The following is a 118297-nucleotide window of genomic DNA, read 5'->3' on the forward strand; positions in this document are numbered from 1 at the left end:
GCAAGGAGCTACTCAAGATGCTGCACCCAGGCTCAAGTGGACTCCACCCTCCAGGGACGTGACCCCTTCACACTGGGTGACTGGGGAAGCTCCGAAGGATGCAATACCCATGCTCCAGGAGGCTTCCCCACTGCAGGATGAGGCCCCTATACCTTGGGTGCTAGGGCAAGCTCTGCATGCTGCTGCAGGCATGCTTGAAGAGATTCCCCCCTCCAGGGACAAGACCCCTCCACCCTAGGTCCAGGGGAGCTGCATCCAGCTGCATCCAGTTTTGAGGAGACTCCCCCATCCAGGTGCAAGACCCCTCCACCCTAGGTGCAGGGGGGCGGGAGCTCTTCACAAAGTCTCAGCCAGACTTGACGGGATTCCCATCTCCAGGGACGGGACCCCTTCACCCCGGGTGCAGGAGCCAGGGGAACTCCGCAAGCCTTCACAGACAGGGTCGATGGGACTTCCCCCTCCATGGGCAAGATCCCTCCACCCTGGGTTCTGTGAGTAACTCCGCACAACCATGAAGCCAGGGTCGAGGGGACTCCGGCCTCCAGGGGTGATACCTCTCCACCCTGGATGCCAGGAGGAGCTCCTTATTCTGCCCTAGCTAGGGTCGAGGGCACTCCCCTCTCCAGAGGCAAGACTCCTCCACCCTGGGTACCAGGGGGAGCTCCATATGCTGCCCCAGCCAGGACTGAGGGCACTACCCCTCTAGGGAAAAGACCCTTCACCCTGGGAGCCTGCAGGAGCTCTTTATGCTGCTGCAGCCAGGGTCAAGGGCACTTCCCACTTTAGGGGCCAAACACCTCCACCCTGGGAGCCAGGGGGAGCTCAACACACTGCTGCAGCCAGGGTCAAGGGCACGCCCTGCTTCAGGGGGGAGACCTTTCCACCCTAGGTGCCTGGGGTAGCTTAGCATGCCACTGCAGCCAAGGTAGAGGGTACTTACCTCTCCAAGGGGGAGACCCCTCTGCTGTAGTAGCCAGGGGAGCTCTGCATGCTGCAGCCAGGGTCAACAGCACTCCATCTCCAGCCAGGGGCAGAATCCCTACACCCTAGGGGCAGGGGGGAGCTCAGCATGCTGCTGCAGCCAGTCTCCAGAAGATTCCCTTTTCCAGGGGCAGGACCCTTCCACCCTGGGTGCCAGAAGGAGCTGCACACTCTACTGCAGTCAAGGGTGAGCGCACTTTGCCCTTCAGGGAAGAGACCCCTCTAACTTGGGTGCCTGGGGGAGCTCCTAAACCTCTGCACCCAGTGTCTAGGGCACTCCCCACTCCAGGGGCGAGACCCCTTCACCCTGAGTGCCAGGTGGAGCTCTGAACTCTGCTGCAACCAGAGTCTAGGGTACTCTTCCATCCAAGGGTGGGACCCCTCCACCCTAGGTGCAGGAGGGAGCAATATATGCTGCTTTAGCCAGACTCCACAAGACTTCCTTCTCCAAGGGCAAGACCCCTTCACCCTGGGTGCCAGGGGGAGCTCTGCACTCCAGCTCGATGGGACTCCCACCTCCATGGGCCAAACTTCTCCATCCTGGGTGCTGGGGGGAGCTCTGCATGCTGCTGCAGCCAGACTCCAGGGTATACTCTTCTTCAGGGGAGGGACTCCTCCACCTGGGTGCCAGGGGGAGCTCAGCATGCTGCTGAAGCCAGGGTCAAGGGCACTCCCTTCTCCAGGGGCGAGACTCCTCCAACCTGGGTCCCAGGGGGAGATACACAAGCCACAAAAGCCAGGTTCCAGGGTACTCCTCTCTCCAGGGGTGACCCCCCCCCAGCCTGGGTGCAGCAAGGAGCTCCACTGGCTGCAGCATCCGGGGTCAAGGGACTCCCCACTTCAGGTGAGATACCCCTCCAACCTGGGTATCTGGGAGAGCTCTGCATGCCACTGCCCCCAGGCTCAAGGGGACTCCCTCTTCCAGGGGCTAGACCCCTCCACCCTGTGTGCCTGAGGGAGCTTCTTAAACCGCCCCGCCAGGGTGGAGTGCACTCTCTGCTCCAGGGGCAAGACCCCTTCACCTTGGGAGCTCTGCATGTTGCAACCAGGGTCGATGGCACTTCCTCCCACAAGGGGCAAGACCTCTCCACCCTGAATACCAGGTGAGGACTGCAGGCTGCTACACTTAGGGTCCTGAGCACTCCCCACCTCCAGGGGCGAGACCCCTCGACCCTGGGTGCCAGGGGTAGCTCAGCACTCTGCTGCAGCCAGGGCCAAAGGGACTTCCCCCTCAAGGGGCGGGATCCCTTCATCCTACGTGCCAGGGGGAGCTCTGCATGCTGCTGCAGCCAGACTCCAGGAGATTCCCTTCTACAGGGGCGGGACTTCTCCACCCTGGGTGTCAGGGGGAGCTCCTCAGGCTGTGGCACACAGGCTCTAGGAGATACCTCCCTCAACGGGTGAGATCCCTTCACCCTGGGTGTCAGGGGAAGCTCCAAACTCCTGTGCATCCAGGGTTGAGTGGACTCCTGCCTCCAGAGGCGAGATCCCTCCAACCTGGGTGCCAGGGGAATCTTCACATGCCACTGCAGCCACGGGTGAGGGGACTTCACCCTCCAAGCATTGTACCCCTTCAACCTAAGTGTCCAGGGAATCTGTGCATGATGCCCTAGCCAGACTGGAGGAGACTCCCTTCTCCAGGGGCAGAACCCTTCCACCCTGGGTAAGTGGGGGAGCTTCCTAGGACACTGCACCCAGCCTCCAGGAGACTTCCCTACTCCAGGGGCGAGGCCCCTATACCCTGGATGCCAGGGTGAGCTCTGCATGCTGCTGCAGACAGGCTCGAGGGGACTTTTTCCTCCAGGGGCAGACCTCTACATGCTGCTGCAGTCCTGGTCTAGGGAACGTCTCCATCAAGGGGTGGGACCCCTCCACCCTAGGTGCAGGGAGGAGCTCTGTATGCTGCTGCAGCAGCCAGACTCCAGGGGACTCCCTTCTCAAGGGACGGGACCCTGCCACTCTGCCAGAAGGAGCTCTGCAACACGCTGCTGCAGCCAGGATCTAGGGCAATCCCCCATCCAGGGGGAGACCCCTAAAGCCTAGGTGACAGGGGGAGCTCCACACGCCACTGCAAGCCTGGTTGAATGCACTTTCCCCTCCAGGGGGAGACACCCCCACCTTGGGTGTAGGGGGTGCTCTGCACTCAGCTCAGCCATGATCCAGAGGACTCCCCCCTTCAGGGGCAAGACCCCTCCACCCTAGGTGGTGGGGAAGCCCTGCACACCACAGCAGCCAGTCTTGAGGGCACTTCCCATTCCAGGAGCCAGAACCCTTCACCCTGGGTGCCAGGGGGATCTCTGCAAGCCGCTGCACCCAGGTTCGACTGGACTCCCCCCTCCATGGGTGAAACCTCTTGATCTTGGGTGCTGGGGGAAGCTCTACATGCTGCTATAGCCAGACTCCAGGGGACACCCTTCTCCAGGGGCGGGGCTCCTCTACCTGGGTGACAGGGAGAGCTCAGGACTCTGCTGAAGCCAGGGTCAAGTCGAGGGCACTCCCTTCTCCAGGGGCGAGACCCCCTCAACCTGGGTCCCAGGAGGAGGTCCACAAGCCACAGAAGCCAGGGTCCAGGGTACTCCTCTCTCCACGGGGGGTCCCCTCCACCCTAGGTGCAGGAAGGAGCTCCACATGCTGCAGTAGTCAGGGTCAAGGGGACTCCCCCCTCCAGGTGAGATAACCCTTTAACCTGGGTGCCAGAGAGAGCTCCACATGCTGCTGCATCCAGGCACAAGGGGATTCCCTCATCCAGGGGCGAGAACCCTCCACCCTGGGTGCCTGAGGGAGGTTATTATGCCGCCCCAGCCAGGGTGGAGTGCACTTCCCTCTTCAGGGGCTAAACTCCTCCACCCTGAATGCCAGGTGAGGTCTGCAGGCTGATGCACCCAGTGTCCAGGTCACTCCCCCCTCCAGGGGCGAGGCCTCTCCACCATGGGTGCCAGGGGGAGCTCAGCATGCTGCCTCAGCCAGGGTGGAAGGGACTTCCCATCCAGGGGCAGACCCCTTCACCCTAGGTACCCTGGGGAAATCTGCATGCTGCAGCAGCCAGACTCCAGGAGACTACCTTCTACATGGGTGGGACCCCTCCACCCTGGGTGGCAGGGGGAGTTCCTCAGGCTGTGGCACACAGGCTAGAGGAGACTCCTCCCTCAAGGGGTGAGATCCCTGCACCCTGTGTGTCAGGGGAAGCTCCAAATGCCACTGCAGCCAGGGTTGAGGAGACTCCTGCCTCTAAGAGTGAGACCCCTCCAACCTGGGTGCCAGAGGGAGCTCCGCACACTGCTGCAGCCATGTCAAGGGGACATCCTCCTCCAGGTGTGGGTCCCCTCCGACATAAGTGCCTAGGGAATCTCTCCATGCTGCCCTAACCAGACTGGAGGAGACTCTGTCCTCCAGGGATGGGACCCCTTCACCCTGGGTGCCAGGGGAGAGTTCTGCATGATTCTGCACCCTGGCTCAGTGGACTCCCCCCTCCACGGATGACAGCCCTCACCCTGGGTGACTGAGGGAGCTCCACGGGCCACTGCGCCCAGCCTCCAGGAGACTTCCCCACTCCAGGCACGAGGCCCCTATACCCTGGGTGCCAGGGCTAGCTTCTCAAGTTGCTGCAGCCAGACTCCATGGGACGCCTTTCTCCAGGGGCAGGACTCCTCCACCCTGAGTGTCAGGGGGAGCTCAGCATGCTGCTGAAGCCAGGGTGGAGGGCATTCCCTTCTCCAGGGGCAAGACCCCTCCAACCTGGGTCCCAGGGGGAGTTCCACAGGCCACAGAATCCAGGGTCGAGGGTACTCCTCCCTCCTGGGTCGGGTCCTCTCCACTCTGGGTGCATCAGGGTCAATGGTACTTCCTCCTCCAGTGGTGAGACCCCTTCACCCTGAATGCCAGGTAAGGTCTGCATGCTGCTGCACCCAGGATAGAGGGCAATCCACCCTCCATGGGTGAGACCCGTTCATGCCCAGAGAATCTGTGCATGCTGGGGTAGCCAGACTGGAGGAGACTCCCTTCTCCAGGGGTGAGACCCCTTTATCCTGGGTGATTGGGGGAGCTCCACAGGCCACTGCACCCAGCCTTAGGAGACTTCCCCACTCCAGGAGGGAGGCCCCTAAACCCTGGGTGCCAGGGCAAGCTCTGCTTGCTGCTATAGACAAGCTCCAGGGGACTTTCCCCTCCAGGGGCGAGGGGTTGCCAGGTTGTCCCCATGCTGCTGCAGCCTGTTTCAAGGGGACTACCCTCTCCAGGTGGGAGGCCTCTCCACCCTGGGTTTCAGGGATAGCTCCCTCCAGGGTGGGACCCCTCTACCCTAGGTGCGGGGGTGAGGGAGCTCCACTTGCTGCTGCAGCCAAGGTCTAGGGGACTCCCCCTTCAATGGCAGGACCCCCTACAACCTGGGTGCCAGGGGAAGCTCAGCACGTTGCTGCAGCCAGACTCCAGGGGACTGCCTTCTCCAGAGGTAGGACCCCTTCATGCTGGGTGCCAGGGGTAACACACCACGCTGCCACAGCCAGGCTCGAGGGCACTCCCTTCTCAGGGGTGAGACTCCCCCTATCTGGGTGACCAGGGGTGCTCCACATGCAGCTAAAGCCAGGGCCAAGTATACTCCACCCTCTAGGAGAGTGACACCTCAACCTGGGTTCCAGAGGTAGCTCCCCAAGCCACTGCAGCCAGGCTCAGTGTTCTACTCCCTCCAAAATGGAGACCCCTCCAACCTGGGTGCCAGGGTGTGCTCGGCACACCACCTCCACCGCACTCAGGCTCGAGGGGACTCCCCCCTCCAGGGGGAGACCCCTCCACCCAGGGTCCCTGTGGGAGCTCTGCAAACCACTGCAGCCAATGTCGAGGTGATTCCTTCCTCCAGGGACGAGACCCCTCCACCCTGGGTGTAAGGGGGAGCTCCTCATGCTGCTGCAGCCAGAGTTGAGTGGACTCCCCATACAGGGGTGGGACTCCTTTACCGTTGTGTACCTCGGGAGCTCTGCACGCCACACCGCAGGCAGAGTTGAGGGGTCTCCTCCCTCCAGGAGCCAGACCCCTCCACCCTGGGTACCTGGGGAGCTCCGCACACCACTGCAGCCAGGGTCAAGGGGACTCCCTCCTCCAGGGGCGACCCCTCCATCCTGGGTGCTCACCCTGCTGCAGCCAGGGTCGAGAGGACTCCCTCCTCCAGGGCAGAAAGCCTCCATCCTGGTTGCCAGGGAGAGGTCCATATGCTGCCCCAGGCAGGGTCAAGGATACTCCGTCTCCAGGTGAGAGATTCCCTCCAACCTGTGTGTCTGAGGGAGCTCTACACACCTCCTCACAAGGATGGAGGGGACTCCTCCCTACAGGCGCAAGCCCCCCACCCCCACCCCCGGCACCTTGGGTGCCAGTGGGAACTCCGCACACCAGAACACTGCTGCAACCACGTTCCAGGGGCGAGACCCCTCCAACCTGGGTGCCAGAGGGAGCTCAACACACCTCTTCAGCCACGGTTGATCTGAACTCCCTTCTCCAGGGGCAATACCCCTCTAACCTGGGTGCCTGAGGCAGCTCTGCAAGCGGCCTCAGCCAGGGTCCAGGGCACTCCCCACTCCACGGGCGAGATCCCTTTAACCTGGGTGCCAGGGGGGAGCTCTGCACACCACTGCAGCCAGGATCCAGGACACTCCCCCTTCCAATGGGGAGACTCCTCTAATCTGGGTGCCAGGGGAGCTCCACACATGGCTTCACTCAGGCTCCAGGAAACTCCTTCCTCCAGGGAGGAGACCCATCAACACTGGGTGCCAGGGGGAACTCCACAAGCCACCGCAACCAGGGTGAAGGGCACTCTCCCATCCAGGGGTGACCCCTGCAACCTGGGTGCAGGTGGGAGCGCTGCACACCAAGTTGTATCATAGTGTGAATTTCAAGTCAGACAAGATATAACTATCATCTGCCTTTTACTTCCTTTCTGGGTTTTGCATAATTTTCATAATTTTTACTTTTTAGGACCCCTGAATTGGGGAATGTGATATCTAACTGGAATGCCAGTATTCTAATTTGTATCTGCCTCTGTTTATAGATTCTAATGCTGTTCTTATCACAATCATGTGGGCTGTTCTTTGGGAAAGAACCTACTCACTGCAGCACAGTTTAGGTTCTTATCTGGTGTTTAAAATCTTGATTACTTGAACTATCAACTTACTATTGGTTTTCCCTCTACAGAAAAACAGAACTCTGCAGATATCTGCCAATAAGGACTCACTTTCAATAGACTTACTCCCAATAAACTCTGATGGCTTCCTTGGGACCACCTCCAGTGACCAGAAAGGACTTGTATTATGTTTCTACAACATCTGTAATCATGTAAAAGAGAAGAGAGGCTTCCTATTTAAACAGAAAATAACTGAGAAAAGGATACTATCAGATATCAAGTATGTGCATGACCTTTTTTAAAAATTAAATTATTTATTTATTCTAATTTGTTATACATGATGGCAAAATGTGATTCATTTCACATTGTACATATAGAGCACAATTTTTCAAGTCACTGATTGTACACAAACTATTTTCACATCATTCGTGTCTTCATATATGTACTTAGGGTAATGATGTCTAACTCATTTCACCATCTTTCCTATCCCCTTCCCCCCTCCCTTACCCTTACTCCCCTTTACCCTATTTAAAGTTCCTCCATTCCTCCCATGCTCTCAGCCATTGCCATTGTGAGTCAGCATCCTCATATCAAAGAAAACATTTGGCCTTTGGATTTTAGGAATTGGCTTGCCTCATTTAGCAATATATTCTCGAACTCCATCCACTTACCTGCAAATGCCATGATTTTATTCTCTTTTAATGCTGAGTAATATTACATTGTGTATATATACCAAAGTTTTCCTATCCACTCATCTACTGAAGGGCATTTGGGTTGGTTCCACAATGTAGCTATTGTGAATTGTGCTGCTATAAACATTGGTATGGCTGTGTCCCTGTAAGATGCTTTTTTTAAGTCCTTTGGGTATAAACTGAGGAGTGGGATAGCTGGGTCAAATATTGGTTTCATTCCAAGTTTTCCAAGAAATCTCCATACTGCTTTCCAGAGTGGTTGCACCAATTTGCAGTCCCACCAGCAATGTATGAGTGCGCCTTTTCCCACACATCCTAGTCAACACTTATTGTTGTTTGTATTCTTGATAGCTGCCATTCTGACTAGAGTGAGATGAAATCTTAAGACTAGTTTTGATTTGCATTTCTCTAATTGCTAGAGATGTTGGATATTTTTTCATATGTGTGTTGATTGGTTGTATATCCTCTTCTGAGAAGAGGGTCCTTGGCCCATTTATTGATTGGGTTATTTGTTTTTTTGATGTTAAGAGTTTGAGTGCTTTATATATCCTAGAGATTAGTGCTCTATCCCATGTGCTTGTGGTAAAGATTTGCTCCCAAGATGTAGGCTCTCTATGCACCTCACTGATTGTTTCTTTTGCAGAGAAGAACCTTTTAAGTTTGAATACATCCCATTTATTGATTTTTTATTTTGTTTCTTGCACTATATGAGCCTTACTAAGGACATTGGGGCCTAATCGGACATGATGGAGATTTGGGCCTACTTTTTCTTCCATTAGGTGCAGGGACTCTGGTTTAATTACTAGGCCCTTGGTCCACTTTGAGTTAGATGAGTTTTGAGCATGGTAAGAGATAGAAGTTTAATTTCATTTTGTTACATGTGGATTTCCAGTTTTCCCAGCAGTATTTTTTGAAGAGGCGATGTTTTCTCTAGTGTATTTTTTTGGCACCTTTGTCTAATATAAGATAACTGTAGTTATGTGGGTTAGACTCTGTGTCCTCTATTCTGTAACATTGGCCTACAGATCTATTTTTGTGCCAATACCATGCTGTTTTTGTTTCTATTCCTCTGTAGTATAGTTTGAGGTCTGGAACAGAAATACCTCCAGCCTCACTTGTCTTGTGCATGACCTTTTAAAGACTACTTTATTGACCTACAATGAACTTCTAGCTTTTATGTATTACCAATAAACTCTATGAATATTTCTGTTCAAATCTTTAGATATTTAACAAATGCTTTCATTTCTTTTGTCTAAAGTAGGAGTGAGATGATCTCTTAAGTGTATATATTTAACTTTGAAAGGAACTGAACTAACAATCCATTTGTAAAAGTGATTGTACCATGTGTATCAATCTTTGAGAAACTGACAAATTAATGTGCCTTTTAGTTTTTCATAAGTCAACCACATGTTTTAATTGAAATAGGCCAATATTTCTATTTCACTACTCAAATGAGCTTTCTAAACATATTGGTTTTAGGTACTTGTGCACTTTATGTCCTTTATTTTCTACAACAAGGAGGTTGAAATGAGAATATATTGTGAAAGTACTTTTCTTTTTAAATAGACCTGTTTTAAATGAATGGTCTATTATTTTTCACATTCTATAACAGTTTATTTATTACAATAATGAAGACAGATGAAACATATACAAATATAAGATCCCTAGAATCTCACTGATGTTATGTAGTTTATAGAGTACCTAATAATTTTAATTTTATTTTTATTCTTTTTATCCAGAAACATAATCAGAATTCAAAGTGTGGTGTTGAAGTGAGATCTAGAGCTGAAAGGAGATGAGTGTTATCATAGAACCTATTACTATGAGGTACCTCTATGAGGTACCTCTATGATGCTGGCCTCAGGAGTGTCAGCGTTTTTGTAATATTTGTGAGGCTCTACTTCCCTTCTATGGAGTCATGATGTAATTTGGCTTTGCTCAGATACCATTGCCTATGAATTTTGTTTCTGTAATAAGGGAAATAATCATCCCTGGTCAAAGTAAGCACCCTCAACTGGCTTTTCAAGGCTGAAGAGTGGCTACAAAATATTTTTTGACTCAGTGTGGCTGCAGATCTATATGGAAGTAGATGTTTGTTCCATTTTCTTGATATTTTTATATGATTTTACACTTTCAGTTAATGCCAGCCAACTCCCTTTAGAAATCAAAGAATTGACAAAATAGCATAGAAATTTTTAAGTCATCGAAGGTAAAGAAATAGCAAGATTTTAAGGGCTGACTGGGCTGAGGCAAGGGCTGCTGTGCAGGACTGGAACTCTGTCCATGCAGGAATACCTGCTCTCTTGCCTACTTTTAATTTTTCTCTTGTGTTGGTTAAGTAATCCTGACTAGAATAGGGAGAGGAATAGTGGATGTAAGGCTTTGATCTTTTGCTATATGATTAGATAGATTGACTACTGAAAAGCTGACAAGCATTTTGTGAAACACAGTAATTATGAAATTATTTTCCCTAAAAATTTTTTGATGAACGAGGTAGAAGGTACCATGCTTTGAATATGTGCAAGTTAAACAACTATAAAGCACACACTGTATGAGTGTTCATTTACCTCACTTATCCCTTCTAACTAGTTAATTATGCACTCAATAAACTAAGATGGATATTCTCTTATTCAACCAAATAGGGATCCTAGTAGGTGTCTGGTGTTGTTAAAGATGCTAGTTACAGAAATGCCCTTTATTCATAGAAACCTGATGGAAGAATTATGAAACTAGAGCAGTTTTCCTGCATTTTTTTTTGCTGTGATTGATTGAAGTACTCAAAGACAATACAGAACCTCCTCATCCTCCATTGGAGGGCACATGGAGATACAGAAAGTGAAAACTCTTTGTGTGTGTGTGTGTGTGTGTGTGTGTGTGTATGTATGTAGAGAGAGAGAGAAAGAGACAGAGTGAGAGAGAGACAGGGAGGTTGACCATGTCCCAGAATGGCATTTAACTTCTTTGACTATAAACAAAACAAGACCAAAGGGTGCACCATAATCTCATAATGTGTAGTAGATCCAACAGGAATCCTTCAGGTCTTTTCATGTTGTAGAGTCAGTATTTGGGATTCAGTGTTCCATGTCTAATGAGGGAAGGTGTCAAGAGCAGTAAATGAATTATGGTCTTTGAACTGTACGGATTCAGAAAAGATGCCCCTCCTAGAAACTCTAGGGGCCTAAGTTGCCAATTGGAGACCACAGAACTTCTTTAGTGATAATCTGTTCAAAGGGAAATTCCATACTAGCCATGGATTTATCAGTTCATCACCTAGGTTCAAATACCAGCTGCCTGGGGGAAGAGAATTAGGGGTGTAAGCTGATAGTTCTAATTGGGCTGTTTATATTCAAATTTTCAGTTTTGCTTTTCATTTTTAAAAATATTTATTCTTAAGTTTTAGATCCACACAGTATCTTTATTTTACATTTATGTGGTGCTGAGGCTCAAACCCAGTGCCTTGTGCATGCTAGGTGAGCACTCTACCACTGAGCCACAACCCCAGCCCCAGTTTTGCTTTTCTTGAAGAAACTTTCTCACAATTGTTCCTTTTGCTGTTTAAACCTGTATAATGAATTTGCTGAGCCTGCTCATGGTCACTATTAATCTATCAATGTACAGTGATCTACCAGGCCCCAGTTTTTTCTCTATTTGTGTGTCTGTTTGTCTTTTATCCATACCCTCACCGCCCAGTATAGAAACTTGAATTAATAGTAGTGCAGGGTGCAGCAGAAGGGCAGGAGGGAGACGAGGTTACAGAAAGACACAGTCTTCTTGGCAAAGTTTTACAGTTTTAAGAGGGATTCATATGCTGTAAAGCAGAAATAAGAGGGGAATGGCTTGTGAGGGGTGAGAGAAAGGTGGAGGTGAAGATGGGGAGAACAGAAAAGGTGAAGGACTTAACTGAATTTTTGACATGAGTGTAGTTCCAGACTCTATTGAAACAAATTAGCATGGCTCTGTCTACTCATGGTGTTTGGGAAATAGAAAATAGTTGACCACCTGTAGGTGCTCATTCCCTTGACTAGAGTGTGAACTTCAGGGGGCTAGGACTTTGTTTTTCCATTTGTTTATCTACTGGATTTGCTCTCACCTCTATCCCATGTCCTAAAATAGTATCTTGTACGTACATAGTAGACACGGCATAATTGTGTTGCCTGAATGGATGTGGAATTAGTCAGTGTCCTACATAGTAACTGTGGCATTTGGGTTTCTACCTTCTGATGTTTTCTGTAACATTGTCAAAAAAACCAACAAAGGGACTTTTGAAATGCTTTGCCTTACTATATTCACATTTGTTTTTCTGGTTGAATTGTTCAGGATGGCTTGCTCTCTTTTTTTTTTTTTTTTTTGACTACATATGTTGAAAACATGGGAAATTTTCTAGGCAATAAAAACTTAGGAAATAAAAAGGATTTTACTGATCATTTCTGAAGCAGTTTCTAGGTAGATATTAATAAGGGAGATGCATTAAGAACTGTAGACAAATGCACTTTGAGAGTTTGCCCAAGCAATGTGAACTTGGGTTATTGCTAATGATTGAACCCAAGACTTCATGCATGCTAGATACCCTCACTTGCACTGACCTACACCCCCAGATATACCCAGTCATTTGTGTGTCTTTACATTGGGGGAGGAAGGATAACAAATGAATTAAGAATTTTCTGAATCCCAGTTTACCACACTCTCAATAGTCTAGTGATTCAGAGTTTCCACAGTTAATAAACAAAGTGAATGGTACATATCACCTCAGCCTCTGGCAGCCCTGGTTTCGTTTGTTAAAGATCAGGTGCTACAGGCTAAGAAAGATGAGATCATTCTAGATATGAGTGCTGTGGGGCAGTTGCGCTGGTACTTTCATATTTCATGACACCTATACAATCATAGGATCAACCGCCCTGGGTATCAGTATGTGAGGGCACATAGCTGTTGGCTTTGATCCTGTGCTTGGAATAGATACTGATTCCACTGTAGAACACATCTTGATGTGTCTAGCAATTCAAAAGAGAGACTGGCATACACACCAGACTTCTGAATGCCTGAAGCCAGACTGCTTTGTGCACTCCTGTGCCCCTGCAGTAGCCCTGCCTTTAGTTCTCTTCCTCCACTAAATTCTTCCTAGTAGTTTCACCTCTTATGTTTAGGATAATAATCAGCCTAAAATTGACTTCTTGGGTCTTAGCACAGTCAACACTTCCATAATCATCCTCTTCTACTCTGATTGTTTACTACCCTCAGGAATACACTTAATTTGATTGAAGCATACTTATATCCATTTTCTGACTGTGCATCTCACAAGGATGTCCATACTACAGGGATGTCACCCAATACTAAACAGAACGTTTTCAGTCAATTAATCAGATACTTAACAAAGCAGTGAGTCATCTACCCTGGTTTTTTTTTAATTGGTAAGATCTTTTTGTTAATGTGAAGAACACGCAATTTTTTCATACTCTGGAGTACTTCGCTCCACTATTTGATTTCTACTGAAGATAGCTAATTTTTGTTCTGACTAGAGTTTAAAAGTGAGAACATTACTGCTGATCAATCTCCAAATCAGTGTTCATTACTGGTGTCTAACTTGACTGGGAAGCAGGTGAGGGGATTTGAAGAGGCTGATCATTAACCATGATTTAGAAACTGTTTTAAAAGGAGTAAGAGTAATGCAGATTATTCATAAAAAAATCGCTACTTACTTTGTGGTCTGAACATGAAATATGTCATTTCCCCCAAAGAGATTAGGGATTTCAAGATATTTGAGGGATCTCAGACATTTTTAATAGGTCCTGACTAGACTTCTAGTAATCAATGATATTTTACATTAATATTTGGTGCTTTTTATCTATCTGTAATTTCATCAAACTTTCCTAAATGCATTCAGTGTAGACCCTAAACCTATGGAACTCTTTATAAAGTAAAATACTAAATCAGTATATTTTTGTGTTTACACTGGGATCATGAACCCTGACCTTAATGCCTTTGTGGGACCCTCAGTTTCAGGCAATACTTTGTGAGTACAAAAGAAGGTGTAAGTAAGCCTTTTTGGCTGCATTTTAGTATGCTTTTTAGAAAATCACATGTGTTGGTTGTGCATGGTGGTGCACTCCTGTAATCCCAGCAGCTTGGAAGGATGAGGCAGGAGGATCATGTGTTCAAACCATCCTCAGCAAAAGTGAGGTGCTAACCAACTCAGTGAGTTGCTGTCTCTAAATTAAATATAAAAGCTGACTGCATATGTGACCCAGTGGTCAAGTACTACTGAATTCAATCCCTGGTATCTGGCCTCCACCCCACAAAAAAAATCACGTGAATTTGCTGTGCATTTCCTGTCTGATGCTAGGTACTATGGATAAAATCAATTTAGACTAGCATATGATTTTAATCCAAGGACCAGGAAGTCTTATTAAATTCAGCTTTAACAATATGGCATGATGAAGTTATTACAATATAGCAGTCCATCATATTATGAACTAATGTGGAAAGAAGATAAGGGAATAATGTTAAAAGTGAACAGAAGTAACTGAAGTTCTCAGGGAGATCATGCATCAGACATAAAGGAGACTGTTGCCTGGGTTGGGAACATGAAGGTGAGGGTCACTGGGAGTCTATACTGGATAAGCCAATAATATTTTGCTTTAATGATTTTGGAATGTCTTGTAGCACATGAAGAAAAGAACGCTAAGAATTTCTGTGTGTGCGTGCACATACACAAACACACACATAGGTTAAACCATAGAATTTTTGACTAGTTCAGTTTTTAACTTGAACAGAATCTGGATTCTGAGTAGGTAAGAGATGTGGCCTTTGTAGGAAGGAAAAATCTCTGAACATGTGTGTCTTTTTATAGGTTGTTAGATATATTGGCTGCAAGGAAGGATCCAAGTGGTATATCTGGAGATGTTGGGGTATTTGAAGTACCTGAGGATTCCAATATACCACATACTACAGGGTATGTGGTACAGGTAAGTATTGGTGATTTTGCCTTTTAAGTTTCCCCTGTTTCTGTATGTGCAAGAGACTGGGCTTATAGTTTTGCATGCGTCCAACTGAAGATGCTCAGTACCAACTTTATTTATACCACCTTTACATAATCTCCTTTAAGATTGAGGTAGGAGTCAAAAGGAGAGGCAGAAAGAACCTGGAATTTAGACTTTTAGGCAGTAGTATCAATTCTAGATTTTATATCATTTCCAAAACCATCTACTGTTGTCTTTTTGGCTCTTCATTCACCTCTCTTCTTCTCCTAAAGGATGACTTTAGCAACTCCTCATAGAAAGCATTTTGTAAATGTCTAGAAGTTATCATAATTATGTGTGCTCCATCTGAGTATGCAAATAGCTTCCCTCGGGCTCTAAAACTGTCTGTGTAGAATTTCTGAAATCCTTAGAGTTGAAACTTTACAATAACTAGAACTTTCCTTTGGGTTTATTTTACTTATTTATTTTTTTATTTGTTGATGAATCTTTATTTTATTTATTTATACGTGGTACTAAGAGTTGAACCCCATGTCTCACACATGCTATGCGAGCACTTTACACTGAGCCACAACCACAGCCCTGGTTTTATTATTTTCATATTTTAAGTTATACACACAGAAGTGATGGTCTTAGAAAAACTCAGTGTTTCTCAATGAAATCACATTTGCCTTCAGGATGATGTTGTGATGCACACACTGTCGGTGAGAGAAAACTTATGGTTCTCAGCAGCTCTTCGGCTTCCAACAACTATGACAAAACAGGAAAAGAAGGAGAGGATCAACAACATCATTAAAGAGTTAGGTCTGGAGGAAGTGGCAGATTCCAAGGTAATGTGTAAAATCTAAAAGAGTCATAACCAGGAAAGAGGAGCTCAGAAGTTTCCTAATGTGTATGGTGTCAAAACTGGCTGCTTTCTGTAGTGATGAGAAAGGTAACTAGTTACATAGTATGAAGAGGGAAATATGTGGGGAACAATATTAACTGTGGTCTAGTCCTGAAGAAGGAGTAGGTCTATGTGGAGAGAGCCCCTCACATGGCCGTTTCCATGGTCCTCCCACCCCCATTGTTCAAGACACAGGTTGTTTGATGTCTTTGCACTGATTTTTCTTGTTCTTCTTTTTCCTCTTTTAGCTGCTCTTCTCCAACTCTTCCTCCAGGAAATATTGTTACATGTTTTTTGAGGTATACTTCTGGATTTTATAAATGAAAAGAATCCAAGTATTCTTTTTTTAATTGTTTTTTTAGTTATATGTAACACTGGATTAATTTTGACATAATTAGAAAAGCAGAGAATATAATTTGTTTTGGTTCATTCCCAGGTACTTCCCTTTTCTTCCCCTCACTCCTTCCTCTGTTCCTATTCCTCTACTCTGCTGATCTGTCTATTTACTTACAGTATTTTTAACATTATTTCTTGTGTGTGTGTGTGTGTGTGTGTGTGTGTGTGTGTGTGTGTGTATACATAAAAAATGTTTGGTCAGATTCATTCCATTGCCTTTCCTTATCTAATTTTCCCACCCTTCACTTCATTCCACTTTGTTGATTCCACTGAATTTTTCTATATTTTTATCCCCTCACCCTTTATTCTGAATTAGCTTCCACATATTAGAGAAAATAATCAACCCTTGTCTTTTGGGGGGTTGGCTTGTTTCATTTAGTACAATATTGATATTCTCCAGCTCCATCCATTTACTGGCAAATGCCACAAAGTTGTTCTCTTTATAGCTGAGAAATACTCCATTATATATATATATATATATATATATATATATATATATATATATATATATATATATATACTATTTTTTCTTTACCCATTAATTGTTAAAGGGTATTAGTGATTTCCAGGTATTAGCAATTTTGCCTTTTAGGTTTCCCCTGTTTCTGTCTGGGCAAGAGCCTGGGCTTATAGTTTCATTCCATAACTTGGCTATTGTTATCATACTGCTATAAACATTGCTGTGCATCACAGTAATATGCAGATTTTAATTTTTTATATATAACAAAGAGTGAGATAGCTGGTATATGGTGGTTTTATTCTTAGTTTGTTTGAGAAATCTCCATACTCCAGAGTGGTTGAACTAATTTGGAGTTCCACCAACAATGTATGAGCACACCTTTTTCCCCATATCATTGCCAACATTTATTGTTATGTTTATTCTTGATAATCATCTTTCTGACTAGAATGAGATGAAATCTCCGTGTAGTTTTAATATGCATTTCTCTAATTGCTACAGATATTGAACATTTTTTCATGTATTATTTCTTTTGAGAAGTGTCTATTTAATTCTTTTGCCCATTTAATGGTTGGTTCATTTGTTTATTTGGTGTTTTTGGGGGGTTATTTGTATTTTCTGGAAATTAATGCCCTATCTGAGAAGTAGGTAAGAAATGTTTTCTCCCTTTCTGAGGCTCTCTTTTCAAATTCTTAGTTCTTGGCAGTGCAGAAACGTTTAAATCTGATGCCATCCCACTTATTGATGTTGAGTTTATTTCTTGTGCTCTAGGAGTCTTAATAAGAAAGAGGTTTTCTGTGCCATATATTGGAGTGTTGGGCCAACATTTTGTTCTAGCAAGTGAAGGGTTTCTAATCTAACATCTAGGTCTTTGATCCACTTTGAATTGAGATCTGTGCAGGGCAAGAGGTAGGATCTAAATTTAATTCTACTCCTTATGGACTTCCAGTCTTCTTGGTTCCACTTGTTGAAGAGATTTTATTTTTTCCAATATATGTTTATGGCATCTTTTTCTAGTATGGGATAACTGTATTTCTGTGGCTTTGTCTGTATCTCTCCTATTCCGTTGGTCTTTATATCTGATTTTGTTGGAAGCCATGTATAAATTATGATAAATTTTTGTGTTTGTTTGAGCCAGCATAAGGCAGGGAAGCTGCTTTTCTGGGAACTCCTGGGTGAAATTCCTTAGTTCGAGAAAGCCCAGATCATGCTGGTGCCCTTCTTTAGCTCACAGCCATAGGATCAAACACAGCCCTCAGGAGGTGGGCTTAACCACCTAAGCACTAAACAACCTGTTTTCCCCCACACTTATCCTGTTTTTCCTGATGAAATTATTTACTATGCCCTTTGGTCTTTACCGCTATACATAAAGTAAGCACAGGTTTTTCTCTTTATTAGGATAAGACCCCATCAGGTATGTTCCACCCATCACCCATCTTACCTCTTGTTTTTATTTCTTTAATATTATTTTCCTAGCTTTTATTTCCAGCTGGTCCACACCTCTCATAGTTACCCGCTCCCTCCCCATGCAGTTTGTGAGTGAGATGTTTTGGTGCATGTAACATGCTGTTTTTGTTACTATAGCTCTGAAGTATTATTTAATGTCCAATATGGTGATACCTCGTGCTTTGCTTTTCTCTCTCAGGATTTCATGGGCTATTCTGTGCCTCTTATTTTTCCAAATGAATTTCATAACTGTCTTTTATAATTCTTTGAAGAGTGTCAGTAAAATTTTGATGAGAATTGCAGTGAATCTGAACAGTGCTTTTGGTAGAATGGCCATTTTTGACAATATTAGTTTTGATTATCCAAGAACATGGAAGGTCTTTCCATTTTCTTTTTTTTTTTTTGACATATCATACCTTTGAATCAAATGGGGTATAACTTCTCATTTTTCTGAGATCTTCTTCAATTTCTTTCTTTAGTGTTCTGTAGTTTTCATTGTAGAGGTTCTTTTGTCTCTTTTTTTCAGATTGATTTTTGAAGCTATTGTGAATGGGTTGTTTTTCTAATTGCATTTTTAGCCAATTTATCATTGGATTATAGGAATATGGTTAATTCCTGGATGCTGATTTGTATCCTGCTATTTTGCTGAATTCACATATGAACTCTTGAAGTCTTCTGCTAGAGTTATTTGGGTCTTCTAAATATAGGATTATGACATCATTAAACAGAGATAATTTGAGCTCTTCTTTCATATTTGCATGTCTTCAATTTCCTTTTCTTGCCTGATTGCTCTGGTTTGACTTTCAAGGTCTATGTTGAATAGGAGTGGGAAAAGAGGGCATGTTTTGTTCCTGTTTATAGAGGAAATGCTTTTAGATTCTCTTCATTTAATATAATGTTGGCCTTACGTTGCTCACATATAAATACAGATAGAAAAATTTATCTCAACATTATAAAAGGTATATGTCAATATCTTTAAGATTTTATAGAAAATTTTTGAATTTGCAATTTTATTGGTTTCTGCTCTCACTTTAATTATGTCCTATCGTCTAATGATTTGGGCATTGGTTTGTTGGTTTTTGTTTTCCTCGGGGCTTGAGATGTAATTTTAGATATTTATTTGTTACCTTTCTATTCTGTTAATGTATTAGCTCAATGCTATGAACATTTCCTTTTAGAGCTGTCTTCATACTGTCACAGAGAACTTGATATATTTTATCACTCTTCTCATTTACTTCTCAAATTTTAAATTTTTCCCAAGGTATTCTTCTATCCATTCATCTTCAAAAGTGTATTATTTTATCTGCTGGTGTTAGAGTGGTTTCTGCTTTTTACCTTATTGCTGATTTCCAATTCATTCTGTTGTGTTATTGTAGAATTCAAAATATTATCTCCATTTTATTGTATTTGCAAAGATTTGGTTTGTGACTGAAAAGGTGGTCTGTTTCAGAAAATTTTCCATGTGCTTTAGTGAGGAAAGTGAATTCAGTCATTGATGAATTAAAATATTCTGTTGATGTCTTGTAGGTTCATGTATTAATGGTATTTTTTAGTTCTCTATAGAACTAGAATCTTTACTTATCTTATGTTTGGTTGATCTATCCAGTGTTGAAAGAGAAAATTTAAAGTCACTCAGTGTCATTGTATTGTGGTCAATTTGATTCTTAATATTGCTAAGGATTTGTTTCAGGTATTTAGATGCTCTGTTGTTTGAGGCATTGATCTTTTCAATCATTATCTTGTTGATATATGATTCCCTTTAGTAGTATGAAGTAACTTTTTTTGTCTTTTCTGATTAATTTTGTCTTAACATCTACTTTATCTGATATTGGAATAATTATGGTTGATTGTTCATGGTTATACTTTAATGATATATTTTTTCCCATTCTTTTACCTTATGTCTATGGATATATTTACCTCTGAGGTGAGTCTCTTGCAGACAACTATTGTTGGGTCTTGTTCTTTAATGTAGTCTGCCAATCTGTCATTTGATTGAAGATTTTAGACTATTTACATTCAATGTTGTTATTGAGAGATGGTTTATAATTCTAAACATTTGATCTATTTCTAATGTTTAAAGCAGACTTGTTTTCCTTTAATTGACTTTGATTTCAGGGACTTCATTCCTATGTTTCTTTTCATTTTCACTCTTCATTTGTTCTTTATGGAAAATTTCATTGAATATGTCTTACAATGCAGGCTTACTAGTTATGAATTCTTTTGTTTCTGTTTTTCATGAAATATTTTTATTTCATCTTTAATTCTGAATCTTAATTATGCTGAGTATAGAAATTCTTTGTTGATACCATTTTCTTTCAGAACCTTGTTTATAGTACTCCAAAATCTTCTGGATTTTCGATTCCGACTTGAGAAATCAGTTGGAATCTGTTTTGATTTAGTTCTAAATGTGACCAGCCCTTTTTTATTGTAGCTTTTACAATTCTATCCTTACTCTATATGCTAGGCATTTTCATTATAATGTTTCTTAGTGTGAATCTATTGTGATTTTGTATACATGGATTCCTATATGTTTCTTTGATTTGAATTTCTCTCTCATTCCTAAGGGTTGGAAAATTTTCTAATATCACTTTATTTAAAAAATTGTGCATGCCTTTAGCTTATATTTCAGAGCCTTATTCTAGCCCAATAGATACTAAATTTGGTGTTTTAGTGATATCTTATATTTTTTGAGTTTTCTATTCATTCTTAACATCTTTTCTTTATGCAATCTTTATTCTAGATTATATGTTTTGTTTTCAAGACCTAAAGATTTATCTTCAAAGTGATATAATCAATTCATGTTGCTTTCCATTGAGCTTTTAGTTTGGTTTCTGAGTCTTTAACTTCCAAGATACCTATTTGGTTCCCTTTTAGACTTCCTTTATTTTTATTGAAGTAATCTTTCACTTTCTGTATTTTTTCTCTGATTTCAATTTTATAACTTTTTAGGTTATATAATATTTTATCTTTTAACTTTCCATTATTTTTTCTGACATTTTCTCTATGGTAGTGTCTATGGAGTCAGTCATTGAAATATTAGGGAGGGACTTTGGGATGATTTTTTTTCTTGATTTTTTTTCATAGCAATTCTATGCCTGCACATCTCTTGGTATAGTTCTCACTTCTTTTTTAAGAGAATTACTACTTATGAGTTTTTTTTTTTCTTAAGAGCCCTGGGATGATTTCCTATTCAGATGCTAAATTTTTGTCAATGTGTGACCTCTGCTGATCCTAATATCAGCACCAGTTTCAAGGATGCCACTGAATCCTATTTACTATAACTACTCCAGAGCCAAGGCTTGTATTATTCAACCTTATAAGAAAGAAAAACTTGTTGCTATTTTTCTCCACAGTTTCCCAAATACATATGTAAACCTTTAAAAGTGTTCTGGAATAGCTCCAATAATAGTTTTTAAATTTAGTACAATTACTGTAATCATAAATGAGGGATTGGTGGGGAATTGGGGAATGTAGGCCCTAAATGATTGGAAAAGAGAAAAATTAAGAGATAGAGAAAAGATAATTTGCACTAAGGTACAAAGGTAAAATTGATGGATAGTGGATATGTGAGGTAGTAGCAGATAATGCAAGAGAATGAATCAGGGGTAAGAGGAACAAGTATAAACTAGAGATATGAAAACAAATATAAGAAGATTTATTCTTATAATACTTTAAACCATTAGATAAAATACATTCAAATGGATTGAAGGGACAATGTTGGCTATTGGGGTTAAAACACTCATTCATGCTAAAGAGTTATGTAAATGATCATAGTTGATGTTAGAGTTATTCATAGTAAACCATGCCAAGATGAAGGAAAATCTTGTTAAATTTTGGTTGGGATATCAATGGGGCTTGGACAGGTAGCAGATAAACATCATTTTTTTTCCTGTGGATCTCTCCTGAGTTACAATGGCACAGGAGACACTTTTTACCCCCTTTGGTTGTTGTTGTTGTTGAGAGATTGGGGCTGCTTTTCAAAATGATTTTATCTTTCCAGGGAGACAGTTTCTTTTACTTAGTTCCAAGCAGGCACTTTAGTGTGTTGCTTTCTTGGATTTCCAGGGGAAATGTATAAAGGTAATTGTTGGCTTCTTAGAATCATATAATCTCATTGATTTAAGTAATTTTTTCAGCTCTTTATGATATTTTAACATAAAAAAAATGTAGACAAATAGTCTGGTTACCTAAATGATATGATGGATAACCTAACACTGAATTACTGTCTCTATAGAGTACTACTATTCCCTTCAATGGTCATTTGTATCCCTTTTCTCCCACAATAACCTAAGGAAATGAGCACATATCTTACCTTACTGATACCATTATAAAACAAATGGAACAAGGTCTCTATATTATGAGCTGTTACATGTTTATATTTATTAATATGTCCCTAATTGTTCCCAAAAGCCTTTTTCTCTGCTTATAATAATTGTATAAAATAATATATTTCATTGTGCCATACTCATATATTTATATAATACTTTGATCAGGTACCCAAATGTCTTTTAAAGATCAGTTCTTTATAGAAACCATTCAAGGATTGTGTGTTTTCTACTTCCTACCTCCCCTAAATCTTCTTTATCCCCTCCCCACACATTTACTGGCTGCAAATATTGTGCCATTCACCTTGTGAAATATCCCCTGTTCTGGATTTTTCTGAAAAGATGAGTGAGCAATTCTGAGGTAAGTTACATATAGAAAAAATCATTTGGGGGAAAATATGAAATTTAAAGGATGCTAATATAGTATGTTGGAAATTATATGCTCCTGGCTCCAAGATGACTATCTTCTTTTCAGTCCAGTTGGGATATTTTGTAGATGTGGTGTGTCTGTATGGGATGTTCAGAACACACTAAAAGATCATTGTAAGTAGTTTTTATTTCTTTTCCTTTTTTTTTTGGTGTTTTATTGTTTTGTTTGTTGTTGTTGTTGTTTTTGTTGTTGTTTTTTTTTTTTTTTGGTACCAAGCATGCTTAAACACTGAGGCACATTTCAGCCCCTTTTTATATTTTATTTAGAGATTGGTTCTCGCTAAGTAGCTTAGGGCCTCATTAAGTTGCTAAGGCTGGCTTTGTCCTTGAGAACATCATTCCTGAGCCTCCCTAGCCACTAGGATTACAGGCATACTACACTGTGCCAGGCTCTCCTTTATTAAATATATTTCCCTACATCATAGTTTTCTTTTTGGTTTGGTTTGATTTTTTAGTGTTTTAACTTACTCTCTTAAAATATTTGACTGTCAAGGCATGCTCAGGACTATTAAAAGAATGAGATTCAAATCAGGTGACTGCTCTGCATTGAGGCTTAGCTTACACATGGGGTTAGAGAAAAACTTTTTTCCCCCAGATGTCATTTATTTCCTGTCCAGAATGATGAGGAATATGAAGTAAAATGACTCTAACAGGAATGGTACTGATTAATTCACCAAATAGCAGTGACCATGGAAATTCTTGAACAAGATAATAATTCGTGTTTTAGGTGGAATCTAAAGGAGAATGAAAAAAGACTAGTATAGGAATGAAGCTGATCCTTGATCCTCTCATCTTGTTCCTGGATGAACCCACAACTGGCTTAGATGGGAGAACAGCTAATGATGTCTTTACACTTCTAAAAAGGTAAAAACTATGGCAACATTTTATTTCATTCATTTACTCTTTGATCACTTCTATTTTACTGGTATTTCTGGTGCAGGAGATTTAGAAGTTTTTTTTTTAAATGTTTCTTCTTAATTATCAGGATACAGTCAATAAACAAGAAGCGGTTCAAGAAAGATGAAGCAAGAATATAGGAAAGGAAGGCTAAGGTGAAGGCAGGGAGCTTTCTAATTAGAAGGATCAGAAAAGGCCTCAATCATGTGACACATACGCTGGGAGAGAATGAGTGAGATGTGCTATAATTCAGAAGAGAGTTCGGGTTAGAAAAGGCAGCCAAGTGCCTCTGAAGCACAGCATGTCTGATGTGTGGGGAAAACTAGCAAGTCCAGAGGGACAGACCCAGAGACTATGAGGAGTGACGTTTGGTGAACTGTCACAATACCACAAACTGGAGGCTTAAACACAAAAATTAATTTTCTCATGACTCTGAAGGCAGAAATTTGAAAAATTGTATGTTGTGGGTTGTTTCTTCATTGGCCTCTCATTGGCTGCAGATGGTCACCTTCTCCCTTTGTATGTCTGTGTCTTAATCAACTCCTAACTGGACATAGTCAGATGAGAACCATCAATACCTCATTTAAATTTTAAAAGACCTCTTTGAAAGCACTGTGTTCAATGTGGCCACATTCAGAGGCCCCGGGGGATAGGGCTTCAATATCTGAGTTTGAGGAGGACCCAGTTTAGCCCTTCACAGGTGGATTAGGATGTTAAGTGGAGTTGGGCTGGTGGCAGAGGTCATGTAAGAAGTATGGCTTTTCCTGTCACTAGAGGAAATGGGGAGGTTTTTGAGAGTTTTGGAGCATAGCAATGGCTGTGGAAAGACTGCAGTTAGGCAAGGATGAGGGAAGATCCAGTGAAGGAGCTGATGAAAGATGATGAAGCTTCGACAAAGATGGTCCTGGTGAGCAGAGGGTGGATTCTAGATCTGTTTTCAAGGGAACCAACAGGATCAGCTCAGGATTTCCACCTGTCATGGGAGGATTGAGACAATGACTGCTGACATTTGAGGCTTCAAAAAGTGGAAGAATGAAATTAGACAAATGCATTTCTTTTTATAAAGAAAGAAAAATGTGAATGGATGTTTATAGAAAATTTTTCAATAGTTGAGATTTAGACATCATCTTTAAAAATATAGTAACATATTTCAAACTGAAAGAAAATATCCAAGAATAATACAAATGAAATTCTACTTTTCTCGCCTGTATTTCCCTCTGTTACATTTTACTGTATCTGTAGCCCCTCCTTTCCTCTCTGCTACTTCCCATGTAGTTTCTTCTGCCATCATGCCCTTTCATCCCAAATACTTCCTACCAAAACTCCAATCCAGGAGAACACACCATCATCTTAAATTCCCAGTCAATAAGCCTTTCTTTGCCAGGATCCAATCATGGCTACTCAAATCTGTTGCTAGGATACAATCAGAGATACTGTGACTGTTTCCTGTCTGTCAATATCTCTCCAGAAATACACTTTTCCTGTCTTCTTACAATCTAGAGCAATTCATGGTGTGACCCCCTGCAGGGTCCATCCCAGTGAGTGTTGCATGATGCTCAAGAATGAAAGGATGCTGAGTACTCAGTGCAACACACCTGAGAATGCAACCTGCACAGGTAATGTCAGCCTTTATCATCTAATTGTGGTACACATATATGTATACATAGATATTTACTAAAAAAATATGTGCACGAACAGAGATCTATAACTATTGCTGTTTTGTTATTGTATATACATTGAAAATCCCATGAATTCATAATAATATTTCTGACTCCAAACTAACACCTCTGTCTTACTTTTAGTCTTTGCTATTTTCATGTTTCTGACTTCAGACAGGGAGAGTTTAGGCTCCCATTATCTCATACTATTTGCTTACTTGCTTACTGATGTAATTTATTTGTTTATTGGAACCAGTCTCCAAGAAGTTCCAGTCTCTTCCTTTACCATCTCTAGAAACTCCTCTGCCTCATTGTTTTAAGGTGTCAATCACACTATCTTCAAGGCTTCCCCTCTCTGTCACAACCTTGCTTCCTCTGATCTCATAACCCTATGAGCAAGTCTCTATGCTAGAAGAGAGGAAACAGCAAGAAAGAAAGATATTTATGAGTTAGACATCACAAATTTAAAATGCCATTTGCACATATAAGTGATGATGCCCAGTCATGGCTCTGGAGTTCAGGCCCCAATACAGAACCCATGTATGATATTTAGATTCATAGAAATTTTCTTTGTGGTTTGCTCTGCTTAGCACACAGGCATCTTTCCTAATGCAGAGAGCTCTGATCAGTCCTTCCCAAACACTGCTGTGCAAGTTAATCACCAGGGGTCTGGTTGAAATGCAGATCCTGTTTCTATAGGTCTCAGGAAGGGTTAAAAATTTTTCACAGGAGATTTGAAGAATTACTGACACTAATGCTTGTAGTCCTCAGAGCACACTTTGAGTGTCAGAGCTCTCAGGAACCACGTGTCCATCTTCCAGTCCTTTCCCAGCTCCTATTGCCTGTTGACTGAATTCCCATCTTTTTCTGAAGTGCTCCCCATAGGCCTGTTTTGCCATCTCTCTTACTTATCTTCTTCACCCAAAACAACACCAACACAAGCAAACACATAAACACTGCCTGTCGTGTTACATGGAACTGCTTCTTACAATTTTGAGAGTAGACTTGTTCACTTTGTTCACCTTGTTCTTTTACTGTATCTCTTTTCTTAGCTCACCATCACTGGGATTTTGGATATTCTACCTATATCACCTTCAGACAGGTTATCACTCTCCTTTTTTTTTTTACAAGGAGCCAGATTAAAATTATAGATCTTACTTCCTGTTTCTCCATGAGGCAGAACCTCCTTGCATACAATAGATTTATGAGGTGCTTATCAAATTATTAAATTGAAGTGGTTCTTTTCTTGAAATACTTTTTAAAAATTGGGAAAGTGATGATGTTGGCCTTTGTTTCTTCTAACCTTAAGTAATAACTCCTATAAAGGGCAGTTTAGAACTGTTTCTACCATAAAATCTGACCAGAGCTCAGATCCCAACAGGGCCCCTGAGTAACTGTGAGGGCTTAGCCAGTTACTTAACATTTAGACCTTATCTGTAAAAAGAAGGAAATACTAGTATCATAACAGCCTTACTATAAAAATAAAGATTTATCTCTGAAACATTTAATTAAGTGCTATATGGCATTCTAAGTGCTAAATAATATTAATGTATTATCAAGGTAGGATGAAAACCAATTACTAAAGATTCAGCATAATTAAATGATCAATGAAAATTGGTTATATGACCATCTTTTTAATACTTAATCATTAACTAGTTCTTTTTTTCATGTATTCACTAAAATTTGTATTAAAAGGATTAAATTACCAAGACATTGACCAACATGAGACAGGACAATGACTTATAAGAATTAAAATTTGAACAATCTACACATAACGAAGATGGAATATAACAATATACATTTTTTTCTCTTTATTTGTAGAGTTTTCCATACTGTACTATTTGTAGTCTCACAGGTCATTAACTAGTTTTTGAAAGTGGGTGTACTCAAGAGATTATGTGAGATACTTGGCAATAACATGGATTCCCTATTTCAACAATCAGAGATTGTGTACCAACTTCACTGAATTCACTGTCTCGTTAGACTCTAGGAAAATGCACTTTCTCTCAATCTCTATAGACAATTCTAGACTGCTGATGCACCAAACTTTAAGAATATTTTGTCTTTTAATAAAAGCATTGAATTTTATTTTTGTCAACTACCAAGTATGTAATGAGTTGAGATTACAAGTTTGTAAAAGAAAATCAAGTTGAACTGAGAGAAAAAGCTCTACTGGCAGAAGTAAGTATTTTACCAAGAAGTGCAAGGTCCAGATGTTTAATGATTTATTATTTCCCTTTTTCACTTAGGATTTCTCAGCAGGGGAGAACAATTATATTTACCACCCATCAGCCTTTCTATTCCATCTTTAAGCTGTTTGACAGTCTTACCATATTGGCCTCAGGGGAACTAATGTATCATGGTCCTGCCCAGAAGGCTTTGTAGTACTTCCAATCAGCAGGTGCGATTAACCTTTTAATGCACTAGATTCTTCATACACAGACTTCTGGAAGAGCAGAGGTGTCCAGAGGAGTGCTACAGGAATGTTCCTTGATCTTACATAGAATTAACTGGGGTGACTACACTGTAAAACATCTTTGGTCAGTTCAGCACCAGAACTTTTTTTATTATGCATCACTTGCTTATTGTTCACATCTCTCTTCTTCTCCTCTCGAGTTTGAATATGCATGGTGTGTGTGCTTTTGTGTGTGTGTGTGTGTGTGTGTGTGTGTGTGTGTGTGTGTGTGTGAATTTCTCATGGGCCTTTATCTGTTCTCCTTCCCAGTTATGGTGACCTTCCCTGAAAGGTCAATAATTAGAATGTTGGACTCACAGCTAGTTATTCTGTCAGTTGAAGATTTTGAAAAGTTTCAAAACATTGCCTTTTTTCAATTTGTTCTAATTAGTTGTACATGACAGCAGAATTGCATTTCAAATCATTGTACATGAATGGAGCAAAACTTTTCATTTCTCGGGCTGGACATGATGCAGATTCAAAGTCTTCATTCAATCATACATGTACCTAGGGTAATAATATCTGACTCATTCCATCATCCTTCCTATTTCCCCACACACCCTTCTTTCATTTCCCACTACCCAATCCAAAGTGCTTCCATTCTTCCCTAGCCCCCACCCCTTTATGGATCACCATCTACATCTCAGAGAAAACATTTGGAGTTTGTTTTTTTGGGAATGACTTATTTTACTTAGCATGATATTCTCCAACTCCATCCATTTACTGGAAAATACAATGATTTCATTCTTTAAGTCTGAGTAATACTTTATTGTGTATATATACCAAATTTTCTATATTCATTAATCTGCTGAAAGGCTACTGAATTGGTTCCATAGTTATGCTACTGTGAATTGAGCTGCTACAAACATTGATGTGGCTGTGTCACTGTAGTATGCTTATTTTAAGTACTTTAGGTAAAAAACAAAGAGTGCAAGAATTGGGTTAAATGGTGGTTCCATTCCAAGTTTTCTAAGGAATTTCCATACTTATTTCCAGCATGTTCCACTAGTTTTAAATATATGAGTACACCTTTTCCCCCCACATCCTCACCAACACTTATTGTTGTTTGTATTCTTGATAACTGCCATTCTGGCTGGAGTGAAATAAAATCTTAGAGTTGCTTTGACTTGCATTTCTCTAATTGCTAGAGATCTTGAACATTTTTTTTCATATATTTGTTGACTTTATTTTTTTCTCCAAAGTGTCTGTTCAGTTCCTTAGTCCATGTATTGTTTGGGTTATTTGCCAAAATATTGTCTTTTAGATCATGTAACAGATTGTGTTTCCCAGTAGTTCTCCTGATACATGGTCTTGTTCTGCCTTTGTGAGGGTTCATGGAGATACTGCTGCATTTTCTAGTAACATTAGATTGAAGATTTATGTCTTGAATGGTATAAGTGACCATTACTCAATAGAAAGGCTGGTCCTGAATCAGACTTAATGGGCCAAAATTTCTGGAATGCCTTGTTCTTTTTAGTTCAGATTGAATACTATGATTTCTTTAACAACTTATCTATCTGCTTAAATTTTGAGCTTTTTGGATATGATTGTAGATGCTTCCCCAAGACCCCAAATAAAGTTGTAAATAGTCATTCTTTTTTTAATTTCTTATATACATCACAATAGAGGAGTGCATTACATTCATATTTTTGCATTACAATTCTTAATACACCTTTATACCACAATTTATCATATCTCTGTTTGTATATAAGGTATGTTGACACCAAACTCACATCTTCATACATAAATTTTGTATAATGATGACCGTCCACTTCCACTATCCTTGCTATTCCCATTTTTCCTTCCTTTCCCTCCCACCCCTATTCCCTATCTAGAGGTAATTTTCCACTCATGCCCTCTCTCCCTACCCCACTTTGAGTCATCCCCCTTATATCAGAGAAAACATTTGACATTTGTTTTTTGGGGATTGGCTAACTTCACTTAGCATAATTTTCTCTAATGCCATCCATTTCCCTGAAAATGTCATGATCTTATTCTTTTTTAGTGCAGAGTAAAATTCCATTGTATATAAATGCTACATTTTTTTAATCCATTCATCCACTGAAGGACATCTAGGTTGGCTCCTCAGTTTAGCTATTGTGAATCATGCTGCTATACACATTGATGTGGCTGTGTCTCTGTAGTATGCTGTTTTTAGGTCCTTTGGGTATAGTCTGAGAAGAGGAATAGCTGGGTCAAATGGTCATTCCATTCCCAGCTTTCCAAGGAATTTCCATATTGGCTGCACTAATTTGCAGTCCCAACAGCAGTGTATGAGTGTAACTTTTTCCCCAAACACTCAACAACACTTGTTGTTTGTTTTCATAATGGCTGCCATTCTTACTGGAGTGAGATGATATCATAGAGTAGTTTTGATTTGCATTTCTCTGATTGCTAGAGATGGTGAGCATTTTTTCGGATATTCGTTGATTGATTGTATCTCATCTTCTGAGAAGTGTCTGTTCAGGTCCTGGGCCCATTTGTTGATTGGATTATTTGTTTTTTTTTGGTTCTTATTTTGTTAAGCTCTTTATATACATTAGAGATTAAAGCTCTATCTGATGTGTGAGGGGTAAAAATTTATTCCGAGGATGTAGACTCTCTGTTCACCTTATTTCTTTTGCTGAAAAGAAACTTTTTAGTTTGAATCCATCCTATTTGTTCATTCTTGGTTTTAATTCTTGTGCTATAGGAGTCTTATTAAGGAAGGTGGGGTCTAAACCAACTTGATGTATATTAGGGCCTACTTTTTCTTCTATTAGAAACAGAGTCTCTGGACTAATTCCTAGGTCCTTGATCCATTTTGAGTTAACTTTTGTGCATGGTGAGAGATAAAGATTCAGTTTCATTGTGTTGCATATGGATTTCCAGTTTTCCCAGCATCATTTGTTGAAGATGCTATCCTTTCTCCAGTGCATGCTTTTGGAACCTTTGTCTAATATAAGATAGTTGTAATTTTGTGGGTTAGTCTCTGTGTCCTTTAATCTGTACCATTGGTCTATGAGCTGAGCCTGTTTTGGTGCCAGTACCATGCTGTTTTTTTTTTTACTGTTGTTCTGTAGTATAGTTTAAGGTCTGATATAGAAATACTACCTGTTTCACTCTTCCAGTTAAGAATTTCTTTAGCTATTCTGGGTCTCTTATTTTTCCAGATGAATTTTATGATTGCTTCTTCCATTTCTATAAGGAATATTATTGGGATTTTGATCAGAATTGCATTGAATCTGTATAGTGCTTTTGGTCATATGATCATTTTAATAACATTAACTCTGCCTATCCATGAGCAAGGTAGCTCTATCTTCTAAGGTCTTCTTCTATTTCTCTCATTAGGGTTCTGTAGTTTTCATTGTATAGATCTTTCTCCTCTTTTGTTGATTCCCAATAACCTTTTTTTGAGGATATTGTGAATAGGGTAGTTTTCCTCAATTCATTTTCAGAGGATTTGTCACTGATATACAGGAATACCTTTCATTTATGGGTCTTGATTTTATATCCTGCCACTTTGCTGAATTCATTTACTAGTTCTAGAAGTTTCCTGGTGGAGTTTTTTGGGGGTCTTCTATGTATAGAATCATATCATCAACAATTAGTGCTACTTTGAGTTCTTATTTTCCTATAGTTATTCATTTAATTTATTTCATCTGGTAATTGCTCTCGCCAGTGTTTCAAGAACTATGTGGAATAGAAGTGATGAGAGAGGGCATTCCTGTCTTGTTCCAGATTTTAGATGGAACGACTTTAGTTTTTCTCCATTTAGAATGATGTTGGCTTGAGACTTAGTATAGATAGCCTTTACAATGTTGAGATAACTTCCTGTTATCCCTAGTTTTTCTAGAGTTTTGAACATAAAGGCATGCTGTATTTTGTCAAATGCTTTTTCTGCATCTATCAAGATGATAATATGGTTCTTATCTTTAAGTCTATTGATGTGATGAATTACATTTATGGATTTCTGTATGTTGAATCATCCTTGCACCCCTGAGATGAATCCCACTTGATCATGGTGCACGATCTTTTTGATATGTTTTTTTCTCTGATTTTCCAGAATTTTATTGAGGATTTTTGCATCTATGTTCATTAGAGATATTGGTCTGAAGATTTTTTTCTTTGAGGTATCTTTGTCTGGTTTTGGAATCAGGGTGATACTGGCCTTGTAGAATAAATTTGGAAGTACTACCTCTTTTTCTATTTTCTGAAATAGACTGAAGAGTATTGGTATTAGTTCTTCTTTAAAAGTCTTGTGAAACTTGGCTTTATATCCATCTGGACCTGAGCTTTTCTTGGTTGGCAATATTTTTATGGCTTCTTCTATTTCCTCACTTGATATTGGTGTGTTTATGTTGTGTGTATCTTTCTGACGCAATCTGGGCAGATCACATGACTTTAGAAATTTATCGATGCCTTCACTATCTTCTATTTTTTTAGAGTATAATGTTTTGGAATAATTTCTTATTATCTTCTGTATTTCTGTAGTGTCTGTTGTGATATTGCCTTTTTCATCATATATGCTCGTAATTTGGGTTCTCTCTCTTCTTCTCTTCATTAGCATGGCTAAGAATCTGTCAATCTTATTTATTTTTTCAAAGAACCAACTTTTAGTTTTGTCAATTTTTTCAATTGTTCCTTTTGTTTTGATTTCATTGATTTCAGCTTTAATTTTAATTATTTCTTGCCTACTACTGCATTTGGTGGTGCTGGTTTGTTCTTTTTCTAGGGCTTTGAGGTATAGTGTGAGATCATTTATTTGTTGGCTTTTTCTTCTTTTAAGGAATGAACTCCATGCAATGAATTTTACTCTTAGTACTGATTTCATAGTGTCCCAGAGATTTTCATATGTTGTGTCTGTGTTCTCATTTACTATTAAGAATTTTTTAATTTCCTCCTTGATGTCTTCTGTAATACATTGATCACTCAGTAGCATATTGTTCATTCTCCATGTGATGTAGAGAATCCTTATTTTATCGTTGATTTACAATTTCATTCCATTATGATCAGATAAAATGAATAGTAGTATCTCTTCTCCTTTGTATTTGCTAAGAGTTACCTTGTGGCATAATATATGGTCTATTTTTGAGAAGAATCAATGTGTTGCTGAAAAGAAAGTGTATCTGCTCGATGTTGGATGATATATTCTATATATGTCAATTAAGTCTAAGTTATTAATTGTGTTTTTGAGTTCTATAGTTTCTTTATTTAACTTTTGTTTGGAAGATCTGTCCAGTGGTGAGACAGAGGTGTTAAAATCACCCATGATTATTGTGTTGTGCTCTATTTGTCTCTTGAACTTGAGAAGAGTTTGTTTGATGAACATAGCTGCACCATGGCTTGGGGCATATATATTAATAATTGTTATGTCTTCTTGTTGTATGGCACCCTTGAGCAGAATGTAGTGTCCTTCTTTTCCCTTTTGATTAACTTTGTCTTAAAATCTTCTTTATTTGATGTGAGTATGGTTTCCCCTGCTTGCTTCTGAGATCCATGTGAGCGATATGATTTCTCCCAACCTTCCACCTTCAGTCTGTATATGTATTTTCCTATCAAATGAGTCTCCCGTAGGCAGAATATTGTTGGATCTTATTAAATCCATTCTACTAGCCTATGTCTTTTGAATGGTGAGTTTAAGCCATTAACATTTAGGGTTACTATTGAGATATGGTTTGTATTTCCAGCCATATTTGTTTATTTTTGTTATTTAACTTGACTTGATTTTCCCCTTTTTTTAGGAGAGAGAGAGAGAGAGAGAGAGAGAGAGAGAGAGAGAGAGAATTTTTTTTAGTATTTATTTATTTTTTTAGTTTTTTCGGTAGACACAACATCTTTGTTTGAATATGGTGCTTAGGATTGAATCCAGGCTGCATGCATGCCAGGCGAGCGCACTACCACTTGAGCCATATCCCAGCCCCTTGATTTTCCTCTTTGGTAAGTTTTTCCTTTACTGTACTACCTCCCACTGTTGGTTTTCATTGTTATTTTTTATTTCCTCTTCATGAAATGTTTTGCCAAGGATGTTTTGAAGCTCTGGTTTTCTAGCTGCAAGTTCTTTTAATTTTTGTTTATTGTGGAAGGTTTTTATTTCATCTTCAAACTTGAAAAGTAATTTTTCTGGATACAAGATTCTTGTTTGGAACCCATTATCTATCAGCCTTCGAAATATGTTGTTCCAGGATCCGCTAGCTATCAGGGTCTGTGTTGAAAGATCAGCCATTAATCTAATTGGTTTACCCCTATATGTAATCTGCTTCCTTTCTCTTGTGGCTTTTAAAATTTTCTCCTTTTTCTGTATGTTGGGCATTTTCATTATAATGTGTCTTGGTGTGGATCTTTTGTGATTTTTTACATTTGGCTTCCTGTAGGCTGATAGGATTTGGATTTCTGTTTCATTCTTCAATTCTGGAAAGTTTTCTAATATTATTTCATTGAACAGATTGCTCATTCCTTTGGTTTGGACCTCAATACTATCCCAATAACTCTTAAATTTGGTCCTTTTATGCTATCCCATATTTTTTAGATATTCTGCTCATGGCTTCTTATCTGTCTCCTTGTGCTGTCTATGTTCTTTTCGAGATGATATACTTTGTCTTCGTTGTCTGATGTCCTATCTTCTAAGTGGTCTACTCTGCTGGTGATATTCTTATTTGAGTTTTTAATGTGGTTTATAATTTCTTTTATTCCTAAGATTTCTGTTTTTTTGTTTGTTTGTTTTCTTATGACCTCTATCTTCCTGTAGAGTTGATCTTTTGCTTGTTGGATTTGTTTATGTGATTCATTGTTGAAGTCATCTTTCATTATCTGCATTTGTTGTCTAATGTCTTCCCTGAGACTGCAGAACATCTGCTGTATGTATCCTGAAATGTTTATCTGACATTTTTTTTGCTGTAGATGTTACCTCTTCAATGTTGTATTGTCTTGCATTGTTTGTGATCCTTTCTTTCCTTATCGTTTCATGTTGCTCATGTTTCTTACAGCTCTGTTAGACTGTTATGTTAATGTTTTTTCCCCTATAGATTTATATTGCTCTGGTATAGTTCCGAAACCTCTCTTCTGAGGGGAAAGACAATGTTAACAGTTCCCAATATCCACAATATATTATCTATGGCAAATTTTCATTATTAATATGTTTAAAGTTAGTCTCTATGTCTAGAGATGTTGGCTTCAATTATTATTTAAAGTATAGTCATTAGTTTCATAAAAGGCATATCATTTCTGGTAGCATATAGAGAACAGAGGGTCAGGTGTAGGATGTTATATTAAGGGGGAAGGGTGTGAGGGTATGGGGTTAATCTAACTTAGCAACTTTGGAGGAGAACTCTAATAAATAGACATGGGGTAATTTACGAAAGAATGTATAAATTCAAACTCCTATATATATTTAGAAAATTACCCGAAGTATAAATAGTAAAAGTTAGGAGGTTGAAAGTGGGATAGAGGGAGGAAGAGAAAAAAAATAAATAGAAAGAAAGAAAAGATAAAGAGAGAGGGAGAAAGTAAATAATGAAAAAAGAAGGGGAGGGGGACATATGCAATGTCTCTATATTATATTATTCTGGTGATTCAGTTCATGCAAAGTTCTTGGTTTCACATATGTTGGGGTTTGTGAGGACTAAAAAGGGAAGGGTAGAGTTGAATGGATGAGAAGAGAGAGAAAGAAAAAAAAACTCTCAGAATTTTGTTTTCTTTTCTTCCAGTAGGTGGCATTGTCTCTTGCAAGCCTCAGTCTCTGAATTCAGGGTGGTGGAGGTAGCCAGTGTGAGAGGGCTTGAGCTTCTACCTGAATCCTCCCTGCTCTTAATCTGTCTGAGTTGGAAACCAGATGCCTATACAGTTGCAGTTCCGTGTTGATAGCTATGCCCTCTAAAACATTGTGAGAAAAAAGTTTGAGTCATCACAGCTGGAGGTGGGGGAGTTAGAAACCAGGTACCTGATTATCCACAGAACAGCGCTGGTAGCCACACCCACCAATAGATGTCAAGTATGGTTCTCCAAGATGGATTCCATCTGTTTTCTGCATTGGGTGTTTGGTGAGGTGGGGGATGCTGGGGTGACCTTGTGCTGTGGCCAGAGCTCATTCTGGTGACTGCAGCAAAGACTCTGCATTCTGCACCACTGTGCAGGTTCAGGTCCACCTCTAATAATCATTCTTTCTTATTTTTTTTTATTGAATATCTGTCACTTAAAAAGCAGGAAAAAAAAAAACATAAAACACATGTGAGTCTGGGGAGTCCAGGGAAGGTGAACTAAAGAGCCACAGCTCAAATTCCATTAAAATCCCAATAACATTCTTCATAGAAGTAGAAAAAGCAATCACAAAATTCATTTGAAAAAATAAGGAAACCAGAATAGCCAAAGCAATTCTTAGCAAGAGAAGTGAAGAGGAGGCATCACAATATCAGAACTTACATTATACGTCAAAGACATAGTAACAAAAATGGCATGATATTGGCACCAAACAGACATGTAGAGCAATGGTACAGTCTAGAAGACACAGAGACAAACACACATAAATACAGTTATCTCTTATTAGACAAAGGCACCAAAAATATACATTGAAGAAAAATAACTCCCTCAACAAATGGTGCTGTGAAAACTGGAAATCCATATGTTGCAAAAATAAATTAACCCCCTATCTCTCACCCAGCACAAAACTCAACTCAAAGAGGATCAAGGACTTAGGCTCTAAAACAAAGACTATGCACCAAATAAAAGAAAAAATCAGGCCCAAATCTCTACAATGTCAGCATAGGAAATGACTTCATTTATGAGATTCCTAAAGCGTAGAAAGTAAATTTAAGAGCCAATAAATGAAATGAAATCTAACTAAAAAGCTTTTTCACAGTAAAGGAGAGAATGAATAATGTGAAGAGAGACTCTAAAGAATGGGAAAAAAATCTTTACCACATGCAACTCAGAGCAACTAAACTTCAGGATATACAAAGAACTCAAAAATCTTAAACACCAAAACACAAAAAAACCTAATCAATAAATGGGCATAGGAACTAAATAGACACTTTACAGAAGAAGAAATACAATCAGTCAATAAATATATGAAAAAAAATGTTCAACAGCTCTAGCAATTGGAGAAATGCAAATCAAAGCTGCCCTATAATTTTATCTCATATCAGTCAAAATGGCAATTTTCAAGAACACCAACAAGAATAAATGTTGGTGAGGTTGTGGGGAAAAAGGTACACTCATATATTTCTGGTGGGACTACAAATTGGTGCATGGTGCTGGAAAACAGTATAGAGATTCCTTAGAAAACTTGGAATGAAACCACCATTTGATGCAGTTATCCTACTTCTTGACTTATACCCAAAGGACTTAAAAATCAGCCTATTACAGTGACACAGCCACATCAATGTTTGTAGCAGCTCCATTCGCAGTAGCTAAACTATGAAACCAACCTAGATGCCCTTCAACAGCTTGGTGGATAAAGAAAATGTTGTATATATACACAGTGGGGTATTATTTAGCCTTAGAGAAGAATGAAATTATGGCATTTGCCAGTAAATGGAATAAATGCTAAGCCAAATAACTCAAACTCAAAGAAGCAAAGATCAGATATTTTCTCTGATATGCAGATACTAATTCACAATAAGGGATTAGGTGCTTAGGAAGAATAGAGATATTTTGGATTAGACAGAGGGGAGTGAAGAAAGGGAAGGGGTACTGGGTATGAAGGATAATAGAATGAATTGGGCATTAGCCCTATTTACATATCTTATTACATGCCTGATACAACTCTACATCATGTACAACCAGAAGAATGAGAAGGTATACTCCATGTATTTGATGTGTCAAAATGAATTCTACTGTCATGTAAAACTAAATAGAAGGAATAAAAATAATCAGAGGTCAGACCAAGTTAAGATGCTTCTGTCACAGAAAGTTGAGGTAAGATGTCACTTGTGCTGTGCTGGTCACATTCTCTTGATAATGCTGCTCTCGAGATTTGTTGTCTATTTGCAATTATGACAGCTTGGGAGGTGTTCATTTGAATCTCTGAATTTAGTAGGTTGCAAAGCAATCTGCTGACTGCCTGCTGACATTCCAGCATTCTGTAGGTGAATTCAGAGAGCACAGTGCTCCCAGAAATTTAATATCTTTTTTGGAAGCTACATTTACATTTTTGAAGAAGTACTGATAAGCAACAGAGCATACTGATACCTGCTTGGGTTTTGAAGACTCATGAGAGAAAAAGAATAATGTAAAATGTTCTGAAAAGTCCAAAAATGGTTTGGAATGTTTTTGTTTGTTTGTTTGTTTTGCCTGGGACACAGATAGTTGTCTAAATGTTGTGTGATTGAATAAAGAAGAGGAAAGGATAAATTAGTGAGGGCAGAAAAGAGCAGAAAGATGAGGAAAAAGTTGTTCAGTCTGTCTTCCCTACCCTCATATCCAATGTCCTCTGCATGTGAGTCTTCTTTACTTTCCAAGACTACCAGCTTGAGTTCTTTGGGTGTCTTATTTTGTAGGTTTTCCCTGTAAATTCTATAATAATCCTGCAGAATTGTTTCTGGATATTACCGATGGTGTAATAAAAAGGGATTCAGAAAATTATGAAGGTATGTAAACCTTTCAAATTAACATAATTCTTCCCAATTAATTTGGCTGAGTTTTAGCAATGTGGTGACTTATTAAAACATGACTTTGTGAATTTACATGTTATTGTAATGAACATATAGACTTTGTTGAAACTGAGTGCTGTGTGTATTTTTATTTAATTTATGAATGAACATCTGAATTATTTTTTGTACTCAAGCTTTAATTCTAAAGCTTGAGTACGAAAGCTTTTTGTGGGAGTTGTTACACAAATAAGAGGTCTCAGAAAAACTTGTGAAATCAGTAGTAATCTGTTGATAATGAGTTAGTAATTTGTGGCCTATTATCCACTTTTATTCCGAAGCTTACAAGACTGAAATGCATTCAATGACAGATGATTCAGAGATAAAAGAATTATCTATTAATTTTTCCAAGTCCACTTTCTACAATAACACAAAAACTGAATTGGAAGAACGCTCAAAGGATGAGAAGAAAATATGCTTAATCAGGAAAGAGATTCCCTATGTCACTTCCTTCAGCCATCAGCTCATTGGCCTCATCAGGCGTTCATTCCAAAAATTTATGGGTAATCCCCAGTACTGGGCACCTTTGGTAAGTGACATGTTTTCCCAATTATGCTATGAAATACCAATGTGGGAGCAATTTGTTTCTAATATGGACTTATGCAGGATTCTTTTATCTTCTACTCACCCTTCCATTTATTTGTCATTCCCACTCAGTTAGAATTTGGAAACAGCCAATCAATTCAGTGTATTGTCTTGGATATGAATTGTCCCCCAAAGGTTCATGGTTGAAGGCTGATCTCTATTGAGCAATGTTGAGATGTGGGGCTCTTTGGAAGTGGCTATATCATTTGACATCATCAAAAGATTAATGTATTGATGAATTTACAATTTGATGACATTATTGGGAGATGATGTAAACTATACCACTCAGGGCCTAGTGGGAGGAAGTAGGTCACTGTTGCATGCCATGGAAGGATGTATCTTGTCCCTGACCCCTACCTTGCTCTGTTTCCTGGCTGCTATGAGGTGAACAGCTTTCCTCCTCCATATCCACATGCTATGATGTTCTGCTTCACCTTATTCCCCCCGAAAAAAAAAAAAAACTCAGCCATCAGACTATGAACAGAAATATGACTCTGTGAGCCAACATAAAGCTTATCTCTTGTTGTAGTTTGTTTTCATAGCAATGACCCACATACTGACAAGAACAACTTAGAGGAAGAAAAATTTATTTGGGGCTCATGGTTTCAGAAGTTTCAATTCATAGAGAAGTGACTGCATTGCTCTTGGCCCACAGTGAGACAGTGCATCAGGGAGGAAGGGCCCAATACAAAAAGCTGCCCAGCTCATAGTGGGGTTCAGAAGCAGAAAGAGATGGAGAAGGGACCACAGGAAGAACAATGCTTTCAGGTCACCCCTGCTTTGCCCCCAGTGACTCATCTCCTCTAGCCACACCCCACCTACCTACAGCTAAAACCCAGTCAGTCAATTCCAGCTGGTATTGAATAATTAGGTTGCAGCTCTCACAACTTAATCATTTCACCTCTGAATATTTCTGCATTATCATAGGAGCTTTTGTGGATACTTCATATCCAAATCATAACACCGTCTTTCTTAGTTCTCTTAATTATATTGTCACAGTGGTAAAAAACAATGAAGTTCCTATGCATATAAATAATTTAAGTGGCTTCCTGGACTGCATAACTCAAAAATGTTTGCAATATATCAAATTCTAATGGATAATGTTAGTCAAAATTTTATTTTTATAAAGTGTTTGGACAAGAAAATATCAACAATTGTGTCATTTTCTAGTAGTTGTTCATTATCATTTATTTATTCATTCCAAAGATACATTCCAATATCATGTGTTGCATTTGAAGACTCTACTACAGTAGTTGGGTAAATGGGTTAAAAATAAAAATTCTGCTTGTGTGCATCTTATTTCCTTATGAAGGAAGTGAAATGATAGCTGAATAAAGAAAATACAGAGCATGTGAGATGGTAGAATGAACTATGCAGAAGGTTTAAGGAGTGAAAAGGTGAATGAAGGAAAGAGAGGGCTAGAGGTGGGGAGAAGACGGTTGATTTGCCATTGAAATCAGGTGTTGAAGCAACCTAGTGTCATTTTTTTTCTTCCTGATGGTAGTTTGTTCTGTCCACTGTCTGAGAGAAGAGACTGTAGGAAGAATGCTCTTCTTTATAATTGACCCTGCTCATTGATTGATTCTAACATTGGCAAAACAATACACAACCAAAGAATGTGCACTTTATGCACAGAAAGTAACCATACTTGAACAGATATTTACATTGGTTTTTAACTCTCTTAAATACTATGCAATGAAATTCTATTTTCCTTTTGATCAACTCTGTGGTAGTTTTCATCATCCTCAAATTTTGTATTTTGTTTTGTTTTGTTTTGTTTGCAATACTGGGGATTGAACACAGAACTTCACACACACTAGGCCATTGGGCTACATCTTCAGCCTATTTTTGTTTTTAGTTAGTGTTAACCCCTATTTCACACAAAACACTGGTTCTCTTAGTTCATTTGTCCAATATTTGTAGGGAATTCAATTCAGCTGGTTATTGTGGTTTATTATTTTTATGGTCAATCATTGTATTTCTGTGGAGTATTAAGATATGACATATTGCAGGCTTTAATGAACTGAATTCTCAGCATGAGTGGCACAGTTTTCATATTTAAGTGTTGTTGCTTTCTATGTGTACATGAGAATCTGCATCCCCATTACAGTGATGATGTTTATTGCTTCAGATTTCTTTAGTCCATGTGATTTGGCATTTCTCTCAAGTGCTTTAGTGTCCTGTTGTCCAAAGACAATATATTATTCTTAGATAATAGATTTGACATCATTTGAAAGAACGTTAGTTCAATTAGATGCATTAATTTTGGTAGCCCATTGTTCAACAGGAAGATGCTATGATAATTTGATTCTTCGGAATGATTTGTTCATTAGGCTTTTCTTACTTGTCTCTAAAACTGATGTTTAAGTGTCTTATCTAAGAAACATACAGTATTTCTGGGCAAGATGTTATTAGAACACAGATGTTTTTACATCAGAGTATGCGTGTTTTGAGCCTAGGCTCCCTTAAGAGTCAAACAGTAGGCCCAGAGCCTCCAGGTAGCACATTCAGCCTACTTGTCTCATCATTGAACTCGGTTCTCCAAAAGCAATTCCAGCAATGTTCAGCAAAGCAGTAGTCTACTGTAAGGGAAGAAACTTGTAGATCCCTGAGCTCAGTGGAACAAGTCTTGTTCAGGATTTTAAATGTTGAAATGTTAGCTCAGGAGCAGGCAAACCCTTTTAGGTAGAGGCTCAGAAGATAAATATTTTAGGCTTTCAGAACCACACATGGTGTTTTTCTCACAAGGTCAACTCTGCACTTCATTATAAAAGCAACCACAGCTAATATGTGAGCAAATGAACATGTCAGCATTCCACTAAAATTTTATTCATGGAGACTGAATTTTGAATTTCATATTGAAAGAAATATTATTCTTGACCTTTTACCCTCCAGGTATTAAAAAATTGGTAAAGCATCCTTAGCTTGTGGGCTTAACCAAATTAGTGACTGGTTTTGGTCTGTGAGCCATAGTTTTCTGATCTTGGTGTAAGTTGTTTTTTTTGTTTGTTTGTTTGTTTGGTTTTTTTAAGGTACTGTGAATTTAACCCAGGAGGCTTTACCACTGAGACACATCCCTAGACCTTTTATATTTTATTTTGAGCCTGGATCTTGCTAACTTGGAAGGGCCTTGCTAAATTGCTGAGGCTGGCTTTGAACTTGCAATCCTCCTGCCTCAGCCTTCCAAGTTGCTGGGATTACAGGCATGTGCCACTGAGTCTGGCTCTGACATAGGGTTCTAATCTTGTATAATTTTCATTTTTCTAAGTTTTTGTAAATGGAGTTATTAAAAGTTTTAATAAATTCCTGCTGATAATCCTTTACTTATTGCCTTATTGCATTTTATTTATTGCCATGATTTCAACTTGACATTCAACCAGATGATATGTTGGAAGATATAGCAATGAATGGATTATTTGAAAAGTGAGGTGTTTTGTTCATTTATATCTACTTGGACAACATTATCACTAATATCTCTAAGCTTCATTGTTTCTACTTGCATATTAAACATTTGACTATGCATTTAATTATTAATTTGTTATAGTACAAGCTACAAACATCCCTTAGAACACACCATGATAAATGTTATTTGAATACATCTGAACAACAGCAGAATAATGTAGTTGGATAATTTCTTTATTTTACCTGTTTTGAACAGAGACCAGAAGACAGATGCACAAATCTCATAGTTAGTGTCATTTACTCTGTTTGGAAATATTCAGTTTGCTCAATGGCTGGCTTTCTTTTACTTCATGCAAGAATAAACAACACATGTGAACCTTGTAGAGCCATCAGCATTAATTTTAGAATATTGATTAGTTGAAAGAAAGAGCAGATTCTGAGGGTTTTGGAAATATGACAGTGGAATGGATTCCCGAACCTACCCCTAATATTTGTCTTATTAGCAAAGAACTTTAGGCATATATCATATGTGAAACATTTCAATGATCTTCTCTCCAGAATCTCATTCTTACAAATTATTCTTTACAGATCATGGTTCTTTTCTTTGCACCATGGCTGCCATTTTGCCAACTGTCCATTACAAATTCATGGCTTGACATTGTTGTAATATTGAGATTTTTAAAAAAAACTTTTACATTTCCAAGATAACTGGATGGGTGTTTTATTTTCTTTACTTTCACACTATCTGTATTATTATAGTTAACCCATGTATAATTATAAGAATAATTCCTCACATGTATTCTAATACAACCTTTGACCTTATGCCCAATGAAGCATCCTTAAGAGATTTTTATTCTAAGAGCAAATGTAATATTGGTCCATTTTCTCTAGGAGACATTCACACAGACTGAATAAGTGAAGATGGGTGATAAAGGCAAAGAATTGGCAAGTCAGGTGTGCCATATTAACTGTAGGCCTCAATGGTTGGTATTGAAAAACAACAATGTCAGAGGAGATGGTCACTGAAGCACTTGGATGCCCCCAGGTGGCAATGTGCTTTGGTGACTATGACAATGCTCTTTTTCCTGTGCAGGTGGGAATTCCAAACAGTTTGAATAGGTGTATATCACTACTTACTTATCATTCAAAATTCCATTGATAAAATTTTTGAGTGGCATTAAAATTTACTTATCTCTTCATTTTGCAGTGATTGGGATCAAATCTTGAGTCTGGCAAATGCTAGGCAAGCATTCTGTAGCTTAGCTACATACCCATCCCTGAAATTTCATTTATTTCTAACAATTATAGAGAAGTCATCCAGTTTTAATTTGGACTCCTTGAAATATTAAACTGTTCACATTCACTGGCATGAAACATGAGAATTCAGTTCAAGTCAAAAGTCTTATATTGTTCCCAAAACATCTTCCTCAAATTACTTTCTCATGCTGTTAACCTATGTGACATTTGTGGACAGTGCCTGGTGGACACTGGGAAGAATTTTAGCTTGTCTGGTCATCTGCTCCCTTGTCCTGTCAGTACTCAAAAAACAGAATCCTTACATTTTCAATTTAACTTATAAAGTGTCTAATAACAATCACTGTTTGATAATTCCTCAGTGACTATGGTCAATCTCTTTAATATGTATATTTCAGTGGAGAGATTTCATTAGGTAATAAATCCTTACTTGTAATTGAAACTCTTTCCTCTCATTTTTCACTTTTCTTTTTGAATAGATAATTTCCTCATTTGTTGACGGACTGGTTACAGGTGTCATGTTCATTTTGCTGAGGGATGCTTGTTCTGAAATCCATAATAGGTAAATAAATTTGGATCTCATTTTGTGAAAATGCCATCACTTTATTTAAGCCCATGAACATCCATTAAGATTTCAAATTTATGACAATACAGAGTAAACATTTCTGTTTTATTATGGGGTAAGATTAGTTAGTGGATTGCAACTGAATGGAAGAGTTAATTTTCAGTTTCAAAATTTATATATGTGTGTGGTGGTAAATTACACACATTACATGCACATTCTAACCACTTTAGAGTGCAGAGTTAGTGGCATCAAATACATGCATGTTGTCACTGGTCAACACCATCCAACTCCCAACCATTTCTTTATCTTCTCAGGTGGAATCTTCAACCCACCTTAGAGTAACTACCCACATCCATCATTGCCACATCTGCAACTTTCTTGTTCTGAATGTTCCCATTCTTGAAATCTCACCAATGTGAAGTCATGCAATACTTCTCTTTTTTATTACTGCCTTATTTTCCTGAGCATAAAGTCCTCAATTTTCTTCTAAATTGTTGCAGATGTTCTAATTTCATTTCCTTTTAAGGCAAAATTGTATATATGTATAAACTACATTTTATTTATCCATTCATTCATTGCTGAAAATCTGGCTTGCTTACACCTTTTGGCTATTGGAATGATGTTGCTATAAGTATACACACACCTACGTGAATCCTTCTTTCAACTGTGTCTTAGGCAGATACCCAGCAGTAGAATTGCTGGATCATTTGGTAATTTTAAAAATTTTTTGAAGACCTGTCAAAATCTTTTCTACTGCATTTTTCATTCTTACCAACAGCACACAGAGTTCCAATTTTTTCACATCCTCACCAAAACCTTACTAATTTTTTTTCTTTTTAAAAGACAGAGATCCACAGAGTCTTTGGAGAAATGTTTGGTTTAAGTCCTTTGCTAAATTTAAAATTGTTTTGTTTGGTTTTGATTGAAGTTTTTATATTTAGGGGTTATTCATCCCTTTCAGATATATTGTTTAGATATATTTTATACCATTCTGTGGGTTTCTTTTTACTCAATTATAAGGCTTTTGTGCAAGGATGTTTTTAATTTTAAAATAGTCCAGTTGATATGTTTTCTTTGGTGGTAATCAGGCAGTTTTCTTAATTTTGGCATTTTTTGTGTGACTTGCGAGTGTAGGATGTGTGGATGGGAATGAGTTGTTCCTGATTCTCCTATGCAAAGCACTCTAGTCAGTGTTATGATCCTGTCTAATTTCAGTCATAATGTGCCCTTAACTTATCCCATGAAGACATTTTCAACAGCTGCCTCAATTTCTAAATAGATTCTCAATATCCCAGACCTCAGGATTCTCATAATTTATGTATGGAGAACCATTCCTCACTAGATACTGGGCTCCCTGCTTCACGATTATGGCTATGTTACCTCCCAAGGTCCAAGGGCCAGAGGAGTGGATGGTCTCATCTCCATTTTACTGTTGAGAATAGGTGAGCTTGGTCTTTATCTGAGGAGCTAATTCAAATAATGAGGAGATGGTGCTTTGTTGTTGTTTTTTTTTTGTTTGTTTGTTTGTTTGCTTTTATACTGGGGACATAACCCAGGGACTCCTAACCCCTGAGTCACATTCCTAGCCCCTGCCCATGTTTTAATTATGTTTTATTATGAAACAGAGTCTCGGTTGCTTAGGGCCTCATTAAATTGCTGAGTCTGGTTTCAAATTTGTGATCCTTCTTCCTCAGTCTCTAGAGTCATTGGGATTTTGGCATGGGCCATTACACCTAGTGAGAAGAATTTGAGAAAAAGAAAGATATCAATTTACTGTTTTGCTATCATATGAGAAAAATACTAGACTAATATTTCCAGAGCTATTGTCTTCTGTACAGGTCAAACAAAGGGCTTTTAAAGAAAAGTTCTGGGACAGACTCATTATGTGCCCCTTAAAAAGTATGCATAATGTACACATGGTGATTGAGGTAGCTTTTGGTCAGAACTGTTGGTACTGGTTCCCAGGTCTGAACATCTTAATGACACAGATTTTCTTATTATTAATAAGCTGATGAGCATAATAACCATGCCTGAGACAAGAAGAATGTTATTCTTGATTCCACATAGATAGGGAAGGCAAGAAGTAAGAGAGTAAGGAAAAGAAAAAAATCATTTTTAAATACCCCCCCTGGTTTTGAATAGCCAGATGCCTACTGAATGCCTAAAGTGAACCCCAGATATAGGCCAATTGGTTTTTTTTAATTTTTATTCCAATTTGTTATATGACAGCAGAATGTATTACAATTCATATTACATATATAGGGCACAATTATTCATCTCTTCTTGTATAAAAAGTATATTCACTCCATCGGTGTGGTGTGTTCATACATGTACTTTGAATAATTATATGCATCTCATTCTACCATCATTTCTAACCTCATGTCCCCTCCTTTACCCTTTCAACCCTTTGCCCTATCTAGTCTTCATCTATTTCTCCCTTTGTAGCCCTCCCTAACCCACTATGAATCAGCCTCCTTATATCAGAAAAAAACATTCAGCATTTTGTTTTTGGGGATTGGTAACTTCACTTAGCATTACATTCTCCAAATCCATGTCTTTACCTGCAAATGCCATGATTTTATTCTCTTTTATTTTGGACTATGTGAAAATGGCCTTTATGTGTGCTTCATCTACCTCTCCTTTAATGATTATATGATTAGAGATTGATTGTTTTTACTAGAAAATGATGTCTCAGTGACTTACATGAGAAACCTTCATTTTGTTTCAATTGTACAGTCTGGAAGTCTGGGGTCAGAGCCCCCTTCCAGCAGGTCAGACTGCCATGAGGGTCCCTCTCTGCCTGTAGACGGCTGCTTCCCTCCGTATCTCTCATAGCACCGAGTGTCTGGGGCTCCTTCCTCTTACAAGGGCACCAATCACACCACAGGGACTCCAATCTCATGACCTCATCTAAACCTTATACTCTCATAAGGACATACTTCTCAGTACTCTGGTACTGGGGGTTATTTCTTTAACATAAATAAAAACAAAAATTAGTGAATACAAGTCAGTGCACAGCAATCCACACAGAAATTTCAATATGTGCTATCATGTGGAGTAACTAGGGCACCACTGAGGACACACAGGGAGAGACCTGATGAGATGATGCTTTCCTGTCTGTTTAAACCAGAAGAGTTCTATTCTGGAAGGAGTTCTGTGGGAAGAAACCAACCTAACAGTGTGACTTGACTGAGCTGCTTTTATTCCCATTCTCTCCTGACAGAGCACTGATGCTCTTCTACCAAATACCCTGCCATTGTGACTTCAGCAAATGGACAGTGCAGCACGTTGTGCTCCAGAAGAAGCGTTTTGTGTGAGTTGGCCTCTATTCAGGGAAAGGGCAATGCTGGCTGGTGGGCAAACTATTTTCATCCTGTACTAGGCCAGGGATTTAAAAATGGGGATTACTGGAAATTTTCTTTCTTTTTCATTACTATTCCATTCCTTATTATTAAAATTGAAATTTAAATTGTATTTATTTATCGTGAACAACACAAGCTTTTGAAGTATATACAAGGATTACCAATATTAACTGAGAAAAGCAGTCTTAAATGGAGTGGAAAATCAAGAACATGTGAGGGCTGCTACTCAGGAAAAAGAAATTTCAAGGTTGAGGTGTGGTTGACTAATCCCAATTCTGCAGAGAAAGTGAGGAATAAAGAGAGAAAGACGTGTCTTTTGTTTTTAGAAAGTAAGGATCCTCTCAAGAAAAATTCAGGAGATTTGGTAGACATTTAACTGTTGCATTAAGCAGCAAATTGGAGATGACTTATGAAGATGACAAAGTATGTAGCCAAGCACAGCCCTGAGTGGGTCACAGAGTGGAGAGAGCCAGAGGGCAGCCTTACAGGAAAGAGCAGGATGGTTTTATTCCTTGTATTGTTCAAAGATGAAAGAGACTTACCCATGCCCACGTGCCAGTACAAGAATCACCAGAAAGGAAAAGAATGAAGACAGGGATAAAATGGTTTGGAATTTGGAAAAAGAGGTGTTTGGAAGAGCAAAGATTAAGATTTGGTATCTGACAAGGATGTATTGTTGGAAAGCATGATCACTAAAGAAGAAAATCATTCATGTTTTAACATGAGAATGGAATTGAAAAGAGTTTGGAGGATCTTCAGCTACATTGGAGGCTTGGAGGGTAAGGACATCACTGTCACATTGCAAAGTGAGGAGAAGATAGTCCCTTGTACCACTGAGATTAGTTCTTTCTTCCCGGGGAGCCAGCCTCAGAGGGAAAGCAGAGTCTCTGAGGAGAGTGAGGAGATGCAGATTCTGCATTGCTAGAAGGGTTATATGGGGCCAGAGTGAGCAGCAGCAGGAGAGGTGCTGATGCCCCATGGGAGCTGAGAGGGGAAGGGCCTGGGAAATCAGCCCAGGGCTTGTGGGCAGCTGCAGGGTTAGACCTGGTAGCACCAGGAGTCTGCACAGCAGCCTCTCCTCTGGGCTCTGCCTTTGTAAACTAACCTGACGTGTTGGAATATATTTGTATTCTATAGACATGAGTCCACCAATGGGTATTACAGAGTGTCATCTTATTTCTTTGGAAGTCTTTTGTCTGATTTACTACTCGTGATGTTCTTGACAAGATTTTTATTTATTTGTACACTATACTTCATGGTCGGTAAGTAACAAGACAAAGAGGAGGTGTCTTTACTCTTGGATATGTGGAGAAGTTAACTTTGCTTGGCAAACATGTTTTGGGTTCCCCGAACTGTAAAACAAGCTATAAGGGAGAAAGCACATCTCTACTGTATATTCTCTAAAACAGCTAGTTATATGTACATTCCTTTCTAGACTTTTTTTAAATGAACTTTAAAAACTACTTATAAAACTATAATTTACCTGTTGCCACTATTTAAACAATACAGATGCTGTGTGTTTTACAAAAACATAGACTGACTTTTTAAAACTATTTGAAAGCTGGAATATTTATTGTCTTTTTCTACTGTTTTTCTCTCTCTACATGTATCTCAATATCAATATGAAATATAGATAGGCAGTAACATCTATAGTATGTGTAGATACATATAGAGAGGGACAAAAGCCTTTATACATATATATTCTCTCCCTGTTCACTTTTCAAATGAGAGGAAGATGGTAACTTGGGGGTTTATGGATCTAATGAAATTACTTGTTTGATGAAGTAGACAATATCATTTGTGCATAATTCTCTGGCTTCACCCCAGACTTATTGAATTATCATTTATATATGTTTTACAGATAAATACCCACCCCCACCACACACACACACATTCTCACACACCAGAAATTTCTTTGACAACAAAGTGTAGAATTTGAACTAATGATGGTGTTTACAACCTTCTGTTTAACAAATAATATGTATGGCATAAGAATTAGGCACGGGATCTAGAGCCCTAGATTCCTCATCGTGTTCTTGTAGCTGTTCCCAAATCCTCAGATTATGTGACACAGAATATTAACTCATGATAATTATAAAATAGTTTAAGAAACTTAACAGCCCTATTCTGAACCATAGAACCCTACAGCAATTTGTCTATAAGGACTTAAATCTGATAATACACCCTCTCAATTATGTGATGGAAGCAATGAAATTGATGACCTATGGTGTTGGAATAGTGAGTGACTTTTTAGTCCTGTTAGTATTGTTTTCTCAATGTTATACTGATATTGGCACAATAAATATTCCTTAATACACAGGGAGCTACACTGGACTAATCCCTTCTTTTTTAAGGATCCTAGCCAGGAGTAAAGGCTTTCTTCATCATGTTCTTAACTCTCCTGGCATTGGCTTTTTCATCCATTTCCATGACCCTGACCATAGTAGCAGGACACACTGACGGAAGTACAGTAATCCGTATCATGGACTTCTATTTTACATTTATGATGGTGAGTGTGTACTGTGCTTCTCTGGGATGTATTTTTGCCCTGTTTCTTCTGCACTTCCTGTCATGTAAACATATATTTGAGGATTTGGTGGGTAGGACTCATACTTTCAGGAGGCCACAGACTGAAATATCCTTTACATTAGAGAAGAAAACACTTTCCTCCCTACTCTTATCTTTTCTATTTTGCTTGTTTCTAATGTACTTACTTAATTTAGGCACCATGTTCTTACTAATGTTCTTTTAATAGAGACTTTTTGGTGACATATTATGAAACCTTGATAAATTAGAACTTCAAAAAACAGAAAAATTAGCTGATTCCCTCACAAAGACATAGCTCTCTGCCTGCCTTTCAGCCTGGTTTTAGAGAACTGCGGGCTGTGTAAGCACCAAAGGTGGTTTGGTTGGATTCACTACTCCCCAAGGTGAAAGTGAAGCTCCATGAGAAGTATAACAATGGTCTAGTTCCCATGCTCTCGCATGCTAAAAATGTTTTAAAATTATTGGAAATTCTAAAGTCCATGTAAGAGATTCTCAGGATCCATTGTTCTGGTTCCTGAGAATCTCTTATATCAATATATTTTTCTTTCATCTTTTTAAAATAAAAATATGGATTACTAAGTCTTAATCATTTATGCTTTCAAAATTAGCACAAACATAAATGAATCAACAGATATACAGTTTAAATGTCCACATTCCATCTACTACAACATCAGCTATGGAGACATGCTCAAATTATAGTAGGAGGAGATGTCTTCCAATGATACTTATGAAGCACATCCTCTCTATTAAAAACTGCTTATTATTAAGTTATAATTATTCATAATATTAGGGTTCATTTTGGCATAATCATTCAAGCATGGCTTAGCACATACTCTTGCCAAAGTTTCGTTCTCTGTTTCTGAATTTGGCAACTACCAATGAATATCATTGAGAAGTGATAAGTCTTATTTATATTTTATCTACTGTAAAGGAAATGTACTTCAATTAAAAAAGATGTTTTGTTTGATTTATTGATACTTTGATTTTTTATTTAAAAGTCTCCATGTAGAATTTTAAAAGCCAGTCATAAAATCACATTTTATTCAGAGAGGCCATATTATTCATCAGACACTTTTAGGTTAAGTCTGATGTTTGCAGGCACACCAACACTTTCATTGGTTTGCATATTCCTGCACACCTCACCCAGTTAGGACAAGAGTGAGGTGGAACTCAGCCTTTCCTCTCATTCATCTTCAACATTCCTTCCTGAGTCAGCATTGTTATACTGCTTTTTCTAGCATTAAATAGAGGGATTTACCATATTTTCTGGTGTACTACACTGCATTTTTAAGTTTATCGATTCTAGCCTTTGAAAAACCTGAAGCCTGCAATTCTGAAGCCCAATTTAATATTAACATCATGAATATAAAATGCAAAGACTGTAAATAACAATACTTATTAACATATGGGAGTAGAGAGGGGTATGTGATGCTCAGGAATATTCTTCATATGTTCCTAGATTTTCAGGATTATTAGGGGCAACACATGGTAGGGATATAATTAGAATAGTGAGCACAGTAAGGCCCATAAATACTTGCATTGTGCATTCTAAGATGCAATCAACTACAAACAGAAAACTCACGAAAAAGAATTGTGTGTGTACTAAATATGTACAATTTTTCTATTTTTATTCACTATTCTCTGAACTACTTAGTATATATGGTTATACATACATGGTAAAAACTACCCACATAGCATTTCTATGCTATTACACAATATGATAAATGTGGAGGTGATTTAAAATATAAAGGATACATATATTTAAAATATAAACAATTTACTTGGGATTACATGCAAGCATTATGCTATTTAAAAATAAAGGGACTTGAGCATCTATAGGCTGGGGTATCTGTATGCATGGATTCTGAGCCTGGGCTCTCTAGAAACCAAGAGACAAGTATACCTCTTAATCTTCCATTATATACAGTTGCAGAGAAAGTTGAGGACAATGAATTGACCATTAAGGATCTTCCAAATAAGTGAAATATACAACATAGTTTATAAAATAGTATATTTTCCTTAACTTAAAATAGTAAACAGCCTTAGCCATGCAGAGGTTGAACATGCAAAGGAAGGTTAATGTGTAGAATAAGTGCAAAAATTTCAAGAGTTGTTCCTAGCAGAAATGTTTAGAAGATTGTAGAGCTCTTGGAACGCATCTTCTTACAATTCTTCTTGAAATCCTTGAACTGTTCTAATTCATACTTTTTCTCTGTGTAGATTCTTTTGGGTCTGTCATTGTATTTTGGAATCAGGACACCTCAATTCTCATGGGTTCACTTCTTCAGCATTCCTTATTATGGCTTTATGGTAAGCTGTCCTTTTCTGCCCTTATGAGTGTGTCTCCAAGATGGGAACAGAGAAAAGAAAACCTACACATTTTACTTTCCCTGGTATGACTTAGGACCATCTCCCACCCAAGTATTTCCTTTCAGGAGAAATAGATGGAGAATCTCTAATAGCCTTCATTAGCACAAGGTCAGGAAGTCATCTGGGGTTTTCCTTCTGTCATCTTGTTGTTTGAGGGTAAGAAAGGGTGGGGAGAATAAATCTCATAGTAAAGCAGAAAGATTGATGCAAAACATTGTTTCTATTCAATAAAGAAATGAGAAGATGGGAGACTAGAATACATAGATCATGTTGAAAGGGAAATTATAAGAGAAACAAAGGCTATGTAACACTCAACCCTGTTTAGCAAGCTACTCAACTAAAAAAATGGTGCCTTAATACATTGTAACCAAGATTCTATTACCTATCATTATAAGTGGTTTTAATGAAAAGAACAGGAAATGTCATTACAACAAGTCTTCAGTATTTAATGAACAACAATGTATCATTATAATTATAAGGTTGTAGGATTACACAGAGAGAGCATGATGGAGGGGCTATGAGGTTATCTAGCAAGAATTCTTCCTTCTTGGCTAATTGGAAACAACATCCCAACCCTGGACTTCTTGATTAACAACTTCAGTCACTTTGTTGTGACAGACTGCAAAATGAAACTTGGTTTGTCTTTAAATATCATAGTAAGTTTAATAAACTAACCCCAGAAAAGCAGAGGCCAAATGTTCTGTTCAATATGCAGATAGCAAGCCACTATTAGGGACAATAGGGGTGAAGAATAGAAGTCGATTGGAATACACAAATGGAAATGAAGAGGAGAGACAGAAGATGGTAATAGAAAGGACAATAGAATTAATTGAACATAACTTTCCTAGCTTTGTATTTGAATATATTACCAAGGTAACTATGAACATGTACAACCATAAGAACAGGCTCCTAATTAGAATAAGCTGTACTCTGTGTATGTATAATATGCCAAAATGCACTCTACTGTCATGTATATCTAAAAAGAACAAATCAAAAGTTACTATAAAGACTAAACTTGAGGATTCAATTGTGACAATTTTTCGAAAAGTTTTTGAAATTTAAAACCATCATGACTTGCTTTTTGTGTTACATAGGATTTGCAGCATAATGAGTTTTGGGGAAGAAACTTCTGTCCAACACTCAATATAACAAATGGCAATGACTGTCCTGGCTATGTAATGTAAGTTGGTGTCCAGTGTCATAAGGATTTTCCTTTTTCTGCAATGAGATTCAGCAAGTCCCTTGGGCTGTGACTGTAAACTTGACTGAGCCCATTAAGTGTACTTCCTCTCCTCTTAAATGAATATGATATCTATACCTTTTTGGATCATTTTATGGATTAAATAAGAGATCATATGCAAGTTGCTTAGCATAGTATCAAGTAACATGACTGCATTCAATGACTGATAGCTATTGTATGTGAAGAAATAATTTTGAAAATATTGTTAGTCCATAGGTTTTTTTAAGGAAAGCAAATAAATTGACCAAAATTTCACAGATGCCAGGAATAAAGTTATATTTTCTGCTTAATTTCAGATGTTCTAGTGAAGAATTCTTGTTAATGCAGGATATGGATCTCTCACCTTGGGGCTTATGGAGGAATCATGTGGCTTTAAATATTCTGATATTTATCTTTCTCATAATTGCCTACCTAAGAATGTTATACCTTAAAAGAAATTCTTAAATTTCACTTTTATTTACTGCTAATTATTTTCACATTTAAAAAGCATCCTAATTTACTTTAAGTATCTAATAATTTTTTGTCTTTTGTTCAGTTCCATCTCACTGTTGATCAGGAACAATTATTTTCAACAGAAAATCAAAAACCAACAAAATGAATCATGCGTCAAAGAACAAAAACCAAAATATAATGCTATTTCATATTGTATTAATTTATCTCACCAGAATGTAAGTATTAGGAAAAATTCAGGCTAATTTATTGACCTGAAAAAGAAAAACTTATCTCTAGAAACTCATAACAACTTTCCATTATCTCTGGCATCAGGTTCTCTATGCACAAAATGAGTAGGCAGGTTAGTAGCCCTCCAGTTTTAATAGTCTATGAATCTATATGTTCTGCCATTAAATAAATAAAATGTGTAAATGTTGTATTAGAAGTATGAACCTTGAATTATTCTGGAAAATCAGTGCTTCTTGTGGAGTAAAAAAAAATCCATGATGATAAAAAATCATGTCTTGGATAAGGTAACTGAGGGTGATGGAACTTACAGATATTCTATAGTGGAATTGTAAAGGTTTAGGGATCTTAACTGGAACCCTTGGGCTGCAGGTGGAATTGAGGGCCAGGGTCTGGGGATGAGGCTCTTGTGCCATTTCTGGAACATTCTGCCTCTGAATATTCACTTCATCTCCTTGCATGTCTCAGTGGTATATAATCTGGCTGCATCAGAATCTCCTGAGAGCTTTGCTAAGACACAGATGTCAGGTCCTGCCCCTCCCACTACAGGAGCACCTGCAGAGGTGCCTCCATGAAGAACTTGTCAGGGCATATTGTGACCTTTTCCAATGTTCTTTCAGCTCTGAAAATGTTATGCTTATGGTTTAATAACTTGGAGATCTACGCAAGATCTCCCCAACATTTGCACACTGAATTTATTTCAGTTTTCTCCCTTAATTCTTTACTTGTAGTAGAGAACTATTTACCAGTACTATGAATGTGTCTTTAAAACTTTGTAAAAGAGAAAAGTACAGTTCATTGAGTTGGTATCAAAATAAGGCACATGTGCAGCCATCAGTCCAGGTCAAGAATTAGAATGTGACCAGCACAGAAGACCCCGCATGCACCTTCCCAGTCACTGCATCCTCTTTTTTCCATGGCCAGGCTTTTGAAATGATCCATGTATGTTCCCCTCTCTTGTTATCAGAACATCACTGCTGCTCAGGTTTGTGGGTTATTTGTTTGTTTGATTGTGGTTTTTTTTTTTTTTGTGCACAGGCACATTCTTAAGTCTCTATTACATTTTAAATAAGCTTTTAATATTTAAATAATTTTATATTTACAGAAAAGCTGCAAAGATAGTGTGAAAATTTCCACATGTGACCTTTGCCCAGATTTCTTTAATGTTAACTTTTTATATTCCAAGCTTCACCAAAGATCAGAAATGAACCTTGAAACATCCTTGTTGATCAAACTGCACAGTTGCTTCAGATTACACCATATTTTTTTTTACAAATATTATTTTATTGTTCTGGAATCCAATTCAGGATATCACAATGTGTCTGGCTCCCCTTTTCAGAAGAAAATATAGGAATGATGGGATCTAAGAAATTGCCAGATGTAGACCCCTGCTACTGTGGTGTTTTGGAACATCATTTAGTTACCACTGAATACCTTGACATACTGCTGCAATGTCAATCTAGGGACATGGCTGTTGATGTTTATATTTTATTTAAATAATATTATTTACTTTTATAAAATTTGACTAATGCATCTTTTTTTTTGTCTTTCATGGATCTGTATTAATATTTATGCACACGTATACATACACAAATTTTTTTTTTAAACTATACAAGGAAACTTTAATTTCACAATAACAACAATTATAATTTAGTATTACACATGTAATCACAAGATATTTCTTTTACCATTTAAGGAGAATTCCTTTCACAAATTTTAGTATCAAATTTTGTTTCCAGATACATTTTTTCTGTTAGGTATTTCCGTTCAGTTCCAATGTTAGCATCAAACCCCAGCCAATCTTTAAAGCTCTGGCTACACTTTTATTTCTTTTTCTTGTACTGTTTTACACAAATTGAGAGAAAAAAAATAGAAACTTGAAAGAGCTATCACTCAAAAAGTCATACAATTTATTACTTAATTCATTTTAACTGAAATTCCGTGGTGTCATTGTATTTTTACACTATTTATGGTTAATACTCATGCATTATTGACCTAGGCATCTTTGATAGTCAAGGGTCAGTGGTTTATCAGATTTCTGTTTGGATCTCACCTTGACTCAACCATTTCATCAGCCTTTGATAGGGCACAATTCTATTTTGAATGGAAGCTCTTTGTTAGAATGAACTATTTGTTCTGTTACAATTAAAGTATCTCATCAGATAAAAGGGATGACATTGTAAATGTTTGATCCTTGCTCAACACAAGGATCTCTGAAGTTTAATAGAAATACATACTCAAACTATTGTTATTGTAATTACTTATTATAAAAAAAAAGACTAATGCATCTTATAACATTGTTTTACCAGGTTATTATGTAGATATCAAGGTCAATTAATTTTTTTTTATTTTTGGTATAATTTTTCCTCTATCTATATAATACAGTTCTCTATATTACACATTTCATTAAACAGAAAAGAATGCATATCCATATTTATATACAATGTACACCTGCCAGTTTATAAAACAGCCCAAATTATCAATATCTTCTTTTAAAATTATTAATCATTAAAGGGGACCATATCTTATTTATTCTTTGCACTATAACTGCCTTTTAATGTATTTTTATTGTGGCAACAAACACACAATAGAATTATCATCTTGTTACCTTTTAATTGAAGGAACATTAACAAAATGTGGGTTAATTTTTCATAAGCTGAAAAATTAAATTTTAGTTTATAGACATTTACTTAAGAACATGTATGTATACATATGTAATTTACTTTTATTTCCTTGGATGTCAGAACTAATGTATAATGGAAGGGAACCAATACATTATGCAGAAATAAATGAAATGTCAGTTGATATTTATTTTCTAGTTATTTCCCTTGGGATACCATTTAAGACTGCAAGAAGACTGCTGCTATGGAAGGTTCCTCAATATGTTTTGGAGGGAGGGAGAAGGGGGGAAAGTTGGTAATTTGGAGAGATATTAAAGATGAAGTACATGTACTACTTTCTCTGACTTTAAAGTCATGCTCATGCACCTTAGATCTCAAGTTTATTAGAGTCTATTGCATTTACATACATTTGAAAAGCATAATACTGATTTTTGAAACGTCTTTTGGTGACTGTATGTTCAATGGCTTTACAAGAGAATTGTCAAGGGGATAGGAAGGCTGGAATTTGTCAGTGGATCCTACAATGCCTGAGATTGGTGGCAAGGTAGATCTACTGAGGGCCACTTCTATTGCTTGAGCTGGCAGCAGCAGGTGCTGATGTTGAGCTTTCAGTATGGTAATGCCCTTCCAGGAGACTGGGTCAGCTAGAAACTTGGTGGTAAAATGATGACATGCAAAAACTGAATGATTATCCTGTTGTCTTTGAGGACGACTGCACTGGGATATAGGTCCTCATGGAGTGATGCTTTTATATTGGCTGTGACTGTTTTTGCCCTTTGAGAGCAAAGTCATTGAAACAAAGACCATTGTCACCTACAAAGCCCAAAGTATCTGCTGACACTTTATATAAGTTTGCAGAAACCTCCATTAAACCTACAGGAACAGTTCCCCAAAGTTGGAATACCCAGGTCCATGAACCAAGCAATACCAGCCTCTCGCAGCATCATTTCCATAAACTCATTTGCAGAATTTATGCTTTAGGTCTCTGCACCTTTAGGACCTGATGTATTAGAGGTCCTGAATCCTGAAGATTAGGTAGACATGGGCATACAGGCAATTTTCTATGAAATCTAACAGTGTCTGCCACTTAGTCACTTTGGGATTTCCACAGTGGTGTCACAGCAGCAGAGAAAGGAGTTATAATATTGGTCATCCCTGTAATCCTGAAGGCTGGGGTTACTGCCGTATAATAGGCAGAGAATTCACAGAAGTAACTCAGTGTCTCTCTGCAATCAAGTCTCTGAGGCCTCCAGAGTGAAGGTGTGGATAAGTATACCAGAAAGCAGCTTAGAGTACAGCTGAAGCAATGGCCAAGTATGAGGAAGTTCTAGAAAGGATGGCGGAAGACACATGTAGATAAATATGATCATGATCAACAATGGGATCCAGCTAGTTCCACTGAACCTCTACACTTCTCCATGTTGTGTTTTCTAGAAACTACAAGTGGCCTCTCCCTCAAGCTGTCCAAGTGGACTTAAAGTGAACATATGTGGATCTGCATCTTGTGAGGGGTGGGCTGAAGTAGGTGCTGTTGTGCTGTCACATCTCTGTGCACATCCACTTTTGGTTGAAGCTGTGGTGGGCAGTTCTATGTGAGCTGAGCTCATTCCAACAGCATCCCTTCTCCACCCTGCACCACACCTCTCTCCATGTTTCTGCTCTTAGTCCTGTTTTTATGTGGTAAGGTCCCCAGCTTGCAGGCAAATGTGTTGAGGAATTTCAAGGGTAACAACACCCCTTGAGAACTCATAACCAGCAGAAATAGGGTCGAGCAGAAATGTCAAAGCACAATGTTTTTCAGACAGGAAATTATGGAATGCTTTCCTTCATGTGGTCAGAGTAGGAATCTAGATGGTTGCCTGCAGAGTCAACTTCCACAGACCCTGGGAATTGGCCTTTACTCCTTTTCTATCTCATTTTCTAATACAGGTTTCTAACATCAACTGCCTATAAATTACCTGGAACAAGTCCTTGTCTTGGCCTCTTTTTTTTTTTTCACATAAATGCAAACCCAAACACGTTGTGAGCTGGGCTCTTCTAATTTCTTTCTCTCTACCTCTCATTATGGTTTACAGGATTGTAAAATGGAGTGCCTCTTCCAAAGAGGAAGGATTCCCCATGTTACTGATTATTGTCCCCTTACTTTTTAGCTGCAACCTCTTTTTTTACAAACCAACCCACTACTCTGAAATTTTAAGTGCACTTAACCAAAGCCAAACCCTCCAAATTCATGTTGAGGTGTCCTGTTCAGGAGCCAACTGTGTAGCCCTCATCCAACACGGGCTACTAAACCAGGGTCACTCAGGTGAATTTGGGTTAGCATGAAATAATCATGCAAACACACACAAAAAGTACGTTTTTCATGGGTGGTGCAAAAAGGCTTTTCCACTTCAGATGTAAGCTCCCACAAGGCAGGCGAGAAAATCAGGGGAGGGAGATGGGAGAGAGGGCGAGAGAGAGCACTTTTTGAAGCTCAATTTATCAATGGGGGGGCAGGTATATTTGATGGAATGTTCCATCAAAAAAAAAGGAAAGGGTAATATTACAACAAACAGGTGGGTGTAACTCAGCCCCACAGAGTGACACCCAATCCCAGAGCTACACCTCACCTGGCCCACTAAGGTAAGTCCACATGCATCACAGTGGGTGCAATGCCAGTTCAGTACCTCTTTACTCAAGACTCAAAAGATGTGTGCATAGCTCCTGTTCAGGGTGGCTTCCAACAATATCTAGAACTTTTGTGAAGCCTGGCTAATGAAATGTGAAAACATCTGCACACTGTAAAATGTGATGAAAACGTGAAGGTTCCATCACTTCTCCTTTCACTCCTCAATAGAAGGTGGCACCCACCCTCCCTAAATGAAAGGAATTGTGAACAACATAGCTATCAAAAAAAAAAAAAAGACAACCTGAAATGAGGGCTGGAAAGAAGAGAAAATTAACATACATTAGGTCAAGAACATGTATATATCTATGAGCACATAATTATTCTGACGTTTGGCTAATGTCCTTATGCTAAATTTCCAATTTTCCATGAATTTCACTAGAACAAACAGTATGTAAACTATCAAAAGCTGCCTATAAGACATGGTATATCAGTTTAAAATAGTTAATGGTGCTGTGGTTCTGGTCACTGATGTGGTCAATTAGTTACTCGGCTACCTCAGTCATGGGGGATAGACACACAAAATCAACACAAAGACTCCAGGAACTGGTGAGAGAACTGGCTGGATACCCACCTCAAGTCATTGTCCAGTAGCTCAGTTTATTTTTAGAATACATGCAATTTTTATAGGGTTTGAGTGGGGTGTGCCCATAAATCATATATATAAGCAAGATAGTATCCATAAGCCAATCATCTTTTTTTTTTGAATTTTTTATTTTTTTATTGGTTGTTCACAACATTACAAAGCTCTTGACATATCATATTTCATACATTAGATTGAAGTGGGTTATGAACTCCCAATTTTACCCCAAATGCAGATTGCAGAATCACATAGGTTACACATCCACAATTTTACATAATGCCAAAATAGTAATTGTTGTATTCTGCTACCTTTCCTATCCCCTACTATCCCCCCTCCCCTCCCCTCTCATCTTCTCTCTCTACCCCATCTACTGTAATTCATTACTCTCCTTGTTTATTTTCCCATTCCCCTCACAACCTCTTATATGTAATTTTGTATAGCAATGAGGGTCTCCCTTCATTTCCATGCAATTTCCCTTTACTCTTCCTTTCCCTCCCATCTCATGACTCTAGTTAATGTTAGTCTTTTCTTCCTGCTCTTCCTCCTTGCTCTGTTCATAGTTGCTCTCATTATATCAAAGAAGACATTTGGTATTTGTTTTTTAGGGATTGACTAGCTTCACTAAGCATAATCTGCTCTAGTGCCATCCATTTCCCTGCAAATTCTATGATTTTGTCATTTTTTATTGCTACATAGTACTCCATTGTGTATAGATGCCACATTTTTTTTATCCATTCATCTATTGAAGGGCATCTGGGTTGGTTCCACAGTCTAGCTATTGTGAATTGTGCTGCTATGAACATCGATATGGCAGCATCCCTGTAGCATGCTCTTTTAAGGTCTTCAAGGAATAGTCCGAGAAGGGCAATAGCAGGGTCAAATGGTGGTTCCATTCCCAGATTTCCCAGGAATCTCCAAACTGCTTTCCAAATTGGTCGAACCAATTTGCAGTCCCACCAGCAATGTACAAGAGTACCCTTTTCTCCACATCCTCGCCAGCACTTGTTGTTGTTTGACTTCATAGTGGCTGCCAATCTTACTGGAGTGAGATGGTATCTTAGGGTGGTTTTTATTTGCATTTCTCTGACTGCTAGAGATGGTGAGCATTTTTTCATGTACTTGTTGATTGATTGTATGTCCTCCTCTGAGAAGTGTCTGTTCAGATCCTTGGCCCATTTGTTGATTGGGTTATTTGTTATCTTATTGTCTAATTTTTTGAGTTCTTTGTATACTCTGGATATTAGGGCTCTATCTGAAGTGTGAGGAGTAAAAATTTGTTCCCAGGATGTAGGCTCCCTATTTACCTCTCTTATTGTTTCTCTTGCTGAGAAAAAACTTTTTAGTTTAAGTAAGTCCCATTTGTTGATTCTTGTTATTAACTCTTGTGCTATGGGTGTCCTATTAAGAAATTTGGAGCCCGACCCCACAATATGTAGATCGGAGCCAACTTTTATCAGACGCAGAGTCTCTGATTTGATATCAAGTTCCTTGATCCATTTAGAGTTAACTTTTGTGCATGGCAAGAGGAAGGGATTCAGTTTCATTTTTTTGCATATGGATTTCCAGTTTTCCCAACACCATTTGTTGAAGATGCTATCCTTCCTCCATTGCATGCTTTTAGCCCCTTTATCAAATATAAGATAGTTGTAACTTTGTGGATTAGTCTCTGTGTCCTCTATTCTATACCATTGGTCCACTCGCCTGTCTTGGTACCAGTACCATGCTGTTTTTGTCACTATTGCTCTGTAATATAGTTTGAAATCTGGTATCGCTATACCGCCTGATTCACACTTCCTGCTTAAAATTGCTTTTGCTATTCTGGGTCTTTTATTTTTCCATATGAATTTCATGATTGCTTTATCTATTTCTACAAGAAATGCCATTGGGATTTTGATTGGCATTGCATTAAACCTATAGAGAACTTTTGGTAATATCGCCATTTTGATAACGTTAGTTCTGCCTATCCATGAACAGGGTATATTTTTCCATCTTCTAAGATCTTCTTCTACTTCTCTTTTTAGAGTTCTGTAGTTTTCATTGTATGAATCTTTCACCTCTTTTGTTAGGTTGATTCCCAAGTATTTTATTTTTTTGGAGGATATTGTGAATGGAGTGTTTTCCTCATTTCCGTTTCAGAAGTTTTGTCGCTGATATACAGAAATGCCTTTGATTTATGCGTATTGATTTTATATCCTGCCACTTTGCTGAATTCATTTATTAGTTCTAGTAGTTTCTTTGTAGACCCTTTTGGGTCTTCTAAGTATAGAATCATGTCATCTGCAAATAGTAATAATTTAAGTTCTTCTTTTCCTATTTTTATGCCTTTAATTTCTTTCATCTGTCTAATTGCTCTGGCCAGTGTTTTGAGAACTATATTGAATAGAAGTGGTGATAGAGGGCATCCCTGTCTTGTTCCAGATTTTAGAGGGAATGCCTTCAACTTTTGTCCATTCAGAATGATGCTAGCCTGAGGCTTAGCATAGATAGCTTTTACAATGTCAAGGTACCTTCCTGTTATCCCTAGTTTTTCAAGTGTTTTGAACATAAAGGGATGCTGTACTTTGTCGAATGCTTTCTCTGCGTCTATTGAGATGATCATATGGTTCTTATCTTTAAGTCTATTGATGTGGTGAATAACATTTATTGATTTCCGTATATTGAACCAGCCTTGCATACCAGGGATGAATCCTACTTGATCATGGTGCACAATTTTTTTGATGTGTTTTTGTATTCGATTCGCCAGAATTTTATTGAGGATTTTTGCATCTAGGTTCATTAGAGATATTGGTCTGTAGTTTTCTTTCTTTGAGGTGTCTTTGTCTGGTTTTGGAATCAGGGTGATGTTGGCCTCATAGAATAAATTTGGAAGAGCTCCCTCTTTTTCTATTTCCTGAAATTACTTTTGTATTGGTATTAATTCTTCTTTAAAGGTTTTGTAAAACTCCGCTGTATACCCATCCGGTCCTGGGCTTTTCTTGGTTGGTAGTCTTTTGATGGCTTCTTCAATTTCATCCATTGATATTGGTCTGTTCAAATTGTGTGTATCCTCCTGACTCTGTCTGGGCAAGTCATATGACTTAAGAAATTTATCGATGTCTTCACTATCTTCTATTTTATTGGAATATAGGTTTTCAAAATAATTCCTAATTGTCTTCTGTATTTCTGTAACATCTGTTGTGATATTGCCTTTTTCATCCGGTATGTTAGTAATTTGAGTTCTCTCTCTTCTTCTCTTTGTTAGCATGGCTAAAGGTCTGTCGATCTTATTTATTTTTTCAAAGAACCAACTTTTAGTTTTGTTAATTTTTTCAATAGTTTCTTTTGTTTCAATTTCATTAATTTCCGCTCTGCTTTTAATTATTTCTTGCCTTCTGCAACATTTGCTGTTGTTTTGCTCTTCCTTTTCTAGGGCTTTGAGATGAAGTGTGAGCTCATTTATTTGTTGGTTTTTTTCTTTTTTTGAGGAATGACCACCAGGCGATGAATTTTCCTCTTAAAACTGCTTTCATTGTGTCCCATAGATTCCGATATGTTGTGTCTGTATTTTCATTTATCTCTAAGAATTTTTTGATTTCCTCCTTTATGTCTTCTGTAACCCATTGATCATTCAGTAACATATTGTTCATTTTCCATGTGATGTAGGATTTTTCCTTCCTTCTTTTATCATTGATTTCCAGTTTCATTCCATTATGATCAGATAAAATGCATGGTATTATCTACACCCCTTTATATTTACTGAGGGTTGCCCTGTATAATATATGGTCTATTTTTGAGAAGGATCCATGTGCTGCTGAGAAAAAAAGTATATCCATTTGATGATGGTTGATATATTCTATATATGTCAGTTAAGTCTAGATTATTGATTGTGGTATTGAGTTCTATAGTTTCCTTATTCAACTTTTGCTTGGAGGATCTGTCCAATGGTGAGAGAGGTGTGTTGAAGTCACCCATAATTATTGTGTTGTGGTCTATTTGATTCTTGAACTTGAGGAGAATTTGTTTTATGAATGTCGCAGCGCCATTATTTGGTGCAAAAATATTGATAATTGTTATGTCTTGTTGGTGAATGGTTCCTTTCAACAGTATATAATGTCCTTCTTCATCCCTTTTGATTAACTTAGTCTTGAAGTCGATTTCATTCGATATGAGGATGGCCACCCCTGCTTGCTTATGAGGACCGTGTGCGTGGTATATTTTTTCCCATTCTTTCACCTTCAGCCTGTGTATGTCTTTTCCAATCAGATGTGTCTCCTGGATGCAGCATATTGTTGGATTTGTTTTTTTAATCCATGATATCAGCCTATGTCGCTTTATTGGAGAGTTTAAGCCATTAACATTCAGAGTTACTATATCTTATGCCTAATGTAACCACACTATGAGGATGCTCTAAATATTGCTGTCATCAGGAAGGGTCTTTGTCCCTAAGGGAGTGGGTTTCTAAGTTAAGAGTTTCATACCCGAAGCTCCTAGCTATTGGTTTCCTGGTCTGGCAGCTTGGCAACTCTAAAAATAAGTGCTAAAGATGTGGTTTCACTAACGTATCGCTAGAGCAAAAAAGCATCCCATCTTGCAGGCATTCCTATCAGGCCTGAATGAGTGTAGATTCTTTAAGCACTCTGAGCTGCTCATAGCTGCTAGCTGCTAGCTGCTAGCTGCTAGCTGTAAACTGAAAGTTATTCCAACATAATGGTATACTTTTAGTCTTAATATACTTGAGAAGATATACATACAAATATTAAATACAAATACAAGATATTTAGAATTCTATCTATTGTATAAATTATAATCACTAGAATAAGAGCAAATAAAGAATATTTAAGAAGAGAAAAATTAAAAAAATAATAGAAGAGTGTTGGAAAAGGAAAAAATAAGATGGTTGACTTTTGACAAAAGCAAGAAATGTAAAAGGAGTTCCAATTAATGCTACAAAATAAAAAAAATCTGTGCAAATTTGAAATCATGCTCAAAATAATGTTTAAAATAAATCTTTGCAAGTTGTAGGAGGAACGAAATGTTTTAAAAAGTCGTTATTTGATATTATACCCATCTGATAAACGAGAGTATAAGATGAACCTGGGGCCTGTTGAAATATTATTTGATATTGATAAATGAAACCATACTTAATAATTTGTCTACCATGAATCACATGGATTGAATAATAGAGTCCCAACATATAAAATAATACCTACTAGTTATGAGAAGAATTATCAAAATCACATTGCAACTGGAAAGTTAACTCTACCTCTCTCAATCTTTGATGGAGAAAGTAGACAAAAGAGGATTTAATTGAATATATGACTTACTATATATACATCAAACTTTATGCAGTTTGAGCATATTTAGCCCCCAAATCTGATATCTGAAAATGCTTGAAAATCTGAGAATGTTTTTTTGGTCACTATGACACCACAACTGAAAAATACCCTTCCCCACATAGTAGTCCCTACCTTTTTGTCAATGGACAGGGCCTAGAAGCAGCTACATCTTCGAGCAGGCATCTCAAAGGGATTGTGGGGTTCTCACCTTCAGTGCCATCTGTGTAAGACATTACTTTCATCTTGGGGCACCTTAACTATTATCTCAACTTACATCAGCTATTGCCACCACCACTTTTAGATGCAGTAGCATACTTTGAGGGACACCAGCAGGGTCTGGAAGCCCAAAATCAAGGTTAGGTACAGGCAATATGCATGGGTACTACAAGAATATAGGGAATAAAGTGTAATATCTCAGATCCACACTGCAAGAAAGGAAGACACATAGACAACACGAAAAAACAAAATGCCGCAGGCTGTGCGACTGCGCGGCGCGGGCTCCGCCAGGCTCTGAGGCGTGCCTCAGCCTCGCCACCTTCCTGCTGGGCGCCTCGGTGCTTGTGCTGCCGCTGCTCACGAGTGCTGGCCTGCAATGCCGCAACTCGGCTGGGCACAGAAACACAAGCCGTTGGAGAAGAAACAAAGTTTTATTTAAAAAAGGCCGCCAGTGACCCGTGTGCGTCCTGCTAGTGAGCCCGTCCACACACGTGTCTCGTCTACTGGAACCGGCCCCCCCCCCACCTTCCCCGGAAATACCCTCCTACCATCCTTCCCCAACCAATGGGAACTCTCCGGGAGTCCCGTAACATGAGTCCCGTAACAGGCCAAGGTGAACAGCAGGAGTCCAATTTTCAAATGAATGTAAATCTTAACATAATCATATCATCTCAATGGCTAGCTGGCAGTCACCTAAAACAAAGGTGCCATGTATTATAATACTTTTTCTGTGGCTCCTAGCATCTGTCCCCTTCTGTTTAATTAAGCAACAGGCAATGTGGCTAAGGACCGTGCCTGTTAGGTATGTCCAATTCAACATATGGTTCTTACCCGTCATTGGAAAACTGACCTCTATGCATCAGCGTCCTGGCTTAGGTTGATACCACTGCAATCGAATCAATACCTGTCACTGACTACCGGTCCAGTATATAGCCATACCTGTGGAATAGGCCTATGCACCAGTGGGGGGGTGAGGTTCTTTGCCTCACCTCTGTTGGCCCCCAAATTTGGCCTTGGTGCCGGTGGGGGGGTGAGGTTCTTTGCCTCACCTCAGTTGGCCCCCAAAATTAGACCATCACTAGTAGAAGGGAGGAGGATACAGAAATGCCAGGACATCAAGTCAATTGATGGCTCCTTAGGAAAAACAGTAACACTGGTGACACATCAGCTAAGATATTTCAGCACTACCACAATTGGCTGTATCAACAAATAGAGCACAATGCATACAAGTGATACATAGTCCAGGCAAGTTGTGTAAGCAGTTCAAAGTGGAGGAGTCTATCAATATGTCCATTTCCTCCCAAGAGAGGAAAATGCCCCAAACAAACCAGAATACTATAATAACAGAATCCATGGACAGCAAAGATGCTAAAATATCAGAGGAAGAGTTTAGAAAGTTCATAATTAAGATGATCTGTGAATTAAAAAATGAACTGAATGAGCAATTATAGACAAAATTTATCACTCCAATAAAGAGATAAGAAAAAAAAATACAAGTAGCAAAAGATTACTTTAAGAGAGAGAGACTGAAAAAAAAAAAAACAGTCAGAAATCCTTAGAATAAAGGATACAAGAAATCAAATAAAAAACTCAATGGAAAGCATAATCAACAGACTACATCACTTGGAAGAAAGAATGTCAGATAATGAATACAAAGTATACAATCTGGAAAATAAAGTTCATCACAGGGTGAAGACAGTAAGAAACCAAGAACAGAACATCCAAGAATAATGAGACAACATCAAAAGACCAAATATAAGAGTTATTGGGATAGAAGAAGGCACAGAGTTTCAATCCAAATAAATGCACAATCTCCTCAATGAGATAATATCAGAAAATTTCCCAAGCATGAAGAACAAATTGGAAAACCAAATGCAAGAGACTTACAGGACACCAAATGTACAAAATTACAACAGATATACACCAAGCCACATTAAAATGAAAATGCCGAGCATATAGAATAAAGATAGAATCTTAAAAGTCACAAGAGAGAGAAATCAGATCACATATCAGGGGAGACCAATTTGTATCTCAGATTTTTCATCCCAGACCCTCAAAGCCAGGAGATCATGGAACAACATATACCAAGCTCTGAAAGAAAATGGAAGCCAACCAAGAACCCTATATCCAGCAAAACTAAGCTTTAGATTTGATGATGAAACAAAACCTTCCATGACACACAAAAGTTAAAAGAATTCACAACTAGAAAGCTTGCACAAAAGAACATGCTCAGCAAAATATTCCAAGATGAGGAAATAAAAACAATGATGAAAATCAGCAGAGGGAGGGATTACACTAAAGAAAAATCTAATCAGAGGAGAAACCAAGTCATATTAAATACCAAAAATAAATAAAAATGCCTGGGAATACAAATCATGTCTCAATAATAACCCTAAATGCTAATGGCATAAACTCACCATTCAAAAGATATAGAATAGCATATTGGATAAAAAAAATACCCAATAATATTCTTCCTTCAAGAGACTCATAGAAAAAGACATTCACAGACTGAAGGTAATGGGAAAAATTATACCACTCACATGGAAACTGTAGAATCAAGCAGGGGTTTCCATCCTCATATCAAATAAAGTAGATATCAAGCTAAAGTCAATTAAAAAGATTAAAGAAGGACACTACATACTACTCAAGGGAACCATACACCAACAAGACTTAAAAATATAAATATATATGCCCAAAACAATGAAGCGACTATGATCATCAAACAAACACTTCTTAAGTTCAAGAGACAAATAAACCACAATACAATAATTTGGGGAGACTTTAACACACCTATTTCATCACTAAATAGATCTTCCAAACAAAAGTTTAACAAAGAAACTATAGAACTCAATAATACAATCAATAACAGACTCAATTGACATATATAGAATATTTCATCCTTCAATGAGAGAATATACTTTCTTCCAGCACATGGATCCTTCTCTAAAATAAACCCTATACTATACCACAAATCAACTCTTAGCAAATATAAAAACCTAGAGATACTACCCTGCATTCTTTCATATCGTAATGGAATAAAATTAAATATTAATGATAAAATAAGAAATCAAATCCACTCCAACATCTGGGGGCTAAATAATATGCTACTGAATAAACAATGGGTTGCAGAAGACATCAAGGAGGAGATGTCATTCACTTTTAGAGGTGAATGAGAACACAGATACAACATATCAAAATCTCTGGGACACTATGAAAGCAGTTTTAAGAGGAAAGTTGAATGCATGGAGTTCATTCCTTAAAAGAAAAAAAGTCAACAGATAAATGACTTGACGCTACATTTCAAAGCCCTAGAAAAGGAAGGACAAATTAATACAAAAAGTGTTAGAAGACAGAAAATAATTTAAATCAGAGCTGAAATCAAAGAAATTGAAACAATTGAAAAAAATTGATAGAACAAACAGTTGGTTTTTTGAACAAATAAATAAAATTGACAAACCCTTAGCCATGGTAACAAAGAGAAGGAGAGAGAAAACTTAAATATGTGATAAAAAAGGAAATATCACAACAGACACTACAAAAATACAGAAGATAATTAGAAATTATTTTGAAAACTTGTACTCCAATAAAATAGAAAATATAGAAGGCATTGACAAATTTCTAGAGTCATATAATTTGCCCAAATTGAACCAGGATGATATACACAATTTAAACTGATAAATTTCAAGTGATAAAAAGAGAATGCCATCAGAAGTCTACAAACCAAGAAAAGTCCAGGACTGGATGGATAAACAGCCAAGTTCTGCAAAACCTTTAAAGAAGAACAAATTCCAATACTCTTCAACTTATTTTGGAAAACAAACAAACAAACAAAAAAGGGAGTACTTACAAATTCATTCTATGAGGCCAATATCACTCTGATTCCAAAACCAGGCAAAGACAATCAAAAAAAGAAAACTTCAGATCAATATCTCTAATGAACACAGATGCAAAAATTGTCAATAAAATTAGGGCAAATTGAATACAAAAGCATATCAAAAGATCATGCACCATAATCAAGTCGGATTTGTCCCAGGGATGCAAGGTTGGTTCAATGTATGGAAATCAATAAATGTAATTCTTCACATCAACAGACTTAAAGATAAGAATCATGTGATCATCTCAATAGACACAGAAAAAGCATTTGGCAAAACACAGCTCCCCTTCATGTTCAAAACAGTATAAAAATTAGGGATAACAGGAACATATCTCAACAACATAAAGGCTATGTATTCTAAGCCCAGGCCAACATCATTCTGAGTGGAAAAAAATTGAAGGCATTCCCTCTAAAAACTGGAACAAGACAGGATGCCCTCTTTCACAACTTCTATTTAACATAGTTCTTGAAACACTGGCTGGATAAATTAGACAGAATAAAAAAATTAAAGGGATACACATATGAAAAGAAGAACTCAAATCCTAACAGAAGCCACGTATGATCAGCAAGATTTTGACCAATCCTGGCAGATGGCACCACTGTTAGAGGAAAACTAAAGGGGCCAAGAGGCTTCACATGGATTCCCAAAAGTTATCTCTGTGGAATCTCAGCTGACTCTTAATAGTAGATAGGAACAAGGTTGCTTTGGACCAACTTGGTTTTAAACACCTGCCAGGAGAGTACAGTCCAAGCACAGTCTTACACAGACATTTAAAAGGAAAGCAATGTTGTGTTTTTCAATGTAAATTAAGAGGTACACTCATGTCAGCCCTACCAAAATTAAGTAAAGATGAAGGCTATAAAGGAAGGGTTGTGGTGTGGGGGTTCCTAATAATAATGATCACAAAACACTACAGTTTTGAGTTTGTCCTGAGTTAATCTGATTAATACTGATCTCATAGACCTGCAAATCTTTCTAACCTCCTACATTGATAAACATGATTTGTTCTTTACTGATATTGAGTTACTACAGAGACGTGAAGCAACCTGTCAAACCCCACCAAAATAAACATCTGTGAAGGCATGGAAGGAGCAATTACACAAACTAACAGTAAAGCCCTTCCCCTAGCTGGAGCTATTAAATAATTCAGAACTTGCCTCCTTTAGGAATAAGAATCTGACTCCTTATGTTCAGGTTCTGCACACTGATCCAATGATGGACAGACAGCCAGATAAGATGGAGCCCCAATTGTCTCAACACTAAAGGCTGTACTAAACAGGAGAATCTGAAACTGACTCCCTTCAAAATTACGGGAATGCATTTAAAATTAAGAGAAATTAAAGCTCCAAACTGTCACACCTTCTGAAATTCCTCATGTAGAGAACAGAAACTACCCCTGCCCTGGCCAGGCCCCACTGACATATTCTCTAACATGGACTAGCTAAACCTTCATATATATATTTCTCTCCCTCTTGTCTCACTTTAACACCTTCTCCTCTTATGAAAGCTTTCTTGGCCCTTGAATTTTCTGAAGATGTAAATTCAAAACAAAAGTTTTCTTTTATCTTTCTTCAAAGCTGGCTTTGAGTAAATCTATTTTCCTGCCCATTTGACTCTGAATAATTTTAGAGTATTATGATCAGTACATTCTAGATTCTGACTCATGTAGGCCAATACTTCTGATGAGTAATAATTTGGTAGTGAAGATTGAACATTCTTCATGCAAATTACTCAAAATATTTGGAACTAGGAGTGTTTGGATTTGGGGTATGGTGAAATTTCTTTGGGATGGACCTAAGATATTTGCACATTGTACACATAACCTGAATGTAATTTTAAACAATATTTTTTTTAATTGGGGGCATAAAAAAGTTTCATTTTCCAGTTGTGGTATCATATTGACCAAACAAACATTTTCAGTTTCAGATTTCAGAATTGTTAGGAATATTCAACCTGCATGCAGTTTTATGTGCATATAGTAAGTACCATATTCAATTCAAACTCTTATGATTAGGTAATTTTTCTCTAATTTCTCCATCAAAGATTGAGAGATGTAGGGTTAACTTCCCAGTAGTAATGTGATTTTGCTAATTGATCTCATACTACTAGTAGGTGTTGTTTTCTGTGTTGAAACTCTACTATTGAATCCATATGATTAATGATGGTTAAATTATTGAGTATGGTACCATTTAGCTAGTTACTAGCTAGCCAATAATCAACATCCACAATCATGAATCTCAGTGGTATATATTCAGGATGGAGCAAAGTAGGAAATCTGGTTTCTATCATCTGACCCCAAACCCAGGGGTCATTTAACTGCCCCTTACATAGACTCATTGTGTTGCTGATTCATTGTGTTGCTGACTCATGGCCAAGTGAAGAACTGTCACTCAATGACATGTGGGAAATCCCAGCGCCTGCCCCAGAAAAAGGACTGGGTTCATGTTTAATGAAGTCTGTTAAAATGATCATCCTTTGAAAAAAAAAAAAAAAAAAAGATTCTTCAAAGCTACAAGGCATTGTTTCCCTGAATGTCCAGAAGGTGGCAGTACACACCAAGGCCATTCATTTCATCTCCTTTACTGAAGCAATGAAAGCTAAACAGATCCTGAAACCTTCAGGATCAAAATTCAATAGTGGACATTAAGCACAATAGGCAAAAGAAAGGAAATATATCTTTAATTAATGGCTGCAATATTTATATTCAATTATTATTTTTAATACACCTTATTCAGCAATGAAAATATTAGAATAAATTTTCAACATTTCTTTTTACAAATAAAAAAAATTAATGGCAAAATACTTCCAGAGCTCTGTATTAATCCATTCAAATTACTTTCTCATTTTATGTTAATTGAAGGTAATCAACTTAGTCACTTGGTTGGTATTTTGAGCCTTCACTTATTATTCTTTCATGTCAGCTTTTTCCCCTCCATAGGCTCTGGATCCATGAAAAGTCTCTACAGAGTGTTTCATACTGTCAGTGCCTTTGTCAGAGCTGGGCAGGCAGCATGCTCCCTATTGCTACTCCCATCATGTCAAGTATGATAGAAAGAACAGGAAACTTGACGAGTAGGAATCCTCACTTGTCACAGTTCCTCCTTCCCTGATCATCACTGGAGCTTGTGTGGGTGCTGAAAGCTCAGGTTTCAGGTGTGGCCTCCCCTCCAGTACCAGAGGAGATAGTGATGCCTAATAGTGAACCAGGGCTTTTAAATGTCTGAAATTATGGAATTAAACATTATATTTCTAGATTGAAAATAGAAGGTGCAACCATTAAATGAATCACCTAACTTTCTCAGCATGACACCTATAAAATGGGAATTTGGCAAGAAAAATCCTTACCTCAGTTTCAGGAAAGCACTAAAGATCAGTGGCATCCCTGTGAATGTAAAATATGCATGCTACTATTTCAGCCAAGATGCATTTACTGAAAACTTATGAACCATTAAGCTCTGCCCAGGAGAGGAAGAGCATCCTAGTGGCAAACTTCAGTGCCTATCATGAGTTGTCTACTGATTGAATGAATGAGACACTTGGTTTCTATTGCAAAATATATATCCCTCTTCTCCACTAGATGATATTTTTTTTGCAGTGCATGGTTGTGTCTCCTTTTTTTCTTCTTTCTACCTTGTAAAATAAATACCTTTATATCCAAAAGAAACCTTAGAGTTTTCTTGTGAAGTTTTTATTTTTAAAATGTAGAATATTTTGAGCAGCATATGTACCAGAAGACTTAATGGGGACCTGAAAAGAAAGGAATCTTTGGGAAAGAGGCCTTGAGAAGTCTGGTTCTTCTTTTAGTGCAAGATTCTACAAGTATGAAGGTATTAGCTCATAAAATGACTTCCTGATAACTTGGAATGAGCGGATGTAGTTTTGGATGTAGTTTTTGCCTTATAAAAGCAGGGAAAGAAGAGATAGATACTCTTTTGGACAATCTATGCATTGTTTTTGCTTTAGTTTCTCTTATTGCAGTGCAGGTTATTGGTTGAATTACCAGCAACATTTGGTGTGGTTCAATTTAGCAATTATATTGGTAAAGCTAATCTAATACATCACCAATTGTGGTCCTTTCCTGGAAAACAGTGAGTTTTTTCTTTTTCTTTTTCCTTTTTTTTTCCTCCTTATCATTTACTACATGGTGGAAGAGACAGTGAACATCTACAATCAGAAAGTATAATTTTTCAGGGTTTCTGAAATTGTCTGGACACAAGTGATCATTTTGGTAGTTTGGAGAACATCAAATTTTCTACCCTATTCTAAAATATTATCCTTGATTTCCTTAGCATTTTGTATCTCAATATTCCCAGGAGACAAACTGAAATTTTATTTGATTGTGTACACTTGTGGGGTACCACTTATTTTCCAATTTGTGAGGTGAAACCTTTCTGAAGCTCAATAGGCATTCACAGTGAGCTCTCAAGCACAATCATCACACAGAAAAATTTACTACTTATTTGTCTTTGGCTTGATACATGAGATTTGGGAAAAAATTATTTATTTGGGGGTTTTGCTAATGATATTTTCTCATCACACATTTTTCTTTTACTGTGAACAAATACCTTTCATAGGAGACCAGTAGGAAAATAATTGTTTTTCCCATCATGGACCTTAGGTGTTTGTGCTTAGTTTGGGTTGCTGTGTTTCAATTCCGAAAACTTGACCATTAACATCTTTGATGCAGGGATCCTGACTGCACTTCTGACATCCCCCAGAGCTGTGCAGGTGTCCTATATCAAGGGCTGTGAACTGCACAACCTGGGCAGACCTTCTTGGGCCTTGGCTAGATCAGTGCTCCAGGTGGCTTTGCCATTCAGACACAGCAAGTCCCTCCTGGCTCCTAGTCCCACCTAAATATGGGTATAGAAGGCCAGCATTTCAGTCACTGTGCAGATTCAAAGCAGTGACCTAAACCATTGTTTCATCAACATAATTAATAAACAAATATGGCAGACACTAATACACACATAGAATTTCCTGAAAACAATTTTGTGGTGTTAATTTGTTAGTTTTTCAGAAAAAAACTATCATGAATCCTTATAACAGTAAGCAAGCCCATTTTCAAGGTATTCTAATCATCCTGGAAAATTGTTACCACGTGAGGCTGCAGCTGCGTTCTGATGCCTGCTTCCTCCAAGCAATAAGAACAGTGCCTGTCATGAGTAGGGATTCAACAAACACTTTAGGAAAAAGAGCAGCATCCAGCTGTTTTGGGCATAGGGCATCAGGCATCAAAGTCAGGAGTTGAGTATTGGCGTGGGGTTGGGGTGACTGTGAGGGTGTCAGCATGCAGCTGTGATTTGGGAGTTCCTTGCATCCTACTCATGGTGGCGGTGACAGTGGAAGAATCCAGAAACAGTGGTTATAACAACAGATGCATCAAGCCATGAGTGTTTCCATCTGTTATAGTGACAAGGGTCTGGATGCAGTTGCAATGAAGTTTGCCCCAGTACTGACCATCACTGTCTAGTATCCATGTTAAAGTCTGGTGGCAGCAGGGTGGAGCTCCAGACTCTGGAAGGGGTGGGACCAACATACCGCTGCATCAGGGGTCCAGCCTCAGTATAGGGGTCAGGCACCAGGTGTGAGGTAAAGTGCAATGACATTGGGGCCTTGGTGGGCAGTGTTGGAGTCCATCTGGAGTTTGGAAGTTTGAGTGCCACAAAAAGGTGGTGGCACCATTAGAGTTCAGAAGCAGGGGCAGCAACAGCAGGCAGTGTCCAGCAGTGAGCATCTTAATCCTACAGAAGTAACTGGGGTCCAGCTGCAGGGCAGTGAAAGTGGCATCCAGTGGCCATGTGGGGAGTCTGGTTGGCTGCAGCGAAGAGCTCCAGGCTGGCATGGAAGCAAGGGCATGAGATAGTGGGTGTCAGAGTGATAAGTTAACCAGTAGCTGGGATGTCCTCTGTGGTGGAGGCTCCAGGCCCTGGTCTTGCTCCTGGTCGACTGGCCTACTCAGGAAGAAGCATGCGGGAGGCGATGGTACCCAGGCAGCTGCCCAGGACCTTATGCTTCCCAAAGCTTCCATGTCTCGCTCTAGCCATGAGCCCACTGCGTGTTTGCTCACCCCATCACCTGATATAGCCTCTCTCTGAGGAACTAGGCTGTCTGCTAGGTTGGTGTGGTCTTGGGAGAGATCCTCACCATCCCCAGCCACTTTCTGAGTGGACTGTGGGTGCAGAAAGCAGAGATCCTAGGACATCTTAACCCCCAAAGTGCATTTCTTTGGCTGGGAGTGGCAGAAGACCAAGGCAGAGAACTTGTAGCCCTTAGACTCCCACTGACAACTGTGCACTCCACCCTTGTCCCACCCCAGGGATGCACTTGGAGGGTGAGGATTTTTAGGCCCCCCTACCTCCCACCTCTGCACTCTGCTACCACAGCCCAGGGGAGATGTAGCTGGGGAGGATGGGTGTCTTCTCCCAAGGCTGCCCCAGGTGGCAGCAGGCCTACTCATCCCTCAGAGGGTGCAACTCAGTGAGGGGCAGGGTGAACTCAAGGATTAGGTGAGCAGCCTGGTGGACTCAAGGCCAATGCCAGGCATTGCTGGAATGGGCAGCATAAGGTCCTCAGCAGGTGACTGGGTACCACCGGCTTCTGCGCTCAGCTTAGTGGGCAGGCAGGCCCTACAAGGAGCAATACCTCCAGTGCCTGGAGGAGCCACTGCAGAGGCCATCACAGCCTCCAGTCACCCTCTGACTCTGAGGCCTGCTGTCCCAAGCTGTCACCATCACCGCTAACAGAGCTCCACACTAAAACCACTGGAGTCCCCACAGGGCCACCAGTGATGTCGCAGCCACCACCACTGCACTGGGACCAGACTCCTGCCACTGCCAGAGGATGAGAATGCAACTCTCTGGAGGCCTGGCTTGACGTTGCCACCTACAGACTCCTCAGTTGCCTTTGCCACCACTGTCATAACTGAACTTCAGACACCAATACCTTCAAGCACAACACATCTTCATCGAATAGCTTAGCAAGACCTTCTAGAACTTGCAAGAGCTTCTACATCAGCACTTGTTATTTTGCCTTTCATTTTTATTTTATGCAGAGAGACTTGTTGGCAAAAACATAATGGACCAAACTCTGGCAGTTGAAATGAAGTTGGCCCCAGTACTGAGTGTCACTGTCTAGTATCCATGTTAAAGTCTGGTGGCAGCAGGGTGGAGCTGCAGACTCTGGCAGGTGCAGGAGCAACATGCAGATGCATCAAGGGTCCATCCTCTGTATAGGGGTCATGCAGCAGGTGTGGTGTAAAGTACAATGACATTGGGGCCTTGGTGGGCATTGTTGGAGTCCTTCTGGAGTTTGGAAGTTTGAGTGCTGCACAATGGTGGTGGCACCATAAGAGTTCAGAAGCAGGGGCAGCAACAACAGGCAGTGTCCAGCAGGGAGCATCTTCATCCTGCAGAATTAATTGGGGTCCAGCTGCAGGACAGTGAAAGTGGCATCCAGTGGCCATGTGGGGACTCTGGTTGGCTGCAGCGAAGAGTTCCAGGCTGGCATGGCAGCAAGGGCATGGGATAGTGGGTGTCAGAGTGATAAGGTAACCAGTAGCTGGGATGTCATCTCTGGTGGAAACTCCAGGTCCTGGTCTTGTGCCTGGTCATCTGGCCTTCTCAGGAAGAAGAATGCGGGAGGCAGTCGTACCCAGGCAGATGCCCAGGACCATATGCTTCCCACAGCTGCCATGTCTCAACCATGAGGCCACTGTGTGGCTGCTCACCCCATCGCCTGGTATAGCCTCTCTACTGAGGAACTAGGTTGTCTGCTAGGTTGGGGCGGTCTTGGGAGAGAACCTCACCATCCCCAGCCACTTCCTGAGTGGACTGTGGGTGCAGAAAGCAGAGGTCCTAGGACATCTTCACCCCAAAAGTGCATTTCTGTGGCTGGGAGTGGCAGAAGACCAAGACAGAGAACTCGTTGCCCTTAGACTCCCACTGCCACAGTGCCCTATACCCTTGTCGCACCCCAGGGATGCACTTGGAGGGTGAGGATTTTCTAGGTCCCCCCACCTCCCACCTCTGCACTCTGCTACCCAGCACAGAGGAGATGTACCTGGGGAGGGTGGGTGCTTTCTCCAAAGGTTGCCCCAGCTGGCAGCACCCCTACTCATCCCTCAGAGGCTGCAACTCAGGGAGTGGCAGGGTGAACTCAAATATTAGGTGAGCAGCCTGGTGGACTCAAGGCCAATGCCAGGCATTGCTGGAATGGGCAGCATAAGGTCCTCAGCAGGTAGCTGGGTACCATCGGCTCCTGCGCCCTGCTTTGTGGGCAGGCAGGCCCTACAAGGAGCAATACCAGTTGCCTGGAGGAGCCACTGCAGAGGTCATCACAGCCTCCAGTCACCCTCTGACTCTGAGGCCTACTGTCCCAAGCTGTAACCATCACCGTTAACAGAGCTTCACACTGAAGCCTCTGGAGTCCCCACAGGGCCACAAGTGATGTGCAGCCACCATCACTGCACTGGTACCAGACTCCTGCCACTGCCAGAGGATGAGAATGCAACTCTCTGGATGCCTGGCTTGACATTGCCACCTACAGACTCCTCAGTTGCCTTTGCCACCACTGCCATAACTGAACTTCAGACACCAATACCTCCAAGCACAACACATCTTCATGGAATAGCTTAGCAAAAACATAATGGACCAAACTCTGGCAGTTGCAATGATGTTGGCCCCAGTACTGAGTGTCACTGTCTAGTATCCATGTTAAAGTCTGGTATCATATGAAAGCCTGAGTTCATAGGGGCTGCCTGGCTCTGAAGTGGGTCCCATGTGTTGGTTTTCTAAGGTTTGCCTAATAATTGGGTCCTTGGGCCTAGCCTAGCACTATAGCAGGCCCATGGAGGCCTAAGTTCACAGGAGCTGTTCTAGATCTTTAGTACATAGGTGTCAATCTGGAACTTGGGGCCTCAAAGACTGGTCTCAAAAGTCATTCAGACCAACTTGGTCCTTAGTTTCATGGCAAAGAAATTTCGGTGCTCACTTCATTCTCTTATTCCATGTAGAAGTTGTATCTCACTGTGCTGTGTTGCATAGGATCAGGGAAGGGATAATGCAGCTAATGTGAAACTTTCATTCTTTTCAATACATCTTTTCTTATTTCTGGGCTTCATTCAGGTGCTTTAATCTCTCACTTTGATTCCTTAGCTCTCACAAATGCATTTATACATTTGTAGCATTTATGCATTGATAGCTATTCAAATGGAAGTTTCCATAGGGACATAATTGTTAAAAACTTTTATTCTGCTACCTTGCTGATGTCCTAACCTTTTTAAAAAAATTATGAGTATAAACAGAACACAGAATATAATCTAATAACAAATAGAATACTACCAATTATTACTGGTATTATTATAATTACTGTTAGTTATAATAGCCTGACTTCTATTCAGAAAAGACCACAAGTTTATACAGACTGAAACACAACAAAAATGTATTTATCAGTCGTTGAAAATATAAGGTAAATGAACAAATAGAAAATCCTTATCCTGCTGCCATTTTTGTGACTTGCAAGATCACATTGGTTATCATGTCTATTCTTAAAAACTAAAGGGATAAAGAAATGGAGAGGATTGCTTGAAAAACTTTCGAGGTCAGGCAAATATTCAGTACATTTTACAATCCATCAGTCAGAAACTTGATTACGTACTAACTCCTTGTTGAAAAGAGAAGCTAGGCAGATAGTCTAGCTGTGCACACAGGAAGAAGAGAGGATATATTTGAGTGACTGTGTGAGATCCTCTGCCTCAGTAAGAAATGGACTCCCTAAAACCAAATAGTGAATTAGCATTGCCTTGAGTAAAATAAATAAAAAATTAATAAGTTAATAAGTTATTAATAAAATTAATAAGTTATTTTCTCTTATTTATAGAACATTAAACTGGAATATATGATTCCGTATACAAATAGAATTTCTAAAGACATGCTATAACTTTATTTCTGTACATATTCCAATAACATATATAAATCTCATCTTTCATCATAAAATTCCTGAAGAGTATCTTTAATTTCTTTTTTTTTCCTATGAAATACAAAGGGAATATGTTCTTACTCGAAAACGATAGATATAAATTTCACCCTTTTCACTATCCTGCATTAACTTTAAGCAAAATATTAAACTTCTTGAGTCTTGATTTAGTTATTAGTTTACTCAGATGGAGTTATTGAATTGAGTTAATGAGGTATTTATATGTAAAGTAGTCAGCCCAGTGGCACTCATAATGAATGTTCAAGAAATAATTCTCTTAAATTAGGTCCCTCATCATTTCTTGTCTTTTGTTTCTTCTCCCCTCCCTGTTTTAATTGTGGTTAAGTACAAAAAATCATGGCATGAAGTACATTCACATTAGTATGCAACAATCACCTCTGGACAACTCCAGAACATTTTCATCATCTCAAAATGAAGCTCTGCCCTCATAGCTCTGTTCCCTCAAGCCTTCATAATCACCATCCTATCTTTTGTCTTATGGATTTTATTATTCTAATTTCCTTATGGAGGTGGAATCATGACAAGTGTTGATTCCTCTTTCAATTCCTTTTACGTATACTCTATATAGTTATTTTCTCAGTGGTTACCAAGGGGATTATAATACAATATCTCAAAGTTTAAACAATGTAATTTATTTGATACCAACTCAGGTTTGATTGAATACAAAAATCCCATTCCTATAACGCTGCATCTGCTTCTCTTTATATTAGTGATGTCAGAAATTACATCTCACATATTGTGTGCTCACTAGAATAGATTTATAATTATTTTATGTATTTCCCTTATAAGTTCTGTTAGAAAGAAAGTGTTATTATAAACCAAAATTATAATAGCACTTGTCATATTGTCCTGTATATTTACTTCATGTAAATTCAAGTTACTATCTAGCATTCTTTCATTCAATCTGAAATGATTCAACCAAATTAAGAGCTGAGATTTTGGAGATAAATAAAATAGGCAAATCTTAAGGGAAAAGACTCAAATATATTAAATCAGAAACAAAACAAGAAATATTATTATAAAAGATACCACAGAAATACAAAGGGTCCTAAGAGACTATAAAAAACTATATACCAATAAATTGGACAACTTAGAAAAAGTAAATCACTAAAAATGTACAACCTACCAAGACTGAGGCATGGAGAAATAAAAATTCTGAAGAGATAGATGAATAATAAGTTTTAATCAGTAACAAAAAGATCTTATCAAATGAAGAACTCTCTAGCATTTTTGCATACAACACATCCAATGGTGATGGACTCCCCCACATCAGCACTTATTTATCCTGAAATGTATTAATTTTGGCTTCATTTCTAAAGGACACACACACACACACACACCGACACACATAATAAATGGCGTTTTTCTTTTACCTCCCTCTGCTTTCTGGCTTGGAAGTTTTCTGATGAGAAAACCACTTTTGATCTTATTGAGGATTCTTCACACTTGATAGAATATTAAAAGCAACAAGAGAGAAGTAACCTGTTTTTGCTTTTTGCAAAGTTTATAATGTGACTCAATATGGGTCTCTTAGAATTCATCCCAGAGTTCTTTGAGCTTCTTGAACTTAGGCCTCCATGTAGTTCATCATAGATGTGGGTTTTAGCCATCATGTCTCTGCTCTCTTCTTCCTGTCTGCTCATTCTGTGACTCTTACACTGTGCACATTGGTTGACTTTGATGATGTCACATCAGACTCAAGCATGTCAATTGTTTTCTCCCTGAGCTGTGGATCCTTTCTTTTCCCTGCTCAAATCTGCTATTGAACTCCTCTAGTAAAATTTTCAATCGACAAACAGTATTTTTCAGTAATTTCCTTTGTATACTTTCCTTCTCTTTGTTAATATTCTAATTTTATTTATATATCACTTTCTTGGTTTTTACTCCCTTATGTTTTATGTTTTTATACCTTTATTTTATTTTTATGCAGTGCTGAGGATTGAACCCAGTGCCTCAGACATGCCAGGCAAGCACTCTACCAATGAGCTACAACCCCAGCCCCTGGTTATTAGTCCTTTATTCATGTTTTCTTTTATGTCTTTGAGTTTATTTAATACTGCTATTTTAAATTCTTTGCATAGTAAGTCCAATATCACTTAGGGACAGTTTCTGCCAACTTATTTTTGTTTTTCTTTGAATGAGCCATTATTTTTATGATATTTTATGTACTTTGTGATTTGTACATAAATCTGTTCTTCTTGATGTTATTCTTGAAAACAGGACATTTGGAAGAAAAAGTCACATCTCTTTGGTTTGCAGATTTATACTGTACCAGAGACACCCTTCACTAAACTTGCTAGGAGCTTAGAGATCAGTCCCAGATGAGGGAATAGTGTCTCCACAGTTGTTGTTGTTGTTTTTTCCCTGAGTATGCATTCTTGTCTGGACCCACATGTAGTTTCTCAACTCCCTACACACATCACTACTCTTGAATGTCTTAATTTCCCAAAGAGCATAATCCCAGCTTCTCGTTAGTGCCTTAGATGGTTTGGTGTGTGTCTCTACCTGTAATCTTTGGTCTCAGAGAGTCTGCAGGTCTGTAGTATCACTGCAGCTTTCAAAAGTGTCTGCTGCTTTTCCCCACTTGAGATCTGAATTTGTCAAACATTGCTAATTTCCTTCTAGCAACAACAAAACTACCAGTCCTCCAGGCCGTTCCCAGGCATGCTGAAACTTTGCAGATAATATCTGCTCTACTTCCTCTTGTTCTAGTCAAGGATCTAGGAACCAGTTTTCTCCCTCCTCCAGACCAAGACCAGGCTAAACTAGGGAATAGGTGGAACAAAGTAAGTTAATCTGCCATGAAATTCCCTTCCATTTTGAGACCTTTTCTTATTGGACCTATACTTGGTTACTCTAGGCTTTTGACTGTCACTGAGCTAATTCAGCCTGTTATATTAGGCTTACATGGGGAAAACAAGGATTTGAAGCTCTCTAGCTCATCATTTCGCTAATTTACAGCCTCCTGTCTTTTTAAATGTAGCTTTATTAGTTTAAGTCAATTAATCAAGAGATATTATCCAACAAACATTTACAATGAAAAGATATTCTATTCTGTTTCTAGGTTTCTTGACAGGATGTAGACATCATTAAATACACCATTCACACTTCTGGAAGAAAGTCACTTACAATACTATTACTTGATTAAATTATTATCCACAAAGTTTGTGATTTCATAAGTAGTCCTTAATAAGTCCAACTATAAAATCACATCAGATTGACATATTGTCCCAATAAAAACAGTCTACAACAACTAACACTCACATTTTTTTTCTCTTTATTCTACTGCCTACAGAAGTTTTCTGTCAAAGTTTTATGCCACCTCTGCTATCAAGGTGTCTATTTTGTTGCTTCTTATGTTGCCCACTCACACTGCAATTTGAGCTTTATTTTACCCAAATAGCCCATATTTTGTAAGTTTTGAAGCAACTTAACTTGAAAGATGGAGACTGTCACCTAAAATCATTTAAGGTATTTGAACTGACCATGACTCTATAAATCACATAACTCAATCCTTCTTGATCCAGATATGGACATGATAGACCATATCAATGACACTGAGCTAATTTGTCATGAAGTTATAACACAACAGTTTTCTTATTCATAGACTCATATTATTTCTATTATTTCATACTTCATCTGTCCTTATACCAATTACTCTGATAAAAACTAAAATTGAACACTATGGCATAGTCGTTTCCAGGGACGATACTTAAAATGTTTAATAGCTGGAATTGAGTCCTAGGGGAGAATTCATCATTTCATATCTTAATTCTGTTAATGTAGAAGGTATGTGTGAAGTCAGGAGATTGAATGAGATAGCTGGGGATACAGAACGCTCATGTGGATCCAAGTACGGCCATTTAATAATAAATAAAGTATGCCCATATTTTGATAGAAGAATAAGAGAAAAGATCAGGTCATGTCCTTATTTTCTTTGTCGTCTACCATAATTTTTTTCAAGTCAAGACTATGTTTTGATAAGACCAATCTTTTCTGAAACAAAATATCAGATGACTTACCTGGCAACTTCTCCTGCTTTAGGAAACTGATGGGCAACCGGTTGCCAGGCAACCACTAATTTCCTTCTAGCAACAACAAAAATGAACTGGTCACATTTATGTCTGTAGAGAACTGAACAAAACCAGGCCAGGATGCTGTCATCGGGGTCTCTTATGAACACTGTCCATAATCAGATAACTAAAAAATTATTCTTAAATAATATCTTAAAATAGAAAAACTATGAGAGTTAATTGCATCACAAATGAGATAAATAGCATCCAGGCAAAAATACAAGCAATAGACAGTTAAAATTGCCTTCTTTTCCAATATTCATATTTCAATAGCTATATTTGTTAGAAATTCTGTACCATTCAAACTAAAGTACAGAGTGATATGCCAGGATTCAAGCTTCCACAACATAAATTAAAACATCTTCATTGAGTGTCTGTTGCATTTAGGAAAATTCTAAAATATATTTCTGTATCATTATATATCTCCTTTGTCTGTTTCTCTAAGTTGACTAGAAGTAAAATAAATCTTTGGAGCTCTTTTGTGGTAAAAGGAAAAAAAAATGTGTGGGTAGAAAATCGTTATTACCCAGACTTAGAAGACAGAAGAATGTCAAAAGACAGAGTACACAGGAAAAGATGTGAAAAATAAAGGCAGCCTGAGAACAACATTATGTAAGGAGCCTGTATCAACTAAGCTTACAAAAACTGGTTTTCATGCCTTTTTAACCAATCTGTCTTTTCTGTCTGCCAAGATGCAGCTAGTTCATCAACAAAACCTGAAATTAAGCATTCTGAGGACAAAGTAGGTAGCTTTTAGACTTCATTACTGCTTTATTGAATCCAATTATATATTTAAATAAAAGAGAGAGAGAGAGAGAAGAAAATAAGCTATGCAGATTTAAAAAGAGCAGAAACAACGTTTTAAACAAGAAAATATATTAAGAAGATAAATTTAGCAATATGGATGTCATGGATGTCAGTGGGGACCATAAGGCAAAATGACATATTTTCCTAATCCCAGGTTCTCACAAAGCTTCATCCCATATAGTTTATGAGTTCACACTGCAACATTGGAATCTGTAAACCAAAAGCCAAGAGAAGCCATTTGCTATCATTATTATTCAAGCCAGTTCTGGGTATTATTATGCCAATATGACTGCTTCTTCATTTTGGTAAACAACATTTTCTCAATATTCTTCCCATATAATATGATACAAGGTGACAAGGTGAAGAAAGTCAATATCCTTTAAAATAAATCATATTAAAACCTCTCTCAACACTGATTTTCTTTATTAATATTTAACTTAAATATTTTATTGTAATAGCCATCAGAATGATATGTGAGAATTAATAGGCACAGTTAAGTTACACAGTTATCATGAAAAATTTCTGATAAGAGTCCACTGTATAGAATAGGAGTATTTTACTCTCACTGTGTACTTTAAAAAGTCTGAGTCTGCTTTCATAGAAAAATGCAAATCTAGAGAAACTATCTTATAAAGAGATACAAGAAAAAAAGTAATCATACGTAAAATACTATACAGAACATAAACTTTGGATTGAAAATGGGAAGAAAATAAACAAGAAGGGAGATCTTGTATATCTTAAATAACACTGATGATACATTTCAAAATAGAAAACCCATTTAACCTGTGAACTGTCTATATACATATAGAAAATCAAAACTCAGAAATTCTTGATACCCCTAAGTAGCATCCAAACTTAAAAACTGGTTCATCTATATCAATCGCCTTTTCCCAGTATCACTTGATTCCCGCTTATAGAATCAATTCCATCACAAGTGTCTAAAGCTAATTTAGATCACAGCCAATGTTTTATGGTTTGGGGCTATACATCAAATCATTCTTCATGAAATACATAGAGGTGGTCATTGTATTTACTAGTTTTCCAACTAAAGAGAGATTAAAAGGCTGAGAGTCTCACTGATTTTGCTCTGAAATCCATTACCACATGGACACCAAATTCATGCTTCTCAAGTCTACTACAAACCAGTGACTGAACACTGTGAGCATACCTGAGCAGGTCCCATCTTATGAGAAGTGGGAGGCTTTTTGTGAATGGCACTGGCTCAGGAATTCCCAAACAGCTTTGCAGAACCTTTACTAGGTTGCACAGCAGCCCAAGGGGCTTCTCACCAACCTTCACTCCCATTCCCCTTCTGTCAGGGGTCAGATTCCAGACTTGTGCATCTCTCTCCCCATTTTTCTCTCACACATTTCTTCTCATAAAATCCTTGAACTTTAAACCCCACCTTGATGTCTGTCTCTCAGAGGTCCTAAGCATACATGTGAAATGTGAAAAATGGATTCTTACCTTCTTCTCAATCCCTAACTCCTTTTTTAAATAATCTGTTCTTTTTAATTCTACGTGACAGTAGAGTGCATTTTGACATTTTATACAAACATAGAGTATAACTTCCCATACTTGTGGTTGCACATGATGTGGAGTTACACTGGTGGTGTATTCATATATGAACCTAAGAAATTTATGTCTGGTTTATTCAACTGTCTTTCCTATTTCCATCTCCTTTCCCTTTCCTTCACTCCCCTATGTCTAATCCAATGAACTTCTGTGCTTCCCTGACCACCCTCCCTTATTTTGTGTTAGCATCCATATATCAGAGAAAACATTCAGTCTTTGGTTTTTTGGGGGGTCAACCCCTAACTTCTTGTCATTTGTTTCCTAAGGACATCAGGTCTTATGTCTGAACTACTTCTGCCTTAGTACTTTGTTGTCACTTTCAGGATAACAACTATAACCCAATATACTAATAATAACTAAGGTCTTTAAGTTCAAGTACAGACTTTATAGACAAAATTGTCTGCTTAACTAATCTTCAGTATAAGGATAGCTCCCTGTCCACAAAATTTCCTGGGATTGAACTGGAACTTTTTGCTACAATATATTACTTCATGCAATTCCCCACCACCAATTGGATTGTGATTAGAGATTCCTGAAACCCTTGCATCAGATTTCCTAATCAGTGACCTCTATAGGTTATTGACTACCTCAGTACTTTTCCAACTTCAATGAGTAGATCCAGTAATTTTAAATCCTGTTCTATCCATGTCCCACCGAATTCTAGGATACAATAGTGGGTATTTAGTTAAAATTCTTGAATACTCAGGGTATTAATTGGCTAAATATAAACCCATATCTAAGGATGAACAAGGAATAGCATAAAGAAAATAGTCATCCTTAACAGGAAATTTGTACAAGGGGGAAATCAAAGTCATCAGACCTAGGCTCTGTTGAATTGAAAGCAAGTAATTTAAGGACCTAAAATACACTATATTTGAAGACATGATTTTCTAGCTTTTTTATCAATTTGAACATACAAATGAAAACTTTAGATATACCCATCAAAGAATGAGATTAAAGTAATGTGAAATAGAAACTTATTTATTATTAAAATGTGGGGAAGTGTTACTCTGGTTTCTTAATTAATGTTAAATTGAATTGATCCTTGCTCTTAATCATATGTGAACAAACATGGCCTATTGAATGATTCTGACCCAGGACTATATTTTATTTAGTCCTTGGTCACATTAAGAAAATCGATGGTGCTTTTGCTTAGGGAAAAATGCCACATTATCACCAACAGAGTATTTCTTAATCAATGACTGGTTTTCATGTTAATAAAAATGTTGCCCATCTGCGGTTGTCAGGTGTTTAATTTTATGAAAAATGCCATAGCTTTGGAGACTATAGTTTAAGAGGTAATAGTAATAAAACGCTGGCTATCCTAATAGGTTTATTAAAGACATCCCACGAATGAAGGAGACCATTGGCCAGAGCTCCCATCTAACATACTATGTGTGGGTCAGGACGCTCTCCACATGCAAATTCTTTTTATTAGCATTCTAAAATACTATTTATTATTTTCTAAGAATAGACTTTAACAATTGTCAAATACTTATGTTTCAGGAGACAGCTTTTTTTCTCTTTATGAGTAGAATTTCTTGGGTTCTACAACTTTAAATAGAAAACTGCCTTCTATTATATGTATATTTGTGAAGAGAATTAAACATTCCTGAAGATAAATGAACATAGCTGAGAAAATAATTAACCCACCAAAAAAAAAAAAAAACAAAAAACAAAAACAAATGTAAAAAACACATTTCTCTTGTGAAAAAGAATTTGGATCTATAAAATTAAAAACAAAATCTTCTTTAATAGACTAAGTATTGTTTATGATAAATTTCACTAGAGGTTCTTACAGATCTTAGTATTTTTCCATTAGTTCTTATATCTTTAAATTAGTTAACTTGTGACATTTTCATTTAATAAAGAATAAATCTTATTTTATCTCAGATTGCCTTGCTTTTAGTGATGGAACTCCAATCTTCTAAATTGCATCCCATCATTTTATTACTCATCTAATATTTGACTTGCTATATCCATTAAGTTTGGACGTGGAGTGTTTCTGTCTGAAATAATTTATAACTGCCATTTAGAGAATGTTTCAGAATGTTCAATACCCAGTTGGATGCTATAACTTTAAACTTGTAGTGATTCTGTTTGCTTCTTAAAAAATGAGATTAACAAGTATTCTGCAAAACCATTAAAGTCCTAAGAAACAAGACTACAAACCCATATATATATGAAAGGACAGTAAAGAGACATCAACTAACTACTGTGTGGTATCTTTAGATGGATCCTCAAAAAGAGAGAGAACATTAGAGGCAAAGGTTGGGAAATCTAAATAAATTCCCATTTGACTTATAGTGATGTAATGATATTAAGCCTAATCTTGACAAACATCATATTTATATATAATATTAACATTGGAGGAAAATGGGTAGAAAGTACACAGGAACCCTGAACTGTCTTTTTTTATGTGAAAAGATGGGCAGCATTTTTATTTTTATTTTTTTATTAGTTGTTCAAAACCTTACAAAGCTCTTGACATATCCTATCTCAACTGTCTTCATAACCTCTTGATAAATATGAAATTACCCCCCAAATTAAAAAGGTTAAGAAAAATGTAAGACTACCAACATGTTAAATTTGACACAGGAAACTAAAGAAACTTTGAAAGCTTAAGTTAGGTGATGTGGCAAGGCACAGTGGTGCACACCCAACTGTTCAGGAGGCTGAGGCAGCAGGATCACAAGTTTGAGGTCAGCCTGGGCAACTATGGAAACCCTGAATAAACTATAAAATGGTCTGGGGATGCAGCTCAGTGGTAGAGAACTTCGGGTTCAACACCCAGTAGTGAAAGAAAGAAAAGAAAACAATGATGGGCAGGTGATGATCACGTACTTAGGAACGACAGTTCAGCTATTATGAGGCTGACTTGTGTTTCCATTATGGCTTTCTCTTTAAGTAGTATTTCCTGATTTTTAAAGCAACTTTAGAATTTAATGAATTAAACAACCACTGTTTCCAACACTGATAAAAGGAAATAGCAGGAGGTTCAGCTTTGGCATTCTTATCCACATTGCACATTACATAAAGAAACATGATTTTTTATTCAAAAACAACTTTTACATTAATAGGCTAGTCTCCTTTATGAATGAAAAAGGAGACACAACAGTAGCAACTTGGCAAGAGTGTAAGATTAGATAGAGACACAAAAGTTCATTGAAGAAAGGAATTTGCTTGTATTTTCATATCTCAGCTCTTATTCTACAATAAAATGGGAGTAGGACATTCCATCCATAACTCTGCGGCTCTCAACAAGCAGCCCAATTTCCTTGATCAACATCTACTTAACTATGATCATTACTTTATTTGAAGTAGCATCTATGAAAACATGGCTTATATCAAAACAATAAGTCACTTGTCATCATCATACATTTTCCATAGCTACATCTGTATTTTTCATTTGGTTTGACCGCAGTGACTTTTTTCTTTCTTTTTTTCTTGGCTGTGAACTTGCAATCCTCTTGCCTCAGCCTCTAGAGGCACTGGGATTACGGGCATGTATCACCTAGGCTAAAAGTTGCTTAATCTATATCAAAATGGTAAGGCCATTTTGAATTATGCCAATACTGTGAGATTTTAATCAATACCAATCCAATAAGGCAAATTTAATCTATACCAAACCAGTAAGGCCACTTTAATCAATACAAATCTGGTAAGGCAACTTTAATCTATAATTGAATCTATAATCCTGTGAGGACTTTTTACTCAACACCAGTCCTGGGAGGATAATCCCATTTACAGGAGTCCTTTCATCAAGACAATATGGGGAGGACACTTCCCCTGTACGTGGTTGAACTGTTCTGCTCTAACTTCTCAGGATAATACCAACATATGTTCAATTACTATGTGATAATTAGGAATAAAATTACTTTTATAAGTTAAATAAAAAAAACTCACTTAGGATGTTAAGAAAAAGACAAACTTGGGATGGGGTAGTGGCTCAGTGGTAAAGCGCTTGCCTAGCATGCATGAGGCACTGGGTTCGATCATCAACATCATTTAAAAAAATGTTAAACAAAATAAATGTATTGTGTTCATCTGCAACTAAAGATCTGGGGAGGAAAAACAGACTTAAGGGGAAACAATCCTCCCCAAAATAGGAAAGAGAATCTCAGATAGCAGCAGTGGACTTGACTGCTGCCACCCTCTGAAAACTAAGTCAGAGTTAACTGTCTTCTACACTGTCAGCAGCTACACAGATGGTCCCTAAGCAAAGGAGACAGGACTGCCCACACCCTGGCTAGCTCATAGCTGGCAAGGTTGCTGTGCTTAGCCAGGCCTGCCTATGAAACCTCCTCTCCAAGCATTTTTTTTTCCTGGTCCAAAGGGCAGGCTGGGTGGGGCTCCTTTCACAGGGAGTACTCAGGGACCCCATATTCTAATGCAATGGTTGTGCTTTGCAAAGAGTGGGTCTCTCTGATTTGCTATAGTCCACAATGTGGAATAATTCTCCTCCTCCTCCTCCTCCTCCTTCACTCCTCCTTTTTTTATCTTCTTTCACTTTCTCTTACTGTTCCTCCTCCTTCTCTTCTGTTCCTTCCATCCTATGACTTTTTACTTTTCTTTCCTTCTCTTCCTTGTCTTCTTCCCCTGCCTCCTCCTTTCCCTCCACCTCATTCATTTTCTCTTACAAGTGAAATAAGAGGAAGAATCCATTGTGCTTTATTTCTATGACTGTGGACACCAGACATTACCCTGGGATTTCTTCTGCCAGTTCACCTATTTTTTGACCTCTGGTTGCTTCCCCAAGGAGCTGTGCCAGGCACACTAATGGAATTGACATTGAGAAGAGAATTTGCTGTCAGTGCTGAGCAGCGATGCAGGATAATCAGAGGAATGACATTCTTCCTGGGGGCAAGGCGTTCCAGGGGCTTCTTCAGGTCTTACTCCCAAGCTCTGAGGCTGGTGGGTGTCCTGATGGCTATACTTTCAAGGAACCAAGGTGCCCATCACTGCTCTTGAGAGGCCTCTGGCCTCACACCACTTACCGGCAATGTCCTTAGCATATAAGGGCCTATTGTTAGTGGCTGAGGATCTGACATGTCCTTGAGACCACAGATCCTGGGCACCCAGCACTCCATTCCCCTGCATCTATTCTACCTCCACTTCAGACAGACTGGTCTTTTTCCCACAGAGCAACCTCTACAGTGAGGATGGCTTTGGGTTGGTAACACACAGCACAATATACTGTCCTGTCCTGTCTTCCATGTTTCTCTCAGCTCCTAAGTCATCTGTCTCCATTCTGCATCCCTGCCCCATGAGGGCCTGGGTGGCCCTCAGGGACTTCTCTTAGGAAAGCAGGCATCCATGATGTCCAAATCTCTTCAACTCCCCAGAGGCCTATGAAATAGCCATCAGCCACATGAAATTATTTTCATTCTAAATAATTAAAACCTAAAGTCTATTTCCAAGTCTCCCCAGCCACAATTCACAAGCTCAATGGCCACATGGAATAGACACTATCCAGGAAACCAAAGCATGCTGGGCTAACTCTGCCCAAGACCCTAAAAAGACAAATTCTCTAAAAATTGTCATTTCCTCTGACAAAATATTTGACCCTTACACCGAGATGAGGTTTGTGCTTCTCCATCACTGCCACTCAGCTCCTGAGAGTGCACAGATTTTGCACATTCATAAATAAGTGGTTGACAAAACAAAATATCACAATGACTCATTCTCAGAAATTCAGCTTAATGAAAAAATTTACATAGACTTCTGTCTGAGAATTTAAGCATATTCATAGATTTACTACTACTTTAAAGGGGATACATTTCTAAAAAAAATCTGAAAGGCATTTAAATGTACTTGTGTCACTCTAGAATTTTGAAATTCAAAAAGGCCTTGAGATATGCTTTAAAGATCTAAGGTCAAACAGATCAGATTGGTGGAACTGAATTCTCACTAAGTGGAAATGGAAATTCAGGAAATTCAGTATTGGGGGTGGAGTGTCATCCTCTTGCACTTTAGCTGACCAAAGTCAGAGGTACTCAGCATGTGCACAAATAATCACCTCAGGGAGCAGAGCCTAGGGACTCAGGCTGTAATGCAAGAGGCTGCTGACAGCCCATATAATCATATATGATGCAAAATTCTAGGCAGAGTTGGGGAGAAATCACTTTGAGTAATCTTAGAGTGTGGAAGATGAGATGGAGTTACATTACTCTAACCAGAATGGGACAGGACTAGAGCTACTCAGAGCTCCCAGATGACACTTTGGGTTATCCATCTTCAGGGAAGTTGCCAAGAGGGGCTGTCCTCAGGATTGATTGGAAAGCCAGGAAGAGGTGCTGAGGGTAGAAGAAGAGGTGAGGAAAATTCAGGGACAAAACTGGGGGAGGGATTATGGAGAGTCAGAGACAGGTGGTCAGAAAGGTCAAGCTGCCACTGCACTTTGCTCCACATTATATGGAAAGATCTCCCAGTACACAGGCAGGATAGCCACCTACATGTGGGGTAGGTAGCCCCAACTCAGGGCTTTCCAGAGTCTGACAACCAGTGTGGTCAGGGCTGGTACCCTCTGAGGCTTCTCTCTGAGCTTGCAGATGGCCTCCCTCCCTATGTCCTTATATTGGTACCTCTGGGAATCTGTGCCCAGTTTTCTCAGCTCTAAGGACACTGCTTGCATCTGAATAATGAAATTTAATAATCACTAAAAAAAAAACCCTGTCTCCAAATACGGGCATATTATGAGCTACTCGGTTAGGACTTCAAAGTAAGAATTGTGAGGGGCTAGGAATCAACCCTTCACACAGACAGGGCTCATTCCACTTCAAACAAAAGGCTACTGCAAGAAGTGATGCAGTCTTATCCCTGTGAAGACAGCTTAATCAATACCAATGTAGAAAGATCATTTATATATATAAGCCTGTGAGGACAGTTTAATCAATATGAATCCTGTGAGGCCACATTAATCTAAACCAATCCTATAAAGACACATTAATCTTTACAAATCCAATAAGGACATGTTAATCTATGCTAATCTAGTAAGGCCACTTTAATTTGTCCCAATCCTTTGAGGACTTTTTAATCACCACCAGTACTGTGAGGACAGTTTCATCTACAAGAGTCCCTACACCAAGGCAAAGAGTGGAGGTCTTTGACCCTGTACATGTTGATTGAACTCTACTGCTCTAACTCCTTTGGATAACACCAACATATGTCCAATTACTATGGGATAATTAGTAATAATAATGCTTTCACAAACTAAATTTTAAAACATTAAGAAAAAGAAAGACAGGAGGAGAAGAAAATCCTCTTCAGGATAGGAAAGAAAGTAGCAGTGGCCTTGACTGCTGCTACCCTCTGAAAATTTGGAGTTGAGGGCATGGGCCTGCTAAGCTGCCCAGTAGCTCCTCAGATGGTCCCTAAACGAAGTATCCAGGTCTAGCACTACACCGAGGCTGGCTCATGGCTGGTGGAGGGTGCTGTGCCTGGCTAGGCCTGGTCATTCTGCTTTGTTTTCCTGGTCCAAAAGGCTGGCTGGATGGGGCTGCTTCCACAGGGAGCACTCAGGAACCTCATGTTCTTATTCAATGGTGGTGCCTCCCAATTATCAGGTTTCCCTGACTTGCTTTCATCCACAACGTTCTTTTGTTAAAACATGAATTCTCAAAATAATTCTCTTTGCTTAAAAGGAAAAATACAATTTTGGGGAAAAAATAAATTTTGAGGGAACTGTGTCCTGGCAAGGCAGCTGGAGTTTCACCATGGTGCTAGATGTCTGTGTGGACTTTATTCTTACCTCCTTCTCTACCTCTTTATAGTATTCTGTTTGAGAAGAATGAGGAAGCTGTTTTCACCAGTTTCACACTTGCTTCCTGTTGGTGGAAATGTAAATTGGTACAATCATAATGGGAAGCAGTATGGAGGTTCCTCAAGAAATTAAAAACAGGCCTATTATACGACCCAGCATTCCCACTTATGCTCAAGTCAAAACATCATGTTACCTGCCTTAAATATACACAACTTTTACTTGTGATTTACACATGAATTAAGCTGGAGAACAGAAAGTTGGTAGAGAAGCAATAAAACAATGCATGATTGGAATACTTCCATGCAGAAATCTCTGAACAGAAATGGAGGAGAAGTTCCTGCTGCTTTTAGACCTTCCAGGTGTCTTGTCCCTCATCCTGAGACTTGTTGGGAACTCCTGTTTCTGAAAAAAATCTCTGGTCCCAGGCATTGATGGATGCCTGCAGCTTTGGTTCAGCTGGAAGCCAACTTTGAGTCTTTATGAAGATACCAAAGTAAGAAAATAAAACTTCCCAGATGGTCTTCTGTCTAAGTATTTTTGGAAATGTAAGGAGATAAAAATCTGAGCTCTGTATAGCCCTGGATGGATTCTGGGAAATATCACCCAAAGGAGATGCAGTAACCTAACCTAGAAACAGCAAGGCCAATGTGTTCCATTCTCAAGTCTGACATCTCTTCTGAGATAATGTCCCTTCTTCCTTAAGAAACAAATAATATCCTTTTCTTCACTGTCTTTTCAATACTTTGGTCATTAAGTCACACTTACATGGTGGAGATAGCATTTCAACGGAATAGAAAAAATGTTTTATTCAGCTTTTTTTGCTGCTGTGATTAAAGGACCTGACCAACACGATTATAGAAGAGGAAAAGCTTATTCAGAAGCTCATGGTTTTAAAGGTCTTAGTTCATAGAAGGCTGGCTCTATTTCCCAGGAGGCAAAGTGAAGCTGAACATCATGATGGAAGAGTGTGGCAGAGGGAAACAGCTCACATCATGGTGATCAGAAAGCAAAGAGACAGACTCCACTTTCCAGATATAAATAGACACTAAATCCTTGCCCTAATTCCACCTCCTGTAGACATACCCTACCAGTTCAGTTATCACTCAGGTAATCCCTAGCAGGGGATAAAATCATTGATTAAGACTCTTACCACCCAATCATTTCTGAACCTTCTTGCATTGTTCCACATGTGAGCTGGGGGACACCTCACATCCAAACCATGACAAAAGATGAATGACAAGCACCTGGAGATGAGGTGATAAGTTATTCTTGGGAATTAAACTATCTCACTTATACGTGATGCTTGAGGCAGCAAACCTACAAGGAATTTACCTAAATAAAAGAATCCCACGAATACAAATGACCATACAGTCAACCTGAGTTGAAATCTCATTTAATCTTCATATCAACCTCAACATGAAGGGAGTATCAATAAATTCATTTTCCACATGGGGGAAGAGGGCCAAGTGGAAATTAAGAAATGAAAACGTGATCCCACAGAGGTCACCATTAGCAAAGCACATACTAACGCTAATAAAGAGAGTCATTTTGATATCTCCTGTCTCCCTTCTTCATTTAGGAAAAGCAAATCTGGAGGTAGCAGATGAGGGCCTCTGAGGCATGGGATAGTTGCTCTCTGCTCTGAATGATGGGACAATTGTCAGGCTCAGCATAACCTGAACAAGATATCCATCACCTCCCATCTCGCTTTCTTTTATAAACCCATGAACCAAAAAGCATCTGCAGTCTGTGTGGAGGAGACAGAATCAACCAGGAGACTACTGCCAAAGTCCAGATGAGAGATGGCAGAGGTGGTGCTTATTTGAAGAGTTTTGTTATGAGGAGAGATGAGATGTGATTCTGTGGGTTTGGACTTCAAGGACTGCTGGCTTGTGTTGGACTCAAGAATGAAGTTTGAAACTTGCTAGATTTGGATGCCTATTTGAAAGCCAGAGAAGTACTCAGTAAGAAGGTGGGTATGGAACACTGAGGTAGAGGTGAGATACTCCCATGTAAACTTGAGAATGATTAGCACATCTCTGGTATTTAAAGGCCCAGAGTGGAAGAGATGATTTGGAAAGTGTTGATTTTAAAAAGTGTATAGGAGAAAAAATAGGAGAGTATTGTGAAGAACTCTCCTAAGAACAAAATTGTTTTTACAGGAGTGAATGAATTATAGGAGTGTACTGTATTTTTCATTGCAGGTAGTAGAACTGCCCAAAGATTTTGATAAAGTCATATAATTTGCAATGACCTTAGGCAAATTATATTAGTTGACAGAAATAATCAGGATTGATTTTCAGCTTTTCTAATGCTTTTCTTGACTGTCAAATATTTTGAGTTGGCCATAGTAGCTTTTCCTGTTTCAATTTTATGGCCACATTTAATTTTCAGAACATTTTCTAAATCTCAAAATGTGCTAACCATTGGAGGGTGTTAACATTGAACAATGAGGAAATAAAGGAAGGATTATATATTATATATTCAAAACTTCAGAAAACCATTGCAATCTTGAGTTTGTTAAAATTGACTCAGGGTGGATATAGTGCCCTGGCAACCCCTAAGAGGGTTCTGGTGTGATCACATGATTGTCTTCAATCTATGTTGAGTGACTGAGTTAACCCCAGGCAGGCCTACCTAGTTAGGTTGAACAGCTTCTTCCCTTGAAAGGGACCCTGGAAGAAGAATGAGCCCTCTATCCCCTGGAATTGGCCATTTCCCTTTTTATAGCCCTCTCATTTTCTTTTCCCAGATATCTCTGCTCCCAACTAGAACAGATACCCAATGAGTGAAGAGCAGTCTAAAAGACTCCACCAGTTAATAATAGCATTTAGAGAAGAAGGATAATGTGTATCCTCTTTGGGAAGAAAACCAGGTTGGTGTTTGGCAGATAATAGCTGCATGACAAATGGCTATGGATTACTAATCCAATAACCTTTCTTTTGCAAACCAAATGTACTTGCAGCTTGAAAACTGATTCCTGCACTCAAGCATCCATCTGAATTGGAACCAAGAAGGTTCAAGAATGGTGACAGTTGAGTGAAGAACATACTCCCCCACTTCACATCCATTTCTTCTTTGGGCTAATAAGTAATCTGAATTTATATACTTTACTACATACATGGGCATGGGCCCAAGAGTATCCAATTTCCAAAACTAAAGCACCCCATAATATTTATCACATCCAATTTTTACGAAAAATCGAGATTTTATTCTTTTAGTTATTGAAGAGAGGAGAAATTCTTTAATTCTGGAAACTTCTATATAATTCTACCAGGATTTGGGGACATAGCTGTGCCAGTTACTTGCAGAAGATGTCCATATTTCACAACATATGCCTTAAGGGGAATAGAAATTATCCTAAATATTAAGAGCCTTTATGTGGTTTTAGGCCTGAGATTTTTTACTTTGCTTTTGCATCCAGTTTAGGTATCCTAACCCATTATAAACATTGGGGAGGATGACCAATATAATTAAATTTGTGAAAGAGTTTCCACTATAAGCTTTGATTTGAGGACACTTGAGAATTTTTAAATAATTCCCCTTTGGTTAAAATTTTCCATTTTCAGTTTTTGCCCAAAGGTAATTTCTTTGTTTTTGTTTGATTTGGAAAAAAATGAGGGAATTTAACAGTGAGGGTTTGAATATATTTACTTATGATTAATTTTGATGAATACTTTTATAAAGTATATTTCTAAATGATGTAAATTCCCTGAATTTGAAATTACAAACTTGGAAAGTGAAATGATCATTAGAAAATTTTAAACTGTAGTAAATAATTGTAATGAACATTTGACTTAAGAATGATCATACACACAGAGATGCATAATTTTATATTAAATATAAAGAATTTAGGTCAAATGAATTTCTACTCACATTCTGTCTTGTACCTACAAAATCTGAAGAATGTACCTTCCTGAATTTAATTAAAATTCCATAAGAGAAAATTCAACCTTATTCTGTCAATTTCCCTATCTCATTATATTAGAGTAAGGAAAATAATCTCTTCCTCTTAAATATTAGTTTTTGATTTTTGATTAAAAAACAAAAACAAAAACCTGTCCTCCCTGCATGCTTCCACCAAAGTAAATTTCAGTAGTGGAGATAAGTGTTTTTTGTTTGTTTGTTTCTTGTTTTTTAATGAATCTAAAGATGTCAGTTCCTATATACAAAGATCCTGTGTTTTGTCATCCCTATCTTACAATGAGGAAAATCAGATTACAACTAACAAATAAACTCCAATAATTTTTCTTACACACATCAGAAAAACAAATTTCCAGGGCAAACTGCCTCCCCCAAATCTGAAAAAGCCAGGGATTCAGAGAGTCCCAACGGAGACTTTGTTGCCCAAGATCTGAAGCAGAGGTCACTATAGCCATAACCTGGTGGAGAGATTTCAGTAGCAACTTTGAGAAACTGCTAGAGGCTTAGTGTGAACTATCAGGAGATGACTAACTCCTGGGAGCTGCAGCCTGAAGGTTTGGGGTTGTACCTCTATGTTTTCTATGAGGTTCTCATGGTAAATATCCAAGAAGATCCCTTCATGGCTCTAACAGGAAAATATTTTGAAAAAAATCCTTGTGAAATTACCCTAGAGTGTTCTCCCTAACAGTCTACTCTTCAGGGACTGGAATGGCAGGGGGTTGGTTAGAACAGAACAGAAAATGGAAAAACTGTCCTTGCCACAAAATCTCAGGTAGAAGAGGAGCACTCTCTCCATTCAGCCCCTTTGACATTACTATTGCACTTTACAGAAGAAAAAATAGTGTGAAGGTCAGATTTCATGGATATGGACACACTCATTACCATCACAGAAACAGAGCTCTAATATAGTGGACTACAACTTAAGTGATTGAAAGATACAGACTCCCTGAACAAGAATATTCAAAAGAGGTCAAAATCAAGACAGGATACAAAGGTAATAACCAAGAAGTAACTTAAACTCCTTGCATGGACAGCGAACAAAACTTCAATAAATTCCAAGCCTGAGAAAGACTAGCAACAATGTTCACACTAAGTACCTACTTTAAATCTACATCATTCAATGAAAAAAATGTATAATAAGGATAAAGACAAGAAATAAATTACAGTGTGAAGAAGAAGAAGCAAGTAGCAGAACCAGATTCAGATACATCAAAGCCTCTAGTATAAAACGCAGAGAACAGAAATGCAAAAACAGAGCATGGAGATGTGAACTCAGAAATTGTTATGGTTTGGATGTGAGGTGTCCTCCAAAAGCTCATGTGTGAGACAATGCAAGAAGGAAATGATTGGGATATGAGAGCCTTAACCCAATCCATGGATTAATTCCATTGATGGGATTAACTGGGTGGTGACTGAAGACAGGTAGGGAATGAATGGAGGAGGTAGGTCCCTGGGACATGTCTGGGATATTATTTTGTATATCGCTACTGACATTCCTCTCTGCTTTCATCATGTGAGCTACTTCACTCTGCCACACTCTTCTGCTATGATGTCCTGCCTCACCTCAAGACCTGAGGAATGGAGCCAGCTGCCCCTGGACTGAGTACTTTGAGACAGTGAGCCCCCAAATCCACTAATTGTTCTTGTAAGATCCTTTGGTCATAGCTGAAAAACTGCTGACTAAATCAGATCTCAAAAATTCTCCCTCTCTCTCTCTTATATCTAAGCAGAGATTAAACTCCAGCAGCCAGATACAATATCAAAAACTTTTCACCTACATATATCCACCTCAAACTACAGAAAACAAAAGACAAGGAGAAAATCTTGAAAAAAGTCTAATGGAAAAAATACTGCACATATGGACAACAAAGTTAAGAATTATAGGGACTGGAGTATAATTAAGAATTATAGCTCACTGGGGTATAGAATACATGCCTAATATATCTGAGGCCCTGGGTTTGACCCTCAGCATAACTAAAAAAATACTAGATGAATTATTTCAACTTATTTCTTCTTTCCTCTAAAATTATATGCCAGCAAATGAAGAGTACAGTGAAACATCTAAAGTGTTGCAAGAAAGAAATCCAAATTAGTTTCATATCTGTAGTTAAACAAAACCTTCCCACTGTGTACAGTGACTTTCTTCAAAATATTAAATAATGGATTACGATTTAAAAAACAATACTGTTACACCAAAGAAGCTATATGTACCACTCATATGATGTATGAAAATGACACTTTATATCTGAGATTTTTCTGGTAAACACCCACAAACCTGACTTAACATGGGAATATAGCAAGAAAATACCAGTTAATACAAATATTTCAAAATGACAATTATAAACTCTTAATACATAAAAATTCATAGATCTGTACAGTTCAATATAGTTACTTCTGGCCACATATGATAATTGAATGCTTGAAGTGTGACTAGTTAGTATGAGTTAAGATGGACCATACATGCAAAATAAACCACAGGTACCAAAGAATTAATATAAAAGAAGGGATATAGTTACTCATCAAACACCGATTATGTACTGAAATAATAATTTTTATATTTGAGTCAAATTACATTATTAAAATTAAATTTGTTGATAGTTATTATTTATTTACTTTAAAATGTTTAATCAGCACATAAATCTATATATATTCAAGTATGCAAAACGATTGTATGTATACACATATGTGCACATATCATGTATATATCATGTATTGATCACCATGGTCAAATTAATTAATATAGCCATTACCACTCATAGTTACTATGATTTCCAGCATTTTACACGTAGTAATTGGAACATTTCAAATTACATATTGTCCATGTTCCATCATGGAACATATCTATTTGATAGCTTTATATCTAACTTATAAATCTTAATTTTCTTTACCATGTTCATCAGATCTTTATAGAAATCTCATAAAACATCGATCAGTATAAATGTAAAAAATATCAATACCTTAAGCATACCATATTCAAACTGTGGATAACCAAATATAAAGAAAAATAAATTGAAAGAAGTTCTATTAAAAAATAACAAACACCTTAGCTCTTAGGAGCAAGCATGGAATTTATCAGACATTGCTAAGAAACCTTACAAATAAAAAAACGCAGCAACATATTTAAAGCATTGAAATATAAAAACCACCCACTTAAAATTCTGTATTCAGTAAAATTATCCTTCAAATGTGAAGCAGAGATCAAGACTTTATCAACAAAAATTGAGGTACTCTTTGACAGTATACCTTTCCCTGCAAGAAGAATTAAAAGGAATGCCTCAGAGGAAAAGAAAATATCACAGCTCAGAAAACATATCTACATATAGACATGATGAGTATTAGACAAAGTGAAAGAAAAATGCAAAAATAATTTTTTTCTTATTTTTAATTAGTCTGACTCCATTGTGCTAATACTAATTAGCTGTATTTAATTCACATATATACAATGATACATTTTTCTCTCCAGCTCACATGAAACACCAACCAAATCAAACCACATTCTGGACCATAAAATACACCTTAACATACAAGTAGAAATTACAATGCCTAATCTCAGATCACAATGAATAAACTAGAAACTGGCAATAGGAAGATAGTGAAAAGCCCTGAATACTGGAAGGGTAAAAAAAAAAAAGAGAGATTTCTAAAGTGACATGAGACAAATATGAAATCAAGAGAAATTTAAAAGCATTTCAAAATAATCAAAAATCAAATTACAAGTTATAAAAATTTGTGGGGAACATTAAAAACAGCAGGAAAATTGGTAATGTTGAATGTGTATATTAAAGAAGATCTGAAATCAATAACCTAAGCTTCTCACTTAGGAAACCAGAAAAAGGAAAGCAGACTAAATCTTAAATAAAAGGAAAAAAAAAGAAATAATTAAAATTAGAGCAGAACTCAATGAAATTGAGATCAGGATACCGAAAGAGAAAATTGATAAAAAAAAAATGGTCTTTTGAAAAGATAAAATTGGTAACAATCTAATCAAGGTAGCTAAAAGGAGAGGGGGGGGAGAGGAATCATAAATTACTAATATTGGAAATGAAAAAGAGGCCATTCCTAAATATTCTCTTGAGTGTTAGAATGATAATAAAGTAATATTATGAATAATTATGTAATCAGAAATTTGAAAACCTAGATTAAATAGAATAATTTCTTGAAAGACAAAATCTACCAAAATGCCTACTACAAAAATAAGTTACTGTATATATAAAAGAAATTGAATGAATGCCAACAAATGATTATTGTATTTTAAAGTTAAAAACAATACATTTCTCCATTTTTTTCCATGTCTAACCCCTCTCCGCTATGGATCAGCATCCACTTATCAGAATATTCTGCCTTTGGGTTTTAGAGATTGACTTATTTCATTTAGCATGATATTGTCCAACTCCATCCATTCACATGCAAATGCCATAATTTTATTCTCTTTTAATGCTGAGTAACTTAAATCTTATCCAATAGAGGCCAAGATTCTGGAAAGTAAGAAACTGCATAGACATCTACCTTTCTCAAGTGCCACAGGTTAATTTTATCTTTGAAACTATCAAATCTTGGTCAGAATGGCATATCCCATTCATGAGAACCTTATGTGATAATTCAATAAAGTATTTGAAAAAAATTCCTTCATGTTCTCAGAGTAATAAACTAAATATGAGGTAAAGGAAAATGGAAAAGACACGGAAAATGATGAAATGAATAGATGAAACAAGGAGGAAAATATTAAATTATTTCTAGCAAAATTAGTTATTGCATTAATTATTCAGCGACTAAGTTCAAAGCCAAATAAGATATACTTTAACTTGTGAGGAAAAATCCTGATAAAACTAGATTTAAAATATTTGGATTAAATTTTAATCATATGGTGTTTTGTGTACAAGCACATGTAAATCAAGACCTGACAGGTTACATTTTTCAGGGGTTCTTTTTGTCTTCCCTTCATATTTTTTCCTGGTTCCTCCTGAACTTAGTACTAGCTACCCAATATTATCTTACATTAGGATCCTGAAGCCTAATTTCAGATACCTCAACGATGGATATACTGGATTTTGGGAAAAACAATTTTCACAAGACAAAAACATCGTTTAGATTTGTCAATAACAAGAACAACTACAAAGAGGAAAAACTCACTGTAAGAACGTTCAAGACTTGGGGTGGGGGGTGCTTGGGTTGTGGCTCAGCTGTAGAGCCCTCACCTGGCACGTGCTAGGCCCTGGGTTCCATCTTCAGCACCGCATAAAAATAAATAAATAAAATAAGGTATTTTGTGCAGAGCAGCACACCCGAGCAACTCACCCTTGACGTGTTTTTCTTTTAAAGGTCTTCTCCCACAAACACGAAGAATCGTCTTCTCCTCTGCCGCCGCCCGCCGCCGCCGCCCTCGTCTTCTCTGCCAGCGCTGCCACTGCTTTCTCCTCTCCCGCCGCCTTCTCCTCTGCCGCCGCCGCCGCCACCACCACTGCCTTCTCCTCTGCCACCGCAGCCGCCGCCGCCACCGCAGCCGCCGCCGCCACTGCCTTCTCCGCCGCCACTGCCTTCTCCGCCGCCACTGCCTTCTCCGCCGCCACTGCCTTCTCCGCCGCCACTGCCTTCTCCGCCGCCGCTGCCTTCTCCTCTGCCGCTGCCTTCTCCTCTGCCGCTGCCTTCTCCTCTGCCGCTGCCTTCTCCTCTTCCGATGTGTTCTTCTGCTGTCTTCAATCTTCTGAGCAATGTGTCTGGCAAGGGGTCTTATATAGCCCTTGGGTTACTGTGATTGGCTCAAAGTTATGCTAATTAGGGTTTGAAAAATGTACCAATGCTATTGGTCCAGACTTTGGCCAATCAGGTTTGGAAATGATCTAATGCTATTGGTCAATTCTATATTCCCACCATTCATTCATGTCTGCCCCACTTCCATTTTCTCAATGGAGGTTGAGTAGTGGGAAGTTGAGGTTGTGGACCCAGCCGCAGTGATGCATGGCATGGGCTTCTGCAGCAGGCCTCCCTGCTGTGCCAAGGCCTGGCTGCTGCAGATGACAGGTCTGATAGGTCAGGGAGCCTTTACTCCCTAGGCACTGGCTCCAGGCAGCAGCAGGGCCGCTGGAACTCTGACCCACCCAGGCCAACACCCCACCTCTCTTGCTTCTTGGCAGGGATTAGTAGACAGGCTGTGTGACTTTGTAGCCAGGGCCATCAGTGCTTAAATACACAAATAAGAGAGACTTTAATTGCAGGGGGAAGTCCTGATATTTGGAGTTTTTATTTATGTGCTCACAAACACATCCCTAACATGAAGCCTAAAGACTAAAGATACAGTTTAATCTTTGTTTTATGAATGAAAATATGGCCTTCTAATTATATTTCTGGAGTTATGTTCTTTGTCCTAATGTTTGCTATAGATTAAAATACATTAACCAACTGTAAATTACAAAAAACCTGAAACCATACATATATATTAATATATATGTATATAAATATATATGTATATACATATACATATATATTTAAAAATCAAGTTAAAATATTTGGTTGATGATTATTTGTCTTATTTTGTAAGTTGAAAAATTGGATATATAAAATTTCCACCTCTGCATGCATTTTAAAATATTTAATAAGTAGTAATTGGATAAATACTGTGTTTACACGGTTATGCCTTTATTGCTGAGATAGAAGATTAACCCAAATAGAAAAATCTCGTTTCCATATGCCCATGCTCCCCTCTTTCCAAATATCTCATGGAAAAAATAGGATCAAGTTAGTGTTGGACAAAAGTATTTGGGAGTACATGTGGACTGTTAGCCTAATACTGGATGCTTGAAAGGATTCCATGTTGTCCAGAAATACGGGATCCCTGAGGATCAAGAGGGACCCACTGGAGGTTGTCATTTATGAATCGTTATTTACAAAAGGTTGTAATGGAGAAAGGTGAGGAAGGTCCAGAGACCCAGGGGGAGCCTGACCTCTGTTGGCACCTAAGGTGAGATCTCTAGGCTCTTAGCTATCATTATTTTTTTTTAATTCATTTTTCTGGAGGGTCTGCCTCCATTGTGGAGCTGCATAGAACCCCCTTATACTGGTTATTTTCAACATATTAACTGCCTTTCCTTCATGAGCTGAGAGATTTGGATGATTCATAACATTAGATTATCAATTACCTGCATGAAACAGTATCATGTAAATAAAAGTCCAAAGTAAAATCAAAGACTGAGATAGCATATGTAACAACATGTAACAAACAATAATAATCAGATATTCTATCATGTATATAAGAAAATGACAAAACAGTAGAAAAATCGGCAAATTTCATAGTAGGTTATCTATAAGAGAGGAAATACAAATAGCAAAAAAAAAAAAAGTAAAGGATGCTTACTTTATCTAGTAAGAAGAAAAATGCAAATTTAGACAACTGTGAAATATCTTTTATCCTTCATCAAATAGAGAGAGAATATGATCATTATCACATGTTGCTGAAGATGTTGAGAAATTCATATTCTCATGTTTCTTTATTTAAATTACTTCTGTTCCTTATTTAACAGTTTTCTTATTATCAAAATTGATATCTCTCTTTTTATCCAATTGTATTGATTGCACAGAAATCCATGTCCCTTTCTTTTTTAAAAATATTTTGTATTAATTGTTGATGAATTTTTTTATTTTATTTGTTTCTATGTGGTGCTGAGAATGGAACCCAGTGCCTCACACATGCTAGGCAAGCACTCTACCACTAAGCCACAACCCCAGCCCAATGTCCCTTTCTTTTTTGTAATAGGATTTTAATATTTATTACGAAATCTATCCCATCTTTATTGAATTAAATCCTATCAGAACTCCTAATCAAGTGTCTCTTCTTTCTTCCAGGATAAAGATTGGCATCTGATTAAAGCAAGGATACATAAGCCCTCTCCTTGGATTCTGATCTCAGTCAGAATATAAAAATATTGGGATGCTAGGAAATTGTCCATTTTTAGATTTTTATCTAAGATGCTATACATGCAAGAGACACCATTACTGTACATCACTTAGAAAATGTTATCAGTTACCCAGATAATGCTTTCTTCCCACCCACTTTAATATTTAGCAAAAGAGCTCCTTACATGCACATAGAAATATATTTTGGTCACAGTATCACTCTTGCAAATTAAAAAAAATAGTAAAATAAATTGGCCAAGTTATGCCTAAATCCTCCACATTTTGTGAATTGCTTTGACTCGGTGTTATGTCTTTAACCAGTTTTGACTCACTGTTCTTAAGTTCTCTAGGTCACAAATGAGGGGGTTAATCAAGTAATTTTAGCTTCAGTTATTTTCTTTCAAGCTACTGACATCCATTCTGCAATTTGTGTGCTTATAGTCCCCTCTTCAATATATTACTTCACTAATGTACAATGTATGCACTGTGCCTGCTTTGATGACTTTTTGAACACACTATTCTTTTTCAGTAAATATCCATTCATAAAATAATCAGGATGTTTTAATATAATTAAATCCAACATGTATGTTACCAGCTGTGTTATCTTCTTAACTGTGGTGAGGACAATATTGACATCATGACCAAGTTTTCAGGTGCTCAGATAAGATTATCCCCTGTAAAAATTCTTTCTGTCCAACACTGATTATAAAGCACCACCAACTATCAGCCAAACCCCCATTCCGTCTGGGGGTTTTAACATCTTTCATGTTAAAAGATGAAAAAATACTTAGCTTGGAATTTGTAAATATGTTTTAATCATATAATAATCATAATCACCTATAGATATTTGGTAATGCCATACTTTTTAAAATCTGAGAACTGATCTTTCAGATTTTCCTTCATTTAACACACACACACACACACACATATATATATATATATATATATATATATATATATATATATATATATATATCATAGACTCTCTAAGTGCTTTACAAGGCTTATCTAGCTGTATTCTATGAAACACCATTTGAGGTAAACACAGTGAGTATGTGTGCATGTAGTAGGATGTATAAAATATATAGTATAAAGATATATTTAAAGGTACATATAAAATTGGATGGAATGAAAATTGGAGGCAGCCCAAGTATCTTTTAGTGAAAGGGAAATTAATTTATGGTATGTTATAAAAACCAAGTTACAGCAAGTCTCAGTGTTCAAAGCTGCTTACAGTAACTCAAGAATGTCCATAGTGACCTTCTACAGTTAAGCAAAAAGGTAACTAGACAGCCTTTGCCCTTGGGGAAGTGGTGTCAAATACTCTCAATATCAACAAATGTCTCTGAGGCCAGGAAACTTGCCAGTGGGTCAGCCATCTGCAGAGTGCAAGCCTCCTTTACAGAGGGAACGGTTCTTAATTCCAGCTATTTCCTTGTAGACACATATCCCATTGTTAGTATATCTGTCTGATTTTTCAAGAAAAGCCATAAATCTCATACTTTACATGCAATTAATTGACAAATAGTTAAAAAGTTACATAATGCAAGTCAAAGAAAGCATGTTTGCAAGCCAACTTTGGGTTTGGATAAAGTAAGTCAAAGGTAATAATAATAATAATAATAATAATTCAGAGTACTCTTATCTCAGCCTTATTTTGAGAATATATGGCTCCCTACAGAAAAAAAGACTACATTTCACAGATTGCCTTGGGGCTCAGACTTCATCTGGTTAATTTCAGAAATTTTCAATAAAAACAGTCAGAAAATGCCCTTTGCCTCTGCTTCTTTGCCCTTTCCTGCATTTCACTGCCTGGAACTCTCCTGGACCTTGAAGACAGACAAGACCCACACCTTGGGAGTAACAGATTGGTGACCTTGAATGAGCCCAAGCTCTTCAAGACTTTGCAGAACAAAAACTATAAAATAGGCCTCCTCTTTTGATCTTAAGAATTTTACTGGGCAAGAAATACATTGCTGTACCATTTAAATCTGCAAATGAAGCTTATTCCATCTTGGGAAGCCAATTGGAAAATCTAAATTAAAAATCTGAGGGAACTTCTGCCTCCTGTAGCATTATAGGTCGTATGTAATATGTCTTCTGAGTAACAAAAAATCTTTCATCCTTGTTAAGAAGTTCTTTTTTGCTTGTGGCCAGGCCTTCAAAGGAGATGAAGATCATATAATCCTGTTACTCATTCTTATGAATTGCAAGAACATCTTTAATTCTTTGACTTGTATGAAGGTTTCTATAATCAAAAGCAGGAAAATGAAAAAAGTAGTGGTAGAGGCTAATAACAGACTGGGGAAAACTATAAAAAACTATACACTGTGAACAGGAAATGTACTTTAAATATAAAGACAAAATGGTCAAAAATAAAGGATGCAACAAGATACACTAAAATGTGAACAACAGTTTTAACCTGGAGTGGTTATATTAGTAAGAGACAAAGTAAACTTTATGAGAAGAAATATTTCCAGAGATACTGAGACACAGTTTATAATAATAAAAGGATCAATTCATCAAGAACATGTAAGAGTACTAATCTTGTATGCACCCAATAACAGAGCTGCAAAATACAGAAAATAAAAATTGATAGAAGCAAAAGAAAAATAGGCAAAATCATAAGTATTATTAGATATTTCAACTCCCCTGTTGGTAAATCATAAATGACAGAAAGTTGATAAAAGAGGCCAGAAGATTATAAACCAACTTGACTTTTGACATTCATACCACATCTTCACTCAAACTGCAGCTGCACATGAACTTCAAGTGCACATGGACAATTACCAAGTTGGGCCATTGTCCACACAATCAAATAAATTTCAAATTAAAGAAAATTAAAATTATATAGAGGCCACCAGAGTATTAAGTTAAAACCAGCTAAAAGATACAGTTGACAACCTAAAATATTTGGAAATTGAACAATATACATCTACATGGTTCAAAAGAGATATTACAAGTTATAAAAATTTAACCTGAATAATAGTGAAACTACACATTGTGATGCAATTAGAACATAGTTAGAGAAATATTCATCAATTTAAATCCTCATGTGGAAAAGAAGAAAGGACTCAAACTAATTACATTTTTTGGAGGGGAGGATATTCTTTTCCCCATTTTTCCAGGATTAATAAGCAAAATCAGGGGAACACAATCCCACACAAATTCTTTTAGAAAATAAAACAGGAGAAAATATTTCCTAAATCATTTTATGAGGTTAGGATTACCATGACGCTAAAATCAGGTAAAGATATTAAAAGAGAAAAAAATGATATATATTATTCTATTCTTCATGATCATTGACTTAAAACTCCCCCTCAAAATATGAATCAATCAAATGAGGAATATATAAAAAATAGATGATCCCAGGAGTAGAAAGCTGATTTAACATTTGAAAATCAATCAATATAATTCAGCATATTAGCAGAATACCTACTGATTCCAGGGTACCCTTGGTGGGGTGAAACTTTCACAGTGGAATTGCTTTGATATGTATTTTGAATTATTCACAGAGGTTTTAAGTGAGTGTGGCTTGCTTTTCCCTATTTCTCTTTATTTCATGAACAAGGTTTCTGATTTGGGAGCACCTTTACCCATCAGGACAGTGCCCATCAGTTCTGTTTTCTGTTTCTTTTATGTGGAGGACAAAGTGTATCTTTTTTTGCTTGTCTCTGTGAGATCTTTAACTTTTCTCTCATGTCTAACCTCAGCAACCTGGACTGCCAAGGTTTTCTGACTACCCTGACTTTACCATAGAAACAGTGCTGCCATTCTAGTTTTGTACCTTTCCGGACTCTCTTGTAGCCAGTGCTGTGAATGACCAAGTTCTGACATGTTGGTTATTTTGGCATTTAATGCTGACTTTCTCTCCATGGGGGTAATTTTGTTCTTGCTTCATCTAAGGCCTTTGCTCTCATCTCCTGTTAGTTATGGCCTCTCTAAACATCTTTTGCTTTACTCTTCTCACCCCAGAATTGCAGCAGCAAGAAGTTTTCAGCAGCTCTGTGGTAATTTGGATTTCTTTTACTCAATTTACAATCAGTTTGAAGACTTCACAATTTAGTTGTCTTCTGGTAGTGCTGAAAGTGTGAAGCACATGCAATATTATTTGTTCTACATGTTGGCTTATTTATTTATTTTTGTCATAGTTCTTCAAACTGGAAGATTCAAGGGACTTATATTTTAAATGTAGGAAAGCCTATGTTTTTGAAATCATCCACCAGCTGAGACACCTTGACACCACGCATCTGGACTTTTTGATGAGATAATGATGAAAAGTTTGATTTCATGAGTTTTATGCTGGCTGTAGTCAAATATATCTAAATTCATATAGCACCCCTGGGCAATCTCTAGAACCAACAGGATAGAACTAGTTTCAGTCAACCAGATTCTACTTTAATGAGGGTGGGTTTAGCTGAACCTAACCCACATGACTCATGGGAAGCAAAGAGAGGTGATTTGCCCAGGAAAGTGTGAAAAGGGATGTTGGAGAGTCATCACCACCTGACTAAGCATGTGCCTTAGAAATGGAGTCAGTGGACTGTTTCAGGAGAAAAAACACTCAAAGAAAAATACAAGATAAAGCTTTAGAGAGAGTGTGCATGTCAGATGGAAAGGAAATAGACAAAAAATGGAGACTTCTCAGTCAAGGAATTTCATTTTTGTCTCTTGAGAATTTCAAAAGAGTTTGTAGGATGTGTTTCCCTCTGGGGAGTGTGTTAGGGAGATATCTAAGGATGGGTGCAAGAAAGAAGAGAGGCAGTGGAAGGAAGGCACAGCTGGAGCCAGATTTGAGTGTTTGGGGTTGCTCCAAACTGAACCTTGGGAGTATCATCCCTGTGGAAAAGGGAGTTACTAATCTCAATGAAAACATTTATGTGTCTAAGAGGGATTTAAAACCAACTTGTGGAGTAGCAGATAAAAAAAATATTGACGTTTCCATACAGGAGCAAAGACACAAGTTTTGCATACTGGTACTAGAAAGAGATAAATTTTGGGTGGTATAGGAGAGATGAATGGGATTTCAGAATAGTATCTAGGAAATTTTCAGACTTAGAATATGGACATTTAATGTTTATATAATAAATACATATTACATTATGTCTATTTCATAGATATTAAATTAAGGGTGAAGTTTTGTAATTTCTTTCACCTAAATGCAGGACAACTAGAAAAGAAAATGGGAGCAGGAATTTCATATACTCATCACTTGATATTCTTTGATGCTAATTACAGGGGTGGTAATACATATGGCAAATATATTGATTCAGGTGTGAAAAAATGATGTTAATAAGCCTGTTTCCAAAAACCACACCTCTAGGAAACTGTTTTAAGTTTATCAGGTAATTTATAGTACATATTTTAAATGCCTTGTTTTTCAGAATATTGACATAAACTTATTAACAGTCAAGGAATTGAATTGCTTATGAGAATTTATTTATTGATATCATCACTCCAAGAAGTAAAACATAAGTCAGAAGTCAGGCTTGTTGTAGAAGGCTCAATAATGGCCCCCAAAGAAATTGGTCCTAATCCTTGGAACCTTTAAATGTTAATATATACAGCAAAGACTTTTCAAGTGTATTAGGACATTGAGATGGGACTATATTATCCTGGATTATCAGAGCTGGCCCTAATGCATTGACAAGTATCTTTTTAAGAGGAAGGTAGGAGACTTGACTATATATGGAAGAGTAAAAGGCTATGTGATCATCAAGACAAGCTAAAGAAGTCAGCAATCAGATCTAGAAGAGACCAGGGATTGATTCTCCCCTAAAGCCTCAAGGGAGTACCACTCTGACCACACTTTGAAGTTGGGTCAGTGATACCAATTTATGATCTCTGGACTCCAGAAATGTAAGGAAATACAAGCTCTGCTACGTTAAGCCATCAAACTTGTGGTCATTTGTTAACAGTAGCCGCAGGAAACTCATACAGTAATCAAAGGGGATATAAAAGCAACTTGCCACCTAAGAAATTCTACAATAGAAATTACTTAATGAATTGTTTTATTTTATGTGATCTACAATTGTTTAATTCTATGGTGACATTTATTGTGAGAGAAGATAAGCAGAAACCTACTAAGAAATTACAAGTAAATCCATATTTAGACTCACATCTGTTATAAACCTTTTGAATCAACTTCCCAGAGACAGTAACAAGAACCCTAAGCCAAGTCAAATCTGGTAGACCCTTTGTATTAGAGTTTTCCAGAGGGCAGAATCAGTAGAATGAATGAACATATATATATATATATATATATATATATATATATATATATGGATTGACTCACATGATCAGAAGTTGATTGTCCCTCAATGGTCATCATTGGAGTGGGGAGCTGTGGAAACCAGTATGTGCTCAATCTAGGAATCCGGAATCTCAGAATAAGTGTGGTCCATGTTCAGATAGGGTCTTCCACACTCAGTTCATTTACTCACATGCCAGTCTTCTCTGGAAACACCCTTACAGACACTCTCAGAAATTTGGTTATAAATTTTCTCAATTCAGTCAAGTTGACTGACAACCAAGATTTTAATCATCATCCCTTAAATAGTTACTGAAAAAATAGAGTTTAATGGCCTTAAAGAGGTCTGCATCATGACTTTCACATGTGGCCAGGTGCCCTTCAGCTCACAAGAAGCAGGTGCTTTCCATTACTCTCCTCTCTACCTTCCCCTGTTTTACTGGTTTATTTTTTTCAAAGCCAGAAGAGTCCAAATACCCATCTTTCATTTTTTTTCCTAAATAGTAATTATCATATTTTCTGTGGTGCGGTTTATTTCATAGACTGCATATTTAAATAACATTTGAAATTATAGAAATCTGATAAGAACTTTCTGGAAAGCTGGGTTCTTTCAGAGTGTCATCAGAAGACTCGGGTGTATAAAGGCAATGTCAGACATGGTTGAGGACATTTTTCCTTATCAGGTTCTGAAGAATGAGCATAAAAGAGGCTACTGCTCAGGGACCCATGTCACAGGAGCACCCAGTGGCAGAAGGTGGGGAAACATGAGACAAGCTGGAGATGGAAGAGCTTCCTGTGGTTATTTTGGGGATGGAAGTCTGAGACAGCTCTTTGATTTGGGGCTCGCCCACCCTCATGGCATTTTATGTATCTTTAGAATGGCCACCCAATTTGAGCTTTCCTGAGTGCCAGAGAACAGAGGATGCCATGGAAAGAAAAGAAATCTAGGTTGTTGTTTTTTTTTTTTTTTTTGCCTTGAAGAGTCATTACTAGGGAAAGCTGTTATGTCAATCAGGAGTCAACAAAATCAACTATGGAGGAAAAGGGGGCAGGGAGAAGAAGGAAAATATAATAAACAAGATTCTCAGTGAGAAAACATTTCAGGAACCTGGAAAGATCATTAAAATTTTGAGATTTCATATAGTTATATATCGGTCTGGAGGCAGTATTTCTCTGGATGATGAGTAATTGTGTGAAACAGAAAAATAAATTCATTGTAAATTCCTAGCGGTAGGTTCTGTTCCTGAGTGTAGTAGAAAGAAATGCTAAAATGATTTATTCTTTCCAGAAATTGAGATTATAAAAACGTATTCTAAAAATCAAATTCCTTGCATGTATCATTTTTGTCAAAATGAACATAAATACTATGTGTAATTATAATGCTCTAAAAACATTTTTGAGCTGCATAATTTATTTTTTATTAATATTAATATTTGTTTTAGTTATACATGATAGTAGCATGCATTTATGCACTTTGATATATCATACATAGATGGCATGTAATTTCTCATTTTTCTGAGTGTACATGTTGCAGAATCATATTGGTCATGTAGTCACATATATACATAAAGGAATAATGTCTGTTCCATTCTATTATCTTTTCTATCCCCACATCCCCTCCCCTCCCATTCCATCACTTCTGTCTATCTAATCTAAGGTAATGATATTCTTCCCTAGTGCCTCCCACCTTATTGTGAATTAGCATCCACATACTAGAGAAAACATTTGGCCTTTGGTTTTGTGGGATTGGCTTTTTTCCATTAGCAAGATATTCTCCAATTCCATTCATTTACTGGTGAATGTCATAATTTCACTCTTCATTAAAGCTGAGCAATATTCCATTGAGTATATATGCCACATTTCCTTTATCCATCCATATATTGAGGGACACTTAGGTTGGTTCCATAGTTTAGCTATTGTGAATTGAGCTGCTATAAACATTGATGTGGTTGTGTCACTACAGTATGCTGATTTTAAATCCTTTGGATATAAACTGAGAAGAGGAATTGCCGGATCAAATGGTGGTTCCATTTCCAGTTTTCTGAGGAATCTCCACACTCTAATAAATATTTTAAGAAAGTATTATAAAATACAGTATATTTTTCTTCCTTTCTGCAGATGAAGCACAGAAATAGATTATCAGTTAAGACTTAGCTAACAGGCTCCTAGGACTATGCACATATACAGAGTGAGCTGAAAATACCTTTTATATGATACAACAGAGATCAAAGTGAATAATAAAATTATAAATAATTCATTTTTATTGTTGTTTAATGTTAGTAGTGCAATACTTAAAGATGCAGATTAGAGGAAATTTTGCTTCCTGCATGATTTGATGATACAGAGGGTTGAGCCAATGATTATTGATGCCAACTCCCTGCTATTATGGTAGATAAAAGTGAGACTCACAGGGATCACATATCTAGCTCAGTATCTCTAGATCTGAAATTCAAATTGATGGTTTAATGTACTTAGTAAATTACTTTTTCAAAGAGTTGTTATGTTTCCCCAAAATTTTCAAGTCATAAAACACTCCCCAAACTTAATTGGTTAAAATACTATATTTCATGCCAGATGAGACTTTTTCTAAAGTAAATAATCTGTCAATCTAGAATGAGATAATTTAAAAATAACAGACATTTTTGTTCATATGAAAGAAAGTGATGAATATAGAGAACCGATGATAGTGTCTCATTGGCCAAAAATTTCAGTCCATAAATCTTTTCTAAAAGCTTGTTTGCATGAGTTAGTAGTGTAAATAGTCCTTTGAGTACTGATGTCATTTTCAAAATCTGCCTCTTTTCTTTTCTGAGAATGACAACTCTAGGTGAACACAGCTGAACTGAAGAAAATAATGACACTCCTCTATAATATGTATTAATGTTATGAACAATTTTTTTAACATTCAAAGAATGTTTTACATTCTCCCTCAAATCCTTTTACATCATGCTCTTATTCTGATGATAACCTCATTGGACTATGTTGCCTAGAGCCTTCTAGAACTTTCTAGTACCTTCTGAAAGATTCATATAATTATTACAAATGGTTAAAGTTCTGACCACTTCCAAACTCCTTAACTCATTCAGAAAGAAGATTGTCTTTCCTTTTCTTCAAGGCCCTTCCCTTCTCCACTCAAATTATTTTGAATTAGGTGTCAAAAATTGTGTGCTATTCTTTACAAATAATGTATACTCTTGACTTTTGCCTATCAAATCAATTCAGTGCTCCTCAAGCTAATTCTGGCCTAAGAAACTTCTTCCCACCAATTAGTATTTTTAATTCAAGAAGAATTTAAAGCAATTGATCATTTGGTGATTATCTTTGGATAATATCTTTAAAAACATTGAAAGCTTTTTCTGGAATTTTAGTCCCAGAGTTTATGTTTATAATTCCATTGGGGCCAAGTTCTGTTGTACATTACAAGAAATAAGTGCATGTAAACTTGAGGGTGAATGATGAGTTTGCACTAAGTGACACCCAAATGTCAGCACTGCCTGCCCAAAGATTGTGTGATAATTAGGAGAGAGGAATGTGGTACAAGAGTTCAGTTTTCTAGTATAGGACTGTGAGCAACAAATTAATTTTAGCCAAACAAACTCAATGATCATATTAAATCAATTATTAATTTGAATATTACTAGCCTTGTAGATTTATTTTATTTTAAAATGTATGCATCACAAGAATGAGATGTTTTTGACTTATTTTATATCTAATATCTTTAAATAACATTTTAACAATAATTTAATCAGCATGGATAGCTTGTTGTTTGGTTGATTGGTTTTGTTTTAGCTACATATTCTAAAAGATTAAGGGACACTGTTTTAAGCTAATGGAGATAATAATATAGATAATTAAAATGTATCAGACACATGGTCCCTTTGGTAATACTCAAACCACTGGATACCAGCAGTTGTCTCTCCAATAATTGTAAATGGCAAATATTTAAGCAGTTAGCCAATGTTTCCAGCACTGCAGGGTAAGTGAGGAGGGGAATATAACTTGTTCCCTTTTAAAATGTCTATGTGACCATGTTCTCTAAAAGGAATAGAAATCTCATTTATAAAATCATTGGAGAAACTTTTGAGCAACCTGAATTGTTTCTGCTTACCTCAGCAAGTTCTCTAAGTCTTAGGAAGATATTTTGTACTTTCCCTTCTGTTTCCTTTCCTTCTATAGACTAATGCGCATTAAGCTGCCCTCCTGGCATTGCATTGTTTTTCCTAGCCATGGCTATGAATAGTACAAGCATAATTGAAATGATACAATTATGAAAATTCACTGCAAATACTTATGGAGTTTCAAAAATTTGTCCTGAAGTCAGTTTTGAGTACTGGTTAATTTCTATGAAAAAGAGCCAAGGCACAAACCAATAAATGGTGTTCAATTTTTTTTTTAATTTTCCACTGTGTCCAATCAATCCAGGAGTTTTGGAGCAATATCTCTAAAGTCTATGGAATTTGTTTTACTTAACCATAAGAGAATTTCAAGCCACCTAAAGGATTCTTCCCTGGAACACAGTGACTGCTCCCAGACTACTGTTCCTTGCTTCAGCAATACCCATTTCCAAGCCCTTCTCCAAGCTCTTGTCTGAATTAGTCCTGAAAGCCCATCCTTATTATATCACTGTCTGCCTCCAACGTGGCCTAGTTCTTGTAAAATAAATTATACTTTTCTTAATAGGGATTACGAGGTCCTCACGATCCACTTTTGTTTACAGCAGACTTCAGCTTCCTCTTGTTTCTGTCCCTTCCCAGTGCCTTTCCATTTGCTGGGCACCTTCTTTTTCCTTACTGTTCCCTGAGTGACACTCAATTTTTTTTTCTGTCAGCTATCCCCTTAAATACCATTTCCTTTGAGAATTTTCTCTGGATTCCTAAATGGCTATTGCCAAACCTCTATTGTCACATGCAAGCCATACTGCCCTTCTCACAAATTCTAAACCTCACTGAGTACTATGGTTTGAAAGTTTCCTTTAAAACTAATGCTGAAATTTAATTACATTTGGATGGTACTGTGACGGAGTGTCTTGAAGAGGTGACTAGGTCATGGGGGGTCCACACTCATTGTTATGGTTTAGATATGAAGTGTCCCACAAAAGCTCATGTGTGAAACAACGCAAGAAAGTTTAGAGGTGAAATAATCGGGTTATGAGAGTTTTAACCTAGTCAGTGCATTAATCCACTTATGTGGATTAATTGGGTGCTAAGTGGTATAAGTAGGCTGTGGCTGGGGGAAATAGGTCACGAGGGTGCACTTTTAGGATTTCTATTTTGTACCTGATGAGTGGAGTTTTCTTTTCTGCTTCCTATTGGCCAGCTCCTGAGCTGCATTCCTCCACTATACCCCTCTTACCATGATCTTCTGCCTCACTTTGATTCCAGAGCAATGAAGCTAGCTGTCTATGGACTAAGAGCTCCCAAACCATGAGTGCCAAATAAACTGCCCTAAAATTGTTCTAGTTGTGTATTTTGGTCCCAGCAATGAAAAAGCCAATGGAAACATTCATGAGTGAATAAGTTGATTATGGTGGGAGGGAGTTAGTTATAAAGGGGGGTGCTTGGCCACCATTCTCCCATCTCTCTCTCACCACGTGAAATCTCTCTCCATGTCATGATGTAGCAAGAAGGCCCCTACAAGATGTGGCCCATCTATCTTGGACTTCCCAGCCTCCGAGACCATGAACCAAATAATCTTCAACTTACCATTTGCTCAGTCTGTGGTATTCTGTTACAGCAGCACAAAACAACTTCAGTTTCTCTTACTTCTGTCCCTTCACATTTGCTGGGCTCCTTCTTTTTCCTTATTGTTCCCCAAGTGACACCCAGTTTTTTCCCCAAGGTATCCCCTTAAACACTATTTCCTCTGAGAATCTTCTCTGGATTCCCAGACAGCTATTGTAAAGCCTGCTTTACTCCTATATCATCTCAAATTTCCCTATTATAGATTTATCACACTTGATTATAATTTGTTCTTTAATTACCTGTATTTCTTGTTGACCAAGAGTGAAAAAAATAAGTTTATTGTGAGAGAAAACTAGCAATTTTATTTTAGGATAGAATTGGAAATGTAAGGTTATGCACAGATCGAGCTACTAAAATTTTAAATTTTTATTGGAGCATAATATAAATATAGAAAAGTATATAAGTTTAAAGTTTTCATCTTAATGGATTCTTATATAGTTTTATTACTGTGTATAGAAATATCCTCATGCTCCCTGCCAGGCACCCATCTTCCCAAAGATTCTGACTTCTAGCAAAATATATCAGTTTCTCTTATTCATGAACTTAAAAAAAAGACTTACAACATATAGGCTTTTGAATCTTGCTTCCTCATTGATCTTATGAATATGATTTATACTTAGATTTAGTAGTACAATTTTCTTATTCATCACTGCATAATACTCTATTATATTAAATATACCTTT

The 118297-nt window shown here is 38.0% G+C and overlaps 1 protein-coding gene across 1 annotated transcript; it reads right to left on the reverse strand.

Annotated features, from left to right (window-relative positions):
* Positions 1 to 21569: 21569 nt before the first annotated feature.
* LOC144366456 (uncharacterized) lies at positions 21570 to 109499 on the reverse strand. Its single transcript, XM_078020735.1, has 3 exons — positions 109411 to 109499; positions 103032 to 103450; positions 21570 to 24559 (listed from the first exon to the last, which is right to left on the reverse strand). The coding sequence occupies exons 1-3, from the start codon at positions 109497 to 109499 to the stop codon at positions 24357 to 24359; spliced, it is 711 nt and encodes a 236-aa protein (XP_077876861.1). The 3' UTR covers positions 21570 to 24356.
* Positions 109500 to 118297: the final 8798 nt, after the last annotated feature.

Source organism: Ictidomys tridecemlineatus, chromosome 9 (genome assembly GCF_052094955.1).
Source record: "Ictidomys tridecemlineatus isolate mIctTri1 chromosome 9, mIctTri1.hap1, whole genome shotgun sequence".
Classification (NCBI taxonomy): Eukaryota; Metazoa; Chordata; class Mammalia; order Rodentia; family Sciuridae; genus Ictidomys; species Ictidomys tridecemlineatus.

Coding starts and splice junctions, on each gene's coding strand:
- LOC144366456 (XM_078020735.1), bottom strand. CDS start 109,499: ATGGAGAGAAAGTCAGCATTAAATGCCAAAATAACCAACATGTCAGAA. Junction 103,451..109,410: donor CTACAAGAGAGTCCGGAAAG/GTACAAAACTAG, acceptor ACCCCTTGCCAG/ACACATTGCTCAGAAGATTG. Junction 24,560..103,031: donor AAAAGAAAAACACGTCAAGG/GTGAGTTGCTCG, acceptor CTCCCATGACAG/GTGGAAATCCTGAGCTGATC.